Source organism: Ovis canadensis, chromosome 22 (assembly GCF_042477335.2).
Source record: "Ovis canadensis isolate MfBH-ARS-UI-01 breed Bighorn chromosome 22, ARS-UI_OviCan_v2, whole genome shotgun sequence".
NCBI classification, from domain to species: Eukaryota; Metazoa; Chordata; class Mammalia; order Artiodactyla; family Bovidae; genus Ovis; species Ovis canadensis.
The window spans coordinates 3,661,464-3,803,475 of NC_091266.1; positions in this window are offsets into that span (position 1 = coordinate 3,661,464).

Below are 142,012 nucleotides of genomic sequence, written 5' to 3' on the forward strand. Positions count from 1 at the left end.
AAGCGCAAGTGCATGCCCGCATTCGAGACGAGGACTGACGCCCCTGGGGAGACTCCAGAAGTACCCCAAGATCCATGTCAGCACTGGAGAGGAATCCTCAGGTTCCGGCCCCGACTCCACACAAGGTCTTGGCCCCGGCATCGACGGGAGAGGAATCCCGAGACGCCCCCGAGGAACTCGCATGGGGACTGGCCTTTCCTGAGGCCACCAGAGCGGTTCCCTGAGGTCCCCGTCGTAAGTCGAGAGCACCTGCCGCAACTCGAGAAAATCCAGGAGGTTTTGCCCTCCAGGCGAGATGAGGCCCATTTCCGCTGAGGCTTCTCGAGGCTAATCACGTCTAACCACTGGAACTTCCAAAGGGTCCTTCACACCCTTGCTGCAACTCAAGAAGTTCCCCGACATACCCGTCTCCACTCGAGAGGAAGCACGTGGGGTCCCGCACACATCCAGGGGAGCCCCGTTTCCGCCTCCTAGCTCGAGATGAGGTATCCTTTCCCTTTTTCGTAGGGAAAGAATTCCCGGCGTTCCCGTCGCATCTCAAGAGGAGGCGCTCTCCACAGGAAAGGCGAGAGGAACTCCAGGGTCGTGCCACCATTCCAAGAGTCCCCCAGATGTGTCAGTCCATTCCAGAGGAACCTGTTTTCCCTGCACTGCCTTGACGTTCAAGCCGAGGATCGACTCCCACCACGTGTGCACGTGGGACAGCCCTGTGGGAAAGCCTCGTGGGAAAGCCTCGTGGGAAAGACTCGAGGGAAAACCATAGATCCTTTGATCCACGCGACGGACTGCGCGACACTGCTGCTACCGCTCTGGAGAAAAGCGCAAGTGCATGCCCGCATTCGAGACGAGGACTGACTCCCCTGGGGAGACTCCAGAAGTACCCCAAGATCCATGTCAGCACTGGAGAAGAATCCTCAGGTTCCGGCCCCGACTCGACACAAGGTCTTAGTCCCCGGCATCGACGGGAGAGTGGCCCCCGAGGAACTCGCATGGGGACTGGCCTTTCCTGAGGCCACCAGAGCGGGTCCCTGAGGTCCCCGTCGTAAGTCGAGAGCACCTGCCGCAACTCGAGAAAATCCAGGAGGTTTTGCCCTCCAGGCGAGATGAGGCCCATTTCCGCTGAGGCTTCTCGAGGCTAATCACGTCTAACCACAGGAACTTCCAAAGGGTCCTTCACACCCTTGCTGCAACTGAAGCAGTTCCGCGACATACCCGTCTCCACTCGAGACGAAGCACGTGGGGTCCCGCACACATCCAGGGCAGCCCCGTTTCCGCCTCCTAGCTCGAGATGAGGGATCCTTTCCCTGTTTCGTAGGGAAAGAATTCCCGGCGTTCCCGTCGCATCTCAAGAGGTGGCGCTCTCCACAGGAAAGGCGAGAGGAACTCCAGGGTCGTGCCACCATTCCAAGAGACCCCCAGATGTGTCAATCCATTCCAGAGGAACCTGTTTTCCCTGCACTGCCTTGACGTTCAAGCCGAGGATCGACTCCCACCACGTGTGCACGTGGGACAGCCCTGTGGGAAAGCCTCGTGGGAAAGCCTCGTGGGAAAGACTCGAGGGAAAACCATAGATCCTTTGATCCACGCGGCGGACTGCGTGACACTGCTGCTACCGCTCTGGAGGAAAGCGCAAGTGCATGCCCGCATTCGAGACGAGGACTGACTCCCCTGGGGAGACTCCAGAAGTACCCCAAGATCCATGTCAGCACTGGAGAGGAATCCTCAGGTTCCGGCCCCGACTCCACACAAGGTCTTAGGCCCCGGCATCGACGGGAGAGGAATGCCGAGAGGCCCCCGAGGAACTCGCATGGGGACTGGCCTTTCCTGAGGCCACCAGAGCGGGTCCCTGAGGTCCCCGTCGTAAGTCGAGAGCACCTGCCGCAACTCGAGAAAATCCAGGAGGTTTTGCCCTCCAGGCGAGATGAGGCCCATTTCCGCTGAGGCTTCTCGAGGCTAATCACGTCTAACCACAGGAACTTCCAAAGGGTCCTTCACACCCTTGCTGCAACTCAAGAAGTTCCCCGACATACCCGTCTCCACTCGAGAGGAAGCACGTGGGGTCCCGCACACATCCAGGGGAGCCCCGTTTCCGCCTCCTAGCTCGAGATGAGGGATCCTTTCCCTGTTTCGTAGGGAAAGAATTCCCGGCGTTCCCGTCGCATCTCAAGAGGAGGCGCTCTCCACAGGAAAGGCGAGAGGAACTCCAGGGTCGTGCCACCATTCCAAGAGTCCCCCAGATGTGTCAGTCCATTCCAGAGGAACCTGTTTTCCCTGCACTGCCTTGACGTTCAAGCCGAGGATCGACTCCCACCACGTGTGCACGTGGGACAGCCCTGTGGGAAAGCCTCGTGGGAAAGCCTCGTGGGAAAGACTCGAGGGAAAACCATAGATCCTTTGATCCACGCGACGGACTGCGTGACACTGCTGCTACCGCTCTGGAGAAAAGCGCAAGTGCATGCCCGCATTCGAGACGAGGACTGACTCCCCTGGGGAGACTCCAGAAGTACCCCAAGATCCATGTCAGCACTGGAGAAGAATCCTCAGGTTCCGGCCCCGACTCCACACAAGGTCTTAGTCCCCGGCATCGACGGGAGAGTGGCCCCCGAGGAACTCGCATGGGGACTGGCCTTTCCTGAGGCCACCAGAGCGGGTCCCTGAGGTCCCCGTCGTAAGTCGAGAGCACCTGCCGCAACTCGAGAAAATCCAGGAGGTTTTGCCCTCCAGGCGAGATGAGGCCCATTTCCGCTGAGGCTTCTCGAGGCTAATCACGTCTAACCACTGGAACTTCCAAAGGGTCCTTCACACCCTTGCTGCAACTGAAGCAGTTCCGCGACATACCCGTCTCCACTCGAGACGAAGCACGTGGGGTCCCGCACACATCCAGGGCAGCCCCGTTTCCGCCTCCTAGCTCGAGATGAGGGATCCTTTCCCTGTTTCGTAGGGAAAGAATTCCCGGCGTTCCCGTCGCATCTCAAGAGGTGGCGCTCTCCACAGGAAAGGCGAGAGGAACTCCAGGGTCGTGCCACCATTCCAAGAGACCCCCAGATGTGTCAATCCATTCCAGAGGAACCTGTTTTCCCTGCACTGCCTTGACGTTCAAGCCGAGGATCGACTCCCACCACGTGTGCACGTGGGACAGCCCTGTGGGAAAGCCTCGTGGGAAAGCCTCGTGGGAAAGACTCGAGGGAAAACCATAGATCCTTTGATCCACGCGGCGGACTGCGTGACACTGCTGCTACCGCTCTGGAGGAAAGCGCAAGTGCATGCCCGCATTCGAGACGAGGACTGACTCCCCTGGGGAGACTCCAGAAGTACCCCAAGATCCATGTCAGCACTGGAGAGGAATCCTCAGGTTCCGGCCCCGACTCCACACAAGGTCTTAGGCCCCGGCATCGACGGGAGAGGAATGCCGAGAGGCCCCCGAGGAACTCGCATGGGGACTGGCCTTTCCTGAGGCCACCAGAGCGGGTCCCTGAGGTCCCCGTCGTAAGTCGAGAGCACCTGCCGCAACTCGAGAAAATCCAGGAGGTTTTGCCCTCCAGGCGAGATGAGGCCCATTTCCGCTGAGGCTTCTCGAGGCTAATCACGTCTAACCACTGGAACTTCCAAAGGGTCCTTCACACCCTTGCTGCAACTCAAGAAGTTCCCCGACATACCCGTCTCCACTCGAGAGGAAGCACGTGGGGTCCCGCACACATCCAGGGGAGCCCCGTTTCCGCCTCCTAGCTCGAGATGAGGGATCCTTTCCCTGTTTCGTAGGGAAAGAATTCCCGGCGTTCCCGTCGCATCTCAAGAGGAGGCGCTCTCCACAGGAAAGGCGAGAGGAACTCCAGGGTCGTGCCACCATTCCAAGAGTCCCCCAGATGTGTCAGTCCATTCCAGAGGAACCTGTTTTCCCTGCACTGCCTTGACGTTCAAGCCGAGGATCGACTCCCACCACGTGTGCACGTGGGACAGCCCTGTGGGAAAGCCTCGTGGGAAAGCCTCGTGGGAAAGACTCGAGGGAAAACCGTAGATCCTTTGCTCCACGCGGCGGACTGCGTGACACTGCTGCTACCGCCCTGGAGGAAAGCGCAAATGCATGCCCGTATTCGAGACGAGGACTGACTCCCCTGGGGAGACTCCAGAAGTACCCCAAGATCCATGTCAGCTCTGGAGAGGAATCCTCAGGTTCCGGCCCCGACTCCACACAAGGTCTTAGGCCCCGGCATCGACGGGAGAGGAATGCCCAGAGGCCCCCGAGGAACTCGCATGGGGACTGGCCTTTCCTGAGGCCACCAGATCGGGTCCCTGAGGTCCCCGTCGTAAGTCGAGAGCACCTGCCGCAACTCGAGAAAATCCAGGAGGTTTTGCCCTCCAGGCGAGATGAGGCCCATTTCCGCTGAGGCTTCTCGAGGCCAATCACATCTAACCAATGGAACTTCCAAAGGGTCCTTCACACCATTGCTGCAACTCAAGAAGTTCCCCGACATACCCGTCTCCACTCGAGAGGAAGCACGTGGGGTCCCGCACACATCCAGTGGAGCCCCGTTTCCGCCTCCTAGCTCGAGATGAGGGATCCTTTCCCTGTTTCGTAGGGAAAGAATTCCCGGCGTTCCCATCGCATCTCAAGAGGAGGCGCTCTCCACAGGAAAGGCGAGAGGAACTCCAGGGTCGTGCCACCATTCCAAGAGTCCCCCAGATGTGTCAGTTCATTCCAGAGGAACCTGTTTTCCCTGCACTGCCTTGACGTTCAAGCCGAGGATCGACTCCCACCACGTGTGCACCTGGGACAGCCCTGTGGGAAAGCCTCGTGGGAAAGCCTCGTGGGAAAGACTCGAGGGAAAACCATAGATCCTTTGATCCACGCGGCGGACTGCGTGACACTGCTGCTACCGCTCTGGAGGAAAGCGCAAGTGCATGCCCGCATTCGAGACGAGGACTGACGCCCCTGGGGAGACTCCAGAAGTACCCCAAGATCCATGTCAGCACTGGAGAGGAATCCTCAGGTTCCGGCCCCGACTCCACACAAGGTCTTGGCCCCGGCATCGACGGGAGAGGAATCCCGAGACGCCCCCGAGGAACTCGCATGGGGACTGGCCTTTCCTGAGGCCACCAGAGCGGTTCCCTGAGGTCCCCGTCGTAAGTCGAGAGCACCTGCCGCAACTCGAGAAAATCCAGGAGGTTTTGCCCTCCAGGCGAGATGAGGCCCATTTCCGCTGAGGCTTCTCGAGGCTAATCACGTCTAACCACTGGAACTTCCAAAGGGTCCTTCACACCCTTGCTGCAACTCAAGAAGTTCCCCGACATACCCGTCTCCACTCGAGAGGAAGCACGTGGGGTCCCGCACACATCCAGGGGAGCCCCGTTTCCGCCTCCTAGCTCGAGATGAGGTATCCTTTCCCTTTTTCGTAGGGAAAGAATTCCCGGCGTTCCCGTCGCATCTCAAGAGGAGGCGCTCTCCACAGGAAAGGCGAGAGGAACTCCAGGGTCGTGCCACCATTCCAAGAGTCCCCCAGATGTGTCAGTCCATTCCAGAGGAACCTGTTTTCCCTGCACTGCCTTGACGTTCAAGCCGAGGATCGACTCCCACCACGTGTGCACGTGGGACAGCCCTGTGGGAAAGCCTCGTGGGAAAGCCTCGTGGGAAAGACTCGAGGGAAAACCATAGATCCTTTGATCCACGCGACGGACTGCGCGACACTGCTGCTACCGCTCTGGAGAAAAGCGCAAGTGCATGCCCGCATTCGAGACGAGGACTGACTCCCCTGGGGAGACTCCAGAAGTACCCCAAGATCCATGTCAGCACTGGAGAAGAATCCTCAGGTTCCGGCCCCGACTCGACACAAGGTCTTAGTCCCCGGCATCGACGGGAGAGTGGCCCCCGAGGAACTCGCATGGGGACTGGCCTTTCCTGAGGCCACCAGAGCGGGTCCCTGAGGTCCCCGTCGTAAGTCGAGAGCACCTGCCGCAACTCGAGAAAATCCAGGAGGTTTTGCCCTCCAGGCGAGATGAGGCCCATTTCCGCTGAGGCTTCTCGAGGCTAATCACGTCTAACCACAGGAACTTCCAAAGGGTCCTTCACACCCTTGCTGCAACTGAAGCAGTTCCGCGACATACCCGTCTCCACTCGAGACGAAGCACGTGGGGTCCCGCACACATCCAGGGCAGCCCCGTTTCCGCCTCCTAGCTCGAGATGAGGGATCCTTTCCCTGTTTCGTAGGGAAAGAATTCCCGGCGTTCCCGTCGCATCTCAAGAGGTGGCGCTCTCCACAGGAAAGGCGAGAGGAACTCCAGGGTCGTGCCACCATTCCAAGAGACCCCCAGATGTGTCAATCCATTCCAGAGGAACCTGTTTTCCCTGCACTGCCTTGACGTTCAAGCCGAGGATCGACTCCCACCACGTGTGCACGTGGGACAGCCCTGTGGGAAAGCCTCGTGGGAAAGCCTCGTGGGAAAGACTCGAGGGAAAACCATAGATCCTTTGATCCACGCGGCGGACTGCGTGACACTGCTGCTACCGCTCTGGAGGAAAGCGCAAGTGCATGCCCGCATTCGAGACGAGGACTGACTCCCCTGGGGAGACTCCAGAAGTACCCCAAGATCCATGTCAGCACTGGAGAGGAATCCTCAGGTTCCGGCCCCGACTCCACACAAGGTCTTAGGCCCCGGCATCGACGGGAGAGGAATGCCGAGAGGCCCCCGAGGAACTCGCATGGGGACTGGCCTTTCCTGAGGCCACCAGAGCGGGTCCCTGAGGTCCCCGTCGTAAGTCGAGAGCACCTGCCGCAACTCGAGAAAATCCAGGAGGTTTTGCCCTCCAGGCGAGATGAGGCCCATTTCCGCTGAGGCTTCTCGAGGCTAATCACGTCTAACCACTGGAACTTCCAAAGGGTCCTTCACACCCTTGCTGCAACTCAAGAAGTTCCCCGACATACCCGTCTCCACTCGAGAGGAAGCACGTGGGGTCCCGCACACATCCAGGGGAGCCCCGTTTCCGCCTCCTAGCTCGAGATGAGGGATCCTTTCCCTGTTTCGTAGGGAAAGAATTCCCGGCGTTCCCGTCGCATCTCAAGAGGAGGCGCTCTCCACAGGAAAGGCGAGAGGAACTCCAGGGTCGTGCCACCATTCCAAGAGTCCCCCAGATGTGTCAGTCCATTCCAGAGGAACCTGTTTTCCCTGCACTGCCTTGACGTTCAAGCCGAGGATCGACTCCCACCACGTGTGCACGTGGGACAGCCCTGTGGGAAAGCCTCGTGGGAAAGCCTCGTGGGAAAGACTCGAGGGAAAACCATAGATCCTTTGATCCACGCGGCGGACTGCGTGACACTGCTGCTACCGCTCTGGAGGAAAGCGCAAGTGCATGCCCGCATTCGAGACGAGGACTGACTCCCCTGGGGAGACTCCAGAAGTACCCCAAGATCCATGTCAGCACTGGAGAGGAATCCTCAGGTTCCGGCCCCGACTCCACACAAGGTCTTAGGCCCCGGCATCGACGGGAGAGGAATCCCGAGAGGCCCCCGAGGAACTCGCATGGGGACTGGCCTTTCCTGAGGCCACCAGATCGGGTCCCTGAGGTCCCCGTCGTAAGTCGAGAGCACCTGCCGCAACTCGAGAAAATCCAGGAGGTTTTGCCCTCCAGGCGAGATGAGGCCCATTTCCGCTGAGGCTTCTCGAGGCCAATCACATCTAACCAATGGAACTTCCAAAGGGTCCTTCACACCATTGCTGCAACTCAAGAAGTTCCCCGACATACCCGTCTCCACTCGAGAGGAAGCACGTGGGGTCCCGCACACATCCAGTGGAGCCCCGTTTCCGCCTCCTAGCTCGAGATGAGGGATCCTTTCCCTGTTTCGTAGGGAAAGAATTCCCGGCGTTCCCATCGCATCTCAAGAGGAGGCGCTCTCCACAGGAAAGGCGAGAGGAACTCCAGGGTCGTGCCACCATTCCAAGAGTCCCCCAGATGTGTCAGTTCATTCCAGAGGAACCTGTTTTCCCTGCACTGCCTTGACGTTCAAGCCGAGGATCGACTCCCACCACGTGTGCACCTGGGACAGCCCTGTGGGAAAGCCTCGTGGGAAAGCCTCGTGGGAAAGACTCGAGGGAAAACCATAGATCCTTTGATCCACGCGGCGGACTGCGTGACACTGCTGCTACCGCTCTGGAGGAAAGCGCAAGTGCATGCCCGCATTCGAGACGAGGACTGACGCCCCTGGGGAGACTCCAGAAGTACCCCAAGATCCATGTCAGCACTGGAGAGGAATCCTCAGGTTCCGGCCCCGACTCCACACAAGGTCTTGGCCCCGGCATCGACGGGAGAGGAATCCCGAGACGCCCCCGAGGAACTCGCATGGGGACTGGCCTTTCCTGAGGCCACCAGAGCGGTTCCCTGAGGTCCCCGTCGTAAGTCGAGAGCACCTGCCGCAACTCGAGAAAATCCAGGAGGTTTTGCCCTCCAGGCGAGATGAGGCCCATTTCCGCTGAGGCTTCTCGAGGCTAATCACGTCTAACCACTGGAACTTCCAAAGGGTCCTTCACACCCTTGCTGCAACTCAAGAAGTTCCCCGACATACCCGTCTCCACTCGAGAGGAAGCACGTGGGGTCCCGCACACATCCAGGGGAGCCCCGTTTCCGCCTCCTAGCTCGAGATGAGGTATCCTTTCCCTTTTTCGTAGGGAAAGAATTCCCGGCGTTCCCGTCGCATCTCAAGAGGAGGCGCTCTCCACAGGAAAGGCGAGAGGAACTCCAGGGTCGTGCCACCATTCCAAGAGTCCCCCAGATGTGTCAGTCCATTCCAGAGGAACCTGTTTTCCCTGCACTGCCTTGACGTTCAAGCCGAGGATCGACTCCCACCACGTGTGCACGTGGGACAGCCCTGTGGGAAAGCCTCGTGGGAAAGCCTCGTGGGAAAGACTCGAGGGAAAACCATAGATCCTTTGATCCACGCGACGGACTGCGCGACACTGCTGCTACCGCTCTGGAGAAAAGCGCAAGTGCATGCCCGCATTCGAGACGAGGACTGACTCCCCTGGGGAGACTCCAGAAGTACCCCAAGATCCATGTCAGCACTGGAGAAGAATCCTCAGGTTCCGGCCCCGACTCGACACAAGGTCTTAGTCCCCGGCATCGACGGGAGAGTGGCCCCCGAGGAACTCGCATGGGGACTGGCCTTTCCTGAGGCCACCAGAGCGGGTCCCTGAGGTCCCCGTCGTAAGTCGAGAGCACCTGCCGCAACTCGAGAAAATCCAGGAGGTTTTGCCCTCCAGGCGAGATGAGGCCCATTTCCGCTGAGGCTTCTCGAGGCTAATCACGTCTAACCACAGGAACTTCCAAAGGGTCCTTCACACCCTTGCTGCAACTGAAGCAGTTCCGCGACATACCCGTCTCCACTCGAGACGAAGCACGTGGGGTCCCGCACACATCCAGGGCAGCCCCGTTTCCGCCTCCTAGCTCGAGATGAGGGATCCTTTCCCTGTTTCGTAGGGAAAGAATTCCCGGCGTTCCCGTCGCATCTCAAGAGGTGGCGCTCTCCACAGGAAAGGCGAGAGGAACTCCAGGGTCGTGCCACCATTCCAAGAGACCCCCAGATGTGTCAATCCATTCCAGAGGAACCTGTTTTCCCTGCACTGCCTTGACGTTCAAGCCGAGGATCGACTCCCACCACGTGTGCACGTGGGACAGCCCTGTGGGAAAGCCTCGTGGGAAAGCCTCGTGGGAAAGACTCGAGGGAAAACCATAGATCCTTTGATCCACGCGGCGGACTGCGTGACACTGCTGCTACCGCTCTGGAGGAAAGCGCAAGTGCATGCCCGCATTCGAGACGAGGACTGACTCCCCTGGGGAGACTCCAGAAGTACCCCAAGATCCATGTCAGCACTGGAGAGGAATCCTCAGGTTCCGGCCCCGACTCCACACAAGGTCTTAGGCCCCGGCATCGACGGGAGAGGAATGCCGAGAGGCCCCCGAGGAACTCGCATGGGGACTGGCCTTTCCTGAGGCCACCAGAGCGGGTCCCTGAGGTCCCCGTCGTAAGTCGAGAGCACCTGCCGCAACTCGAGAAAATCCAGGAGGTTTTGCCCTCCAGGCGAGATGAGGCCCATTTCCGCTGAGGCTTCTCGAGGCTAATCACGTCTAACCACTGGAACTTCCAAAGGGTCCTTCACACCCTTGCTGCAACTCAAGAAGTTCCCCGACATACCCGTCTCCACTCGAGAGGAAGCACGTGGGGTCCCGCACACATCCAGGGGAGCCCCGTTTCCGCCTCCTAGCTCGAGATGAGGGATCCTTTCCCTGTTTCGTAGGGAAAGAATTCCCGGCGTTCCCGTCGCATCTCAAGAGGAGGCGCTCTCCACAGGAAAGGCGAGAGGAACTCCAGGGTCGTGCCACCATTCCAAGAGTCCCCCAGATGTGTCAGTCCATTCCAGAGGAACCTGTTTTCCCTGCACTGCCTTGACGTTCAAGCCGAGGATCGACTCCCACCACGTGTGCACGTGGGACAGCCCTGTGGGAAAGCCTCGTGGGAAAGCCTCGTGGGAAAGACTCGAGGGAAAACCATAGATCCTTTGATCCACGCGACGGACTGCGTGACACTGCTGCTACCGCTCTGGAGAAAAGCGCAAGTGCATGCCCGCATTCGAGACGAGGACTGACTCCCCTGGGGAGACTCCAGAAGTACCCCAAGATCCATGTCAGCACTGGAGAAGAATCCTCAGGTTCCGGCCCCGACTCGACACAAGGTCTTAGTCCCCGGCATCGACGGGAGAGTGGCCCCCGAGGAACTCGCATGGGGACTGGCCTTTCCTGAGGCCACCAGAGCGGGTCCCTGAGGTCCCCGTCGTAAGTCGAGAGCACCTGCCGCAACTCGAGAAAATCCAGGAGGTTTTGCCCTCCAGGCGAGATGAGGCCCATTTCCGCTGAGGCTTCTCGAGGCTAATCACGTCTAACCACTGGAACTTCCAAAGGGTCCTTCACACCCTTGCTGCAACTGAAGCAGTTCCGCGACATACCCGTCTCCACTCGAGACGAAGCACGTGGGGTCCCGCACACATCCAGGGCAGCCCCGTTTCCGCCTCCTAGCTCGAGATGAGGGATCCTTTCCCTGTTTCGTAGGGAAAGAATTCCCGGCGTTCCCGTCGCATCTCAAGAGGTGGCGCTCTCCACAGGAAAGGCGAGAGGAACTCCAGGGTCGTGCCACCATTCCAAGAGACCCCCAGATGTGTCAATCCATTCCAGAGGAACCTGTTTTCCCTGCACTGCCTTGACGTTCAAGCCGAGGATCGACTCCCACCACGTGTGCACGTGGGACAGCCCTGTGGGAAAGCCTCGTGGGAAAGCCTCGTGGGAAAGACTCGAGGGAAAACCATAGATCCTTTGATCCACGCGGCGGACTGCGTGACACTGCTGCTACCGCTCTGGAGGAAAGCGCAAGTGCATGCCCGCATTCGAGACGAGGACTGACTCCCCTGGGGAGACTCCAGAAGTACCCCAAGATCCATGTCAGCACTGGAGAGGAATCCTCAGGTTCCGGCCCCGACTCCACACAAGGTCTTAGGCCCCGGCATCGACGGGAGAGGAATGCCGAGAGGCCCCCGAGGAACTCGCATGGGGACTGGCCTTTCCTGAGGCCACCAGAGCGGGTCCCTGAGGTCCCCGTCGTAAGTCGAGAGCACCTGCCGCAACTCGAGAAAATCCAGGAGGTTTTGCCCTCCAGGCGAGATGAGGCCCATTTCCGCTGAGGCTTCTCGAGGCTAATCACGTCTAACCACTGGAACTTCCAAAGGGTCCTTCACACCCTTGCTGCAACTCAAGAAGTTCCCCGACATACCCGTCTCCACTCGAGAGGAAGCACGTGGGGTCCCGCACACATCCAGGGGAGCCCCGTTTCCGCCTCCTAGCTCGAGATGAGGGATCCTTTCCCTGTTTCGTAGGGAAAGAATTCCCGGCGTTCCCGTCGCATCTCAAGAGGAGGCGCTCTCCACAGGAAAGGCGAGAGGAACTCCAGGGTCGTGCCACCATTCCAAGAGTCCCCCAGATGTGTCAGTCCATTCCAGAGGAACCTGTTTTCCCTGCACTGCCTTGACGTTCAAGCCGAGGATCGACTCCCACCACGTGTGCACGTGGGACAGCCCTGTGGGAAAGCCTCGTGGGAAAGCCTCGTGGGAAAGACTCGAGGGAAAACCGTAGATCCTTTGCTCCACGCGGCGGACTGCGTGACACTGCTGCTACCGCCCTGGAGGAAAGCGCAAATGCATGCCCGTATTCGAGACGAGGACTGACTCCCCTGGGGAGACTCCAGAAGTACCCCAAGATCCATGTCAGCTCTGGAGAGGAATCCTCAGGTTCCGGCCCCGACTCCACACAAGGTCTTAGGCCCCGGCATCGACGGGAGAGGAATGCCCAGAGGCCCCCGAGGAACTCGCATGGGGACTGGCCTTTCCTGAGGCCACCAGAGCGGGTCCCTGAAGTCCCCGTCGTAAGTCGAGAGCACCTGCCGCAACTCGAGAAAATCCATGAGGTTTTGCCCTCCAGGCGAGATGAGGCCCATTTCCGCTGAGGCTTCTCGAGGCTAATCACATCTAACCACTGGAACTTCCAAAGGGTCCTTCACACCCTTGCTGCAACGGAAGCAGTTCCGCGACATACCCGTCTCCACTCGAGAGGAAGCACGTGGGGTCCCGCACACATCCAGGGGAGCCCCGTTTCCGCCTCCTAGCTCGAGATGAGGGATCCTTTCCCTGTTTCGTAGGGAAAGAATTCCCGGCGTTCCCGTCGCATCTCAAGAGGTGGCGCTCTCCACAGGAAAGGCGAGAGGAACTCCAGGGTCGTGCCACCATTCCAAGAGTCCCCCAGATGTGTCAGTCCATTCCAGAGGAACCTGTTTTCCCTGCACTGCCTTGACGTTCAAGCCGAGGATCGACTCCCACCACGTGTGCACGTGGGACAGCCCTGTGGGAAAGCCTCGTGGGAAAGCCTCGTGGGAAAGACTCGAGGGAAAACCGTAGATCCTTTGATCCACGCGGCGGACTGCGTGACACTGCTGCTACCGCTCTGGAGGAAAGCGCAAGTGCATGCCCGCATTCGAGACGAGGACTGACTCCCCTGGGGAGACTCCAGAAGTACCCCAAGATCCATGTCAGCTCTGGAGAGGAATCCTCAGGTTCCGGCCCCGACTCCACACAAGGTCTTAGGCCCCGGCATCGACGGGAGAGGAATCCCGAGAGGCCCCCGAGGAACTCGCATGGGGACTGGCCTTTCCTGAGGCCACCAGAGCGGGTCCCTGAGGTCCCCGTCGTAAGTCGAGAGCACCTGCCGCAACTCGAGAAAATCCAGGAGGTTTTGCCCTCCAGGCGAGATGAGGCCCATTTCCGCTGAGGCTTCTCGAGGCTAATCACGTCTAACCACTGGAACTTCCAAAGGGTCCTTCACACCCTTGCTGCAACGGAAGCAGTTCCGCGACATACCCGTCTCCACTCGAGAGGAAGCACGTGGGGTCCCGCACACATCCAGGGGAGCCCCGTTTCCGCCTCCTAGCTCGAGATGAGGGATCCTTTCCCTGTTTCGTAGGGAAAGAATTCCCGGCGTTCCCGTCGCATCTCAAGAGGTGGCGCTCTCCACAGGAAAGGCGAGAGGAACTCCAGGGTCGTGCCACCATTCCAAGAGTCCCCCAGATGTGTCAGTCCATTCCAGAGGAACCTGTTTTCCCTGCACTGCCTTGACGTTCAAGCCGAGGATCGACTCCCACCACGTGTGCACGTGGGACAGCCCTGTGGGAAAGCCTCGTGGGAAAGCCTCGTGGGAAAGACTCGAGGGAAAACCGTAGATCCTTTGATCCACGCGGCGGACTGCGTGACACTGCTGCTACCGCTCTGGAGGAAAGCGCAAGTGCATGCCCGCATTCGAGACGAGGACTGACTCCCCTGGGGAGACTCCAGAAGTACCCCAAGATCCATGTCAGCTCTGGAGAGGAATCCTCAGGTTCCGGCCCCGACTCCACACAAGGTCTTAGGCCCCGGCATCGACGGGAGAGGAATCCCGAGAGGCCCCCGAGGAACTCGCATGGGGACTGGCCTTTCCTGAGGCCACCAGAGCGGGTCCCTGAGGTCCCCGTCATAAGTCGAGAGCACCTGCCGCAACTCGAGAAAATCCAGGAGGTTTTGCCCTCCAGGCGAGATGAGGCCCATTTCCGCTGAGGCTTCTCGAGGCTAATCACGTCTAACCACTGGAACTTCCAAAGGGTCCTTCACACCCTTGCTGCAACTCAAAAGTTCCCCGACATACCCGTCTCCACTAGAGAGGAAGCACGTGGGGTCCCGCACACATCCAGGGGAGCCCCGTTTCCGCCTCCTAGCTCGAGATGAGGGATCCTTTCCCTGTTTCGTAGGGAAAGAATTCCCGGCGTTCCCGTCGCATCTCAAGAGGAGGCGCTCTCCACAGGAAAGGCGAGAGGAACTCCAGGGTCGTGCCACCATTCCAAGAGTCCCCCAGATGTGTCAGTCCATTCCAGAGGAACCTGTTTTCCCTGCACTGCCTTGACGTTCAAGCCGAGGATCGACTACCACCACGTGTGCACGTGGGACAGCCCTGTGGGAAAGCTTCGTGGGAAAGCCTCGTGGGAAAAACTCGAGGGAAAACCATAGATCCTTTGATCCACGCGGCGGACTGCGTGACACTGCTGCTACCGCTCTGGAGGAAAGTGCAAGTGCACGCCCGCATTCGAGACGAGGACTGACTCCCCTGGGGAGACTCCAGAAGTACCCCAAGATCCATGTCAGCACTGGAGAGGAATCCTCAGGTTCCGGCCCCGACTCCACACAAGGTCTTAGGCCCCGGCATCGACGGGAGAGGAATCCCGAGAGGCCCCCGAGGAACTCGCATGGGGACTGGCCTTTCCTGAGGCCACCAGAGCGGGTCCCTGAGGTCCCCGTCGTAAGTCGAGAGCACCTGCCGCAACTCGAGAAAATCCAGGAGGTTTTGCCCTCCAGGCGAGATGAGGCCCATTTCCGCTGAGGCTTCTCGAGGCTAATCACGTCTAACCACTGGAACTTCCAAAGGGTCCTTCACACCCTTGCTGCAACTGAAGCAATTCCGCGACATACCCGTCTCCACTCGAGAGGAAGCACGTGGGGTCCCGCACACATCCAGGGGAGCCCCGTTTCCGCCTACTAGCTCGAGATGAGGGATCCTTTCCCTGTTTCGTAGGGAAAGAATTCCTGGCGTTCCCGTCGCATCTAAAGAGGTGGCGCTCTCCACAGGAAAGGCGAGAGGAACTCCAGGGTCGTGGCACCATTCCAAGAGACCCCCAGATGTGTCAGTCCATTCCAGAGGAACCTGTTTTCCCTGCACTGCCTTCACGTTCAAGCCGAGGATCGACTCCCACCACGTGTGCACGTGGGACAGCCCTGTGGGAAAGCCTCGTGGGAAAGCCTCGTGGGAAAGATTCGAGGGAAAACCATAGATCCTTTGATCCACGCGGCGGACTGCGTGACACTGCTGCTACCGCTCTGGAGGAAAGCGCAAGTGCATGCCCGCATTCGAGACGAGGACTGACTCCCCTGGGGAGACTCCAGAAGTACCCCAAGATCCATGTCAGCACTGGAGAGGAATCCTCAGGTTCCGGTCCCGACTCCACACAAGGTCTTAGGCCCCAGCATCGAAGGGAGAGGAATCCCGAGAGGCCCCCGTGGAACTCGCATGGGGACTGGCCTTTCCTGAGGCCACCAGAGCGGGTCCCTGAGGTCCCCGTCGTAAGTCGAGAGCACCTGCCGCAACTCGAGAAATTCCAGGAGGTTTTGCCCTCCAGACGAGATGAGGCCCATTTCCGCTGAGGCTTCTCGAGGCTCATCACGTCTAACCACTGGAACTTCCAAAGGGTCCTTCACACCCTTGCTGCAACTCAAGAAGTTCCCCGACATACCCGTCTCCACTCGAGAGGAAGCACGTGGGGTCCCGCACACATCCAGGGGAGCCCCGTTTCCGCCTCCTAGCTCGAGATGAGGGATCCTTTCCCTGTTTCGTAGGGAAAGAATTCCCGGCGTTCCCGTCGCATCTCAAGAGGAGGCGCTCTCCACAGGAAAGGCGAGAGGAACTCCAGGGTAGTGCCACCATTCCAAGAGTCCCCCAGATGTGTCAGTCCATTCCAGAGGAACCTGTATTCCCTGCACTGCCTTGACGTTCAAGCAGAGGATCGACTCCCACCACGTGTGCACGTGGGACGGCCCTGTGGGAAAGCCTCGTGGGAAAGCCTCGTGGGAAAGACTCGAGGGAAAACCATAGATCCTTTGATCCACGCGGCGGACTGCGTGACACTGCTGCTACCGCTCTGGAGAAAAGCGCAAGTGCATGCCCGCATTCGAGACGAGGACTGACTCCCCTGGGGAGACTCCAGATGTACCCCAAGATCCATGTCAGCACTGGAGAGGAATCCTCAGGTTCCGGCCCCGACTCCACACAAGGTCTTAGGCCCCAGCATCGACGGGAGAGGAATACCGAGAGGCCCCCGAGGAACTCGCATGGGGATTGGCCTTTCCTGAGGCCACCAGAGCGGGTCCCTGAGGTCCCCGTCGTAAGTCGAGAGCACCTGCCGCAACTCGAGAAAATCCAGGAGGTTTTGCCCTCCAGGCGAGATGAGGCCCATTTCCGCTGAGGCTTCTCGAGGCTAATCACGTCTAACCACTGGAACTTCCAAAGGGTCCTTCACACCCTTGCTGCAACTCAAGAAGTTCCCCGACATACCCGTCTCCACTCGAGAGGAAGCACGTGGGTCCCGCACACATCCAGGGGAGCCCCGTTTCCGCCTCCTAGCTCGAGATGAGGGATCCTTTCCCTGTTTCGTAGGGAAAGAATTCCGGCGTTCCCGTCGCATCTCAAAGGGAGGCGTTCTCCACAGGAAAGGCGAGAGGAACTCCAGGGTCGTGACACCATTCCAAGAGTCCCCCAGATGTGTCAGTCCATTCCAGAGGAACCTGTTTTCCCTGCACTGCCTTGACGTTCAAGCCGAGGATCGACTCCCACCACGTGTGCACGTGGGACAGCCCTGTGGGAAAGCCTCGTGGGAAAGCCTCGTGGGAAAGACTCGAGGGAAAACCATAGATCCTTTGATCCACGCGGCGGACTGCGTGACACTGCTGCTACCGCTCTGGAGGAAAGCGCAAGTGCATGCCCGCATTCGAGACGAGGACTGACTCCCCTGGGGAGACTCCAGAAGTACCCCAAGATCCATGTCAGCACTGGAGAGGAATCCTCAGGTTCCGGCCCCGACTCCACACAAGGTCTTAGGCCCCGGCATCAAAGGGAGAGGAATCCCGAGAGGCCCCCGAGGAACTCGCATGGGGACTGGCCTTTCCTGAGGCCACCAGAGCGGTTCCCTGAGGTCCCCGTCGTAAGTCGAGAGCACCTGCCGCAACTCGAGAAAATCCAGAAGGTTTTGCCCTCCAGGCGAGATGAGGCCCATTTCCGCTGAGGCTTCTCGAGGCCAATCACATCTAACCACTGGAACTTCCAAAGGGTCCTTCACACCCTTGCTGCAACTCAAGAAGTTCCCCGACATACCCGTCTGCACTCGAGAGGAAGCACGTGGTGTCCCGCACACATCCAGGGGAGCCCCGTTTCCGCCTCCTATCTCGAGATGAGGGATCCTTTCCCTGTTTCGTAGGGTAAGAATTCCCGGCATTCCCGTCGCATCTCAAGAGGAAGCGCTCTCCACAGGAAAGGAAAGAGGAACTCCAGGGTCATGCCACCATTCCAAGAGTCCCCCAGATGTGTCAGTCCATTCCAGAGGAACCTGTTTTCCCTGCACTGCCTTGACGTTCACGCCGAGGATCGACTCCCACCACGTGTGCACGTGGGACAGCCCTGTGGTAAAGCCTCGTGGGAAAGCCTCGTGGGAAAGACTCGAGGGAAAACCATAGATCCTTTGATCCACGCGGCGGACTGCGTGACACTGCTGCTACAGCTCTGGAGGAAAGTGCAAGTGCATGCGCGCTTTCGAGACGAGGACTGACTCCCCTGGGGAGACTCCAGAAGTACCCCAAGATCCATGTCAGCACTGGAGAGGAATCCTCAGGTTCCGGCCCCGACTCCACAAAAGGTCTTAGGCCCCGGCATCGAGGGGAGAGGAATCCCGAGAGGCCCCCGAGGAACTCGCATGGGGACTGGCCTTTCCTGAGGCCACCAGAGCGGTTCCCTGCGGTCCCCGTCGTATGTCGAGAGCACCTGCCGCAACTCGAGAAAATCCAGGAGGTTTTGCCCTCCAGGCGAGATGAGGCCCATTTCCGCTGAGGCTTCTCGAGGCCAATCACGTCTAACCACTGGAACTTCCAAAGGGTCCTTCACACCCTTGCTGCAACTGAAGCAATTCCGCGACATACCCGTCTCCACTCGAGAGGAAGCACGTGGGTCCCGCACACATCCAGGGGAGCCCCGTTTCCGCCTCCTAGCTCGAGATGAGGGATCCTTTCCCTGTTTCGTAGGGAAAGAATTCCCGGCGTTCCCGTCGCATCTCAAGAGGAGGCGCTCTCCACAGGAAAGGAGAGAGGTACTCCAGGGTCGTGACACCATTCCAAGAGTCCCCCAGATGTGTCAGTCCATTCCAGAGGAACCTGTTTTCCCTGCACTGCCTTGACGTTCAAGCCGAGGATCGACTCCCACCACGTGTGCACGTGGGACAGCCCTGTGGGAAAGCCTCGTGGGAAAGCCTCGTGGGAAAGATTCGAGGGAAAACCATAGATCCTTTGATCCACGCGGCGGACTGCGTGACACTGCTGCTACCGCTCTGGAGGAAAGCGCAAGTGCATGCCCGCATTCGAGACGAAGACTGACTCCCCTGGGGAAACTCCAGAAGTACCCCAAGATCCATGTCAGCACTGGAGAGGAATCCTCAGGTTCCGGCCCCGACTCCACACAAGGTCTTAGGCCCCAGCATCGAAGGGAGAGGAATCCCGAGAGGCCCCCGTGGAACTCGCATGGGGACTGGCCTTTCCTGAGGCCACCAGAGCGGGTCCCTGAGGTCCCCGTCGTAAGTCGAGAGCACCTGCCGCAACTCGAGAAATTCCAGGAGGTTTTGCCCTCCAGGCGAGATGAGGCCCTTTTCCGCTGAGGCTTCTCGAGGCTCATCACGTCTAACCACTGGAACTTCCAAAGGGTCCTTCACACCCTTGCTGCAACTCAAGAAGTTCCCCGACATACCCGTCTCCACTCGAGAGGAAGCACGTGGGGTCCCGCACACATCCAGGGGAGCCCCGTTTCCGCCTCCTAGCTCGAGATGAGGGATCCTTTCCCTGTTTCGTAGGGAAAGAATTCCCGGCGTTCCCGTCGCATCTCAAGAGGAGGCGCTCTCCACAGGAAAGGCGAGAGGAACTCCAGGGTCGTGCCACCATTTCAAGAGTCCCCCAGATGTGTCAGTCCATTCCAGAGGAACCTGTATTCCCTGCACTGCCTTGACGTTCAAGCCGAGGATCGACTCCCACTACGTGTGCACGTGGGACAGCCCTGTGGGAAAGCCTCGTGGGAAAGCCTCGTGGGAAAGACTCGAGGGAAAACCATAGATCCTTTGATCCACGCGGCGGACTGCGTGACACTGCTGCTACCGCTCTGGAGGAAAGCGCAAGTGCATGCCCGCATTCGAGACGAGGACTGACTCCCCTGGGGAGACTCCAGAAGTACCCCAAGATCCATGTCAGCACTGGAGAGGAATCCTCAGGTTCCGGCCCCGACTCCACACAAGGTCTTAGGCCCCAGCATCGACGGGAGAGGAATACCGAGAGGCCCCCGAGGAACTCGCATGGGGACTGGCCTTTCTTGAGGCCACCAGAGCGGGTCCCTGAGGTCCCCGTCGTTAGTCGAGAGCACCTGCCGCAACTCGAGAAAATCCAGGAGGTTTTGCCCTCCAGGCGAGATGAGGCCCATTTCCGCTGTGGCTTCTCGAGGCTAATCACATCTAACCACTGGAACTTCCAAAGGGTCCTTCACACCCTTGCTAAAACTGAAGCAGTTCCGCGACATACCCGTCTCCACTCGAGAGGAAGCACGTGGGGTCCCGCACACATCCAGGGGAGCCCCATTTCCGCTTCCTAGCTCGAGATGAGGGATCCTTTCCCTGTTTCGTAGGGAAAGAATCCCGGCGTTCCCGTCGCATCTCAAGAGGTGGCGCTCTCCACAGGAAAGGCGAGAGGAACTCCAGGGTAGTGGCACCATTCCAAGAGACCCCCAGATGTGTCAGTCCATTCCAGAGGAACCTGTTTTCCCTGCATTGCCTTGACATTCAAGCCGAGGATCGACTCCCACCACGTGTGCACGTGGGACAGCCCTGTGGGAAAGCCTCGTGGGAAAGCCTCGTGGGAAAGACTCGAGGGAAAACCATAGATCCTTTGATCCACGCGGCGGACTGCGTGACACTGCTGCTACCGCTCTGGAGGAAAGCGCAAGTGCATGCCCGCATTCGAGACGAGGACTGACTCCCCTGGGGAGACTCCAGAAGTACCCCAAGATCCATGTCAGCACTGGAGAGGAATCCTCAGGTTCCGGCCCCGACTCCACACAAGGTCTTAGGCCCCGGCATCGACGGGAGAGGAATCCCGAGAGGCCCCCGAGGAACTCGCATGGGGACTGGCCTTTCCTGAGGCCACCAGAGCGGGTCCCTGAGGTCCCCGTCGTAAGTCGAGAGCACCTGCCGCAACTCGAGAAAATCCAGGAGGTTTTGCCCTCCAGGCGAGATGAGGCCCATTTCCGCTGAGGCTTCTCCAGGCCAATCACATCTAACCACTGGAACTTCCAAAGGGTCCTACACACCATTGCTGCAACTCAAGAAGTTCCCCGACATACCCGTCTCCACTCGAGAGGAAGCACGTGGGTCCCGCACACATCCAGGGGAGCCCCGTTTCCGCCTCCTAGCTCGAGATGAGGGATCCTTTCCCTGTTTCGTAGGGAAAGAATTCCCGGCGTTCCCGTCGCATCTCAAGAGGAGGCGCTCTCCACAGGAAAGGCGAGAGGTACTCCAGGGTCGTGACACCATTCCAAGAGTCCCCCAGATGTGTCAGTCCATTCCAGAGGAACCTGTTTTCCCTGCACTGCCTTGACGTTCAAGCCGAGGATCGACTCCCACCACGTGTGCACGTGGGACAGCCCTGTGGGAAAGCCTCGTGGGAAAGCCTCGTGGGAAAGACTCGAGGGAAAACCATAGATCCTTTGATCCACGCGGCGGACTGCGTGACACTGCTGCTACCGCTCTGGAGGAAAGCGCAAGTGCATGCCCGCATTCGAGACGAGGTCTGACTCCCCTGGGGAGACTCCAGAAGTACCCCAAGATCCATGTCAGCACTGGAGAGGAATCCTCAGGTTCCGGCCCCGACTCCACACAAGGTCTTAGGCCCCGGCATCGACGGGAGAGGAATCCCGAGAGGCCCCCGAGGAACTCGCATGGGGACTGGCCTTTCCTGAGGCCACCAGAGCGGGTCCCTGAGGTCCCCGTCGTAAGTCGAGAGCACCTGCCGCAACTCGAGAAAATCCAGGAGGTTTTGCCCTCCAGGCGAGATGAGGCCCATTTCCGCTGAGGCTTCTCGAGGCCAATCACATCTAACCACTGGAACTTCCAAAGGGTCCTTCACACCCTTGCTGCAACTCAAGAAGTTCCCCGACATACCCGTCTCCACTCGAGAGGAAGCACGTGGTGTCCCGCACACATCCAGGGGAGCCCCGTTTCCGCCTCCTAGCTCGAGATGAGGGATCCTTTCCCTCTTTCGTAGGGAAAGAATTCCCGGCGTTCCCGTCGCATCTCAAGAGGAGGCGCTCTCCACAGGAAAGGCGAGAGGAACTCCAGGGTCGTGCCACCATTCCAAGGGTCCCCCAGATGTGTCAGTCCATTCCAGAGGAACCTGTTTTCCCTGCACTGCCTTGACGTTCAAGCCGAGGGTCGACTCCCACCACGTGTGCACGTGGGACAGCCCTGTGGGAAAGCCTCGTGGGAAAGCCTCGTGGGAAAGACTCGAGGGAAAACCATAGATCCTTTGATCCACGCGGCGGACTGCGTGACACTGCTGCTACCGCTCTGGAGGAAAGCACAATGCATGCCCAAATTCGAGACGAGGACTGACTCCCCTGGGGAGACTCCAGAAGTACCCCAAGATCCATGTCAGCACTTGAGAGGAATCCTCAGGTTCCGGCCCCGACTACACACAAGGTCTTAGGCCCCGGCATCGAAGGGAGAGGAATCCCGAAACGCCCCCGAGGAACTCGCATGGGGACTGGCCTTTCCTGAGGCCACCAGAGCGGTTCCCTGAGGTCCCCGTCGTAAGTCGAGAGCACCTGCCGCAACTCGAGAAAATCCAGGAGGTTTTGCCCTCCAGGGGAGATGAGGCCCATTTCCGCTGAGGCTTCTCGAGGCCAATCACATCTAACCACTGGAACTTCCAAAGGGTCCTTCACACCATTGCTGCAACTCAAGAAGTTCCCCGACATACCCGTCTCCACACGAGAGGAAGCACGTGGGTCCCGCACACATCCAGGGGAGCCCCGTTTCCGCCTCCCAGCTCGAGATGAGGGATCCTTTCCCTGTTTCGTAGGGAAAGAATTCCCGGCGTTCCCGTCGCATCTCAAGAGGAGGCGCTCTCCACAGGAAAGGCGAGAGGAACTCCAGGGTCGTGCCACCATTCCAAGAGTCCCCCAGATGTGTCAGTCAATTCCAGAGGAACCTGTTTTCCCTGCACTGCCTTGACGTTCAAGCCGAGGGTCGACTCCCACCACGTGTGCACGTGGGACAGCCCTGTGGGAAAGCCTCGTGGGAAAGCCTCGTGGGAAAGACTCGAGGGAAAACCATAGATCCTTTGATCCACGCGGCGGACTGCGTGACACTGCTGCTACCGCTCTGGAGGAAAGCGCAAGTGCATGCCCGCATTCGAGACGAGGACTGACTCCCCTGGGGAGACTCCAGAAGTACCCCAAGATCCATTTCAGCACTGGAGAGGAATCCTCAGGTTCCGGCCCCGACTCCACACAAGGTCTTAGGCCCCGGCATCGACGGGAGAGGAATCCCGAGAGGCCCCCGAGGAACTCGCATGGGGACTGGCCTTTCCTGAGGCCACCATAGCGGGTCCCTGAGGTCCCCCTCGTAAGTCGAGAGCACCTGCCGAAACTCGAGAAAATCCAGGAGGTTTTGCCCTCCAGGCGAGATGAGGCCCATTTCCGCTGAGGCTTCTCGAGGCTAATCTCTTCTAACCACTGGAACTTCCAAAGGGTCCTTCACACCATTGCTGCAACACAAGAAGTTCCCCGACATACCCGTCTCCACTCGAGAGGAAGCACGTGAGTCCCCCACACATCCAGGGGAGCCCCGTTTCCGCCTCCTAGCTCGAGATGAGGGATCCTTTCCCTGTTTCGTAGGGAAAGAATTCCCGGCGTTCCCGTCACATCTCAAGAGGAGGTGCTCTCCACAGGAAAGGCGAGAGGTACTCCAGGGTCGTGACACCATTCCAAGAGTCCCCCAGATGTGTCAGTCCATTCCAGAGGAACCTGTTTTCCCTGCACTGCCTTGACGTTCAAGCCGAGGATCGATTCCCACCACGTGTGCACGAGGGACAGCCCTGTGGGAAAGCCTCGTGGGAAAGCCTCGTGGGAAAGACTCGAGGGAAAACCATAGATCCTTTGATCCACGCGGCGGACTGCGTGACACTGCTGCTACCGCTCTGGAGGAAAGCGCAAGTGCATGCCCGCATTCGAGACGAGGTCTGACTCCCCTGGGGAGACTCCAGAAGTACCCCAAGATCCATGTCAGCACTGGAGAGGAATCCTCAGGTTCCGGCCCCGACTCCACACAAGGTCTTAGGCCCCGGCATCGACGGGAGAGGAATCCCGAGAGGCCCCCGAGGAACTCGCATGGGGACTGGCCTTTCCTGAGGCCACCAGAGCGGGTCCCTGAGGTCCCCGTCGTAAGTCGAGAGCACCTGCCGCAACTCGAGAAAATCCAGGAGGTTTTGCCCTCCAGGCGAGATGAGGCCCATTTCCGCTGAGGCTTCTCGAGGCCAATCACATCTAACCACTGGAACTTCCAAAGGGTCCTTCACACCCTTGCTGCAAATCAATAAGTTCCCCGACATACCCGTCTCCACTCGAGAGGAAGCACGTGGGGTCCCGCACACATCCAGGGGAGCCCCGTTTCCGCCTCCTAGCTCGAGATGAGGGATCCTTTCCCTGTTTCGTAGGGAAAGAATTCCCGGCGTTCCCGTCGCATCTCAGGAGGAGGCGCTCTCCACAGGAAAGGCGAGAGGAACTCCAGGGTCATGCCACCATTCCAAGAGTCCCCCAGATGTGTCAGTCCATTCCAGAGGAACCTGTTTTCCCTGCACTGAATTGACGTTCAAGCCGAGGATCGACTCCCACCACGTGTGCACGTGGGACAGCCCTGTGGGAAAGCCTCGTGGGAAAGCCTCGTGGGAAAGACTCGAGGGAAAACCATAGATCCTTTGATCCACGCGGCGGACTGCGTGACACTGCTGCTACAGCTCTGGAGGAAAGCGCAAGTGCATGCCCGTATTCGAGACGAGGACTGACTCCCCTGGGGAGACTCCAGAAGTACCCCAAGGTCCATGTCAGCACTGGAGAGGAATCCTCAGGTTCCGGCCCCGACTCCACACAAGGTCTTAGGCCCCGGCATCGACGGGAGAGGAATCCCGAGAGGCCCCCGAGGAACTCGCATGTGGACTGGCCTTTCCTGAGGCCACCAGAGCGGGTCCCTGAGGTCCCCGGCGTAAGTCGAGAGCACCTGCAGCAACTCGAGAAAATCCAGGAGGTTTTGCCCTCCAGGCGAGATGAGGCCCATTTCCGCTGAGTCTTCTCGAGGCCAATCACGTCTAACCACTGGAACTTCCAAAGGGTCCTTCACACCCTTGCTGCAACTCAAGAAGTTCCCCGACATACCCGTCTGCACTCGAGAGGAAGCACGTGGGGTCCCGCACACATCCAGGGGAGCCCCGTTTCCGCCTCCTAGCTCGAGATGAGGGATCCTTTCCCTGTTTCGTAGGGAAAGAATTCCCGGAGTTCCCGTCGCATCTCAAGAGGAGGCGCTCTCCACAGGAAAGGCGAGAGGAACTCCAGGGTCGTGCCACCATTCCAAGAGTCCCCCAGATGTGTCAGTCCATTCCAGAGGAACCTGTTTTCCCTGCACTGCCTTGACGTTCAAGCCGAGGATCGACTCCCACCACGTGTGCACGTGGGACAGCCCTGTGGGAAAGCCTCGTGGGAAAGCCTCGTGGGAAAGACTCGAGGGAAAACCATAGATCCTTTGATCCACGCGGCGGACTGCGTGACACTGCTGCTTCCGCTCTGGAGGAAAGCGCAAGTGCATGCCCGCATTCGAGACGAGGACTGACTCCCCTGGGGTGACTCCAGAAGTACCCCAAGATCCATGTCAGCACTGGAGAGGAATCCTCAGGTTCCGGCCCCGACTCCACACAAGTTCTTAGGCCCCGGCATCGACGGGAGAGGAATCCCGAGAGGCCCCCGAGGAACTCGCATGGGGACTGGCCTTTCCTGAGGCCACCAGAGCGGGTCCCTGAAGTCCCCGTCGTAAGTCGAGAGCACCTGCCGCAACTCGAGAAAATCCAGGAGGTTTTGCCCTCCAGGCGAGATGAGGCCCATTTCCGCTGAGGCTTCTCGAGGCCAATCACATCTAACCACTGGAACTTCCAAAGGGTCCTTCACACCCTTGCTTCAACTCAAGAAGTTTCCCGACATACCGGTCTCCACTCGAGAGGAAGCACGTGGTGTCCCGCACACATCCAGGGGAGCGCCGTTTCCGCCTCCTAGCTCGAGATGAGGGATCCTTTCCCTGTTTCGTAGGGAAAGAATTCCCGGCATTCCCGTCGCATCTCAAGAGGAGGCGCTCTCCACAGGAAAGGCGAGAGGAACTCCAGGGTCGTGCCACCATTCCAAGAGTCCCCCAGATGTGTCAGTCCATTCCAGAGGAACCTGTTTTCCCTGCACTGCCTTGACGTTCAAGCCGAGGATCGACTCCCACCACGTGTGCACGTGGGACAGCCCTGTGGGAAAGCCTCGTGGGAAAGCCTCGTGGGAAAGACTCGAGGGAAAACCATAGATCCTTTGATCCACGCGGCGGACTGCGTGACACTGCTGCTACCGCTCTGGAGGAAAGCGCAAGTGCATGCCCGCATTCGAGACGAGGACTGACTCCCCTGGGGAGACTCCAGAAGTTCCCCAAGATCCATGTCAGCACTGGAGAGGAATCCTCAGGTTCCGGCCACGACTCCACACAAGGTCTTAGGCCCCGGCATCGACGGGAGAGGAATCCCGAGACGCCCCCGAGGAACTCGCATGGGGACTGGCCTTTCCTGAGGCCACCAGAGCGGGTCCCTGAGGTCCCCGTCGTAAGTCGAGAGCACCTGCCGCAACTCGAGAAAATCCAGGAGGTTTTGCCCTCCAGGCGAGATAAGGCCCATTTCCGCTGAGGCTTCTCGAGGCCAATCACATCTAACCACTGGAACTTCCAAAGGGTCCTTCACACCCTTGCTGCAACTCAAGAAGTTCCCCGACATACCCGTCTGCCCTCGAGAGGAAGCACGTGGTGTCCCGCACACATCCAGGGGAGACCCGTTTCCGCCTCCTAGCTCGAGATGAGGGATCCTTTACCTGTTTCGTAGGGAAAGAATTCCCGGCGTTCCCGTCGCATCTCAAGAGGAGGCGCTCTCCACAGGAAAGGCGAGAGGAACTCCAGGGTCGTGCCACCATTCCAAGAGTCCCCCAGATGTGTCAGTCCATTCCAGAGGAACCTGTTTTCCCTGCACTGCCTTGACGTTCAAGCCGAGGATCGACTCCCACCACGTGTGCACGTGGGATAGCCCTGTGGGAAAGCCTCGTGGGAAAGTCTCGTGGGAAAGACTCGAGGGAAAAACATAGATCCTTTGATCCACGCGGCGGACTGCGTGACACTGCTGCTACCGCTCTGGAGGAAAGCGCAAGTGCATGCCCGCATTCGAGACGAGGACTGACTCCCCTGGGGAGACTCCAGACGTACCCCAAGATCCATGTCAGCACTGGGGAGGAATCCTCAGGTTCCGGCCCCGACTCCACACAAGGTCTTAGGCCCCGGCATCGACGGGAGAGGAATCCCGAGAGGCCCCCGAGGAACTCGCATGGGGACTGGCCTTTCCTGAGGCCACCAGAGCGGGTCCCTGTGGTCCCCGTCGTACGTCGAGAGCACCTGCCGCAACTCGAGAAAATCCAGGAGGTTTTGCCCTCCAGGCGAGATGAGGCCCATTTCCGCTGAGGCTTCTCGAGGCCAATCACATCTAACCACTGGAACTTCCAAAGGGTCCTTCACACCCTTGCTGCAACTCAAGAAGTTCCCCGACATACCCGTCTCCACTCGAGAGGAAGCACGTGATGTCCCGCACACATCCAGGGGAGCCCCGTTTCCGCCTCCTAGCTCGAGATGAGGGATCCTTTCCCTGTTTCGTAGGGAAAGAATTCCCGGCGTTCCCGTCGCATCTCAAGAGGAGGCGCTCTCCACAGGAAAGGCGAGAGGAACTCCAGGGTCGTGACACCATTCCAAGAGTCCCCCAGATGTGTCAGTCCATTCCAGAGGAACCTGTTTTCCCTACACTGCCTTGACGTTCAAGCCGAGGATCGACTCCTACCACGTGTGCACGTGGGACAGCCCTGTGGGAAAGCCTCGTGGGAAAGCCTCGTGGGAAAGACTCGAGGGAAAACCATAGATCCTTTGATCCACGCGGCGGACTGCGTGACACTGCTGCTACCGCTCTGGAGGAAAGCGCAAGTGCATGCCCGCATTCGAGACGAGGACTGACTCCCCTGGGGACACTCCAGAAGTACCCCAAGATCCATGTCAGCACTGGAGAGGAATCCTCAGGTTCCGGCCCCGACTCCACACAAGGTCTTAGGCCCCGGCATCGACGGGAGAGGAATCCCGAGAGGCCCCCGAGGAACTCGCATGGGGACTGGCCTTTCCTGAGGCCACCAGAGCGGGTCCCTGAGGTCCCCGTCGTAAGTCGAGAGCACCTGCCGCAACTCGAGAAAATCCAGGAGGTTTTGCCCTCCAGGCGAGATGAGGCCCATTTCCGCTGAGGCTTCTCGAGGCCAATCACATCTAACCACTGGAACTTCCAAAGGGTCCTTCACACCCTTGCTGCAACTCAAGAAGTTCCCCGACATACCCGTCTCCACTCGAGAGGAAGCACGTGGTGTCCCACACACATCCAGGGGAGCCCCGTTTCCGCCTCCTAGCTCGAGATGAGGGATCCTTTCCCTGTTTCGTAGGGAAAGAATTCCCGGCGTTCCCGTCGCATCTCAAGAGGAGGCACTCTCCACAGGAAAGGCAAGAGGAACTCCAGGGTCGTGCCACCATTCCAAGAGTCCCCCAGATGTGTCAGTCCATTCCAGAGGAACCTGTTTTCATTGCACTGCCTTGACGTTCAAGCCGAGGATCGACTCCCACCACGTGTGCACGTGGGACAGCCCTGTGTGAAAGCCTCGTGGGAAAGCCTCGTGGGAAAGACTCGAGGGAAAACCATAGATCCTTTGATCCACGCGGCGGACTGTGTGACACTGCTGATACCGCTCTGGAGGAAAGCGCAATGCATGCCCGCATTCGAGACGAGGACTGACTCCCCTGGGGAGACTCCAGAAGTACCCCAAGATCCATGTCAGCACTGGAGAGGAATCCTCAGTTTCCGGCCCCGACTCCACACAAGGTCTTAGGCCCCGCCATCGATGGGAGAGGAATCCCGAGAGGCCCCCGAGGAACTCGCATGGGGACTGGCCTTTCCTGAGGCCACCAGAGCGGGTCCCTGAGGTCCCCGTCGTAAGTCGAGAGCACCTGCCGCAACTCGAGAAAATCCAGGAGGTTTTGCCCTCCAGGCGAGATGAGGCCCATTTCCGCTGAGGCTTCTCGAGGCCAATCACATCTAACCACTGGAATTTCCAAAGGGTCCTTCACACCCTTGCTGCAACTCAAGAAGTTCCCCGACATACCCGTCTGCACTCGAGAGGAAGCACGTGGTGTCCCGCACACATCCAGGGGAGCCCCGTTTCCGCCTCCTAGCTCGAGATGAGGGATCCTTTCCCTGTTTCGTAGGGAAAGAATTCCCGGCGTTCCCGTCGCATCTCAAGAGGAGGCGCTCTCCACAGGAAAGGCGAGAGGAACTCCAGGGTCATGCCACCATTCCAAGAGTCCCCCAGATGTGTCAGTCCATTCCAGAGGAACCTGTTTTCCCTGCACTGCCTTGACGTTCAAGCCGAGGATCGACTCCCACCACGTGTGCACGTGGGACAGCCCTGTGGGAAAGCCTCGTGGGAAAGCCTCGTGGGAAAGACTCGAGGGAAAACCATAGATCCTTTGATCCACGCGGCGGACTGCGTGACACTGCTGCTACCGCTCTGGAGGAAAGCGCAAGTGCATGCCCGCATTCGAGACGAGGACTGACTCCCCTGGGGAGACTCCAGAAGTACCCCAAGATCCATGTCAGCACTGGAGAGGAATCCTCAGGTTCCGGCCCCGACTCCACACAAGGTCTTAGGCCCCGGCATCGACGGGAGAGGAATCCCGATAGGCCCCCGAGGAACTCGCATGGGGACTGGCCTTTCCTGAGGCCACCAGAGCGGGTCCCTGAGGTCCCCGTCGTAAGTCGAGAGCACCTGCCACAACTCGAGAAAATCCAGGAGGTTTTGCCCTCCAGGCGAGATGAGGCCCATTTCCGCTGAGGCTTCTCGAGGCCAATCACATCTAACCACTGGAACTTCCAAAGGGTCCTTCACACCCTTTCTGCAACTCAAGAAGTTCCCCGACATACCCGTCTGCACTCGAGAGGAAGCACGTGGTGTCCCGCACACATCCAGGAGAGCCCCGTTTCCGCCTCCTAGCTCGAGATGAGGGATCCTTTCCCTGTTTCGTAGGGAAAGAATTCCCGGCGTTCCCGTCGCATCTCAGGAGGAGGCGCTCTCCACAGGAAAGGCGAGAGGAACTCCAGGGTTATGCCACCATTCCAAGAGTCCCCCAGATGTGTCAGTCCATTCCAGAGGAACCTGTTTTCCCTGCACTGCCTTGACGTTCAAGCCGAGGATCGACTCCCACCACCTGTGCACGTGGGACAGCCCTGTGGGAAAGCCTCGTGGGAAAGCCTCGTGGGAAAGACTCGAGGGAAAACCATAGATCCTTTGATCCACGCGGCGGACTGCGTGACACTGCTGCTACAGCTCTGGAGGAAAGCGCAAGTGCATGACCGCATTCGAGACGAGGACTGACTCCCCTGGGGAGACTCCAGAAGTACCCCAAGATCCATGTCAGCACTGGAAAGGAATCCTCAGGTTCCAGCCCCGACTCCACACAAGGTCTTAGGCCCCGGCATCGACGGGAGAGGAATCCCGAGAGGCCCCCGAGGAACTCACATGGGGACTGGCCTTTCCTGAGGCCACCAGAGCGGGTCCCTGAGGTCCCCGTCGTAAGTCGAGAGCACCTGCCGCAACTCGAGAAAATCCAGGAGGTTTTGCCATCCAGGCGAGATGAGGCCCATTTCCGCTGAGGCTTCTCGAGGCTAATCACGTCTAACCACTGGAACTTCCAAAGGGTCCTTCACACCCTTGCTGCAACTCAAGAAGTTCCCCGACATACCCGTCTCCACTCGAGAGGAAGCACGTGGGTCCCGCACACATCCAGGGGAGCCCCGTTTCCCCCTCGTAGCTTGAGATGAGGGATCCTTTCCCTGTTTCGTAGGGAAAGAATTCCCGGCGTTCCCGAAGCATCTCAAGAGGAGGCGCTCTCCACAGGAAAGGCGAGAGGAACTCCAGGGTCATGCCACCATTCCAAGAGTCCCCCAGATGTGTCAGTCCATTCCAGAGGAACCTGTTTTCCCTGCACTGCCTTGACGTTCAAGCAGAGGATCGACTCCCACCACGTGTGCACGTGGGACAGCCCTGTGGGAAAGCCTCGTGGGAAAGCCTCGTGGGAAAGACTCGAGGGAAAACCATAGATCCTTTGATCCACGCGGCGGACTGCGTGACACTGCTGCTACCGCTCTGGAGGAAAGCGCAAGTGCATGCCCGCATTCGAGACGAGGACTGACTCCCCTGGGGAGACTCCAGAAGTACCCCAAGATCCATGTCAGCACTGGAGAGGAATCCTCAGGTTCCGGCCCCGACTCCACACAAGGTCTTAGGCCCCGGCATCGACGGGAGAGGAATCCCGATAGGCCCCCGAGGAACTCGCATGGGGACTGGCCTTTCCTGAGGCCACCAGAGCGGGTCCCTGAGGTCCCCGTCGTAAGTCGAGAGCACCTGCCACAACTCGAGAAAATCCAGGAGGTTTTGCCCTCCAGGCGAGATGAGGCCCATTTCCGCTGAGGCTTCTCGAGGCCAATCACATCTAACCACTGGAACTTCCAAAGGGTCCTTCACACCCTTTCTGCAACTCAAGAAGTTCCCCGACATACCCGTCTGCACTCGAGAGGAAGCACGTGGTGTCCCGCACACATCCAGGAGAGCCCCGTTTCCGCCTCCTAGCTCGAGATGAGGGATCCTTTCCCTGTTTCGTAGGGAAAGAATTCCCGGCGTTCCCGTCGCATCTTAGGAGGAGGCGCTCTCCACAGGAAAGGCGAGAGGAACTCCAGGGTCATGCCACCATTCCAAGAGTCCCCCAGATGTGTCAGTCCATTCCAGAGGAACCTGTTTTCCCTGCACTGCCTTGACGTTCAAGCCGAGGATCGACTCCCACCACGTGTGCACGTGGGACAGCCCTGTGGGAAAGCCTCGTGGGAAAGCCTCGTGGGAAAGACTCGAGGGAAAACCATAGATCCTTTGATCCACGCGGCGGACTGCGTGACACTGCTGCTACAGTTCTGGAGGAAAGCGCAAGTGCATGCCCGCATTCGAGACGAGGACTGACTCCCCTGGGGAGACTCCAGAAGTACCCCAAGATCCATGTCAGCACTGGAAAGGAATCCTCAGGTTCCAGCCCCGACTCCACACAAGGTCTTAGGCCCCGGCATCGACGGGAGAGGAATCCCGAGAGGCCCCCGAGGAACTCACATGGGGACTGGCCTTTCCTGAGGCCAACAGAGCGGGTCCCTGAGGTCCCCGTCGTAAGTCGAGAGCACCTGCCGCAACTCGAGAAAATCCAGGAGGTTTTGCCATCCAGGCGAGATGAGGCCCATTTCCGCTGAGGCTTCTCGAGGCTAATCACGTCTAACAACTGGAACTTCCAAAGGGTCCTTCACACCCTTGCTGCAACTCAAGAAGTTCCCCGACATACCCGTCTCCACTCGAGAGGAAGCACGTGGGTCCCGCACACATCCAGGGGAGCCCCGTTTCCGCCTCCTAGCTCGAGATGAGGGATCCATTCCCTGTTTCGTAGGGAAAGAATTCCCGGCGTTCCCGTCGCATCTCAAGAGGAGGCGCTCTCCACAGGAAAGGGGAGAGGAACTCCATGGTCGTGCCACCATTCCAAGAGTCCCCCAGATGTGTCAGTCCATTCCAGAGGAACCTGTTTTCCCTGCACTGCCTTGACGTTCAAGCCGAGGATGGACTCCCACCACGTGTGCACGTGGGACAGCCCTATGGGAAAGACTCGTGGGGAAGCCTCGTGGGAAAGACTCGAGGGAAACCATAGATCCTTTGATCCACGCGGCGGACTGCGTGACACTGCTGCTACCGCTCTGGAGGAAAGCGCAATGCATGCCCGCATTCGAGACGAGGACTGACTCCCCTGGGGAGACTCCAGAAGTACCCCAAGATCCATGTCAGCACTGGAGAGGAATCCTCAGGTTCCGGCCCCGACTCCACACAAGGTCTTAGGCCCCGGCATCGACGGGAGAGAAATCCCGAGAGGCCCCCGAAGAACTCGCATGGGGACTGGCCTTTCCTGAGGCCACAAGAGCGGTTCCCTGAGGTCCCCGTCGTAAGTCGAGAGCACCTGCCGCAACTCGAGAAAATCCAGGAGGTTTTGCCCTCCAGGCGAGATGAGGCCCATTTCCGCTGAGGCTTCTCGAGGCTAATCACGTCTAACCACTGGAACTTCCAAAGGGTCCTTCACACCCTTGCTGCAACTCAAGAAGTTCCCCGACATACCCGTCTCCACTCGAGAGGAAGCACGTGGGTCCCGCACACATCCAGGGGAGCCCCGTTTCCGCCTCCTAGCTCGAGATGAGGGATCCTTTCCCTGTTTCGTAGGGAAAGAATTCCCGGCGTTCCCGTCGCATCTCAAGAGGAGGCACTCTCCACAGGAAAGGCGAGAGGAACTCCAGGGTCGTGCCACCATTCCAAGAGTCCCCCAGATGTGTCAGTCCATTCCAGAGGAACCTGTTTTCCCTGCACTGCCTTGACGTTCAAGCCGAGGATCGACTCCCACCACGTGTGCACGTGGGTCAGCCCTGTGGGAAAACCTCGTGGAAAGCCTCGTGGGAAAGCCTCGAGGGAAAACCATAGATCCTTTGATCCACGTGGCGGACTGCGTGACACTGCTGCTACCGCTCTGGAGGAAAGCGCAAGTGCATGTCCGCATTCGAGACGAGGACTGACTCCCCTGGGGAGACTCCAGAAGTACCCCAAGATCCATATCAGCACTGGAGAGGAATCCTCAGGTTCCGGCCCCGACTCCACACAAGGTCTTAGGCCCCGGCATCGACGGGAGAGGAATCCCGAGACGCCCCCGAGGAACTCGCTTGGGGACTGGCCTTTCCTGAGGCCACCAGAGCGGTTCCCTGAGGTCCCCGTCGTAAGTCGAGAGCACCTGCCGCAACTCGAGAAAATCCAGGAGGTTTTGCCCTCCAGGCGAGATGAGGCCCATTTCCGTTGAGGCTTCTCGAGGCCAATCACATCTAACCACTGGAACTGCCAAAGGGACTTCACACCATTGCTGCAACTCAAGAAGTTCCCCGACATACCCGTCTGCACTCGAAAGGAAGCACGTGGTGTCCCGCACACATCCAGGGGAGCCCCGTTTCCGCCTCCTAGCTCGAGATGAGGGATCCTTTCCCTGTTTCATAGGGAAAGAATTCCCGGCGTTCCCGTCGCATCTCAAGAGGAGGCGCTCTCCACAGGAAAGGCGAGAGGAACTCCAGGGTCGTGCCACCATTCCAAGAGTCCCCCAGATGTGTCAGTCCATTCCAGAGGAACCTGTTTTCCCTGCACTGCCTTGACGTTCAAGCCGAGGATCGACTCCCACTACGTGTGCACGTGGGAAAGCCCTGTGGGAAAGCCTCGTGGGAAAGACTCGAGGGAAAACCATAGATCCTTTGATCCACGCGGCGGACTGCGTGACACTGCTGCTACAGCTCTGGAGGAAAGCGCAATGCATGCCCGCATTCGAGACGAGGACTGACTCCCCTGGGGAGACTCCAGACGTACACCAAGATCCATGTCAGCACTGGAGAGGAATCCTCAGGTTCCGGCCCCGACTCCACACAAGGTCTTAGGCCCCGGCATCGATGGGAGAGGAATCCCGAGAGGCCCCAGAGGAACTCGCATGGGGACTGGCCTTTCCTGAGGCCACCAGAGCGGTTCCCTGAGGTCCCCGTCGTAAGTCGAGAGCACCTGCCGCAACTCGAGAAAATCCAGGAGGTTTTCCCTCCAGGCGAGATGAGGCCCATTTCCGCTGAGGCTTCTCGAGGCCAATCACATCTTACCACTGGAACTTCCAAAGGGTCCTTCACATCATTGCTGCAACTCAAGAAGTTCCCCGACATACCCGTCTCCACTCGAGAGGAAGCACGTGGGGTCCCGCACACATCAAGGGGAGCCCCGTTTCCGCCTCCTAGCTCGAGATGAGGGATCCTTTCCCTGTTTCGTAGGGAAAGAATTCCCGGCGTTCCCGTCGCATCTCAAGAGGAGGCGCTCTCCACAGGAAAGGCGAGAGGAACTCCAGGGTCGTGCCACCATTCCAAGAGTCCCCCAGATGTGTCAGTCCATTCCAGAGGAACCAGTTTTCTCTGCACTGCCTTGACGTTCAAGCTGAGGATCGACTCCCACCACGTGTGCACGTGGGACAGCCTCGTGGGAAAGCCTCGTGGGAAAGACTCGAGGGAAAACCAAACATCCTTTGATCCACGCGGCGGACTGCGTGACACTGCTGCTACCGCTCTGTAGGAAAGCGCAAGTGCATGCCCGCATTCGAGACGAGGACTGACTCCCCTGGGGAGACTCCAGAAGTACCCCAAGATCCATGTCAGCAGTGGAGAGGAATCCTCAGGTTCCGGCCCCGACTCCACACAAGGTCTTAGGCCCCGGCATCGACGGGAGAGGAATCCCGAGAGGCCCCCGAGGAACTCGCATGGGGACTGGCCTTTCCTGAGGCCACCAGAGCGGTTCCCTGAGGTCCCCGTCGTAAGTCGATAGCACCTGCCGCAACTCGAGAAAATCCAGGAGGTTTTGCCCTCCAGGCGAGATGAGGCCCATTTCCGCTGAGGCTTCTCGAGGCCAATCACATCTAACCACTGGAACTGCCAAAGGGTCCTTCACACCATTGCTGCAACTCAAGAAGTTCCCCGACATACCCGTCTGAACTCGAGAGGAAGCACGTGGTGTCCCGCACACATCCAGGGGAGCCCCGTTTCCGCCTCCTAGCTCGAGATGAGGGATCCTTTCCCTGTTTCGTAGGGAAAGAATTCCCGGCGTTCCTGTCGCATCTCAAGAGGACGCGCTCTCCACAGGAAAGGCGAGAGGAACTGCAGGGTCGTGCCACCATTCCAAGAGACCGCAGATGTGTCAGTCCATTCCAGAGGAACCTGTTTTCCCTGCACTTCCTTGACGTTCAAGCCGAGGATCGACTCCCACCACGTGTGCACGTGGGACAGCCCTGTGGGAAAGCCTCGTGGGAAAGCCTCGTGGGAAAGACTCGAGGGAAAACCATAGATCCTTTGATCCACGCGGCGGACTGCGTGACACTGCTGCTACTATTCTGGAGGAAAGCGCAATGCATGCCCGCATTCGAGACGAGGACTGACTCCCCTGGGGAGACTCCAGAAGTACCCCAAGATCCATGTCAGCACTGGAGAGGAATCCTCAGGTTCCGGCCCCGACTCAACACAAGGTCTTAGGCCCCGGCATCGACGGGAGAGGAATCCCGAGAGGCCCCCGAGGAACTCGCATGGGGACTGGCCTTTCCTGAGGCCACCAGAGCGGGTCCCTGAGGTCCCCGTCGTAAGTCGAGAGCACCTGCCGCAACTCGAGAAAATCCAGGAGGTTTTGCCCTCCAGGCGAGATGAGGCCCATTTCCGCTGTGGCTTCTCGAGGCCAATCACATCTAACCACTGGAACTTCGAAAGGGTCCTTCACACCCTTGCTGCAACTCAAGAAGTTCCCCGACATACCAGTCTCCACTCGAGAGGAAGCACGTGGGGTCCCGCACACATCCAGGGGAGCCCCGTTTCCGCCTCCTAGCTCGAGATGAGGGATCCTTTCCCTGTTTCGTAGGGAAAGAATTCCCGGCGTTCCCGTCGCATCTCAAGAGGAGGCGCTCTCCACAGGAAAGGCGAGAGGAACTCCAGGGTCGTGCCACCATTCCAAGAGTCCCCCAGATGTGTCAGTCCATTCCAGAGGAACCTGTTTTCCCTGCACTGCCTTGACGTTCAAGCCGAGGATCGACTCCCACCACGTGTGCACGTGGGACAGCCCTGTGGGAAAGCCTCGTGGGAAAGCCTCGAGGGAAAGACTCGAGGGAAAACCATAGATCCTTTGATCCACGCGGCGGACTGCGTGACACTGCTGCTACCGCTCTGGAGGAAAGCGCAATGCATGCCCGCATTCGAGACGAGGACTGACTCCCCTGGGGAGACTCCAGAAGTACCCCAAGATCCATGTCAGCACTGGAGAGGAATCCTCAGGTTCCGGCCCCGACTCCACACAAGGTCTTAGGCCCCGGCATCGACGGGAGAGGAATCCCGAGACGCCCCCGAGGAACTCGCATGGGGACTGGCCTTTCCTGAGGCCACCAGAGCGCGTCCCTGAGGTCCCCGTCGTAAGTCGAGAGCACCTGCCGCAACTCGAGAAAATCCAGGAGGTTTTGCCCTCCAGGTGAGATGAGGCCCATTTCCGCTGAGGCTTCTCGAGGCCAATCACATCTAACCACTGGAACTTCCAAAGGGTCCTTCACACCCTTACTGCAACTCAAGAAGTTCCTCAACATACCCGTTTGCACTCGAGAGGAAGCACGTGGGGTCCCTCACACATCCAGGGGAGCCCCGTTTCCGCCTCCTAGCTCGAGATGAGGGATCCTTTCCTTGTTTCGTAGGGAAAGAATTCCCGGCGTTCCCGTCGCATCTCAAGAGGAGGCGCTCTCCACAGGAAAGGCGAGAGGAACTCCAGGGTCGTGCCACCATTCCAAGAGTCCCCCAGATGTGTCAGTCCATTCCAGAGGAACCTGTTTTCCCTGCACTGCCTTGACGTTCAAGCCGAGGATCGACTCCCACCACGTGTGCACGTGGGACAGCCCTGTGGGAAAGCCTCGTGGGAAAGCCTCGTGGGAAAGACTCGAGGGAAAACCATAGATCCTTTGATCCACGCGGCGGACTGCGTGACACTGCTGCTACCACTCTGGAGGAAAGCGCAAGTGCATGCCCGCATTCAAGACGAGGACTGACTCCCCTGGGGAGACTCCAGAAGTACTCCAAGATCCATGTCAGCACTGGAGAGGAATCCTCAGGTTCCGTCCCCGACTCCACACAAGGTCTTAGGCCCCGCCATCGACGGGAGAGGAATCCCGAGAGGCCCCCGAGGAACTCGCATGTGGACTGGCCTTTCCTGAGGCCACCAGAGCGGGCCCTGAGGTCCCCGTCGTAAGTCGAGAGCACCTGCCGCAACTCGAGAAAATCCAGGAGGTTTTGCCCTCCAGGCGAGATGAGGCCCATTTCCGCTGAGGCTTCTCGAGGCCAATCACGTCTAACCACTGGAACTTCCAAAGGGTCCTTCACACCCTTGCTGCAACTCAAGAAGATCCCCGACATACCCGTCTCCACTCGAGAGGAAGCACGTGGGGTCCCGCACACATCCAGGGGAGCCCCGTTTCCGCCTCCTAGCTCGAGATGAGGGATCCTTTCCCTGTTTCGTAGGGAAAGAATTCCCGGCTTTCCCGTCGCATCTCAAGAGGAGGCGCTCTCCACAGGAAAGGCGAGAGGAACTCCAGGGTCGTAACACCATTCCAAGAGTCCCCCAGATGAGTCAGTCCATTCCAGAGGAACCTGTTTTCCCTGCACTGCCTTGACGTTCAAGCCGAGGATCGACTCCCACCACGTGTGCACGTGGGACAGCCCTGTGGGAAAGCCTCGATGGAAAGCCTCGTGGGAAAGACTCGAGGGAAAACCATAGATCCTTTGATCCACGCGGCGGACTGCGTGACACTGCTGCTACCGCTCTGGAGGAAAGCGCAATGCATGCCCGCATTCGAGACGAGGACTGACTCCCCTGGGGAGACTCCAGAAGTACCCCAAGATCCATGTCAGCACTGGAGAGGAATCCTCAGGTTCCGGCCCCGACTCCACACAAGGTCTTAGGCCCCGGCATCGACGGGAGAGGTATCCCGAGAGGCCCCCAAGGAACTCGCATGGGGACTGGCCTTTCCTGAGGCCACCAGAGCGGGTCCCTGAAGTCCCCGTCGTAAGTCGAGATCACCTGCCGCAACTCGAGAAAATCCAGGAGGTTTTGCCCTCCAGGCGAGATGATGCCCATTTCCGCTGAGGCTTCTCGAGGCCAATCACATCTAACCACAGGAACTTCCAAAGGGTCCTTCACACCCTTGCTGCAACTCAAGAAGTTCCCCGACATACCCGTCTCCACTCGAGGGGAAGCACGTGGGTTCCCGCACACATCCAGGGGAGCCCCGTTTCCGCCTCCTAGCTCGAGATGAGGGATCCTTTCCCTGTTTCGTAGGGAAAGAATTCCCGGCGTTCCCGTCGCATCTCAAGAGGAGGCGCTCTCCACAGGAAAGGCGAGAGGAACTCCAGGGTCGTGACACCATTCCAAGAGTCCCCCAGATGTGTCAGTCCATTCCAGAGGAACCTGTTTTCCCTGCACTGCCTTGACGTTCAAGCCGAGGATCGACTCCCACCACGTGTGCACGTGGGACAGCCCTGTGGGAAAGCCTCGTGGGAAAGCCTCGTGGGAAAGACTGGAGGGAAAACCATAGATCTTTTGATCCACGTGGCGGACTGCGTGCCACTGCTGCTACCGCTCTGGAGGAAAGCGCAAGTGCATGCCCGCATTCGAGACGAGGACTGACTCCCCCGGGGAGACTCCAGAAGTACCCCAAGATCCATGTCAGCACTGGAGAGGAATCCTCAGTTTCCGGCCCCGACTCCACACAAGGTCTTAGGCCCCGGCATCGACGGGAGAGGAATCCCGATAGGCCCCCGAGGAACTCGCATGGGGACTGGCCTTTCCTGAGGCCACCAGAGCGGGTCCCTGAGGTCCCCGTCGTAAGTCGAGAGCACCTGCCACAACTCGAGAAAATCCAGGAGGTTTTGCCCTCCAGGCGAGATGAGGCCCATTTCCGCTGAGGCTTCTCGAGGCCAATCACATCTAACCACTGGAACTTCCAAAGGGTCCTTCACACCCTTTCTGCAACTCAAGAAGTTCCCCGACATACCCGTCTGCACTCGAGAGGAAGCACGTGGTGTCCCGCACACATCCAGGAGAGCCCCGTTTCCGCCTCCTAGCTCGAGATGAGGGATCCTTTCCCTGTTTCGTAGGGAAAGCATTCCCGGCGTCCCCGTCGCATCTCAGGAGGAGGCGCTCTCCACAGGAAAGGCGAGAGGAACTCCAGGGTCATGCCACCATTCCAAGAGTCCCCCAGATGTGTCAGTCCATTCCAGAGGAACCTGTTTTCCCTGCACTGCCTTGACGTTCAAGCCGAGGATCGACTCCCACCACGTGTGCACGTGGGACAGCCCTGTGGGAAAGCCTCGTGGGAAAGCCTCGTGGGAAAGACTCGAGGGAAAACCATAGATCCTTTGATCCACGCGGCGGACTGCGTGACACTGCTGCTACAGCTCTGGAGGAAAGCGCAAGTGCATGCCCGCATTCGAGACGAGGACTGACTCCCCTGGGGAGACTCCAGAAGTACCCCAAGATCCATGTCAGCACTGGAAAGGAATCCTCAGGTTCCAGTCCCGACTCCACACAAGGTCTTAGGCCCCGGCATCGACGGGAGAGGAATCCCGAGAGGCCCCCGAGGAACTCACATGGGGACTGGCCTTTCCTGAGGCCACCAGAGCGGGTCCCTGAGGTCCCCGTCGTAAGTCGAGAGCACCTGCCGCAACTCGAGAAAATCCAGGAGGTTTTGCCATCCAGGCGAGATGAGGCCCATTTCCGCTGAGGCTTCTCGAGGCTAATCACGTCTAACCACTGGAACTTCCAAAGGGTCCTTCACACCCTTGCTGCAACTCAAGAAGTTCCCCGACATACCCGTCTCCACTCGAGAGGAAGCACGTGGGTCCCGCACACATCCAGGGGAGCCCCGTTTCCGCCTCCTAGCTCGAGATGAGGGATCCTTTCCCTGTTTCGTAGGGAAAGAATTCCCGGCGTTCCCGTCGCATCTCAAGAGGAGGCACTCTCCACAGGAAAGGCGAGAGGAACTCCAGGGTCGTGCCACCATTCCAAGAGTCCCCCAGATGTGTCAGTCCATTCCAGAGGAACCTGTTTTCCCTGCACTGCCTTGACGTTCAAGCCGAGGATCGACTCCCACCACGAGTGCACGTGGGTCAGCCCTGTGGGAAAGCCTCGTGGAAAGCCTCGTGGGAAAGCCTCGAGGGAAAACCATAGATCCTTTGATCCACGCGGCGGACTGCGTGACACTGCTGCTACCGCTCTGGAGGAAAGCGCAATGCATGCCCGCATTCGAGACGAGGACTGACTCCCCTGGGGAGACTCCAGAAGTACCCCAAGATCCATGTCAGCACTGGAGAGTAATCCTCAGGTTCCGGCCCCGACTCCACACAAGGTCTTAGGCCCCGGCATCGACGGGAGAGGTATCCCGAGAGGCCCCCAAGGAACTCGCATGGGGACTGGCCTTTCCTGAGGCCACCAGAGCGGGTCCCTGAAGTCCCCGTCGTAAGTCGAGATCACCTGCCGCAACTCGAGAAAATCCAGGAGGTTTTGCCCTCCAGGCGAGATGAGGCCCATTTCCGCTGAGGCTTCTCGAGGCCAATCACATCTAACCACAGGAACTTCCAAAGGGTCCTTCACACCCTTGCTGCAACTCAAGAAGTTCCCCGACATACCCGTCTCCACTCGAGGGGAAGCACGTGGGTTCCCGCACACATCCAGGGGAGCCCCGTTTCCGCCTCCTAGCTCGAGATGAGGGATCCTTTCCCTGTTTCGTAGGGAAAGAATTCCCGGCGTTCCCGTCGCATCTCAAGAGGAGGCGCTCTCCACAGGAAAGGCGAGAGGAACTCCAGGGTCGTGACACCATTCCAAGAGTCCCCCAGATGTGTCAGTCCATTCCAGAGGAACCTGTTTTCCCTGCACTGCCTTGACGTTCAAGCCGAGGATCGACTCCCACCACGTGTGCACGTGGGACAGCCCTGTGGGAAAGCCTCGTGGGAAAGCCTCGTGGGAAAGACTCGAGGGAAAACCATAGATCTTTTGATCCACGTGGCGGACTGCGTGCCACTGCTGCTACCGCTCTGGAGGAAAGCGCAAGTGCATGCCCGCATTCGAGACGAGGACTGACTCCCCCGGGGAGACTCCAGAAGTACCCCAAGATCCATGTCAGCACTGGAGAGGAATCCTCAGTTTCCGGCCCCGACTCCACACAAGGTCTTAGGCCCCGGCATCGACGGGAGAGGAATCCCGATAGGCCCCCGAGGAACTCGCATGGGGACTGGCCTTTCCTGAGGCCACCAGAGCGGGTCCCTGAGGTCCCCGTCGTAAGTCGAGAGCACCTGCCACAACTCGAGAAAATCCAGGAGGTTTTGCCCTCCAGGCGAGATGAGGCCCATTTCCGCTGAGGCTTCTCGAGGCCAATCACATCTAACCACTGGAACTTCCAAAGGGTCCTTCACACCCTTTCTGCAACTCAAGAAGTTCCCCGACATACCCGTCTGCACTCGAGAGGAAGCACGTGGTGTCCCGCACACATCCAGGAGAGCCCCGTTTCCGCCTCCTAGCTCGAGATGAGGGATCCTTTCCCTGTTTCGTAGGGAAAGCATTCCCGGCGTTCCCGTCGCATCTCAGGAGGAGGCGCTCTCCACAGGAAAGGCGAGAGGAACTCCAGGGTCATGCCACCATTCCAAGAGTCCCCCAGATGTGTCAGTCCATTCCAGAGGAACCTGTTTTCCCTGCACTGCCTTGACGTTCAAGCCGAGGATCGACTCCCACCACGTGTGCACGTGGGACAGCCCTGTGGGAAAGCCTCGTGGGAAAGCCTCGTGGGAAAGACTCGAGGGAAAACCATAGATCCTTTGATCCACGCGGCGGACTGCGTGACACTGCTGCTACAGCTCTGGAGGAAAGCGCAAGTGCATGCCCGCATTCGAGACGAGGACTGACTCCCCTGGGGAGACTCCAGAAGTACCCCAAGATCCATGTCAGCACTGGAAAGGAATCCTCAGGTTCCAGCCCCGACTCCACACAAGGTCTTAGGCCCCGGCATCGACGGGAGAGGAATCCCGAGAGGCCCCCGAGGAACTCACATGGGGACTGGCCTTTCCTGAGGCCACCAGAGCGGGTCCCTGAGGTCCCCGTCGTAAGTCGAGAGCACCTGCCGCAACTCGAGAAAATCCAGGAGGTTTTGCCATCCAGGCGAGATGAGGCCCATTTCCGCTGAGGCTTCTCGAGGCTAATCACGTCTAACCACTGGAACTTCCAAAGGGTCCTTCACACCCTTGCTGCAACTCAAGAAGTTCCCCGACATACCCGTCTCCACTCGAGAGGAAGCACGTGGGTCCCGCACACATCCAGGGGAGCCCCGTTTCCGCCTCCTAGCTCGAGATGAGGGATCCTTTCCCTGTTTAGTAGGGAAAGAATTCCCGGCGTTCCCGTCGCATCTCAAGAGGAGGCACTCTCCACAGGAAAGGCGAGAGGAACTCCAGGGTCGTGCCACCATTCCAAGAGTCCCCCAGATGTGTCAGTCCATTCCAGAGGAACCTGTTTTCCCTGCACTGCCTTGACGTTCAAGCCGAGGATCGACTCCCACCACGAGTGCACGTGCGTCAGCCCTGTGGGAAAGCCTCGTGGAAAGCCTCGTGGGAAAGCCTCGAGGGAAAACCATAGATCCTTTGATCCACGCGGCGGACTGCGTGACACTGCTGCTACCGCTCTGGAGGAAAGCGCAAGTGCATGCCCGCATTCGAGACGAGGACTGACTCCCCTGGGGAGACTCCAGAAGTACCCCAAGATCCATGTCAGCACTGGAGAGGAATTCTCAGGTTCCGGCCCCGACTCCACACAAGGTCTTAGGCCCCGGCATCGACGGGAGAGGAATCCCGAGACGCCCCCGAGGAACTCGCTTGGGGACTGGCCTTTCCTGAGGCCACCAGAGCGGTTCCCTGAGGTCCCGGTCGTAAGTGGAGAGCACCTGCCGTAACTCGAGAAAATCCAGGAGGTTTTGCCCTCCAGGCGAGATGAGGCCCATTTCCGTTGAGGCTTCTCGAGGCCAATCACATCTAACCACTGGAACTGCCAAAGGGACTTCACACCATTGCTGCAACTCAAGAAGTTCCCCGACATACCCGTCTGCACTCGAGAGGAAGCACGTGGTGTCCCGCACACATCCAGGGGAGCCCCGTTTCCGCCTCCTAGCTCGAGAAGAGGGATCCTTTCCCTGTTTCGTAGGGAAAGAATTCCCGGCGTTCCCGTCGCATCTCAAGAGGAGGCGCTCTCCACAGGAAAGGCGAGAGGAACTCCAGGGTCGTGCCACCATTCCAAGAGTCCCCCAGATGTGTCAGTCCATTCCAGAGGAACCTGTTTTCCCTGCACTGCCTTGACGTTCAAGCCGAGGATCGACTCCCACCACGTGTGCACGTGGGACAGCCCTGTGGGAAAGCCTCGTGGGAAAGCCTCGAGGGAAAGACTCGAGGGAAAACCATAGATCCTTTGATCCACGCGGCGGACTGCGTGACACTGCTGCTACCGCTCTGGAGGAAAGCGCAATGCATGCCCGCATTCGAGACGAGGACTGACTCCCCTGGGGAGACTCCAGAAGTACCCCAAGATCCATGTCAGCACTGGAGAGGAATCCTCAGGTTCCGGCCCCGACTCCACACAAGGTCTTAGGCCCCGGCATCGACGGGAGAGGAATCCCGAGACGCCCCCGAGGAACTCGCATGGGGACTGGCCTTTCCTGAGGCCACCAGAGCGCGTCCCTGAGGTCCCCGTCGTAAGTCGAGAGCACCTGCCGCAACTCGAGAAAATCCAGGAGGTTTTGCCCTCCAGGTGAGATGAGGCCCATTTCCGCTGAGGCTTCTCGAGGCCAATCACATCTAACCACTGGAACTTCCAAAGGGTCCTTCACACCCTTACTGCAACTCAAGAAGTTCCTCAACATACCCGTTTGCACTCGAGAGGAAGCACGTGGGGTCCCTCACACATCCAGGGGAGCCCCGTTTCCGCCTCCTAGCTCGAGATGAGGGATCCTTTCCTTGTTTCGTAGGGAAAGAATTCCCGGCGTTCCCGTCGCATCTCAAGAGGAGGCGCTCTCCACAGGAAAGGCGAGAGGAACTCCAGGGTCGTGCCACCATTCCAAGAGTCCCCCAGATGTGTCAGTCCATTCCAGAGGAACCTGTTTTCCCTGCACTGCCTTGACGTTCAAGCCGAGGATCGACTCCCACCACGTGTGCACGTGGGACAGCCCTGTGGGAAAGCCTCGTGGGAAAGCCTCGTGGGAAAGACTCGAGGGAAAACCATAGATCCTTTGATCCACGCGGCGGACTGCGTGACACTGCTGCTACCACTCTGGAGGAAAGCGCAAGTGCATGCCCGCATTCAAGACGAGGACTGACTCCCCTGGGGAGACTCCAGAAGTACTCCAAGATCCATGTCAGCACTGGAGAGGAATCCTCAGGTTCCGTCCCCGACTCCACACAAGGTCTTAGGCCCCGCCATCGACGGGAGAGGAATCCCGAGAGGCCCCCGAGGAACTCGCATGGGGACTGGCCTTTCCTGAGGCCACCAGAGCGGGCCCTGAGGTCCCCGTCGTAAGTCGAGAGCACCTGCCGCAACTCGAGAAAATCCAGGAGGTTTTGCCCTCCAGGCGAGATGAGGCCCATTTCCGCTGAGGCTTCTCGAGGCCAATCACGTCTAACCACTGGAACTTCCAAAGGGTCCTTCACACCCTTGCTGCAACTCAAGAAGATCCCCGACATACCCGTCTCCACTCGAGAGGAAGCACGTGGGGTCCCGCACACATCCAGGGGAGCCCCGTTTCCGCCTCCTAGCTCGAGATGAGGGATCCTTTCCCTGTTTCGTAGGGAAAGAATTCCCGGCTTTCCCGTCGCATCTCAAGAGGAGGCGCTCTCCACAGGAAAGGCGAGAGGAACTCCAGGGTCGTAACACCATTCCAAGAGTCCCCCAGATGAGTCAGTCCATTCCAGAGGAACCTGTTTTCCCTGCACTGCCTTGACGTTCAAGCCGAGGATCGACTCCCACCACGTGTGCACGTGGGACAGCCCTGTGGGAAAGCCTCGATGGAAAGCCTCGTGGGAAAGACTCGAGGGAAAACCATAGATCCTTTGATCCACGCGGCGGACTGCGTGACACTGCTGCTACCGCTCTGGAGGAAAGCGCAATGCATGCCCGCATTCGAGACGAGGACTGACTCCCCTGGGGAGACTCCAGAAGTACCCCAAGATCCATGTCAGCACTGGAGAGGAATCCTCAGGTTCCGGCCCCGACTCCACACAAGGTCTTAGGCCCCGGCATCGACGGGAGAGGTATCCCGAGAGGCCCCCAAGGAACTCGCATGGGGACTGGCCTTTCCTGAGGCCACCAGAGCGGGTCCCTGAAGTCCCCGTCGTAAGTCGAGATCACCTGCCGCAACTCGAGAAAATCCAGGAGGTTTTGCCCTCCAGGCGAGATGAGGCCCATTTCCGCTGAGGCTTCTCGAGGCCAATCACATCTAACCACAGGAACTTCCAAAGGGTCCTTCACACCCTTGCTGCAACTCAAGAAGTTCCCCGACATACCCGTCTCCACTCGAGGGGAAGCACGTGGGTTCCCGCACACATCCAGGGGAGCCCCGTTTCCGCCTCCTAGCTCGAGATGAGGGATCCTTTCCCTGTTTCGTAGGGAAAGAATTCCCGGCGTTCCCGTCGCATCTCAAGAGGAGGCGCTCTCCACAGGAAAGGCGAGAGGAACTCCAGGGTCGTGACACCATTCCAAGAGTCCCCCAGATGTGTCAGTCCATTCCAGAGGAACCTGTTTTCCCTGCACTGCCTTGACGTTCAAGCCGAGGATCGACTCCCACCACGTGTGCACGTGGGACAGCCCTGTGGGAAAGCCTCGTGGGAAAGCCTCGTGGGAAAGACTGGAGGGAAAACCATAGATCTTTTGATCCACGTGGCGGACTGCGTGCCACTGCTGCTACCGCTCTGGAGGAAAGCGCAAGTGCATGCCCGCATTCGAGACGAGGACTGACTCCCCCGGGGAGACTCCAGAAGTACCCCAAGATCCATGTCAGCACTGGAGAGGAATCCTCAGTTTCCGGCCCCGACTCCACACAAGGTCTTAGGCCCCGGCATCGACGGGAGAGGAATCCCGATAGGCCCCCGAGGAACTCGCATGGGGACTGGCCTTTCCTGAGGCCACCAGAGCGGGTCCCTGAGGTCCCCGTCGTAAGTCGAGAGCACCTGCCACAACTCGAGAAAATCCAGGAGGTTTTGCCCTCCAGGCGAGATGAGGCCCATTTCCGCTGAGGCTTCTCGAGGCCAATCACATCTAACCACTGGAACTTCCAAAGGGTCCTTCACACCCTTTCTGCAACTCAAGAAGTTCCCCGACATACCCGTCTGCACTCGAGAGGAAGCACGTGGTGTCCCGCACACATCCAGGAGAGCCCCGTTTCCGCCTCCTAGCTCGAGATGAGGGATCCTTTCCCTGTTTCGTAGGGAAAGCATTCCCGGCGTCCCCGTCGCATCTCAGGAGGAGGCGCTCTCCACAGGAAAGGCGAGAGGAACTCCAGGGTCATGCCACCATTCCAAGAGTCCCCCAGATGTGTCAGTCCATTCCAGAGGAACCTGTTTTCCCTGCACTGCCTTGACGTTCAAGCCGAGGATCGACTCCCACCACGTGTGCACGTGGGACAGCCCTGTGGGAAAGCCTCGTGGGAAAGCCTCGTGGGAAAGACTCGAGGGAAAACCATAGATCCTTTGATCCACGCGGCGGACTGCGTGACACTGCTGCTACAGCTCTGGAGGAAAGCGCAAGTGCATGCCCGCATTCGAGACGAGGACTGACTCCCCTGGGGAGACTCCAGAAGTACCCCAAGATCCATGTCAGCACTGGAAAGGAATCCTCAGGTTCCAGTCCCGACTCCACACAAGGTCTTAGGCCCCGGCATCGACGGGAGAGGAATCCCGAGAGGCCCCCGAGGAACTCACATGGGGACTGGCCTTTCCTGAGGCCACCAGAGCGGGTCCCTGAGGTCCCCGTCGTAAGTCGAGAGCACCTGCCGCAACTCGAGAAAATCCAGGAGGTTTTGCCATCCAGGCGAGATGAGGCCCATTTCCGCTGAGGCTTCTCGAGGCTAATCACGTCTAACCACTGGAACTTCCAAAGGGTCCTTCACACCCTTGCTGCAACTCAAGAAGTTCCCCGACATACCCGTCTCCACTCGAGAGGAAGCACGTGGGTCCCGCACACATCCAGGGGAGCCCCGTTTCCGCCTCCTAGCTCGAGATGAGGGATCCTTTCCCTGTTTCGTAGGGAAAGAATTCCCGGCGTTCCCGTCGCATCTCAAGAGGAGGCACTCTCCACAGGAAAGGCGAGAGGAACTCCAGGGTCGTGCCACCATTCCAAGAGTCCCCCAGATGTGTCAGTCCATTCCAGAGGAACCTGTTTTCCCTGCACTGCCTTGACGTTCAAGCCGAGGATCGACTCCCACCACGAGTGCACGTGGGTCAGCCCTGTGGGAAAGCCTCGTGGAAAGCCTCGTGGGAAAGGCTCGAGGGAAAACCATAGATCCTTTGATCCACGCGGCGGACTGCGTGACACTGCTGCTACCGCTCTGGAGGAAAGCGCAATGCATGCCCGCATTCGAGACGAGGACTGACTCCCCTGGGGAGACTCCAGAAGTACCCCAAGATCCATGTCAGCACTGGAGAGTAATCCTCAGGTTCCGGCCCCGACTCCACACAAGGTCTTAGGCCCCGGCATCGACGGGAGAGGTATCCCGAGAGGCCCCCAAGGAACTCGCATGGGGACTGGCCTTTCCTGAGGCCACCAGAGCGGGTCCCTGAAGTCCCCGTCGTAAGTCGAGATCACCTGCCGCAACTCGAGAAAATCCAGGAGGTTTTGCCCTCCAGGCGAGATGAGGCCCATTTCCGCTGAGGCTTCTCGAGGCCAATCACATCTAACCACAGGAACTTCCAAAGGGTCCTTCACACCCTTGCTGCAACTCAAGAAGTTCCCCGACATACCCGTCTCCACTCGAGGGGAAGCACGTGGGTTCCCGCACACATCCAGGGGAGCCCCGTTTCCGCCTCCTAGCTCGAGATGAGGGATCCTTTCCCTGTTTCGTAGGGAAAGAATTCCCGGCGTTCCCGTCGCATCTCAAGAGGAGGCGCTCTCCACAGGAAAGGCGAGAGGAACTCCAGGGTCGTGACACCATTCCAAGAGTCCCCCAGATGTGTCAGTCCATTCCAGAGGAACCTGTTTTCCCTGCACTGCCTTGACGTTCAAGCCGAGGATCGACTCCCACCACGTGTGCACGTGGGACAGCCCTGTGGGAAAGCCTCGTGGGAAAGCCTCGTGGGAAAGACTCGAGGGAAAACCATAGATCTTTTGATCCACGTGGCGGACTGCGTGCCACTGCTGCTACCGCTCTGGAGGAAAGCGCAAGTGCATGCCCGCATTCGAGACGAGGACTGACTCCCCCGGGGAGACTCCAGAAGTACCCCAAGATCCATGTCAGCACTGGAGAGGAATCCTCAGTTTCCGGCCCCGACTCCACACAAGGTCTTAGGCCCCGGCATCGACGGGAGAGGAATCCCGATAGGCCCCCGAGGAACTCGCATGGGGACTGGCCTTTCCTGAGGCCACCAGAGCGGGTCCCTGAGGTCCCCGTCGTAAGTCGAGAGCACCTGCCACAACTCGAGAAAATCCAGGAGGTTTTGCCCTCCAGGCGAGATGAGGCCCATTTCCGCTGAGGCTTCTCGAGGCCAATCACATCTAACCACTGGAACTTCCAAAGGGTCCTTCACACCCTTTCTGCAACTCAAGAAGTTCCCCGACATACCCGTCTGCACTCGAGAGGAAGCACGTGGTGTCCCGCACACATCCAGGAGAGCCCCGTTTCCGCCTCCTAGCTCGAGATGAGGGATCCTTTCCCTGTTTCGTAGGGAAAGCATTCCCGGCGTTCCCGTCGCATCTCAGGAGGAGGCGCTCTCCACAGGAAAGGCGAGAGGAACTCCAGGGTCGTGCCACCATTCCAAGAGTCCCCCAGATGTGTCAGTCCATTCCAGAGGAACCTGTTTTCCCTGCACTGCCTTGACGTTCAAGCCGAGGATCGACTCCCACCACGTGTGCACGTGGGACAGCCCTGTGGGAAAGCCTCGTGGGAAAGCCTCGTGGGAAAGACTCGAGGGAAAACCATAGATCCTTTGATCCACGCGGCGGACTGCGTGACACTGCTGCTACAGCTCTGGAGGAAAGCGCAAGTGCATGCCCGCATTCGAGACGAGGACTGACTCCCCTGGGGAGACTCCAGAAGTACCCCAAGATCCATGTCAGCACTGGAAAGGAATCCTCAGGTTCCAGCCCCGACTCCACACAAGGTCTTAGGCCCCGGCATCGACGGGAGAGGAATCCCGAGAGGCCCCCGAGGAACTCACATGGGGACTGGCCTTTCCTGAGGCCACCAGAGCGGGTCCCTGAGGTCCCCGTCGTAAGTCGAGAGCACCTGCCGCAACTCGAGAAAATCCAGGAGGTTTTGCCATCCAGGCGAGATGAGGCCCATTTCCGCTGAGGCTTCTCGAGGCTAATCACGTCTAACCACTGGAACTTCCAAAGGGTCCTTCACACCCTTGCTGCAACTCAAGAAGTTCCCCGACATACCCGTCTCCACTCGAGAGGAAGCACGTGGGTCCCGCACACATCCAGGGGAGCCCCGTTTCCGCCTCCTAGCTCGAGATGAGGGATCCTTTCCCTGTTTAGTAGGGAAAGAATTCCCGGCGTTCCCGTCGCATCTCAAGAGGAGGCGCTCTCCACAGGAAAGGCGAGAGGAACTCCAGGGTCGTGCCACCATTCCAAGAGTCCCCCAGATGTGTCAGTCCATTCCAGAGGAACCTGTTTTCCCTGCACTGCCTTGACGTTCAAGCCGAGGATCGACTCCCACCACGTGTGCACGTGGGACAGCCCTGTGGGAAAGCCTCGTGGGAAAGCCTCGTGGGAAAGACTCGAGGGAAAACCATAGATCCTTTGATCCACGCGGCGGACTGCGGGACACTGCTGCTACCGCTCTGGAGGAAAGCGCAAGTGCATGCCCGCATTCGAGACGAGGACTGACTCCCCTGGGGAGACTCCAGAAGTACCCCAAGATCCATGTCAGCACTGGAGAGGAATCCTCAGGTTCCGGCCCCGACTCCACACAAGGTCTTAGGACCCGGCATCGACGGGAGAGGAATCCCGAGAGGCCCCCGAGGAACTCGCATGGGAACTGGCCTTTCCTGAGGCCACCAGAGCGGGTCCCTGAGGTCCCCGTCGTAAGTCGAGAGCACCTGCCGCAACTCGAGAAAATCCAGGAGGTTTTGCCCTCCAGGCGAGATGAGGCCCATTTTCGCTGAGGCTTCTCGAGGCTAATCACGTCTAACCACTGGAACTTCCAAAGGGTCCTTCACACCCTTGCTGCAACTCAAGAAGTTCCCCGATATACCCGTCGCCACTCGAGAGGAAGCACGTGGGGTCCCGCACACATCCAGGGGAGCCCCGTTTCCGCCTCCTAGCTCGAGATGAGGGATCCTTTCCCTGTTTCGTAGGGAAAGAATTCCCGGCGTTCCCGTCGCATCTCAAGAGGAGGCGCTCTCCACAGGAAAGGCGAGAGGAACTCCAGGGTCGTGCCACCATTCCAAGAGTCCCCCAGATGTGTCAGTCCATTCCAGAGGAACCTGTTTTCCCTGCACTGCCTTGACGTTCAAGCCGTGGATCCACTCCCACCACGTGTGCACGTGGGACAGCCCTGTGGGAAAGCCTCGGGGGAAAGCCTCGTGGGAAAGACTCGAGGGAAAACCATAGATCCTTTGATCCACGCGGCGGACTGCGTGACACTGGTGCTACCGCTCTGGAGGAAAGCGCAAGTGCATGCCCGCATTCGAGACGAGGACTGACTCCCCTGGGGAGACTCCAGAAGTACCCCAAGATCCATGTCAGCACTGGAGAGGAATCCTCAGGTTCCGGCCCCGACTCCACACAAGGTCTTAGGCCCCGGCATCGACGGGAGAGGAATCCCGAGAGGCCCCCGAGGAACTCGCATGGGGACTGGCCTTTCCTGAGGCCACCAGAGCGGGTCCCTGAGGTCCCCGTCATAAGTCGAGAGCACCTGCCGCAACTCGAGAAAATCCAGGAGGTTTTGCCCTCCATGCGAGATGAGGCCCATTTCCGCTGAGGCTTCTCGAGGCTAATCACGTCTAACCACTGGAACTTCCAAAGGGTCCTTCACACCCTTGCTGCAACTCAAGAAGTTCCCCGACATACCCGTCTCCACTCGAGAGGAAGCACGTGGTATCCCGCACACATCCAGGGGAGCCCCGTTTCCGCCTCCTAGCTCGAGATGAGGGATCCTTTCCCTGTTTCGTAGGGAAAGAATTCCCGGCGTTCCCGTCGCATCTCAAGAGGAGGCGCTCTCCACAGGAAAGGCGAGAGGAACTCCAGGGTCGTGCCACCATTCCAAGAGTCCCCCAGATGTGTCAGTCCATTCCAGAGGAACCTGTTTTCCCTGCACTGCCTTGACGTTCAAGCCGAGGATCGACTCCCACCACGTGTGCACGTGGGACAGCCCTGTGGGAAAGCCTCGTGGGAAAGCCTCGTGGGAAAGACTCGAGGGAAAACCATAGATCCTTTGATCCACGCGGCGGACTGCGGGACACTGCTGCTACCGCTCTGGAGGAAAGTGCAAGTGCATGCCCGCATTCGAGACGAGGACTGACTCCCCTGGGGAGACTCCAGAAGTACCCCAAGATCCATGTCAGCACTGGAGAGGAATCCTCAGGTTCCGGCCCCGACTCCACACAAGGTCTTAGGCCCCGGCATCGACGGGAGAGGAATCCCGAGAGGCCCCCGAGGAACTCGCATGGGGACTGGCCTTTCCTGAGGCCACCAGAGCGGTTCCCTGAGGTCCCCGTCGTAAGTCGAGAGCACCTGCCGCAACTCGAGAAAATCCAGGAGGTTTTGCCCTCCAGGCGAGATGAGGCCCATTTCCGCTGAGGCTTCTCGAGGCTAATCACGTCTAACCACTGGAACTTCCAAAGGGTCCTTCACACCCTTGCTGCATCTCAAGAAGTTCCCCGACATACCCGTCTCCACTCGAGAGGAAGCACGTGGGGTCCCGCACACATCCAGGGGAGCCCCGTTTCCGCCTCCTAGCTCGAGATGAGGGATCCTTTCCCTGTTTCGTAGGGAAAGAATTCCCGGCGTTCCCGTCGCATCTCAAGAGGAGGCGCTCTCCACAGGAAAGGCGAGAGGAACTCCAGGGTCGTGCCACCATTCCAAGAGTCCCCCAGATGTGTCAGTCCATTCCAGAGGAACCTGTTTTCCCTGCACTGCCTTGACGTTCAAGCCGAGGATCGACTCCCACCACGTGTGCACGTGGGACAGCCCTGTGGGAAAGCCTCGTGGGAAAGCCTCGTGGGAAAGACTCGAGGGAAAACCATAGATCCTTTGATCCACGCGGCGGACTGCGTGACACTGCTGCTACCGCTCTGGAGGAAAGCGCAAGTGCATGCCCGCATTCGAGACGAGGACTGACTCCCCTGGGGAGACTCCAGAAGTACCCCAAGATCCATGTCAGCACTGGAGAGGAATCCTCAGGTTCCGGCCCCGACTCCGCACAAGGTCTTAGGCCCCGGCATCGACGGGAGAGGAATCCCGAGAGGCCCCCGAGGAACTCGCATGGGGACTGGCCTTTCCTGAGGCCACCAGAGCGGGTCCCTGAGGTCCCGGTCATAAGTCGAGAGCACCTGCCGCAACTCGAGAAAATTCAGGAGATTTTGCCCTCCAGGCGAGATGAGGCCCATTTCCGCTGAGGCTTCTCGAGGCTAATCACGTCTAACCACTGGAACTTCCAAAGGGTCCTTCACACCCTTGCTGCAACTCAAGAAGTTCCCCGATATACACGTCTCCACTCGAGAGGAAGCATGTGGGGTCCCGCACACATCCAGGGGAGCCCCGTTTCCGCCTCCTAGCTCGAGATGAGGGATCCTTTCCCTGTTTCGTAGGGAAAGAATTCCCAGCGTTCCCGTCGCATCTCAAGAGGAGGCGCTCTCCACAGGAAAGGCGAGAGGAACTCCAGGGTCGTGCCACCATTCCAAGAGTCCCCCAGATGTGTCAGTCCATTCCAGAGGAACCTGTTTTCCCTGCACTGCCTTGACGTTCAAGCCGAGGATCCACTCCCACCACGTGTGCACGTGGGACAGCCCTGTGGGAAAGCCTCGTGGGAAAGCCTCGTGGGAAAGACTCGAGGGAAAACCATAGATCCTTTGATCCACGCGGCGGACTGCGTGACACTGCTGCTACCGCTCTGGAGGAAAGCGCAAGTGCATGCCCGCATTCGAGACGAGGACTGACTCCCCTGGGGAGACTCCAGAAGTACCCCAAGATCCAAGTCAGCACTGGAGAGGAATCCTCAGGTTCCGGCCCCGACTCCACACAAGGTCTTAGGCCCCGGCAATGACGGGAGGGGAATCCCGCGAGAGGCCCCCGCGGAACTCGCATGGGGACTGGCCTTTCCTGAGGCCACCAGAGCGGGTCCCTGAGGTCCCCGTCCTAAGTCGAGACCACCTGCCGCAACTCGAGAAAATCCAGGAGGTTTTGCCCTCCAGGCGAGATGAGGCCCATTTCCGCTGAGGCTTCTCGAGGCTAATAACGTCTAACCACTGGAACTTCCAAAGGGTGCTTCACACCCTTACTGCAACTCAAGAAGTTCCCCGACATACCCGTCTCCACTCGAGAGGAAGCACGTGGGGTCCCGCACACATCCAGGGGAGCCCCGTTTCCGCCTCCTAGCTCGAGATGAGGGATCCTTTCCCTGTTTGGTAGGGAAAGAATTCCCGGCGTCACCGTCGCATCTCAAGAGGAGGCGCTCTCCACAGGAAAGGCGAGAGGAACTCCAGGGTCGTGCCACCATTCCAAGAGTCCCCCAGATGTGTCAGTCCATTCTAGAGGAACCTGTTTTCCCTGCACTGCCTTGACGTTCAAGCCGAGGATCGACTCCCACCACGTGTGCACGTGGGACAGCCCTGTGGGAAAGCCTCGTGGGAAAGCCTCGTGGGAAAGACTCAAGGGAAAACCACAGATCCTTTGATCCACGCGGCGGACTGCATGACACTGCTGCTACCGCTCTGGAGGAAAGCGCAAGTGCATGCCCGCATTCGAGACGAGGACTGACTCCACTGGGGAGACTCCAGAAGTACCCCAAGATCCATGTCAGCACTGGAGAGGAATCCTCAGGTTCCGGCCCCGACTCCACACAAGGTCTTAGGCCCCGGCATCGACGGGAGAGGAATCCCGAGAGGCCCCCGAGGAACTCGCATGGGGACTGGCCTTTCCTGAGGCCACCAGAGCGGGTCCCTGAGGTCCCCGTCGTAAGTCGAGAGCACCTGCCGCAACTCGAGAAAATCCAGGAGGTTTTGCCCTCCAGGCGAGATGAGGCCCATTTCCGCTGAGGCTTCTCGAGGCTAATCACGTCTAACCACTGGAACTTCCAAAGGGTCCTTCACACCCTTGCTGCAACTCAAGAATTTCCCCGACATACCCGTCTCCACTCGAGAGGAAGCACGTGGGGTCCCGCACACATCCAGGGGAGCCCCGTTTCCGCCTCCTAGCTCGAGATGAGGGATCCTTTCCCTGTTTCGTAGGGAAAGAATTCCCGGCGTTCCCGTCGCATCTCAAGAGGAGGCGCTCTCCACAGGAAAGTCGAGAGGAACTCCAGGGTCGTGCCACCATTCCAAGAGTCCCCCAGATGTGTCAGTCCATTCCAGAGGATCCTGTTTTCCCTGCACTGCCTTGACGTTCAAGCCGAGGATCCACTCCCACCACGTGTGCACGTGGGACAGCCCTGTGGGAAAGCCTCGTGGGAAAGCCTCGTGGGAAAGACTCGAGGGAAAACCATAGATCCTTTGATCCACGCGGCGGACTGCGTGACACTGCTGCTGACGCTCTGGAGGAAAGCGCAAGTGCATGCCCGCATTTGAGACGAGGACTGACTCCCCTGGGGAGACTCCAGAAGTACCCCAAGATCCATGTCAGCACTGGAGAGGAATCCTCAGGTTCCGGCCCCGACTCCACACAAGGTCTTAGGCACCGGCATCGACGGGAGAGGAATCCCGAGAGGCCCCCGAGGAACTCGCATGGGGACTGGCCTTTCCTGAGGCCACCAGAGCGGGTCCCTGAGGTCCCCGTCGTAAGTCGAGAGCACCTGCCGCAACTCGAGAAAATCCAGGAGGTTTTGCCCTCCAGGCGAGATGAGGCCCATTTCCGCTGAGGCTTCTCGAGGCTAATCACGTCTAACCACTGGAACTTCCAAAGGGTCCTTCACACCCTTGCTGCAACTCAAGAAGTTCCACGACATACCAGTCTCCACTCGAGAGGAAGCACGTGGGGTCCCGCACACATCCAGGGGAGCCCCGTTTCCGCCTCCTAGCTCGAGATGAGGGATCCTTTCCCTGTTTCGTAGGGAAAGAATTCCCGGCATTCCCGTCGCATCTCAAGAGGAGGCGCTCTCCACAGGAAAGGCGAGAGGAACTCCAGGGTCGTGCCACCATTCCAAGAGTCCCCCAGATGTGTCAGTCCATTCTAGAGGAACCTGTTTTCCCTGCACTGCCTTGACGTTCAAGCCGTGGATCCACTCCCAACACGTGTGCACGTGGGACAGCCCTGTGGGAAAGCCTCGGGGGAAAGCCTCTTGGGAAAGACTCGAGGGAAAACCATAGATCCTTTGATCCACGAGGCGGACTGCGTGACACTGCTGCTACCGCTCTGGAGGAAAGCGCAAGTGCATGCCCGCATTTGAGACGAGGACTGACTCCCCTGGGGAGACTCCAGAAGTACCCCAAGATCCATGTCAGCACTGGAGAGGAATCCTCAGGTTCCGGCCCCGACTCCACACAAGGTCTTAGGTCCCGGCATCGACGGGAGAGGAATCCCGAGAGGCCCCCGAGGAACTCGCATGGGGACTGGCCTTTCCTGAGGCCACCAGAGCGGGTCCCTGAGGTCCCCGTCGTAAGTCGAGAGCACCTGCCGCAACTCGAGAAAATCCAGGAGGTTTTGCCCTCCAGGCGAGATGAGGCCCATTTCCGCTGAGGCTTCTCGAGGCTAATCACGTCTAACCACTGGAACTTCCAAAGGGTCCTTCACACCCTTGCTGCATCTCAAGAAGTTCCCCGACAAACCCGTCTCCACTCGAGAGGAAGCACGTGGGGTCCCGCAAACATCCAGGGGAGCCCCGTTTCCGCCTCCTAGCTCGAGATGAGGGATCCTTTCCCTGTTTCGTAGGGAAAGAATTCCCGGCGTTCCCGTCGCATCTCAAGAGGAGGCGCTCTCCACAGGAAAGGCGAGAGGAACTCCAGGGTCGTGCCACCATTCCAAGAGTCCCCCAGATGTGTCAGTCCATTCCAGAGGAACCTGTTTTCCCTGCACTGCCTTGACGTTCAATCCGAGGATCGACTCCCACCACGTGTGCACGTGGGATAGCCCTGTGGGAAAGCCTCGTGGGAAAGCCTCGTGGGAAAGACTCGAGGGAAAACCATAGATCCTTTGATCCACGCGGCGGACTGCGTGACACTGCTGCTACCGCTCTGGAGGAAAGCGCAAGTGCATGCCCGCATTCGAGACGAGGACTGACTCCCCTGGGGAGACTCCAGAAGTACCCCAAGATCCATGTCAGCACTGGAGAGGAATCCTCAGGTTCCGGCCCCGACTCCACACAAGGTCTTAGGCCCCGGCATCGACGGGAGAGGAATCCCGAGAGGACCCCGAGGAACTCGCATGGGGACTGGCCTTTCCTGAGGCCACCAGAGCGGGTCCCTGAGGTCCCCGTCGTAAGTCGAGAGCACCTGCCGCAACTCGAGAAAATCCAGGAGGTTTTGCCCTCCAGGCGAGATGAGGCCCATTTCCGCTGAGGCTTCTCGAGGCTAATCACGTCTAACCACTGGAACTTCCAAAGGGTCTTTCACACCCTTGCTGCAACTCAAGAAGTTCCCCACATACACGTCTCCACTCGAGAGGAAGCACGTGGGGTCCCGCACACATCCAGGGGAGACCCGTTTCCGCCTCCTAGCTCGAGATGAGGGATCCTTTCCCTGTTTGGTAGGGAAAGAATTCCCGGCGTTCCCGTCGCATCTCAAGAGGAGGCGCTCTCCACAGGAAAGGCGAGAGGAACTCCAGGGTCGTGCCACCATTCCAAGAGTCCCCCAGATGTGTCAGTCCATTCCAGAGGAACCTGTTTTCCCTGCACTGCCTTGACGTTCAAGCCGAGGATCGACTCCCACCACGTGTGCACGTGGGACAGCCCTGTGGGAAAGCCTCGTGGGAAAGCCTCGTGGGAAAGACTCGAGGGAAAACCATAGATCCTTTGATCCACGCGGCGGACTGCGTGACACTGCTGCTACCGCTCTGGAGGAAAGCGCAAGTGCATGCCCGCATTCGAGACGAGGACTGACTCCCCTGGGGAGACTCCAGAAGTACCCCAAGATCCATGTCAGCACTGGAGAGGAATCCTCAGGTTCCGGCCCCGACTCCACACAAGGTCTTCGGCCCCGGCATCGACGGGAGAGGAATCCCGAGAGGCCTCCGAGGAACTCGCATGGGGACTGGCATTTCCTGAGGTCACCAGAGCGGGTCCCCGAGGTCCCCGTCGTGAGTCGAGAGCACATGCCGCAACTCGAGAAAATCCAGGAGGTTTTGCCCTCCAGGCGAGATGAGGCCCATTTCCGCTGAGGCTTCTCGAGGCTAATCACATCTAACCACTGGAACTTCCAAAGGGTCCTTCACACCCTTGCTGCATCTCAAGAAGTTCCCCGACATACCCGTCTCCACTCGAGAGGAAGCACGTGGGGTCCCGCACACATCCAGGGGAGCCCAGTTTCCGCCTCCTAGCTCGAGATGAGGGATCCTTTCCCTGTTTCGTAGGGAAAGAATTCCCGGCGTTCCCGTCGCATCTCAAGAGGAGGGGCTCTCCACAGGAGAGGCGAGAGGAACTCCAAGGTCGTGCCACCATTCCAAGAGACGCCCAGATGTGTCAGTCCGTTACTGAGGAACCTGTTTTCCCTGCACTGCCTTGACGTTCAAGCCGAGGATCGACTTCCACCACCTGTGCACGTGGGACAGCCCTGTGGGAAAGCCTCGTGGGAAAGCCTCGTGGGAAAGACTCGAGGGAAAACCATAGATCCTTTGATCCACGCGGCGGACTGCGTAACACTGCTGCTACCGCTCTAGAGGAAAGCGCAAGTGCATGCCCGCATTTGAGACGAGGACTGACTCCCCTGGGGAGACTCCAGAAGTACCCCAAGATCCATGTCAGCACTGGAGAGTAATCCTCAGGTTCCGGCCCCGACTCCACACAAGGTCTTAGGCCCCGGCATCGACGGGAGAGGAATCCCGAGAGGCCCCCGAGGAACTCTCATGGGGACTGGCCTTTCCTGAGGCCACCAGAGCGGGTCCCTGAGGTCCCCGTCGTAAGTCGAGAGCACCTGCCGCAACTCGAGAAAATCCAGGAGGTTTTGCCCTCCAGGCGAGATGAGGCCCATTTCCGCTGAGGCTTCTCGAGGCTAATCACGTCTAACCACTGGAACTACCAAAGGGTCCTTCACACCCTTGCTGCAACTCAAGAAGTTCCCCGACATACCCGTCTCCACTCGAGAGGAAGCACGTGGGGTCCCGCACACATCCAGGGGAGCCCCGTTTCCGCCTCCTAGCTCGAGATGAGGGATCCTTTCCCTGTTTCGTAGGGAAAGAATTCCGGCGTTCCCGTCGCATCTCAAGAGGAGTCGCTCTTCACAGGAAAGGCGAGAGGAACTCCAGGGTCGTTCCACCATTCCAAGAGTCCCCCAGATGTGTCAGTCCATTCCAGAGGAACCTGTTTTCCCTGCACTGCCTTGACGTTCAAGCCGAGGATCGACTCCCACCACGTGTGCACGTGGGACAGCCCTGTGGGAAAGCCTCGTGGGAAAGCCTCGTGGCAAAGACTCGAGGGAAAACCATAGATCCTTTGATGCACGCGGCGGACTGCTTGACACTGCTGCTACCGCTCTGGAGGATAGCGAAAGTGCATGTCCGCATTTCAGACGAGGACTGACTCCCCTGGGGAGACTCCAGAAGTACCCCAAGATCCATGTCAGCACTGGAGAGGAATCCTCAGGTTCCGGCCCCGACTCCACACAAGGTCTTCGGCCCCGGCATCGACGGGAGAGGAATCCCGAGAGGCCCCCGAGGAATTCGCATGGGGACTGGCCTTTCCTGAGGCCACCAGAGCGGGTCCCTGAGGTCCCCGTCGTAAGTCGAGAGCACCTGCCGAAACTCGAGAAAATCCAGGAGGTTTTGCCCTCCAGGCGAGATGAGGCCCATTTCCACTGAGGCTTCTCGAGGCCAATCACATCTAACCACTGGAACTTCCAAAGGGTCCTTCACACCCTTGCTGCAACTCAAGAAGTTCCCCGACATACCCGTCTCCACTCGAGAGGAAGCACGTGGGGTCCCGCAAACATCCAGGGGAGCCCCATTTCCGCCTGCTAGCTCGAGATGAGGGATCCTTTCCCTGTTTCGTAGGGAAAGAATTCCCGGCGTTCCCGTCGCATCTCAAGAGGAGGCGCTCTCCATAGGAAAGGCGAGAGGAACTCCAGGGTCGTGCCACCATTCCAAGAGAACCCCAGATGTGTCAGTCCATTCCAGAGGAACCTGTTTTCCCTGCACTGCCTTGACGTTCAAGCCGAGGATCGAGTCACACCACGTGTGCACGTGGGACAGCCCTGTGGAAAGCCTCGTGGGAAAGCCTCGTGGGAAAGACTCAAAGGAAAACCATAGATCCTTTGATCCACGCGGCGGACTGCGTGACACTGCTGCTACCGCTCTGGAGGAAAGCGCAAGTGCATGCCCGCATTCGAGACGAGGACTGACTCCCCTGGGGAGACTCCAGAAGAACCCCAAGATCCATGGCAGCACTGGAGAGGAATCCTCAGGTTCCGGCCCCGACTCCACACAAGGTCTTAGGCCTCGACATCGAAGGGAGAGGAATCCCGAGAGGCCCCCGAGGAACTCGCATGGGGACTGGCCTTTCCTGAGGTCACCAGAGCGGGTCCCTGAGGTCCCCGTCGTAAGTCGAGAGCACCTGCAGCAACTCGAGAAAATCCAGGAGGTTTTGCCCTCCAGGCAAGATGAGGCCCATTTCCGCTGAGGCTTCTCGAGGCCAAAGACATCTAACCACTGGAACTTCCAAAGTGTCCTTCACACCCTTGCTGCAACTCAAGAAGTTCCCCGACATACCCGTCTCCACTCGAGAGGAAGCACGTGGGTCCCGCATACATCCAGGGGAGCCCCGTTTCCGCCTCCTAGCTCGAGATGAGGGATCCTTTCCCTGTTTCGTAGGAAAGAATTCCCGGCATTCCCGTCGCATCTCAAGAGGAGGCGCTCTCCACAGGAAAGGCGAGAGGAACTCCAGGGTCGTGCCACCATTCCAAGAGTCCCCCAGATGTGTCAGTCCATTCCAGAGGAACCTGTTTTCCCTGCACTGCCTTGACGTTCAAGCCGAGGATCGACTCCCACCACGTGTGCACGGGGGACAGCCCTGTGGGAAAGCCTCGTGGGAAAGCCTCGTGGGAAAGACTCAAGGGAAAACCATAGATCCTTTGATCCACGCGGTGGACTGCGTGACACTGCTGCTACCGCTCTGGAGGAAAGCGCAAGTGCATGCCCGCATTCGAGACGAGGACTGACTCCCCTGGGGAGACTCCAGAAGTACCCCAAGATCCATGTCAGCACTGGAGAGGAATCCTCAGGTTCTGGCCCCGACTCCACACAAGGTCTTAGGCCCCAGCATCGACGGGAGAGGAATCCCGAGAGGACCCGAGGAAGTCGCATGGGGCCTGGCCTTTCCTGAGGCCACCAGAGCGGGTATCTGAGGTCCCCGTCGTAAGTCGAGAGCACCTGCCGCAACTCGAGAAAATCCAGAAGGTTTTGCCCTCCAGGCGAGATGAGGCCCATTTCCGTTGAGGCTTCTCGAGGCTAATCACATCTAACCACTGGAACTTCCAAAGGGTCCTTCACACCCTTGCTGCAACTCAATAAGTTCCCCGACATACCTGTCTCCACTCGAGAGGAAGCACGTGGGGTCCCGCACACATCCAGGGGAGCCAGGTTTCTGCCTCCAAGCTCGAAATGAGGTATCCTTTCCCTGTTTCGTAGGGAAAGAATTCCGGCGTTCCCGTCGCATCTCAAGAGGAGGCGCTCTCCACAGGAAAGGCCAGAGGAACTCCAGGGTCGTGCCATCATTCCAAGAGTCCCCCAGATGTGTCAGTCCATTCCAGAGGAACCTGTTTTCCCTACACTGCCTTGACGTTCAAGCCGAGGTTCCACTCCCACCACGTGTGCACGTGGGACAGCCCTGTGGGAAAGCCTCGTGGGAAAGCCTCGTGGGAAAGACTCGAGGGAAAACCATAGATCCTTTGATCCACGCGGCGGACTGCGTGACACTGCTGCTACCGCTCTGGAGGAAAGCGCAAGTGCATGCCCGCATTCGAGACGAGGACTGACTCCCCTGGGGAGACTCCAGAAGTACCCCAAGATCCATGTCAGCACTGGAGAGGAATCCTCAGGTTCCGGCCCCGACTCCACACAAGGTCTTAGGCCCCGGAATCGACGGGAGAGGAATCCCGAGAGGCCCCCGAGGAACTCGCATGGGGACTGGCCTTTCCTGAGGCCACCAGAGCGGGTCCCTGAGGTCCCCGTCGTAAGTCGAGAGCACCTTCCGCAACTCGAGAAAATCCAGGAGGTTTTGCCCTCCAGGAGAGATGAGGCCCATTTCCAAAGAGGCTTCTCGAGGCTAATCACATCTAACCACTGGAACTTCCAAAGGGTCCTTCATACCCTGCTGCAACTCAAGAAGTTCCCCGACATACCCGTCTCCACTGGAGAGGAAGCACGTGGGTCCCGCACACATCCAGGGGAGCCCCGTTTCCGCCTCCTAGCTCGAGATGAGGGATCCTTTCCCTGTTTCGTAGGGAAAGAATTCCCGGCGTTCCCGTCGCATCTCAAGAGGAGGCGCTTTCCACAGGAAAGGCGATAGGAACTCCAGGGTCATGCCACCATTCCAAGAGTCCCCCAGATGTGTCAGTCCATTCCAGAGGAACCTGTTTTCCCTGCACTGCCTTGACGTTCAAGCCGAGGATCGACTCCCACCACGTGTGCTCGTGGGACAGCCCTGTGGGAAAGCTTCGTGGGAAAGCCTCGTGGGAAAGACTCGAGGGAAAACCATAGATCCTTTGATCCACGCGGTGGACTGCGTGACACTGCTGCTACCGCTCTGGAGGAAAGCGCAAGTGCATGCCCGCATTCGAGACGAGGACTGACTCCCCTGGGGAGACTCCAGAAGTACCCCAAGATCCATGTCAGCACTGGAGAGGAATCCTCAGGTTCCGGCCCCGACTCCACACAAGGTCTTAGGCCCCAGCATCGACGGGAGAGGAATCCCGAGAGGACCCGAGGAAGTCGCATGGGGACTGGCCTTTCCTGAGGCCACCAGAGCGGGTCTCTGAGGTCCCCGTCGAAAGTCGAGAGCACCTGCCGCAACTCGAGAAAATCCAGGAGGTTTTGCCCTCCAGGCGAGATGAGGCCCATTTCCGCTGAGGCTTCTCGAGGCTAATCACATCTAACCACTGAAACTTCCAAAGGGTCCTTCACACCCTTGCTGCAACTCAAGAAGTTCCCCGACATACCTGTCTCCACTCGAGAGGAAGCACGTGGGGTCCCGCACACATCCAGGGGAGCCAGGTTTCTGCCTCCAAGCTCGAAATGAGGGATCCTTTCCCTGTTTCGTAGGGAAAGAATACCGGCGTTCCCGTCGCATCTCAAGAGGAGGCGCTCTCCACAGGAAAGGCCAGAGGAACTCCAGGGTCGTGCCACCATTCCAAGAGTCCCCCAGATGTGTCAGTCCATTCCAGAGGAACCTGTTTTCCCTGCACTGCCTTGACGTTCAAGCCGAGGTTCCACTCCCACCACGTGTGCACGTGGGACAGCCCTGTGGGAAAGCCTCGTGGGAAAGCCTCGTGGGAAAGACTCGAGGGAAAACCATAGATCCTTTGATCCACGCGGCGGACTGCGTGACACTGCTGCTACCGCTCTGGAGGAAAGCGCAAGTGCATGCCCGCATTCGAGACGAGGACTGACTCCCCTGGGGAGACTCCAGAAGTACCCCAAGATCCATGTCAGCACTGGAGAGGAATCCTCAGGTTCCGGCCCCGACTCCACACAAAGTCTTAGGCCCCGGCATCGATGGGAGAGGAATCCCGAGAGGCCCCCGAGGAACTCGCATGGGGACTGGCCTTTCCTGAGGTCACCAGAGCGGGTCCCTGAGGTCCCCGTCGTAAGTCGAGAGCACCTGCCGCAACTCGAGAAAATCCAGGAGATTTTGCCCTCCAGGCGAGATGAAGTCCATTTTCGCTGAGGCTTCTCGAGGCTAATCACGTCTAACCACTTGAACTTCCAAAGGGTCCTTCACACCCTTGCTGCAACTCTAGAAGTTCCCCGACATACCCGTCTCCACTCGAGAGGAAGCACGAGGGTCCCGCACACATCCAGGGTAGCCCCGTTTCCGCCTCCAAGCTCGAGATGAGGGATCCTTTCCCTGTTTCGTAGGAAAGAATTCCCGGCATTCCCGTCGCATCTCAAGAGGAGGAGCTCTCCACAGGAAAGGCGAGAGGAACTCCAGGGTCGTGCCACCATTCCAAGAGTCCACCAGATGTGTCAGTCCATTCCAGAGGAACCTGTTTTCCCTGCACTGCCTTGACGTTCAAGCCGAGGATCGACTCCCACCACGTGTGCACGTGGGACAACCCAGTGGGAAAGCCTCGTGGGAAGGCCTCGTGGGAAAGCCTAGAGGGAAAACCATAGATCCTTTGATCCACGCGGTGGACTGCGTGACACTGCTGCTACCGCTCTGGAGGAAAGCCAAGTGCATGCCCGCATTCGAGACGAGGACTGACTCCCCTGGGGAGACTCCAGAAGTACCCCAAGATCCATGTCAGCACTGGAGAGGAATCCTCAGGTTCCGGCCCCGACTCCACACAAGGTCTTAGGCCCCAGCATCGACGGGAGAGGAATCCCGAGAGGACCCGAGGAAGTCGCATGGGGACTGGCCTTTCCTGAGGCCACCAGAGCGGGTCTCTGAGGTCCCCGTCGTAAGTCGAGAGCACCTGCCGCAACTCGAGAAAATCCAGGAGGTTTTGCCCTCCAGGCGAGATGAGGCCGATTTCCGCTGAGGCTTCTCGAGGCTAATCACATCTAACCACTGGAACATCCAAAGGTCCTTCACACCCTTGCTGCAACTCAAGAAGTTCCCCGACATACCTGTCTCCACTCGAGAGGAAGCACGTGGGGTCCCGCACACATCCAGGGGAGACCCGTTTCTGCCTCCAAGCTCGAAATGAGGGATCCTTTCCCTGTTTCGTAGGGAAAGAATTCCGGCGTTCCCGTCGCATCTCAAGAGGAGTCGCTCTTCACAGGAAAGGCGAGAGGAACTCCAGGGTCGTTCCACCATTCCAAGAGTCCCCCAGATGTGTCAGTCCATTCCAGAGGAACCTGTTTTCCCTGCACTGCCTTGACTTTAAAGCCGAGGATCGACTCCCACCACGTGTGCACGTGGGACAGCCCTGTGGGAAAGCCTCGTGGGAAAGCCTCGTGGCAAAGACTCGAGGGAAAACCATAGATCCTTTGATGCACGCGGCGGACTGCTTGACACTGCTGCTACCGCTCTGGAGGATAGCGAAAGTGCATGTCCGCATTTCAGACGAGGACTGACTCCCCTGGGTAGACTCCAGAAGTACCCCAAGATCCATGTCAGCACTGGAGAGGAATCCTCAGGTTCCGGCCCCGACTCCACACAAGGTCTTCGGCCCCGGCATCGACGGGAGAGGAATCCCGAGAGGCCCCCGAGGAATTCGCATGGGGACTGGCCTTTCCTGAGGCCACCAGAGCGGGTCCCTGAGGTCCCCGTCGTAAGTCGAGAGCACCTGCCGAAACTCGAGAAAATCCAGGAGGTTTTGCCCTCCAGGCGAGATGAGGCCCATTTCCGCTGAGGCTTCTCGAGGCCAATCACATCTAACCACTGGAACTTCCAAAGGGTCCTTCACACCCTTGCTGCAACTCAAGAAGTTCCCCGACATACCCGTCTCCACTCGAGAGGAAGCACGTGGGGTCCCGCAAACATCCAGGGGAGCCCCATTTCCGCCTCCTAGCTCGAGATGAGGGATCCTTTCCCTGTTTCGTAGGGAAAGAATTCCCGGCGTTCCCGTCGCATCTCAAGAGGAGGCGCTCTCCACAGGAAAGGCGAGAGGAACTCCAGGGTCGTGCCACCATTCCAAGAGAACCCCAGATGTGTCAGTCCATTCCAGAGGAACCTGTTTTCCCTGCACTGCCTTGACGTTCAAGCCGAGGATCGAGTCACACCACGTGTGCACGTGGGACAGCCCTGTGGAAAGCCTCGTGGGAAAGCCTCGTGGGAAAGACTCGAGGGAAAACCATAGATCCTTTGATCCACGCGGCGGACTGCGTGACACTGCTGCTACCGCTCTGGAGGAAAGCGCAAGTGCATGCCCGCATTCGAGACGAGGACTGACTCCCCTGGGGAGACTCCAGAAGAACCCCAAGATCCATGTCAGCACTGTAGAGGAATCCTCAGGTTCCGGCCCCGACTCCACACAAGGTCTTAGGCCTCGACATCGACGGGAGAGGAATCCCGAGAGGCCCCCGAGGAACTCGCATGGGGACTGGCCTTTCCTGAGGTCACCAGAGCGGGTCCCTGAGGTCCCCGTCGTAAGTCGAGAGCACCTGCCGCAACTCGAGAAAATCCAGGAGGTTTTGCCCTCCAGGCAAGATGAGGCCCATTTCCGCTGAGGCTTCTCGAGGCCAAAGACATCTAACCACTGGAACTTCCAAAGTGTCCTTCACACCCTTGCTGCAACTCAAGAAGTTCCCCGACATACCCGTCTCCACTCGAGAGGAAGCACGTGGGTCCCGCACACATCCAGGGGAGCCCCGTTTCCGCCTCCTAGCTCGAGATGAGGGATCCTTTCCCTGTTTCGTAGGAAAGAATTCCCGGCATTCTAGTCGCATCTCAAGAGGAGGCGCTCTCCACAGGAAAGGCGAGAGGAACTCCAGGGTCGTGCCACCATTCCAAGAGTCCCCCAGATGTGTCAGTCCATTCCAGAGGAACCTGTTTTCCCTGCACTGCCTTGACGTTCAAGCCGAGGATCGACTCCCACCACGTGTGCACGTGGGACAGCCCTGTGGGAAAGCCTCGTGGGAAAGCCTCGTGGGAAAGACTCAAGGGAAAACCATAGATCCTTTGATCCACGCGGTGGACTGCGTGACACTGCTTCTACCGCTCTGGAGGAAAGCGCAAGTGCATGCCCGCATTCGAGACGAGGACTGACTCCCCTGGGGAGACTCCAGAAGTACCCCAAGATCCATGTCAGCACTGGAGAGGAATCCTCAGGTTCCGGCCCCGACTCCACACAAGGTCTTAGGCCCCGGCATCGACGGGAGAGGAATCCCGAGAGGACCCGAGGAAGTCGCATGGGGACTGGCCTTTCCTGAGGCCACCAGAGCGGGTCTCTGAGGTCCCCGTCGTAAGTCGAGAGCACCTGCCGCAACTCGAGAAAATCCAGGAGGTTTTGCCCTCCAGGCGAGATGAGGCCCATTTCCGCTGAGGCTTCTCGAGGCTAATCACATCTAACCCCTGGAACTTCCAAAGGGTCCTTCACACCCTTGCTGCAACTCAATAAGTTCCCCGACATACCTGTCTCCACTCGAGAGGAAGCACGTGGGGTCCCGCACACATCCAGGGGAGCCAGGTTTCTGCCTCTAAGCTCGAAATGAGGGATCCTTTCCCTGTTTCGTAGGGAAAGAATTCCGGCGTTCCCGTCGCATCTCAAGAGGAGGCGCTCTCCACAGGAAAGGCCAGAGGAACTCCAGGGTCGTGCCACCATTCCAAGAGTCCCCCAGATGTGTCAGTCCATTCCAGAGGAACCTGTTTTCCCTGCACTGCCTTGACGTTCAAGCCGAGGTTCCACTCCCACCACGTGTGCACGTGGGACAGCCCTGTGGGAAAGCCTCGTGGGAAAGCCTCGTGGGAAAGACTCGAGGGAAAACCATAGATCCTTTGATCCACGCGGCGGACTGCGTGACACTGCTGCTACCGCTCTGGAGGAAAGCGCAAGTGCATGCCCGCATTCGAGACGAGGACTGACTCCCCTGGGGAGACTCCAGAAGTACCCCAAGATCCATGTCAGCACTGGAGAGGAATCCTCAGGTTCCGGCCCCGACTCCACACAAGGTCTTAGGCCCCGGCATCGACGGGAGAGGAATCCCCAGATTAACTCGCATGGGGACTGGCCTTTCCTGAGGCCACCAGAGCGGGTCCCTGAGGTCCCCGTCGTAAGTCGAGAGCACCTGCCGCAACTCGAGAAAATCCAGGAGGTTTTACCCTCCAGGCGAGATGAGGCCCATTTCCGCTGAGGCTTCTCGAGGCCAATCACATCTAACCACTGGAACTTCCAAAGGGTCCTTCACACCCTTGCTGCAACTCAAGAAGTTCCCCGACATACCCGTCTCCACTCGAGAGGAAGCACGTGGGGTCCCGCACACATCCAGGGGAGCCCCGTTTCCGCCTCCTAGCTCGAGATGAGGGATCTTTCCCTGTTTCGTAGGGAAAGAATTCCCGGCGTTCCCGTCGCATCTCAAGAGGAGGCGCTCTCCACAGGAAAGGCGAGAGGAACTCCAGGGTCGTGCCACCATTCCAAGAGTCCCCCAGATGTGTCAGTCCATTCCAGAGGAACCTGTTTTCCCTGCACTGCCTTGACGTTCAAGCCGAGGATCCACTCCCACCACGTGTGCACGTGGGACAGCCCTGTGGGAAAGCCTCGTGGGAAAGCCTCGTGGGTAAGACTCGAGGGAAAATCATAGATCCTTTGATCCACGCGGAGGACTGCGTGACACTGCTGCTACTGCTCTGGAGGAAAGCGCAATTGCATGCCCGCATTCGAGACGAGGACTGACTCCCCTGGGGAGACTCCAGAAGTACACCAAGATCCATGTCAGCACTGGAGAGGAATCCTCAGGTTCCGGCCCCGACTCCACACAAGGTCTTAGGCCCCGGCATCGACGGGAGAGGGAATCCGAGAGGCCCCCGAGGAACTCGCATGGGGACTGGCTTTTCCTGAGGCCACCAGAGCGGGTCCCTGAGGTCCCCGTCGTAAGTCGAGATCACCTGCCGCAACTCGAGAAAATCCAGGAGGTTTTGCCCTCCAGGCGAGATGAGGCTCATTTCCACTGAGGCTTCTCGAGGCTAATCACGTCTAAACACTGGAACTTCCAAAGGGTCCTTCACACCCTTGCTGCAACTCAAGAAGTTCCCCGACATACCCGTCTCCACTCGAGAGGAAGCACGTGGGGTCCCGCACACATCCAGGGGAGCCCCGATTCCGCCTCCTAGCTCGAGATGAGGGATCCTTTCCCTGTTTCGTAGGGAAAGAATTCCCGGCGTTCCCGTCGCATCTCAAGAGGAGGCGCTCTCCACAGGAAAGGCGAGAGGAACTCCAGGGTCGTGCCACCATTCCAAGAGTCCCCCAGATGTGTCAGTCCATTCCAGAGGAACCTGTTTTCCCTGCACTGCCTTGACGTTCAAGCCGAGGATCGACTCCCACCACGTGTGCACGTGGGACAGCACTGTGGGAAAGCCTCGTGGGAAAGCCTCGTGGGAAAGACTCGAGGGAAAACCATAGATCCTTTGATCCACGCGGTGGACTGCGTGACACTGCTGCTACCGCTCTGGAGGAAAGCGCAAGTGCATGCCCGCATTCGAGACGAGGACTGACTCCCCTGGGGAGACGCCAGAAGTACCCCAAGATCCATGTCAGCACTGGAGAGGAATCCTCAGGTTCCGGCCCCGACTCCACACAAGGTCTTAGGACCCGGCATCGACGGGAGAGGAATCCCGAGAGGCCCCCGAGGAACTCGCATGGCGACTGGCCTTTCCTGAGGCCACCAGAGCGGGTCCCTGAGGTCCCCGTCGTAAGTCGAGAGCACCTGCCGCAACTCGAGAAAATCCAGGAGGTTTTGCCTTCCAGGCGAGATGAGGCCCATTTCCGCTGAGGCTTCTCGAGGCCAATCACATCTAACCACTGGAACTTCCAAAGGGTCCTTCACATCCTTGCTGCAACTCAAGAAGTTCCCCGACATGCCCGTCTCCACTCGAGAGGAAGCATGTTGTGTCCCGCACACATCCAGGGGAGCCCCGTTTCCGCCTCCTAGCTCGAGATGAGGGATCCTTTCCCTGTTTCGTAGGGAAAGAATTCCCGGCGTTCCCGTCGCATCTCAAGAGGAGGCGCTCTCCACAGGAAAGGCGAGAGGAACTCCAGGGTCGTGCCACCATTCCAAGAGTCCCCCAGATGTGTCAGTCCATTCCAGAGGAACCTGTTTTCCCTGCACTGCCTTGACGTTCAAGCCGAGGATCGACTCCCACCACGTGTGCACGTGGGACAGCCCTGTGGGAAAGCCTCGTGGGAAAGCCTCGTGGGAAAGACTCGAGGGAAAACAATAGATCCTTTGATCCACGCGGCAGACTGCGTGACACTGCTGCTACCGCTCTGGAGGAAAGCGCAAGTGCATGCCCGCATTCGAGACGAGGACTGATTCCCCTGGGGAGACTCCAGAAGTACCCCAAGATCCATGTCAGCACTGGAGCGGAATCCTCAGGTTCCGGCCCCGACTCCACACAAGGTCTTAGGCCCCGGCATCGACGGGAGAGGAATCCCGAGAGGCCCCCGAGGAACTCGCATGGGGACTGGCCTTTCCTGAGGCCACCAGAGCGGGTCCCTGAGGTCCCCGTCGTAAGTCGAGAGCACCTGCCGCAACTCGATAAAATCCAGGAGGTTTTGCCCTCAAGGCGAGATGAGGCCCATTTCCGCTGAGGCTTCTCGAGGCCAATCACGTCTAACCACTGGAACTTCCAAAGGGTCCTTCACACCCTTGCTGCAACTCAAGAAGTTCCCCGACATACCCGTCTGCACACGAGAGGAAGCACGTGGTGTCCCGCACACATCCAGGGGAGCCCCGTTTCCGCCTCCTAGCTCGAGATGAGGGATCCTTTCCCTGTTTCGTAGGGAAAGAACTCCCGGCGTTCCCGTCGCATCTCAAGAGGAGGCGCTCTCCACAGGAAAGGCGAGAGGAACTCCAGGGTCGTGCCACCATTCCAAGAGTCCCCCAGATGTGTCAGTCCATTCCAGAGGAACCTGTTTTCCCTGCACTGCCTTGACGTTCAAGCCGAGGATCGACTCCCACCACGTGTGCACGTGGGACAGCCCTGTGGGAAAGCCTCGTGGGAAAGCCTCGTTGGAAAGACTCGAGGGAAAACCATAGATCCTTTGATCCACGCGGCGGACTGCGTGACACTGCTGCTACCGCTCTGGAGGAAAGCGCAAGTGCATGCCCGCATTCGAGACGAGGACTGACTCCCCTGGGGAGACTCCAGAAGTACCCCAAGATCCATGTCAGCACTGGAGAGGAATCCTCAGGTTCCGGCCCCGACTCCACACAAGGTCTTAGGCCCCGGCATCGACGGGAGAGTGATCCCGAGAGGCCCCCGAGGAACTCGCATGGGGACGGGCCTTTCCTGAGGCCACCAGAGCGGTTCCCTGAGGTCCCCGTCGTAAGTCGAGAGCACTTGCCGGAACTCGAGAAAATCCAGGCGGTTTTGCCCTCCAGGCGAGATGAGGCCCATTTCCGCTGAGGCTTCTCGAGGCCAATCACATCTAACCACTGGAACTTCCAAAGGGTCCTTCACACCCTTGCTGCAACTCAAGAAGTTCCCCGACATACCCGTCTGCACTCGAAAGGAAGCACGTGGTGTCCCGCACACATCCAGGGGAGCCCCGTTTCCGCCTCCTGGCTCGAGATGAGGGATCCTTTCCCTGTTTCGTAGGGAAAGAATTCCCGGCGTTCCAGTCGCATCTCAAGAGGAGGCGCTCTCCACAGGAAAGGCGAGAGGAACTCCAGGGTCGTGCCACCATTCCAAGAGTCCCCCAGATGTGTCAGTCCGTTCCAGAGGAACCTGTTTTCCCTGCACTGCCTTGACGTTCAAGCCGAGGATCGACTCCCACCACGTGTGCACGTGGGACAGCCCTGTGGGAAAGCCTCGTGGGAAAGCCTCGTGGGAAAGACTCGAGGGAAAACCATAGATCCTTTGATCCACGCGGCGGACTGCGTGACACTGCTGCTACCGCTCTGGAGGAAAGCGCAAGTGCATGCCCGCATTCGAGACGACGACTGACTCCCCTGGGGAGACTCCAGAAGTACCCCAAGATCCATGTCAGCACTGGAGAGGAATCCTCAGGTTCCGGCCCCGACTCCACACAAGGTCTTAGGCCCCGGCATCGACGGGAGAGGAATCCCGAGAGGCCCCCGAGGAACTCGCATGGGGACGGGCCTTTCCTGAGGCCACCAGAGCGGGTCCCTGAGGTCCCCGTCGGAAGTCTAGAGCACCTGCCGCAACTCGAGAAAATCCAGGAGGTTTTGCCCTCCAGGCGAGATGAGGCCCATTTCCGCGGAGGCTTCTCGAGGCCAATCACGTCTAACCACTGGAACTTCCAAAGGGTCCTTCACACCCTTGCTGCAACTCAAGAAGTTCCCCGACTTACCCGTCTCCACTCGAGAGGAAGCACGTGGGGTCCCGCACACATCCAGGGGAGCCCCGTTTCCGCCTCCTAGCTCGAGATGAGGGATCCTTTCCCTGTTTCGTAGGGAAAGAATTCCCGGCGTTCTTGTCGCATCTCAAGAGGAGGCGCTCTCCACAGGAAACGCGAGAGGAACTCCAGGGTCATGCCACCATTCCAAGAGTCCCCCAGATGTGTCAGTCCATTCCAGAGGAACCTGTTTTCCCTGCACTGCCTTGACGTTCAAGCCGAGGATCGACTCCCACCACGTGTGCACGTGGGACAGCCCTGTGGGAAAGCCTCGTGGGAAAGCCTCGTGGGAAAGACTCGAGGGAAAACCATAGATCCTTTGATCCACGCGGCGGACTGCGTGACACTGCTGCTACCGCTCTGGAGGAAAGCGCAAGTGCATGCCCGCATTCGAGACGAGGACTGACTCCCCTGGGGAGACTCCAGAAGTACCCCAAGATCCATGTCAGCACTGGAGAGGAATCCTCAGGATCCGGCCCCGACTCCACACAAGGTCTTAGGCCCCGGCATCGACGGGAGAGGAATCCCGAGAGGCCCCCGAGAAACTCGCATGGGGACGGGCCTTTCCTGAGGCCACCAGAGCGGGTCCCTGAGGTCCCCGTCGTAAGTCGAGAGCACCTGCCGCAACTCGAGAAAATCCAGGAGGTTTTGCCCTCCAGGCGAGAAGAGGCCCATTTCCGCTGAGGCTTATCGAGGCCAATCACGTCTAACCACTGGAACTTCCAAAGGGTCCTTCACATCCTTGCTGCAACTCAAGAAGTTCCCCGACATACCCGTCTGCACTCGAGAGGAAGCATGTGGTGTCCCGCACACATCCAGGGGAGCCCCGTTTCCGCCTCCTAGCTCGAGATGAGGGATCCTTTCCCTGTTTCGTAGGGAAAGAATTCCCGGCGTTCCCGTCGCATCTCAAGAGGAGGCGCTCTCCACAGGAAAGGCGAGAGGAACTCCAGGGTCGTGCCACCATTCCAAGAGTCCCCCAGATGTGTCAGTCCATTCCAGAGGAACCTGTTTTCCCTGCACTGCCTTGACGTTCAAGCCGAGGATCGACTCCCACCACGTGTGCACGTGGGACAGCCCTGTGGGAAAGCCTCGTGGGAATGCCTCGTGGGAAAGACTCGAGGGAAAACAATAGATCCTTTGATCCACGCGGCAGACTGCGTGACACTGCTGCTACCGATCTGGAGGAAAGCGCAAGTGCATGCCCGCATTCGAGACGAGGACTGACTCCCCTGGGGAGACTCCAGAAGTACCCCAAGATCCATGTCAGCACTGGAGAGGAATCCTCAGGTTCCGGCCCCGACTCCACACAAGGTCTTAGGCCCCGGCATCGACGGGAGAGTGATCCCGTGAGGCCCCCGAGGAACTCGCATGGGGACTGGCCTTTCCTTAGGCCACCAGTGCGGGTCCCTGAGGTCCCCGTCGTAAGTCGAGAGCACCTGCCGCAACTCGAGAAAATCCAGGAGGTTTTGCCCTCCAGGCGAGATGAGGCCCATTTCCGCTGAGGCTTCTGGAGGCCAATCACATCTAACCACTGGAACTTCCAAAGGGTCCTTCACACCCTTGCTGCAACTCAAGAAGTTCCCTGACATACCCGTCTGCACTCGAGAGGAAGCACGTGGTGTCCCGCACACATCCAGGGGAGCCCCGTTTCCGCCTCCTATCTCGAGATGAGGGATCCTTTCCCTGTTTCGTAGGGAAAGAATTCCCGGCGTTCCCGTCGCATCTCAAGAGGAGGCGCTCTCCACAGGAAAGGCGAGAGGAACTCCAGGGTCGTGCCACCATTCCAAGAGTTCCCCAGATGTGTCAGTCCATTCCAGAGGAACCTGTCTTCCCTGCACTGCCTTGACGTTCAAGCGGAGGATCGACTCCCACCACGTGTGCACGTGGGACAGCCCTGTGGGAAAGCCTCGTGGGAAAGCCTCGTGGGAAAGACTCGAGGGAAAACCATAGATCCTTTGATCCACGCAGCGGACTGCGTGACACTGCTGCTACCGCTCTGGAGGAAAGCGCAAGTGCATGCCCGCATTCGAGACGACGACTGACTCCCCTGGGGAGACTCCAGAAGTACCCCAAGATCCATGTCAACACTGGAGAGGAATCCTCAGGTTCCGGCCCCGACTCCGCACGAGGTCTTAGGCCCCGGCATCGACGGGAAAGGAATCCCGAGAGGCCCCCGAGGAACTAGCATGGGGACTGGCCTGTCCTGAGGCCACCAAAGCGGGTCCCTGAGGTCCCCGTCGTAAGTCGAGAGCACCTGCCGCAACTCGTGAAAATCCAGGAGGTTTTGCCCTCCAGGCGAGATGAGGCCCATTTCCGCTGAGGCTTCTCGAGGCCAATCACATCTAACCACTGGAACTTCCAAAGGGTCCTTCACACCCTTGCTGCAACTCAAGAAGTTCCCCGACATACCCGTCTGCACTCGAGAGGAAGCACGTGGTGTCACGCACACATCCAGGGGAGCCCCGTTTCCGCCTCCTAGCTCGAGATGAGGGATCCTTTCCCTGTTTCGTAGGGAAAGAATTCCCGGCGTTCCCGTCGCATCTCAAGAGGAGGCGCTCTCCACAGGAAAGGCGAGAGGAACTCCAGGGTCGTGCCACCATTCCAAGAGTCCCCCAGATGTGTCAGTCCATTCCAGAGGAACCTGTTTTCCCTTCACTGCCTTGACGTTCAAGCCGAGGATCGACTCCCACCACGTGTGCACGTGGGACAGCCCTGTGGGAAAGCCTCGTGGGAAAGCCTCGTGGGAAAGACTCGAGGGAAAACCATAGATCCTTTGATCCACGCGGCGGACTGCGTGACACTGCTGCTACCGCTCTGGAGGAAAGCGCAAGTGCATGCCCGCATTCGAGACGAGGACTGACTCCCCTGGGGAGACTCCAGAAGTACCCCAAGATCCATGTCAGCACTGGAGAGGAATCCTCAGGTTCCGGCCCCGACTCCACACGAGGTCTTAGGCCCCGGCATCGACGGGAGAGGAATCCCGAGAGGCCCCCGTGGAACTCGCATGGGGACTGGCCTTTCCTGAGGCCACCAGAGCGGTTCCCTGAGGTCCCCGTCGTAAGTCGAGAGCACTTGCCGGAACTCGAGAAAATCCAGGAGGTTTTGCCCTCCAGGCGAGATGAGGCCCATTTCCGCTGAGGCTTCTGGAGGCCAATCACATCTAACCACTGGAACTTCCAAAGGGTCCTTCACACCATTGCTGCAACTCAAGAAGTTCCCCGACATACCCGTCTCCACTCGAGAGGAAGCACGTTGGGTCCCGCACACATCCAGGGGAGCCCCGTTTCCGCCTCCTAGCTCAAGATGAGGGATCCTTTCCCTGTTTCGTAGGGAAAGAATTCCCGGCGTTCCCGTCGCATCTCAAGAGGAGGCGCTCTCCACAGGAAACGCGAGAGGAACTCCAGGGTCGTGCCACCATTCCAAGAGTTCCCCAGATGTGTCAGTCCATTCCAGAGGAACCTGTTTTCCCTGCACTGCCTTGACGTTCAAGCCGAGAATCGACTCCCACCACGTGTGCACTTGGGAAAGCCCTGTGGGAAAGCCTCGTGGGAAAGCCTCGTGGGAAAGACTCGAGGGAAAACCATAGATCCTTTGATCCACGCGGCGGACTGCGTGACACTGCTGCTACCGCTCTGGAGGAAAGCGCAAGTGCATGCCCGCATTCGAGACGACGACTGACTCCCCTGGGGAGACTCCAGAAGTACCCCAAGATCCATGTCAGCACTGGAGAGGAATCCTCAGGTTCCGGCCCCGACTCCACACAAGGTCTTAGGCCCCGGCATCGACGGGAGAGGAATCCCGAGAGGCCCCCGAGGAACTCGCATGGGGACTGGCCTTTCCTGAGGCCACCAGAGCGGGTCCCTGAGGTCCCCGTCGTAAGTCGAGAGCACCTGCCGCAACTCGAGAAAATCCAGGAGGTTTTGCCCTCCAGGCGAGATGAGGCCCATTTCCGCTGAGGCTTCTCGAGGCAAATCACGTCTAACCACTGGAACTTACAAAGGGTCCTTCACACCCTTGCTGCAACTCAAGAAGTTCCCCGACCTACCCGTCTGCACTCGAGAGGAAGCACGTGGTGTCCCGCACACATCCAGGGGAGCGCCGTTTCAGCCTCTTAGCTCGAGATGAGGGATCTTTCCCTGTTTCGTAGGGAAAGAATTCCCGGCGTTCCCGTCGCATCTCAAGAGGAGGCGCTCTCCACAGGAAAGGCGAGAGGAACTCTAGGGTCGTGACACCATTCCAAGAGTCCCCCAGATGTGTCAGTCCATTCCAGAGGAACCTGTTTTCCCTGCACTGCCTTGACGTTCAAGCCGAGGATCGACTCCCACCACGTGTGCACGTGGGACAGCCCTGTGGGAAAGCCTCGTGGGAAAGCCTCGTGGGAAAGACTCGAGGGAAAACCATAGATCCTTTGATCCACGCGGCGGACTGCGTGACACTGCTGCTACCGCTCTGGAGGAAAGCGCAAGTGCATGCCCGCATTCGAGACGAGGACTGACTCCCCTGGGGAGACTCCAGAAGTACCCCAAGATCCATGTCAGCACTGGAGCGGAATCCTCAGGTTCCGGCCCCGACTCCACACGAGGTCTTAGGCCCCGGCATCGACGGGAGAGGAATCCCGAGAGGCCCCCGTGGAACTCGCATGGGGACTGGCCTTTCCTGAGGCCACCAGAGCGGTTCCCTGAGGTCCCCGTCGTAAGTCGAGAGCACTTGCCGGAACTCGAGAAAATCCAGGAGGTTTTGCCCTCCAGGCGAGATGAGGCCCATTTCCGCTGAGGCTTCTCGAGGCCAATCACATCTAACCACTGGAACTTCCAAAGGGTCCTTCACACCATTGCTGCAACTCAAGAAGTTCCCCGACATACCCGTCTCCACTCGAGAGGAAGCACGTTGGGTCCCGCACACATCCAGGGGAGCCCCGTTTCCGCCTCCTAGCTCAAGATGAGAGATCCTTTCCCTGTTTCGTAGGGAAAGAATTCCCGGCGTTCCCGTCGCATCTCAAGAGGAGGCGCTCTCCACAGGAAACGCGAGAGGAACTCCAGGGTCGTGCCACCATTCCAAGAGTTCCCCAGATGTGTCAGTCCATTCCAGAGGAACCTGTTTTCCCTGCACTGCCTTGACGTTCAAGCCGAGGATCGACTCCCACCACGTGTGCACGTGGGACAGCCCTGTGGGAAAGCCTCGTGGGAAAGCCTCGTGGGAAAGACTCGAGGGAAAACCATAGATCCTTTGATCCACGCGGCGGACTGCGTGACACTGCTTCTACCGCTCTGGAGGAAAGCGCAAGTGCATGCCCGCATTCGAGACGACGACTGACTCCCCTGGGGAGACTCCAGAAGTACCCCAAGATCCATGTCAGCACTGGAGAGGAATCCTCAGGTTCCGGCCCCGACTCCACACAAGGTCTTAGGCCCCGGCATCGACGGGAGAGGAATCCCGAGAGGCCCCCGAGGAACTCGCATGGGGACTGGCCTTTCCTGAGGCCACCAGAGCGGGTCCCTGAGGTCCCCGTCGTAAGTCGAGAGCACCTGCCGCAACTCGAGAAAATCCAGGAGGTTTTGCCCTCCAGGCGAGATGAGGCCCATTTCCGCTGAGGCTTCTCGAGGCCAATCACGTCTAACCACTGGAACTTACAAAGGGTCCTTCACACCCTTGCTGCAACTCAAGAAGTTCCCCGACATACACGTCTGCACTCGAGAGGAAGCACGTGGTGTCCGGCACACATCCAGGGGAGACCCGTTTCCGCCTCCTAGCTCGAGATGAGGGATCCTTTCCCTGTTTCGTAGGGAAAGAATTCCCGGCGTTCCCGTCGCATCTCAAGAGGAGGCGCTCTCCACAGGAAAGGCGAGAGGAACTCCAGGGTCGTGCCACCATTCCAAGAGTCCCCCAGATGTGTCAGTCCATTCCAGAGGAACCTGTTTTCCCTGCACTGCCTTGACGTTCAAGCCGAAGATCGAGTCCCACCACGTGTGCACGTGGGACAGCCCTGTGGGAAAGCCTCGTGGGAAAGCCTCGTGGGAAAGACTCGAGGGAAAACCATAGATCCTTTGATCCACGCGGCGGACTGCGTGACACTGCTGCTACCGCTCTGGAGGAAAGCGCAAGTGCATGCCCGCATTCGAGACGAGGACTGATTCCCCTGGGGAGACTCCAGAAGTACCCCAAGATCCATGTCAGCACTGGAGCGGAATCCTCAGGTTCCGGCCCCGACTCCACACAAGGTCTTAGGCCCCGGCATCGACGGGAGAGGAATCCCGAGAGGCCCCCGAGGAACTCGCATGGGGACTGGCCTTTCCTGAGGCCACCAGAGCGGGTCCCTGAGGTCCCCGTCGTAAGTCGAGAGCACCTGCCGCAACTCGAGAAAATCCAGGAGGTTTTGCCCTCCAGGCGAGATGAGGCCCATTTCCGCTGAGGCTTCTCGAGGCCAATCACATCTAACCACTGGAACTTCCAAAGGGTCCTTCACACCCTTGCTGCAACTCAAGAAGTTCCCTGACATACCCGTCTGCACTCGAGAGGAAGCACGTGGTGTCCCGCACACATCCAGGGGAGCCCCGTTTCCGCCTCCTATCTCTAGATGAGGGATCCTTTCCCTGTTTCGTAGGGAAAGAATTCCCGGCGTTCCCGTCGCATCTCAAGAGGAGGCGCTCTCCACAGGAAAGGCGAGACGAACTCCAGGGTCGTGCCACCATTCCAAGAGTTCCCCAGATGTGTCAGTCCATTCCAGAGGAACCTGTTTTCCCTGCACTGCCTTGACGTTCAAGCCGAGGATCGACTCCCACCACGTGTGCACGGGGGACAGCCCTGTGGGAAAGCCTCGTGGGAAAGCCTCGTGGGAAAGACTCGAGGGAAAACCATAGATCCTTTGATCCACGCGGCGGACTGCGTGACACTGCTGCTACCGCTCTGGAGGAAAGCGCAAGTGCATGCCCGCATTCGAGACGACGACTGACTCCCCTGGGGAGACTCCAGAAGTACCCCAAGATCCATGTCAACACTGGAGAGGAATCCTCAGGTTCCGGCCCCGACTCCGCACAAGGTCTTAGGCCCCGGCATCGACGGGAAAGGAATCCCGAGAGGCCCCCGAGGAACTCGCATGGGGACTGGCCTGTCCTGAGGCCACCAGAGCGGGTCCCTGAGGTCCCCGTCGTAAGTCGAGAGCACCTGCCGCAACTCGAGAAAATCCAGGAGGTTTTGCCCTCCAGGCGAGATGAGGCCCATTTCCGCTGAGGCTTCTCGAGGCCAATCACATCTAACCACTGGAACTTCCAAAGGGTCCTTCACACCCTTGCTGCAACTCAAGAAGTTCCCCGACATACCCGTCTGCACTCGAGAGGAAGCACGTGGTGTCCCGCACACATCCAGGGGAGCCCCGTTTCCGCCTCCTATCTCGAGATGAGGGATCCTTTCCCTGTTTCGTAGGGAAAGAATTCCCGGCGTTCCCGTCGCATCTCAAGAGGAGGCGCTCTCCACAGGAAAGGCGAGAGGAACTCCAGGGTCATGCCACCATTCAAAGAGTCCCCCAGATGTGTCAGTCCATTCCAGAGGAACCTGTTTTCCCTTCACTGCCTTGACGTTCAAGCCGAGGATCGACTCCCACCACGTGTGCACGTGGGACAGCCCTGTGGGAAAGCCTCGTGGGAAAGCCTCGTGGGAAAGACTCGAGGGAAAACCATAGATCCTTTGATCCACGCGGCGGACTGCGTGACACTGCTGATACCGCTCTGGAGGAAAGCACAAGTGCATGCCCACATTCGAGACGAGGACTGACTCCCCTGGGGAGACTCCAGAAGTACCCCAAGATCCATGTCAGCACTGGAGAGGAATCCTCAGGTTCCGGCCCCGACTCCACACAAGGTCTTAGGCACCGGCATCGACGGGAGAGGAATCCCGAGACGCCCCCGAGGAACTCGCATGGGGACTGGCCTTTCCTGAGGCCACCAGAGCGGGTCCCTGAGGTCCCCGTCGTAAGTCGAGAGCACCTGCCGCAACTCGAGAAAATCCAGGAGGTTTTGCCCTCCAGGCGAGATGAGGCCCATTTCCGCTGAGGCTTCTCGAGGCCAATCACGTCTAACCACTGGAACTTACAAAGAGTCCTTCACACCCTTGCTGCAACTCAAGAAGTTCCCCGACATACCCGTCTCCACTCGAGAGGAAGCATGTGGTGTCCCGCACACATCCAGGGGTGCCCCGTTTCCGCCTCCTAGCTCGAGATGAGGGATCCTTTCCCTGTTTCGTAGGGAAAGAATTCCCGGCGTTCCCGTCGCATCTCAAGAGGAGGCGCTCTCCACAGGAAAGGCGAGAGGAACTCCAGGGTCGTGCCACCATTCCAAGAGTCCCCCAGATGTGTCAGTCCATTCCAGAGGAACCTGTTTTCCCTTCACTGCCTTGACGTTCAAGCCGAGGATCGACTCCCACCACGTGTGCACGTGGGACAGCCCTGTGGGAAAGCCTCGTGGGAAAGCCTCGTGGGAAAGACTCGAGGGAAAACCATAGATCCTTTGATCCACGCGGCGGACTGCGTGACACTGCTGCTACCGCTCTGGAGGAAAGCGCAAGTGCATGCCCGCATTCGAGACGAGGACTGACTCCCCTGGGGAGACTCCAGAAGTACCCCAAGATCCATGTCAGCACTGGAGAGGAATCCTCAGGTTCCGGCCCCGACTCCACACGAGGTCTTAGGCCCCGGCATCGACGGGAGAGGAATCCCGAGAGGCCCCCGTGGAACTCGCATGGGGACTGGCCTTTCCTGAGGCCACCAGAGCGGTTCCCTGAGGTCCCCGTCGTAAGTCGAGAGCACTTGCCGGAACTCGAGAAAATCCAGGAGGTTTTGCCCTCCTGGCGAGATGAGGCCCATTTCCGCTGAGGCTTCTCGAGGCCAATCACATCTAACCACTGGAACTTCCAAAGGGTCCTTCACACCATTGCTGCAACTCAAGAAGTTCCCCGACATACCCGTCTCCACTCGAGAGGAAGCACGTTGGGTCCCGCACACATCCAGGGGAGCCCCGTTTCCGCCTCCTAGCTCAAGATGAGGGATCCTTTCCCTGTTTCGTAGGGAAAGAATTCCCGGCGTTCCCGTCGCATCTCAAGAGGAGGCGCTCTCCACAGGAAACGCGAGAGGAACTCCAGGGTCGTGCCACCATTCCAAGAGTTCCCCAGATGTGTCAGTCCATTCCAGAGGAACCTGTTTTCCCTGCACTGCCTTGACGTTCAAGCCGAGGATCGACTCCCACCACGTGTGCACGTGGGACAGCCCTGTGGGAAAGCCTCGCGGGAAAGCCTCGTGGGAAAGACTCGAGGGAAAACCATAGATCCTTTGATCCACGCGGCGGACTGCGTGACACTGCTTCTACCGCTCTGGAGGAAAGCGCAAGTGCATGCCCGCATTCGAGACGACGACTGACTCCCCTGGGGAGACTCCAGAAGTACCCCAAGATCCATGTCAGCACTGGAGAGGAATCCTCAGGTTCCGGCCCCGACTCCACACAAGGTCTTAGGCCCCGGCATCGACGGGAGAGGAATCCCGAGAGGCCCCCGAGGAACTCGCATGGGGACTGGCCTTTCCTGAGGCCACCAGAGCGGGTCCCTGAGGTCCCCGTCGTAAGTCGAGAGCACCTGCCGCAACTCGAGAAAATCCAGGAGGTTTTGCCCTCCAGGCGAGATGAGGCCCATTTCCGCTGAGGCTTCTCGAGGCCAATCACGTCTAACCACTGGAACTTACAAAGGGTCCTTCACACCCTTGCTGCAACTCAAGAAGTTCCCCGACCTACCCGTCTGCACTCGAGAGGAAGCACGTGGTGTCCCGCACACATCCAGGGGAGCGCCGTTTCAGCCTCTTAGCTCGAGATGAGGGATCTTTCCCTGTTTCGTAGGGAAAGAATTCCCGGCGTTCCCGTCGCATCTCAAGAGGAGGCGCTCTCCACAGGAAAGGCGAGAGGAACTCTAGGGTCGTGACACCATTCCAAGAGTCCCCCAGATGTGTCAGTCCATTCCAGAGGAACCTGTTTTCCCTGCACTGCCTTGACGTTCAAGCCGAGGATCGACTCCCACCACGTGTGCACGTGGGACAGCCCTGTGGGAAAGCCTCGTGGGAAAGCCTCGTGGGAAAGACTCGAGGGAAAACCATAGATCCTTTGATCCACGCGGCGGACTGCGTGACACTGCTGCTACCGCTCTGGAGGAAAGCGCAAGTGCATGCCCGCATTCGAGACGACGACTGACTCCACTGGGGAGACTCCAGAAGTACCCCAAGATCCATGTCAGCACTGGAGAGGAATCCTCAGGTTCCGGCCCCGACTCCACACAAGGTCTTAGGCCCTGGCATCGACGGGAGAGGAATCCCGAGACGCCCCCGAGGAACTCGCATGGGGACTGGCCTTTCCTGAGGCCACCAGAGCGGGTCCCTGAGGTCCCCGTCGTAAGTCGAGAGCACCTGCCGCAACTCGAAAAAATCCAGGAGGTTTTGCCCTCCAGGCGAGAAGAGGCCCATTTCCGCTGAGGCTTATCGAGGCCAATCACGTCTAACCACTGGAACTTCCAAAGGGTCCTTCACATCCTTGCTGCAACTCAAGAAGTTCCCCGACATACCCGTCTGCACTCGAGAGGAAGCATGTGGTGTCCCGCACACATCCAGGGGAGCCCCGTTTCCGCCTCCTAGCTCGAGATGAGGGATCCTTTCCCTGTTTCGTAGGGAAAGAATTCCCGGCGTTCCCGTCGCATCTCAAGAGGAGGCGCTCTCCACAGGAAAGGCGAGAGGAACTCCAGGGTCGTGCCACCATTCCAAGAGTCCCCCAGATGTGTCAGTCCATTCCAGAGGAACCTGTTTTCCCTGCACTGCCTTGACGTTCAAGCCGAGGATCGACTCCCACCACGTGTGCACGTGGGACAGCCCTGTGGGAAAGCCTCGTGGGAAAGCCTCGTGGGAAAGACTCGAGGGAAAACCATAGATCCTTTGATCCACGCGGCGGACTGCGTGACACTGCTGCTACCGCTCTGGAGGAAAGCACAAGTGCATGCCCGCATTCGAGACGAGGACTGACTCCCCTGGGGAGACTCCAGAAGTACCCCAAGATCCATGTCAGCACTGGAGAGGAATCCTCAGGTTCCGGCCCCGACTCCACACAAGGTCTTAGGCACCGGCATCGACGGGAGAGGAATCCCGAGACGCCCCCGAGGAACTCGCATGGGGACTGGCCTTTCCTGAGGCCACCAGAGCGGGTCCCTGAGGTCCCCGTCGTAAGTCGAGAGCACCTGCCGCAACTCGAGAAAAACCAGGAGGTTTTGCCCTCCAGGCGAGATGAGGCCCATTTCCGCTGAGGCTTCTCGAGGCCAATCACGTCTAACCACTGGAACTTACAAAGGGTCCTTCACACCCTTGCTGCAACTCAAGAAGTTCCCCGACATACCCGTCTCCACTCGAGAGGAAGCATGTGGTGTCCCGCACACATCCAGGGGTGCCCCGTTTCCGCCTCCTAGCTCGAGATGAGGGATCCTTTCCCTGTTTCGTAGGGAAAGAATTCCCGGCGTTCCCGTCGCATCTCAAGAGGAGGCGCTCTCCACAGGAAAGGCGAGAGGAACTCCAGGGTCGTGCCACCATTCCAAGAGTCCCCCAGATGTGTCAGTCCATTCCAGAGGAACCTGTTTTCCCTGCACTGCCTTGACGTTCAAGCCGAGGATCGACTCCCACCACGTGTGCACGTGGGACAGCCCTGTGGGAAAGCCTCGTGGGAAAGCCTCGTGGGAAAGACTCGAGGGAAAACCATAGATCCTTTGATCCACGCGGCGGACTGCGTGACACTGCTGCTACCGCTCTGGAGGAAAGCACAAGTGCATGCCCGCATTCGAGACGAGGACTGATTCCCCTGGGGAGACTCCAGAAGTACCCCAAGATCCATGTCAGCACTGGAGAGGAATCCTCAGGTTCCGGCCCCGACTCCACACAAGGTCTTAGGCACCGGCATCGACGGGAGAGGAATCCCGAGACGCCCCCGAGGAACTCGCATGGGGACTGGCCTTTCCTGAGGCCACCAGAGCGGGTCCCTGATGTCCCCGTCGTAAGTCGAGAGCACCTGCCGCAACTCGAGAAAAACCAGGAGGTTTTGCCCTCCAGGCGAGATGAGGCCCATTTCCGCTGAGGCTTCTCGAGGCAAATCACGTCTAACCACTGGAACTTACAAAGGGTCCTTCACACCCTTGCTGCAACTCAAGAAGTTCCCCGACATACCCGTCTCCACTCGAGAGGAAGCATGTGGTGTCCCGCACACATCCAGGGGTGCCCCGTTTCCGCCTCCTAGCTCGAGATGAGGGATCCTTTCCCTGTTTCGTAGGGAAAGAATTCCCGGCGTTCCCGTCGCATCTCAAGAGGAGGCGCTCTCCACAGGAAACGCGAGAGGAACTCCAGGGTCGTGCCACCATTCCAAGAGTCCCCCAGATGTGTCAGTCCATTCCAGAGGAACCTGTTTTCCCTTCACTGCCTTGACGTTCAAGCCGAGGATCGACTCCCACCACGTGTGCACGTGGGACAGCCCTGTGGGAAAGCCTCGTGGGAAAGCCTCGTGGGAAAGACTCGAGGGAAAACCATAGATCCTTTGATCCACGCGGCGGACTGCGTGACACTGCTGCTACCGCTCTGGAGGAAAGCGCAAGTGCATGCCCGCATTCGAGACGAGGACTGACTCCCCTGGGGAGACTCCAGAAGTACCCCAAGATCCATGTCAGCACTGGAGAGGAAACCTCAGGTTCCGTCCCCGACTCCACACGACGTCTTAGGCCCCGGCATCGACGGGAGAGGAATCCCGAGAGGCCCCCGAGGAACTCGCATGGGGACTGGCCTTTCCTGAGGCCACCAGAGCGGGTCCCTGAGGTCCCCGTCGTAAGTCGAGAGCACCTGCCGCAACTCGAGAAAATCCAGGAGGTTTTGCCCTCCAGGCGAGATGAGGCCCATTTCCGCTGAGGCTTCTCGAGGCCAATCACGTCTAACCACTGGAACTTACAAAGGGTCCTTCACACCCTTGCTGCAACTCAAGAAGTTCCCCGACCTACCCGTCTGCACTCGAGAGGAAGCACGTGGTGTCCCGCACACATCCAGGGGAGCGCCGTTTCAGCCTCTTAGCTCGAGATGAGGGATCTTTCCCTGTTTCGTAGGGAAAGAATTCCCGGCGTTCCCGTCGCATCTCAAGAGGAGGCGCTCTCCACAGGAAAGGCGAGAGGAACTCTAGGGTCGTGACACCATTCCAAGAGTCCCCCAGATGTGTCAGTCCATTCCAGAGGAACCTGTTTTCCCTGCACTGCCTTGACGTTCAAGCCGAGGATCGACTCCCACCACGTGTGCACGTGGGACAGCCCTGTGGGAAAGCCTCGTGGGAAAGCCTCGTGGGAAAGACTCGAGGGAAAACCATAGATCCTTTGATCCACGCGGCGGACTGCGTGACACTGCTGCTACCGCTCTGGAGGAAAGCGCAAGTGCATGCCCGCATTCGAGACGACGACTGACTCCACTGGGGAGACTCCAGAAGTACCCCAAGATCCATGTCAGCACTGGAGAGGAATCCTCAGGTTCCGGCCCCGACTCCACACAAGGTCTTAGGCCCTGGCATCGACGGGAGAGGAATCCCGAGACGCCCCCGAGGAACTCGCATGGGGACTGGCCTTTCCTGAGGCCACCAGAGCGGGTCCCTGAGGTCCCCGTCGTAAGTCGAGAGCACCTGCCGCAACTCGAAAAAATCCAGGAGGTTTTGCCCTCCAGGCGAGAAGAGGCCCATTTCCGCTGAGGCTTATCGAGGCCAATCACGTCTAACGACTGGAACTTCCAAAGGGTCCTTCACATCCTTGCTGCAACTCAAGAAGTTCCCCGACATACCCGTCTGCACTCGAGAGGAAGCATGTGGTGTCCCGCACACATCCAGGGGAGCCCCGTTTCCGCCTCCTAGCTCGAGATGAGGGATCCTTTCCCTGTTTCGTAGGGAAAGAATTCCCGGCGTTCCCGTCGCATCTCAAGAGGAGGCGCTCTCCACAGGAAAGGCGAGAGGAACTCCAGGGTCGTGCCACCATTCCAAGAGTCCCCCAGATGTGTCAGTCCATTCCAGAGGAACCTGTTTTCCCTGCACTGCCTTGACGTTCAAGCCGAGGATCGACTCCCACCACGTGTGTACGTGGGACAGCCCTGTGGGAAAGCCTCGTGGGAAAGCCTCGTGGGAAAGACTCGAGGGAAAACAATAGATCCTTTGATCCACGCGGCAGACTGCGTGACACTGCTGCTACCGATCTGGAGGAAAGCGCAAGTGCATGCCCGCATTCGAGACGAGGACTGACTCCCCTGGGGAGACTCCAGAAGTACCCCAAGATCCATGTCAGCTCTGGAGAGGAATCCTCAGGTTCCGGCCCCGACTCCACACAAGGTCTTAGGCCCCGGCATCGACGGGAGAGTGATCCCGAGAGGCCCCCGAGGAACTCGCATGGGGACTGGCCTTTCCTGAGGCCACCAGTGCGTGTCCCTGAGGTCCCCGTCGTAAGTCTAGAGCACCTGCCGCAACTCGAGAAAATCCAGGAGGTTTTGCCCTCCAGGCGAGATGAGGCCCATTTCCGCTGAGGCTTCTCGAGGCCAATCACATCTAACCACTGGAACTTCCAAAGGGTCCTTCACACCCTTGCTGCAACTCAAGAAGTTCCCCGACATACACGTCTGCACTCGAGAGGAAGCACGTGGTGTCCGGCACACATCCAGGGGAGACCCGTTTCCGCCTCCTAGCTCGAGATGAGGGATCCTTTCCCTGTTTCGTAGGGAAAGAATTCCCGGCGTTCCCGTCGCATCTCAAGAGGAGGCGCTCTCCACAGGAAAGGCGAGAGGAACTCCAGGGTCGTGCCACCATTCCAAGAGTCCCCCAGATGTGTCAGTCCATTCCAGAGGAACCTGTTTTCCCTGCACTGCCTTGACGTTCAAGCCGAAGATCGAGTCCCACCACGTGTGCACGTGGGACAGCCCTGTGGGAAAGCCTCGTGGGAAAGCCTCGTGGGAAAGACTCGAGGGAAAACCATAGATCCTTTGATCCACGCGGCGGACTGCGTGACACTGCTGCTACCGCTCTGGAGGAAAGCACAAGTGCATGCCCGCATTCGAGACGAGGACTGACTCCCCTGGGGAGACTCCAGAAGTACCCCAAGATCCATGTCAGCACTGGAGAGGAATCCTCAGGTTCCGGCCCCGACTCCACACAAGGTCTTAGGCCCCGGCATCGACGGGAGAGGAATCCCGAGAGGCCCCCGAGGAACTCGCATGGGGACTGGCCTTTCCTGAGGCCACCAGAGCGGGTCCCTGAGGTCCCCGTCGTAAGTCGAGAGCACCTGCCGCAACTCGAGAAAATCCAGGAGGTTTTGCCCTCCAGGCGAGATGAGGCCCATTTCCGCTGAGGCTTCTCGAGGCAAATCACGTCTAACCACTGGAACTTACAAAGGGTCCTTCACACCCTTGCTGCAACTCAAGAAGTTCCCCGACCTACCCGTCTGCACTCGAGAGGAAGCACGTGGTGTCCCGCACACATCCAGGGGAGCGCCGTTTCAGCCTCTTAGCTCGAGATGAGGGATCTTTCCCTGTTTCGTAGGGAAAGAATTCCCGGCGTTCCCGTCGCATCTCAAGAGGAGGCGCTCTCCACAGGAAAGGCGAGAGGAACTCCAGGGTCGTGCCACCATTCCAAGAGTCCCCCAGATGTGTCAGTCCATTCCAGAGGAACCTGTTTTCCCTGCACTGCCTTGACGTTCAAGCCGAGGATCGACTCCCACCACGTGTGCACGTGGGACAGCCCTGTGGGAAAGCCTCGTGGGAAAGCCTCGTGGGAAAGACTCGAGGGAAAACCATAGATCCTTTGATCCACGCGGCGGACTGCGTGACACTGCTGCTACCGCTCTGGAGGAAAGCGCAAGTGCATGCCCGCATTCGAGACGACGACTGACTCCACTGGGGAGACTCCAGAAGTACCCCAAGATCCATGTCAGCACTGGAGAGGAATCCTCAGGTTCCGGCCCCGACTCCACACAAGGTCTTAGGCCCTGGCATCGACGGGAGAGGAATCCCGAGACGCCCCCGAGGAACTCGCATGGGGACTGGCCTTTCCTGAGGCCACCAGAGCGGGTCCCTGAGGTCCCCGTCGTAAGTCGAGAGCACCTGCCGCAACTCGAAAAAATCCAGGAGGTTTTGCCCTCCAGGCGAGAAGAGGCCCATTTCCGCTGAGGCTTATCGAGGCCAATCACGTCTAACGACTGGAACTTCCAAAGGGTCCTTCACATCCTTGCTGCAACTCAAGAAGTTCCCCGACATACCCGTCTGCACTCGAGAGGAAGCATGTGGTGTCCCGCACACATCCAGGGGAGCCCCGTTTCCGCCTCCTAGCTCGAGATGAGGGATCCTTTCCCTGTTTCGTAGGGAAAGAATTCCCGGCGTTCCCGTCGCATCTCAAGAGGAGGCGCTCTCCACAGGAAAGGCGAGAGGAACTCCAGGGTCGTGCCACCATTCCAAGAGTCCCCCAGATGTGTCAGTCCATTCCAGAGGAACCTGTTTTCCCTGCACTGCCTTGACGTTCAAGCCGAGGATCGACTCCCACCACGTGTGCACGTGGGACAGCCCTGTGGGAAAGCCTCGTGGGAAAGCCTCGTGGGAAAGACTCGAGGGAAAACAATAGATCCTTTGATCCACGCGGCAGACTGCGTGACACTGCTGCTACCGATCTGGAGGAAAGCGCAAGTGCATGCCCGCATTCGAGACGAGGACTGACTCCCCTGGGGAGACTCCAGAAGTACCCCAAGATCCATGTCAGCTCTGGAGAGGAATCCTCAGGTTCCGGCCCCGACTCCACACAAGGTCTTAGGCCCCGGCATCGACGGGAGAGTGATCCCGAGAGGCCCCCGAGGAACTCGCATGGGGACTGGCCTTTCCTGAGGCCACCAGTGCGTGTCCCTGAGGTCCCCGTCGTAAGTCTAGAGCACCTGCCGCAACTCGAGAAAATCCAGGAGGTTTTGCCCTCCAGGCGAGATGAGGCCCATTTCCGCTGAGGCTTCTCGAGGCCAATCACATCTAACCACTGGAACTTCCAAAGGGTCCTTCACACCCTTGCTGCAACTCAAGAAGTTCCCCGACATACACGTCTGCACTCGAGAGGAAGCACGTGGTGTCCGGCACACATCCAGGGGAGACCCGTTTCCGCCTCCTAGCTCGAGATGAGGGATCCTTTCCCTGTTTCGTAGGGAAAGAATTCCCGGCGTTCCCGTCGCATCTCAAGAGGAGGCGCTCTCCACAGGAAAGGCGAGAGGAACTCCAGGGTCGTGCCACCATTCCAAGAGTCCCCCAGATGTGTCAGTCCATTCCAGAGGAACCTGTTTTCCCTGCACTGCCTTGACGTTCAAGCCGAAGATCGAGTCCCACCACGTGTGCACGTGGGACAGCCCTGTGGGAAAGCCTCGTGGGAAAGCCTCGTGGGAAAGACTCGAGGGAAAACCATAGATCCTTTGATCCACGCGGCGGACTGCGTGACACTGCTGCTACCGCTCTGGAGGAAAGCACAAGTGCATGCCCGCATTCGAGACGAGGACTGACTCCCCTGGGGAGACTCCAGAAGTACCCCAAGATCCATGTCAGCACTGGAGAGGAATCCTCAGGTTCCGGCCCCGACTCCACACAAGGTCTTAGGCCCCGGCATCGACGGGAGAGGAATCCCGAGAGGCCCCCGAGGAACTCGCATGGGGACTGGCCTTTCCTGAGGCCACCAGAGCGGGTCCCTGAGGTCCCCGTCGTAAGTCGAGAGCACCTGCCGCAACTCGAGAAAATCCAGGAGGTTTTGCCCTCCAGGCGAGATGAGGCCCATTTCCGCTGAGGCTTCTCGAGGCAAATCACGTCTAACCACTGGAACTTACAAAGGGTCCTTCACACCCTTGCTGCAACTCAAGAAGTTCCCCGACCTACCCGTCTGCACTCGAGAGGAAGCACGTGGTGTCCCGCACACATCCAGGGGAGCGCCGTTTCAGCCTCTTAGCTCGAGATGAGGGATCTTTCCCTGTTTCGTAGGGAAAGAATTCCCGGCGTTCCCGTCGCATCTCAAGAGGAGGCGCTCTCCACAGGAAAGGCGAGAGGAACTCCAGGGTCGTGCCACCATTCCAAGAGTCCCCCAGATGTGTCAGTCCATTCCAGAGGAACCTGTTTTCCCTGCACTGCCTTGACGTTCAAGCCGAGGATCGACTCCCACCACGTGTGCACGTGGGACAGCCCTGTGGGAAAGCCTCGTGGGAAAGCCTCGTGGGAAAGACTCGAGGGAAAACCATAGATCCTTTGATCCACGCGGCGGACTGCGTGACACTGCTGCTACCGCTCTGGAGGAAAGCGCAAGTGCATGCCCGCATTCGAGACGAGGACTGACTCCCCTGAGGAGACTCCAGAAGTACCCCAAGATCCATGTCAGCACTGGAGAGGAATCCTCAGGTTCCGGCCCCGACTCCACACAAGGTCTTAGGCCCCGGCATCGACGGGAGAGGAATCACGAGAGGGCCCCGAGGAACTCGCATGGGGACTGGCCTTTCCTGAGGCCACCAGAGCGGGTCCCTGAGGTCCCCGTCGTAAGTCGAGAGCACCTGCCGCAAGTCGAGAAAATCCAGGCGGTTTTGCCCTCCAGGCGAGATGAGGCCCATTTCCGCTGAGGCTTCTCGAGGCCAATCACATCTAACCACTGGAACTTCCAAAGGGTCCTTCACACCCTTGCTGCAACTCAAGAAGTTCCCCGACATACCCGTCTCCACTCGAAAGGAAGCACGTGGTGGCCCGCACACATCCAGGGGAGCCCCGTTTCCGCCTCCTGGCTCGAGATGAGGGATCCTTTCCCTGTTTCGTAGGGAAAGAATTCCCGGCGTTCCAGTCGCATCTCAAGAGGAGGCGCTCTCCACAGGAAAGGCGAGAGGAACTCCAGGGTCATGCCACCATTCCAAGAGTCCCCCAGATGTGTCAGTCCGTTCCAGAGGAACCTGTTTTCCCTGCACTGCCTTGACGTTCAAGCCGAGGATCGACTCCCACCACGTGTGCACGTGGGACAGCCCTGTGGGAAAGCCTCGTGGGAAAGCCTCGTGGGAAAGACTCGAGGGAAAACCATAGATCCTTTGATCCACGCGGCGGACTGCGTGACACTGCTGCTACCGCTCTGGAGGAAAGCGCAAGTGCATGCCCGCATTCGAGACGACGACTGACTCCCCTGGGGAGACTCCAGAAGTACCCCAAGATCCATGTCAGCACTGGAGAGGAATCCTCAGGTTCCGGCCCCGACTCCACACAAGGTCTTAGGCCCCGGCATCGATGGGAGAGGAATCCCGAGAGGCCCCCAGGAACTCGCATGGGGACGGGCCTTTCCTGAGGCCACCAGAGCGGGTCCCTGAGGTCCCCGTCGGAAGTCTAGAGCACCTGCCGCAACTCGAGAAAATCCAGGAGGTTTTGCCCTCCAGGCGAGATGAGGCCCATTTCCGCGGAGGCTTCTCGAGGCCAATCACGTCTAACCACTGGAACTTCCAAAGGGTCCTTCACACCCTTGCTGCAACTCAAGAAGTTCCCCGACATACCCGTCTCCACTCGAGAGGAAGCACGTGGTGTCCCGCACACATCCAGGGGAGCCCCGTTTCCGCCTCCTAGCTCGAGATGAGGGATCCTTTCCCTGTTTCTTAGGGAAAGAATTCCCGGCGTTCTCGTCGCATCTCAAGAGGAGGCGCTCTCCACAGGAAACGCGAGAGGAACTCCAGGGTCATGCCACCATTCCAAGAGTCCCCCAGATGTGTCAGGCCATTCCAGAGGAACCTGTTTTCCCTGCACTGCCTTGACGTTCAAGCCGAGGATCGACTCCCACCACGTGTGCACGTGGGACAGCCCTGTGGGAAAGCCTCGTGGGAAAGCCTCGTGGGAAAGACTCGAGGGAAAACCATAGATCCTTTGATCCACGCGGCGGACTGCGTGACACTGCTGCTACCGCTCTGGAGGAAAGCGCAAGTGCATGCCCGCATTCGAGACGAGGACTGACTCCCCTGGGGAGACTCCAGAAGTACCCCAAGATCCATGTCAGCACTGGAGAGGAATCCTCAGGTTCCGGCCCCGACTCCACACAAGGTCTTAGGCCCCGGCATCGACGGGAGAGGAATCCCGAGAGGCCCCCGAGGAACTCGCATGGGGACGGGCCTTTCCTGAGGCCACCAGAGCGGGTCCCTGAGGTCCCCGTCGTAAGTCGAGAGCACCTGCCGCAACTCGAGAAAATCCAGGAGGTTTTGCCCTCCAGGCGAGATGAGGCCCATTTCCGCTGAGGCTTCTCGAGGCAAATCACGTCTAACCACTGGAACTTACAAAGGGTCCTTCACACCCTTGCTGCAACTCAAGAACTTCCCCGACATACCCGTCTCCACTCGAGAGGAAGCATGTGGTGTCCCGCACACATCCAGGGGAGCCCCGATTCCGCCTCCTAGCTCGAGATGAGGGATCCTTTCCCTGTTTCGTAGGGAAAGAATTCCCGGCGTTCCCGTCGCATCTCAAGAGGAGGCGCTCTCCACAGGAAAGGCGAGAGGAACTCCAGGGTCGTGCCACCATTCCAAGAGTCCCCCAGATGTGTCAGTCCATTCCAGAGGAACCTGTTTTCCCTTCACTGCCTTGACGTTCAAGCCGAGGATCGACTCCCACCACGTGTGCACGTGGGACAGCCCTGTGGGAAAGCCTCGTGGGAAAGCCTCGTGGGAAAGACTCGAGGGAAAACCATAGATCCTTTGATCCACGCGGCGGACTGCGTGACACTGCTGCTACCGCTCTGGAGGAAAGCGCAAGTGCATGCCCGCATTCGAGACGAGGACTGACTCCCCTGGGGAGACTCCAAAAGTACCCCAAGATCCATGTCAGCACTGGAGAGGAATCCTCAGGTTCCGGCCCCGACTCCACACGAGGTCTTAGGCCCCGGCATCGACGGGAGAGGAATCCCGAGAGGCCCCCGTGGAACTCGCATGGGGACTGGCCTTTCCTGAGGCCACCAGAGCGGTTCCCTCAGGTCCCCGTCGTAAGTCGAGAGCACTTGCCGGAACTCGAGAAAATCCAGGAGGTTTTGCCCTCCAGGCGAGATGAGGCCCATTTGCGCTGAGGCTTCTCGAGGCCAATCACATCTAACCACTGGAACGTCCAAAGGGTCCTTCACACCATTGCTGCAACTCAAGAAGTTCCCCGACATACCCGTCTCCACTCGAGAGGAAGCACGTTGGGTCCCGCACACATCCAGGGGAGCCCCGTTTCCGCCTCCTAGCTCAAGATGAGGGATCCTTTCCCTGTTTCGTAGGGAAAGAATTCCCGGCGTTCCCGTCGCATCTCAAGAGGAGGCGCTCTCCACAGGAAACGCGAGAGGAACTCCAGGGTCGTGCCACCATTCCAAGAGTCCCCCAGATGTGTCAGTCCATTCCAGAGGAACCTGTTTTCCCTGCACTGCCTTGACGTTCAAGCCGAGGATCGACTCCCACCACGTGTGCACGTGGGACAGCCCTGTTAGAAAGCCTCGTGGGAAAGCCTCGTGGGAAAGACTCGAGGGAAAACCATAGATCATTTGATCCACGCGGCGGACTGCGTGACACTGCTGCTACCACTCTGGAGGAAAGCGCAAGTGCATGCCCGCATTCGAGACGACGACTGACTCCCCTGGGGAGACTCCAGAAGTACCCCAAGATCCATGTCAGCACTGGAGAGGAATCCTCAGGTTCCGGCCCCGACTCCACACAAGGTCTTAGGCCCCGGCATCGACGGGAAAGGAATCCCGAGAGGCCCCCGAGGAACTCGCATGGGGAGTGGCCTTTCCTGAGGCCACCAGAGCGGGTCCCTGAGGTCCCCGTCGTAAGTCGAGAGCACCTGCCGCAACTCGAGAAAATCCAGGAGGTTTTGCCCTCCAGGCGAGATGAGGCCCATTTCCGCTGAGGCTTCTCGAGGCAAATCACGTATAACCACTGGAACTTACAAAGGGTCCTTCACACCCTTGCTGCAACTCAAGAAGTTCCCCGACCTACCCGTCTGCACTCGAGAGGAAGCACGTGGTGTCCCGCACACATCCAGGGGAGCGCCGTTTCCGCCTCTTAGCTCGAGATGAGGGATCTTTCCCTGTTTCGTAGGGAAAGAATTCCCGGCGTTCCCGTCGCATCTCAAGAGGAGGCGCTCTCCACAGGAAAGGCGAGAGGAACTCCAGGGTCGTGACACCATTCCAAGAGTCCCCCAGATGTGTCAGTCCATTCCAGAGGAACCTGTTTTCCCTGCACTGCCTTGACGTTCAAGCCGAGGATCGACTCCCACCACGTGTGCACGTGGGACAGCCCTGTGGGAAAGCCTCGTGGGAAAGCCTCGTGGGAAAGACTCGAGGGAAAACCATAGATCCTTTGATCCACGCGGCGGACTGCGTGACACTGCTGCTACCGCTCTGGAGGAAAGCGCAAGTGCATGCCCGCATTCGAGACGAGGACTGACTCCCCTGAGGAGACTCCAGAAGTACCCCAAGATCCATGTCAGCACTGGAGAGGAATCCTCAGGTTCCGGCCCCGACTCCACACAAGGTCTTAGGCCCCGGCATCGACGGGAGAGGAATCCCGAGAGGCCCCCGAGGAACTCGCATGGGGACTGGCCTTTCCTGAGGCCACCAGAGCGGGTCCCTGAGGTCCCCGTCGTAAGTCGAGAGCACCTGCCGCAACTCGAGAAAATCCAGGAGGTTTTGCCCTCCAGGCGAGATGAGGCCCATTTCCGCTGAGGCTTCTCGAGGCCAATCACATCTAACCACTGGAACTTCCAAAGGGTCCTTCACACCCTTGCTGCAACTCAAGAAGTTCCCTGACATACCCGTCTCCACTCGAGAGGAAGCACGTGGTGTCCCGCACACATCCAGGGGAGCCCCGTTTCCGCCTCCTAGCTCGAGATGAGGGATCCTTTCCCTGTTTCGTAGGGAAAGAATTCCCGGCGTTCCCGTCGCATCTCAAGAGGAGGCGCTCTCCACAGGAAAGGCGAGAGGAACTCCAGGGTCGTGCCACCATTCCAAGAGATCCCCAGATGTGTCAGTTCATTCCAGAGGAACCTGTTTTCCCTGCACTGCCTTGACGTTCAAGCCGAGGATCGACTCCCACCACGTGTGCACGTGGGACAGCCCTGTGGGAAAGACTCGTGGGAAAGCCTCGTGGGAAAGACTCGAGGGAAAACCATAGATCCTTTGATCCACGCGGCGGACTGCGTGAAACTGCTGCTACCGCTCTGGAGGAAAGCGCAATTGCATGCCCGCATTCGAGACGACGACTGACTCCCCTGGGGAGACTCCAGAAGTACCCCAAGATCCAAGTCAACACTGGAGAGGAATCCTCAGGTTCCGGCCCCGACTCCGCACAAGGTCTTAGGCCCCGGCATCGACGGGAGAGGAATCCCGAGAGGCCCCCGAGGAACTCGCATGGGGAGTGGCCTTTCCTGAGGCCACCAGAGCGGGTCCCTGAGGTCCCCGTCGTAAGTTGAGAGCACCTGCCGCAACTCGAGAAAATCCAGGAGGTTTTGCCCTCCAGGCGAGATGAGGCCCATTTCCGCTGAGGCTTCTCGAGGCAAATCACGTATAACCACTGGAACTTACAAAGGGTCCTTCACACCCTTGCTGCAACTCAAGAAGTTCCCCGACCTACCCGTCTGCACTCGAGAGGAAGCACGTGGTGTCCCGCACACATCCAGGGGAGCGCCGTTTCCGCCTCTTAGCTCGAGATGAGGGATCTTTCCCTGTTTCGTAGGGAAAGAATTCCCGGCGTTCCCGTCGCATCTCAAGAGGAGGCGCTCTCCACAGGAAAGGCGAGAGGAACTCCAGGGTCGTGACACCATTCCAAGAGTCCCCCAGATGTGTCAGTCCATTCCAGAGGAACCTGTTTTCCCTGCACTGCCTTGACGTTCAAGCCGAGGATCGACTCCCACCACGTGTGCACGTGGGACAGCCCTGTGGGAAAGCCTCGTGGGAAAGCCTCGTGGGAAAGACTCGAGGGAAAACCATAGATCCTTTGATCCACGCGGCGGACTGCGTGACACTGCTGCTACCGCTCTGGAGGAAAGCGCAAGTGCATGCCCGCATTCGAGACGAGGACTGACTCCCCTGAGGAGACTCCAGAAGTACCCCAAGATCCATGTCAGCACTGGAGAGGAATCCTCAGGTTCCGGCCCCGACTCCACACAAGGTCTTAGGCCCCGGCATCGACGGGAGAGGAATCCCGAGAGGCCCCCGAGGAACTCGCATGGGGACTGGCCTTTCCTGAGGCCACCAGAGCGGGTCCCTGAGGTCCCCGTCGTAAGTCGAGAGCACCTGCCGCAACTCGAGAAAATCCAGGAGGTTTTGCCCTCCAGGCGAGATGAGGCCCATTTCCGCTGAGGCTTCTCGAGGCCAATCACATCTAACCACTGGAACTTCCAAAGGGTCCTTCACACCCTTGCTGCAACTCAAGAAGTTCCCTGACATACCCGTCTGCACTCGAGAGGAAGCACGTGGTGTCCCGCACACATCCAGGGGAGCCCCGTTTCCGCCTCCTAGCTCGAGATGAGGGATCCTTTCCCTGTTTCGTAGGGAAAGAATTCCCGGCGTTCCCGTCGCATCTCAAGAGGAGGCGCTCTCCACAGGAAAGGCGAGAGGAACTCCAGGGTCGTGCCACCATTCCAAGAGTTCCCCAGATGTGTCAGTCCATTCCAGAGGAACCTGTTTTCCCTGCACTGCCTTGACGTTCAAGCCGAGGATCGACTCCCACCACGTGTGCACGTGGGACAGCCCTGTGGGAAAGACTCGTGGGAAAGCCTCGTGGGAAAGACTCGAGGGAAAACCATAGATCCTTTGATCCACGCGGCGGACTGCGTGAAACTGCTGCTACCGCTCTGGAGGAAAGCGCAAGTGCATGCCCGCATTCGAGACGACGACTGACTCCCCTGGGGAGACTCCAGAAGTACCCCAAGATCCAAGTCAACACTGGAGAGGAATCCTCAGGTTCCGGCCCCGACTCCGCACAAGGTCTTAGGCCCCGGCATCGACGGGAGAGGAATCCCGAGAGGCCCCCGAGGAACTCGCATGGGGACTGGCCTGTCCTGAGGCCACCAGAGCGGGTCCCTGAGGTCCCTGTCGTAAGTCGAGAGCACCTGCCGCAACTCGAGAAAATCCAGGAGGTTTTGCCCTCCAGGCGAGATGAGGCCCATTTCCGCTGAGGCTTCTCGAGGCCAATCACATCTAACCACTGGAACTTCCAAAGGGTCCTTCACACCCTTGCTGCAACTCAAGAAGTTCCCCGACATACCCGTCTGCACTCGAGAGGAAGCACGTGGTGTCCCGCACACATCCAGGGGAGCCCCGTTTCCGCCTCCTAGCTCGAGATGAGGGATCCTTTCCTGTTTCGTAGGGAAAGAATTCCCGGCGTTCCCGTCGCATCTCAAGAGGAGGCGCTCTCCACAGGAAAGGCGAGAGGAACTCCAGGGTCATGCCACCATTCAAAGAGTCCCCCAGATGTGTCAGTCCATTCCAGAGGAACCTGTTTTCCCTGCACTGCCTTGACGTTCAAGCCGAGGATCGACTCCCACCACGTGTGCACGTGGGACAGCCCTGTGGGAAAGCCTCGTGGGAAAGCCTCGTGGGAAAGACTCGAGGGAAAACCATAGATCCTTTGATCCACGGGGCGGACTGCGTGACACTGCTGCTACCGCTCTGGAGGAAAGCACAAGTGCATGCCCGGTTTCGAGACGAGGACTGACTCCCCTGGGGAGACTCCAGAAGTACCCCAAGATCCATGTCAGCACTGGAGAGGAATCCTCAGGTTCCGGCCCCGACTCCACACAAGGTCTTAGGCCCCGGCATCGACGGGAGAGGAATCCCGAGACGCCCCCGAGGAACTCGCATGGGGACTGGCCTTTCCTGAGGCCACCAGAGCGGGTCCCTGAGGTCCCCGTCGTAAGTCGAGAGCACCTGCCGCAACTCGAGAAAAACCAGGAGGTTTTGCCCTCCAGGCGAGATGAGGGCCATTTCCGCTGAGGCTTCTCGAGGCAAATCACGTCTAACCACTGGAACTTACAAAGGGTCCTTCACACCATTGCTGCAACTCAAGAAGTTCCCCGACATACCCGTCTCCACTCGAGAGGAAGCACGTGGGGTCCCGCACACATCCAGGGGAGCCCCGTTTCCGCCTCGTAGCTCGAGATGAGGGATCCTTTCCCTGTTTCGTAGGGAAAGAATTCCCGGCGTTCCCGTCGCATCTCAAGAGGAGGTGCTCTCCACAGGAAAGGCAAGAGGAACTCCAGGGTCGTGCCACCATTCCAAGAGTCCCCCAGATGTGTCAGTTCATTCCAGAGGAACCTGTTTTCCCTGCACTGCCTTGACGTTCAAGCCGATGATCGAGTCCCACCACGTGTGCACGTGGGATAGCCCTGTGGGAAAGCCTCCTGGGAAAGCCTCGTGGGAAGGACTCGAGGGAAAATCATAGGTCCTTTGATCCACGCGGCGGACTGCGTGACACTGCTGCTACCGCTCTGGAGGAAAGCGCAAGTGCATGCTCGCATTCGAGACGAGGACTGACTCCCCTGGGGAGACTCCAGAAGTACCCCAAGATCCATGTCAGCACTGGAGAGGAATCCTCAGGTTCCGGCCCCGACTCCACACAAGGTCTTAGGCCCCGGCATCGACGGGAGAGGAATCCCGAGAGGCCCCCGAGGAACTCGCATGGGGACTTGCCTTTCCTGAGGCCACCAGAGCGGGTCCCTGAGGTCCCCGTCGTAAGTCGAGAACACCTGCCGCAACTCGAGAAAATCCAGGAGGTTTTGCCCTCCAGGCGAGATGAGGCCCATTTCCGCTGAGGCTTCTCGAGGCCAATCACATCTAACCACTGGAACTTCCAAAGGGTCCTTCACACCCTTGCTGCAACTCAAGAAGTTCCCTGACATACCCGTCTGCACTCGAGAGGAAGCACGTGGTGTCCCGCACACATCCAGGGGAGCCCCGTTTCCGCCTCCTAGCTCGAGATGAGGGATCCTTTCCCTGTTTCGTAGGGAAAGAATTCCCGGCGTTCCCGTCGCATCTCAAGAGGAGGCGCTCTCCACAGGAAAGGCGAGAGGAACTCCAGGGTCGTGCCACCATTCCAAGAGTTCCCCAGATGTGTCAGTCCATTCCAGAGGAACCTGTTTTCCCTGCACTGCCTTGACGTTCAAGCCGAGGATCGACTCCCACCACGTGTGCACGTGGGACAGCCCTGTGGGAAAGCCTCGTGGGAAAGCCTCGTGGGAAAGACTCGAGGGAAAACCATAGATCCTTTGATCCACGCGGCGGACTGCGTGACACTGCTGCTACCGCTCTGGAGGAAAGCGCAAGTGCATGCCCGCATTCGAGACGACGACTGACTCCCCTGGGGAGACTCCAGAAGTACCCCAAGATCCATGTCAACACTGGAGAGGAATCCTCAGGTTCCGGCCCCGACTCCGCACAAGGTCTTAGGCCCCGGCATCGACGGGAGAGGAATCCCGAGAGGCCCCCGAGGAACTCGCATGGGGACTGGCCTGTCCTGAGGCCACCAGAGCGGGTCCCTGAGGTCCCCGTCGTAAGTCGAGAGCACCTGCCGCAACTCGAGAAAATCCAGGAGGTTTTGCCCTCCAGGCGAGATGAGGCCCATTTCCGCTGAGGCTTCTCGACACCAATCATATCTAACCCCTGGAACTTCCAAAGGGTCCTTCACACCCTTGCTGCAACTCAAGAAGTTCCCCGACATACCCGTCTGCACTCGAGAGGAAGCACGTTGTGTCCCGCACACATCCAGGGGAGCCCCGTTTCCGCCTCCTAGCTCGAGATGAGGGATCCTTTCCCTGTTTCGTAGGGAAAGAATTCCCGGCGTTCCCGTCGCATCTCAAGAGGAGGTGCTCTCCACAGGAAAGGCGAGAGGAACTCCAGGGTCATGCCACCATTCAAAGAGTCCCCCAGATGTGTCCGTCCATTCCAGAGGAACCTGTTTTCCCTGCACTGCCTTGACGTTCAAGCCGAGGATCGACTCCCACCACGTGTGCACGTGGGACAGCCCTGTGGGAAAGCCTCGTGGGAAAGCCTCGTGGGAAAGACTCGAGGGAAAACCATAGATCCTTTGATCCACGCGGCGGACTGCGTGACACTGCTGCTACCGCTCTGGAGGAATGCACAAGTGCATGCCCGCATTCGAGACGAGGACTGACTCCCCTGGGGAGACTCCAGAAGTACCCCAAGATCCATGTGAGCACTGGAGAGGAATCCTCAGGTTCCGGCCCCGACTCCACACGAGGTCTTAGGCCCCGGCATCGACGGGAGAGGAATCCCGAGAGGCCACCGTGGAACTCGCATGGGGACTGGCCTTTCCTGAGGCCACCAGAGCGGTTCCCTGAGGTCCCCGTCGTAAGTCGAGAGCACTTGCCGGAACTCGAGAAAATCCAGGAGGTTTTGCCCTCCAGGCGAGATGAGGCCCATTTCCGCTGAGGCTTCTCGAGGCCAATCACATCTAACCACTGGAACTTCCAAAGGGTCCTTCACACCATTGCTGCAACTCAAGAAGTTCCCCGACATACCCGTCTCCACTCGAGAGGAAGCACGTTGGGTCCCGCACACATCCAGGGGAGCCCCGTTTCCGCCTCCTAGCTCAAGATGAGGGATCCTTTCCCTGTTTCGTAGGTAAAGAATTCCCGGCGTTCCCGTCGCATCTCAAGAGGAGGCGCTCTCCACAGGAAACGCGAGAGGAACTCCAGGGTCGTGCCACCATTCCAAGAGTCCCCCAGATGTGTCAGTCCATTCCAGAGGAACCTGTTTTCCCTGCACTGCCTTGACGTTCAAGCCGAGGATCGACTCCCACCACGTGTGCACGTGGGACAGCCCTGTGGGAAAGCCTCGTGGGAAAGCCTCGTGGGAAAGACTCGAGGGAAAACCATAGATCCTTTGATCCACGCGGCGGACTGCGTGACACTGCTGCTACCGCTCTGGAGGAAAGCGCAAGTGCATGCCCGCATTCGAGACGAGGACTGACTCCCCTGAGGAGACTCCAGAAGTACCCCAAGATCCATGTCAGCACTGGAGAGGAATCCTCAGGTTCCGGCCCCGACTCCACACAAGGTCTTAGGCCCCGGCATCGACGGGAGAGGAATCACGAGAGGGCCCCGAGGAACTCCATGGGGACTGGCCTTTCCTGAGGCCACCAGAGCGGGTCCCTGAGGTCCCCGTCGTAAGTCGAGAGCACCTGCCGCAAGTCGAGAAAATCCAGGCGGTTTTGCCCTCCAGGCGAGATGAGGCCCATTTCCGCTGACGCTTCTCGAGGCCAATCACATCTAACCACTGGAACTTCCAAAGGGTCCTTCACACCCTTGCTGCAACTCAAGAAGTTCCCCGACATACCCGTCTGCACTCGAAAGGAAGCACGTGGTGTCCCGCACACATCCAGGGGAGCCCCGTTTCCGCCTCCTAGCTCGAGATGAGGGATCCTTTCCCTGTTTCGTAGGGAAAGAATTCCCGGCGTTCCAGTCGCATCTCAAGAGGAGGCGCTCTCCACAGGAAAGGCGAGAGGAACTCCAGGGTCGTGCCACCATTCCAAGAGTCCCCCAGATGTGTCAGTCCGTTCCAGAGGAACCTGTTTTCCCTGCACTGCCTTGACGTTCAAGCCGAGGATCGACTGCCACCACGTTTGCACGTGGGACAGCCCTGGGGGAAAGCCTCGTGGGAAAGCCTCGTGGGAAAGACTCGAGGGAAAACCATAGATCCTTTGATCCACGCGGCGGACTGCGTGACACTGCTGCTACCGCTCTGGAGGAAAGCGCAAGTGCATGCCCGCATTCGAGACGACGACTGACTCCCCTGGGGAGACTCCAGAAGTACCCCAAGATCCATGTCAGCCCTGGAGAGGAATCCTCAGGTTCCGGCCCCGACTCCACACAAGGTCTTAGGCCCCGGCATCGACGGGAGAGGAATCCCGAGAGGCCCCCGAGGAACTCGCATGGGGACGGGCCTTTCCTGAGGCCACCAGAGCGGGTCCCTGAGGTCCCCGTCGTAAGTCGAGAGCACCTGCCGCAACTCGAGAAAATCCAGGAGGTTTTGCCCTCCAGGCGAGATGAGGCCCATTTCCGCTGAGGCTTCTCGAGGCCAATCACATCTAACCACTGGAACTTCCAAAGGGTCCTTCACACCATTGCTGCAACTCAAGAAGTTCCCCGACATACCCGTCTCCACTCGAGAGGAAGCACGTGGGGTCCCGCACACATCCAGGGGAGCCCCGTTTCCGCCTCCTAGCTCGAGATGAGGGATCCTTTCCCTGTTTCGTAGGGAAAGAATTCCCGGCGTTCCCGTCGCATCTCAAGAGGAGGCGCTCTCCACAGGAAAGGCGAGAGGAACTCCAGGGTCGTGCCACCATTCCAAGAGTTCCCCAGATGTGTCAGTCCATTCCAGAGGAACCTGTTTTCCCTGCACTGCCTTGACGTTCAAGCCGAGGATCGACTCCCACCACGTGTGCACGTGGGACAGCCCTGTGGGAAAGCCTCGTGGGAAAGCCTCGTGGGAAAGACTCGAGGGAAAACCATAGATCCTTTGATCCACGCGGCGGACTGCGTGACACTGCTGCTACCGCTCTGGAGGAAAGCGCAAGTGCATGCCCGCATTCGAGACGAGGACTGACTCCCCTGAGGAGACTCCAGAAGTACCCCAAGATCCATGTCAGCACTGGAGAGGAATCCTCAGGTTCCGGCCCCGACTCCACACAAGGTCTTAGGCCCCGGCATCGACGGGAGAGGAATCCCGAGAGGCCCCCGAGGAACTCGCATGGGGACTGGCCTTTCCTGAGGCCACCAGAGCGGGTCCCTGAGGTCCCCGTCGTAAGTCGAGAGCACCTGCCGCAACTCGAGAAAATCCAGGAGGTTTTGCCCTCCAGGCGAGATGAGGCCCATTTCCGCTGAGGCTTCTCGAGGCCAATCACATCTAACCACTGGAACTTCCAAAGGGTCCTTCACACCCTTGCTGCAACTCAAGAAGTTCCCTGACATACCCGTCTGCACTCGAGAGGAAGCACGTGGTGTCCCGCACACATCCAGGGGAGCCCCGTTTCCGCCTCCTAGCTCGAGATGAGGGATCCTTTCCCTGTTTCGTAGGGAAAGAATTCCCGGCGTTCCCGTCGCATCTCAAGAGGAGGCGCTCTCCACAGGAAAGGCGAGAGGAACTCCAGGGTCGTGCCACCATTCCAAGAGTTCCCCAGATGTGTCAGTCCATTCCAGAGGAACCTGTTTTCCCTGCACTGCCTTGACGTTCAAGCCGAGGATCGACTCCCACCACGTGTGCACGTGGGACAGCCCTGTGGGAAAGACTCGTGGGAAAGCCTCGTGGGAAAGACTCGAGGGAAAACCATAGATCCTTTGATCCACGCGGCGGACTGCGTGAAACTGCTGCTACCGCTCTGGAGGAAAGCGCAAGTGCATGCCCGCATTCGAGACGACGACTGACTCCCCTGGGGAGACTCCAGAAGTACCCCAAGATCCAAGTCAACACTGGAGAGGAATCCTCAGGTTCCGGCCCCGACTCCGCACAAGGTCTTAGGCCCCGGCATCGACGGGAGAGGAATCCCGAGAGGCCCCCGAGGAACTCGCATGGGGACTGGCCTGTCCTGAGGCCACCAGAGCGGGTCCCTGAGGTCCCTGTCGTAAGTCGAGAGCACCTGCCGCAACTCGAGAAAATCCAGGAGGTTTTGCCCTCCAGGCGAGATGAGGCCCATTTCCGCTGAGGCTTCTCGAGGCCAATCACATCTAACCACTGGAACTTCCAAAGGGTCCTTCACACCCTTGCTGCAACTCAAGAAGTTCCCCGACATACCCGTCTGCACTCGAGAGGAAGCACGTGGTGTCCCGCACACATCCAGGGGAGCCCCGTTTCCGCCTCCTAGCTCGAGATGAGGGATCCTTTCCTGTTTCGTAGGGAAAGAATTCCCGGCGTTCCCGTCGCATCTCAAGAGGAGGCGCTCTCCACAGGAAAGGCGAGAGGAACTCCAGGGTCATGCCACCATTCAAAGAGTCCCCCAGATGTGTCAGTCCATTCCAGAGGAACCTGTTTTCCCTGCACTGCCTTGACGTTCAAGCCGAGGATCGACTCCCACCACGTGTGCACGTGGGACAGCCCTGTGGGAAAGCCTCGTGGGAAAGCCTCGTGGGAAAGACTCGAGGGAAAACCATAGATCCTTTGATCCACGGGGCGGACTGCGTGACACTGCTGCTACCGCTCTGGAGGAAAGCACAAGTGCATGCCCGGTTTCGAGACGAGGACTGACTCCCCTGGGGAGACTCCAGAAGTACCCCAAGATCCATGTCAGCACTGGAGAGGAATCCTCAGGTTCCGGCCCCGACTCCACACAAGGTCTTAGGCCCCGGCATCGACGGGAGAGGAATCCCGAGACGCCCCCGAGGAACTCGCATGGGGACTGGCCTTTCCTGAGGCCACCAGAGCGGGTCCCTGAGGTCCCCGTCGTAAGTCGAGAGCACCTGCCGCAACTCGAGAAAAACCAGGAGGTTTTGCCCTCCAGGCGAGATGAGGGCCATTTCCGCTGAGGCTTCTCGAGGCAAATCACGTCTAACCACTGGAACTTACAAAGGGTCCTTCACACCATTGCTGCAACTCAAGAAGTTCCCCGACATACCCGTCTCCACTCGAGAGGAAGCACGTGGGGTCCCGCACACATCCAGGGGAGCCCCGTTTCCGCCTCGTAGCTCGAGATGAGGGATCCTTTCCCTGTTTCGTAGGGAAAGAATTCCCGGCGTTCCCGTCGCATCTCAAGAGGAGGTGCTCTCCACAGGAAAGGCAAGAGGAACTCCAGGGTCGTGCCACCATTCCAAGAGTCCCCCAGATGTGTCAGTCCATTCCAGAGGAACCTGTTTTCCCTGCACTGCCTTGACGTTCAAGCCGATGATCGAGTCCCACCACGTGTGCACGTGGGATAGCCCTGTGGGAAAGCCTCCTGGGAAAGCCTCGTGGGAAGGACTCGAGGGAAAACCATAGGTCCTTTGATCCACGCGGCGGACTGCGTGACACTGCTGCTACCGCTCTGGAGGAAAGCGCAAGTGCATGCTCGCATTCGAGACGAGGACTGACTCCCCTGGGGAGACTCCAGAAGTACCCCAAGATCCATGTCAGCACTGGAGAGGAATCCTCAGGTTCCGGCCCCGACTCCACACAAGGTCTTAGGCCCCGGCATCGACGGGAGAGGAATCCCGAGAGGCCCCCGAGGAACTCGCATGGGGACTTGCCTTTCCTGAGGCCACCAGAGCGGGTCCCTGAGGTCCCCGTCGTAAGTCGAGAACACCTGCCGCAACTCGAGAAAATCCAGGAGGTTTTGCCCTCCAGGCGAGATGAGGCCCATTTCCGCTGAGGCTTCTCGAGGCCAATCACATCTAACCACTGGAACTTCCAAAGGGTCCTTCACACCCTTGCTGCAACTCAAGAAGTTCCCTGACATACCCGTCTGCACTCTAGAGGAAGCACGTGGTGTCCCGCACACATCCAGGGGAGCCCCGTTTCCGCCTCCTAGCTCGAGATGAGGGATCCTTTCCCTGTTTCGTAGGGAAAGAATTCCCGGCGTTCCCGTCGCATCTCAAGAGGAGGCGCTCTCCACAGGAAAGGCGAGAGGAACTCCAGGGTCGTGCCACCATTCCAAGAGTTCCCCAGATGTGTCAGTCCATTCCAGAGGAACCTGTTTTCCCTGCACTGCCTTGACGTTCAAGCCGAGGATCGACTCCCACCACGTGTGCACGTGGGACAGCCCTGTGGGAAAGCCTCGTGGGAAAGCCTCGTGGGAAAGACTCGAGGGAAAACCATAGATCCTTTGATCCACGCGGCGGACTGCGTGACACTGCTGCTACCGCTCTGGAGGAAAGCGCAAGTGCATGCCCGCATTCGAGACGACGACTGACTCCCCTGGGGAGACTCCAGAAGTACCCCAAGGTCCATGTCAACACTGGAGAGGAATCCTCAGGTTCCGGCCCCGACTCCGCACAAGGTCTTAGGCCCCGGCATCGACGGGAGAGGAATCCCGAGAGGCCCCCGAGGAACTCGCATGGGGACTGGCCTGTCCTGAGGCCACCAGAGCGGGTCCCTGAGGTCCCCGTCGTAAGTCGAGAGCACCTGCCGCAACTCGAGAAAATCCAGGAGGTTTTGCCTTCCAGGCGAGATGAGGCCCATTTCCGCTGAGGCTTCTCGAGACCAATCATATCTAACCCCTGGAACTTCCAAAGGGTCCTTCACACCCTTGCTGCAACTCAAGAAGTTCCCCGACATACCCGTCTGCACTCGAGAGGAAGCACGTTGTGTCCCGCACACATCCAGGGGAGCCCCGTTTCCGCCTCCTAGCTCGAGATGAGGGATCCTTTCCCTGTTTCGTAGGGAAAGAATTCCCGGCGTTCCCGTCGCATCTCAAGAGGAGGCGCTCTCCACAGGAAAGGCGAGAGGAACTCCAGGGTCATGCCACCATTCAAAGAGTCCCCCAGATGTGTCAGTCCATTCCAGAGGAACCTGTTTTCCCTGCACTGCCTTGACGTTCAAGCCGAGGATCGACTCCCACCACGTGTGCACGTGGGACAGCCCTGTGGGAAAGCCTCGTGGGAAAGCCTCGTGGGAAAGACTCGAGGGAAAACCATAGATCCTTTGATCCACGCGGCGGACTGCGTGACACTGCTGCTACCGCTCTGGAGGAAAGCACAAGTGCATGCCCGCATTCGAGACGAGGACTGACTCCCCTGGGGAGACTCCAGAAGTACCCCAAGATCCATGTGAGCACTGGAGAGGAATCCTCAGGTTCCGGCCCCGACTCCACACGAGGTCTTAGGCCCCGGCATCGACGGGAGAGGAATCCCGAGAGGCCACCGTGGAACTCGCATGGGGACTGGCCTTTCCTGAGGCCACCAGAGCGGTTCCCTGAGGTCCCCGTCGTAAGTCGAGAGCACTTGCCGGAACTCGAGAAAATCCAGGAGGTTTTGCCCTCCAGGCGAGATGAGGCCCATTTCCGCTGAGGCTTCTCGAGGCCAATCACATCTAACCACTGGAACTTCCAAAGGGTCCTTCACACCATTGCTGCAACTCAAGAAGTTCCCCGACATACCCGTCTCCACTCGAGAGGAAGCACGTTGGGTCCCGCACACATCCAGGGGAGCCCCGTTTCCGCCTCCTAGCTCAAGATGAGGGATCCTTTCCCTGTTTCGTAGGGAAAGAATTCCCGGCGTTCCCGTCGCATCTCAAGAGGAGGCGCTCTCCACAGGAAACGCGAGAGGAACTCCAGGGTCGTGCCACCATTCCAAGAGTCCCCCAGATGTGTCAGTCCATTCCAGAGGAACCTGTTTTCCCTGCACTGCCTTGACGTTCAAGCCGAGGATCGACTCCCACCACGTGTGCACGTGGGACAGCCCTGTGGGAAAGCCTCGTGGGAAAGCCTCGTGGGAAAGACTCGAGGGAAAACCATAGATCCTTTGATCCACGCGGCGGACTGCGTGACACTGCTGCTACCGCTCTGGAGGAAAGCGCAAGTGCATGCCCGCATTCGAGACGAGGACTGACTCCCCTGAGGAGACTCCAGAAGTACCCCAAGATCCATGTCAGCACTGGAGAGGAATCCTCAGGTTCCGGCCCCGACTCCACACAAGGTCTTAGGCCCCGGCATCGACGGGAGAGGAATCACGAGAGGGCCCCGAGGAACTCGCATGGGGACTGGCCTTTCCTGAGGCCACCAGAGCGGTTCCCTGAGGTCCCCGTCGTAAGTCGAGAGCACCTGCCGCAAGTCGAGAAAATCCAGGCGGTTTTGCCCTCCAGGCGAGATGAGGCCCATTTCCGCTGACGCTTCTCGAGGCCAATCACATCTAACCACTGGAACTTCCAAAGGGTCCTTCACACCCTTGCTGCAACTCAAGAAGTTCCCCGACATACCCGTCTGCACTCGAAAGGAAGCACGTGGTGTCCCGCACACATCCAGGGGAGCCCCGTTTCCGCCTCCTAGCTCGAGATGAGGGATCCTTTCCCTGTTTCGTAGGGAAAGAATTCCCGGCGTTCCAGTCGCATCTCAAGAGGAGGCGCTCTCCACAGGAAAGGCGAGAGGAACTCCAGGGTCGTGCCACCATTCCAAGAGTCCCCCAGATGTGTCAGTCCGTTCCAGAGGAACCTGTTTTCCCTGCACTGCCTTGACGTTCAAGCCGAGGATCGACTGCCACCACGTTTGCACGTGGGACAGCCCTGGGGGAAAGCCTCGTGGGAAAGCCTCGTGGGAAAGACTCGAGGGAAAACCATAGATCCTTTGATCCACGCGGCGGACTGCGTGACACTGCTGCTACCGCTCTGGAGGAAAGCGCAAGTGCATGCCCGCATTCGAGACGACGACTGACTCCCCTGGGGAGACTCCAGAAGTACCCCAAGATCCATGTCAGCCCTGGAGAGGAATCCTCAGGTTCCGGCCCCGACTCCACACAAGGTCTTAGGCCCCGGCATCGACGGGAGAGGAATCCCGAGAGGCCCCCGAGGAACTCGCATGGGGACGGGCCTTTCCTGAGGCCACCAGAGCGGGTCCCTGAGGTCCCCGTCGTAAGTCGAGAGCACCTGCCGCAACTCGAGAAAATCCAGGAGGTTTTGCCCTCCAGGCGAGATGAGGCCCATTTCCGCTGAGGCTTCTCGAGGCCAATCACATCTAACCACTGGAACTTCCAAAGGGTCCTTCACACCATTGCTGCAACTCAAGAAGTTCCCCGACATACCCGTCTCCACTCGAGAGGAAGCACGTGGGGTCCCGCACACATCCAGGGGAGCCCCGTTTCCGCCTCCTAGCTCGAGATGAGGGATCCTTTCCCTGTTTCGTAGGGAAAGAATTCCCGGCGTTCCCGTCGCATCTCAAGAGGAGGCGCTCTCCACAGGAAAGGCGAGAGGAACTCCAGGGTCGTGCCACCATTCCAAGAGTTCCCCAGATGTGTCAGTCCATTCCAGAGGAACCTGTTTTCCCTGCACTGCCTTGACGTTCAAGCCGAGGATCGACTCCCACCACGTGTGCACGTGGGACAGCCCTGTGGGAAAGCCTCGTGGGAAAGCCTCGTGGGAAAGACTCGAGGGAAAACCATAGATCCTTTGATCCACGCGGCGGACTGCGTGACACTGCTGCTACCGCTCTGGAGGAAAGCGCAAGTGCATGCCCGCATTCGAGACGACGACTGACTCCCCTGGGGAGACTCCAGAAGTACCCCAAGATCCATGTCAACACTGGAGAGGAATCCTCAGGTTCCGGCCCCGACTCCGCACAAGGTCTTAGGCCCCGGCATCGACGGGAGAGGAATCCCGAGAGGCCCCCGAGGAACTCGCATGGGGACTGGCCTGTCCTGAGGCCACCAGAGCGGGTCCCTGAGGTCCCCGTCGTAAGTCGAGAGCACCTGCCGCAACTCGAGAAAATCCAGGAGGTTTTGCCCTCCAGGCGAGATGAGGCCCATTTCCGCTGAGGCTTCTCGAGACCAATCATATCTAACCACTGGAACTTCCAAAGGGTCCTTCACACCCTTGCTGCAACTCAAGAAGTTCCCCGACATACCCGTCTGCACTCGAGAGGAAGCACGTGGTGTCCCGCACACATCCAGGGGAGCCCCGTTTCCGCCTCCTAGCTCGAGATGAGGGATCCTTTCCCTGTTTCGTAGGGAAAGAATTCCCGGCGTTCCCGTCGCATCTCAAGAGGAGGCGCTCTCCACAGGAAAGGCGAGAGGAACTCCAGGGTCATGCCACCATTCAAAGAGTCCCCCAGATGTGTCAGTCCATTCCAGAGGAACCTGTTTTCCCTGCACTGCCTTGACGTTCAAGCCGAGGATCGACTCCCACCACGTGTGCACGTGGGACAGCCCTGTGGGAAAGCCTCGTGGGAAAGCCTCGTGGGAAAGACTCGAGGGAAAACCATAGATCCTTTGATCCACGCGGCGGACTGCGTGACACTGCTGCTACCGCTCTGGAGGAAAGCACAAGTGCATGCCCGCATTCGAGACGAGGACTGACTCCCCTGGGGAGACTCCAGAAGTACCCCAAGATCCATGTCAGCACTGGAGAGGAATCCTCAGGTTCCGGCCCCGACTCCACACAAGGTCTTAGGCACCGGCATCGACGGGAGAGGAATCCCGAGACGCCCCCGAGGAACTCGCATGGGGACTGGCCTTTCCTGAGGCCACCAGAGCGGGTCCCTGAGGTCCCCGTCGTAAGTCGAGAGCACCTGCCGCAACTCGAGAAAAACCAGGAGGTTTTGCCCTCCAGGCGAGATGAGGCCCATTTCCGCTGAGGCTTCTCGAGGCAAATCACGTCTAACCACTGGAACTTACAAAGGGTCCTTCACACCCTTGCTGCAACTCAAGAAGTTCCCCGACATACCCGTCTCCACTCGAGAGGAAGCATGTGGTGTCCCGCACACATCCAGGGGAGCCCCGTTTCCGCCTCCTAGCTCGAGATGAGGGATCCTTTCCCTGTTTCGTAGGGAAAGAATTCCCGGCGTTCCCGTCGCATCTCAAGAGGAGGCGCTCTCCACAGGAAACGCGAGAGGAACTCCAGGGTCGTGCCACCATTCCAAGAGTCCCCCAGATGTGTCAGTCCATTCCAGAGGAACCTGTTTTCCCTTCACTGCCTTGACCTTCAAGCCGAGGATCGACTCCCACCACGTGTGCACGTGGGACAGCCCTGTGGGAAAGCCTCGTGGGAAAACCTCGTGGGAAAGACTCGAGGGAAAACCATAGATCCTTTGATCCACGCGGCGGACTGCGTGACACTGCTGCTACCGCTCTGGAGGAAAGCGCATGTGCATGCCCGCATTCGAGACGAGGACTGACTCCCCTGGGGAGACTCCAGAAGTACCCCAAGATCCATGTGAGCACTGGAGAGGAATCCTCAGGTTCCGGCCCCGACTCCACACGAGGTCTTAGGCCCCGGCATCGACGGGAGAGGAATCCCGAGAGGCCCCCGTGGAACTCGCATGGGGACTGGCCTTTCCTGAGGCCACCAGAGCGGTTCCCTGAGGTCCCCGTCGTAAGTCGAGAGCACCTGCCGCAACTCGAGAAAATCCAGGAGGTTTTGCCCTCCAGGCGAGATGAGGCCCATTTCCGCTGAGGCTTCTCGAGGCCAATCACATCTAACCACTGGAACTTCCAAAGGGTCCTTCACACCATTGCTGCAACTCAAGAAGTTCCCCGACATACCCGTCTCCACTCGAGAGGAAGCACGTTGGGTCCCGCACACATCCAGGGGAGCCCCGTTTCCGCCTCCTAGCTCAAGATGAGGGATCCTTTCCCTGTTTCGTAGGGAAAGAATTCCCGGCGTTCCCGTCGCATCTCAAGAGGAGGCGCTCTCCACAGGAAACGCGAGAGGAACTCCAGGGTCGTGCCACCATTCCAAGAGTCCCCCAGATGTGTCAGTCCATTCCAGAGGAACCTGTTTTCCCTGCACTGCCTTGACGTTCAAGCCGAGGATCGACTCCCACCACGTGTGCACGTGGGACAGCCCTGTGGGAAAGCCTCGTGGGAAAGCCTCGTGGGAAAGACTCGAGGGAAAACCATAGATCCTTTGATCCACGCGGCGGACTGCGTGACACTGCTGCTACCGCTCTGGAGGAAAGCGCAAGTGCATGCCCGCATTCGAGACGAGGACTGACTCCCCTGAGGAGACTCCAGAAGTACCCCAAGATCCATGTCAGCACTGGAGAGGAATCCTCAGGTTCCGGCCCCGACTCCACACAAGGTCTTAGGCCCCGGCATCGACGGGAGAGGAATCACGAGAGGGCCCCGAGGAACTCGCATGGGGACTGGCCTTTCCTGAGGCCACCAGAGCGGGTCCCTGAGGTCCCCGTCGTAAGTCGAGAGCACCTGCCGCAAGTCGAGAAAATCCAGGCGGTTTTGCCCTCCAGGCGAGATGAGGCCCATTTCCGCTGACGCTTCTCGAGGCCAATCACATCTAACCACTGGAACTTCCAAAGGGTCCTTCACACCCTTGCTGCAACTCAAGAAGTTCCCCGACATACCCGTCTGCACTCGAAAGGAAGCACGTGGTGTCCCGCACACATCCAGGGGAGCCCCGTTTCCGCCTCCTAACTCGAGATGAGGGATCCTTTCCCTGTTTCGTAGGGAAAGAATTCCCGGCGTTCCAGTCGCATCTCAAGAGGAGGCGCTCTCCACAGGAAAGGCGAGAGGAACTCCAGGGTCGTGCCACCATTCCAAGAGTCCCCCAGATGTGTCAGTCCGTTCCAGAGGAACCTGTTTTCCCTGCACTGCCTTGACGTTCAAGCCGAGGATCGACTCCCACCACGTGTGCACGTGGGACAGCCCTGTGGGAAAGCCTCGTGGGAAAGCCTCGTGGGAAAGACTCGAGGGAAAACCATAGATCCTTTGATCCACGCGGCGGACTGCGTGACACTGCTGCTACCGCTCTGGAGGAAAGCGCAAGTGCATGCCCGCATTCGAGACGACGACTGACTCCCCTGGGGAGACTCCAGAAGTACCCCAAGATCCATGTCAGCACTGGAGAGGAATCCTCAGGTTCCGGCCCCGACTCCACACAAGGTCTTAGGCCCCGGCATCGACGGGAGAGGAATCCCGAGAGGCCCCCGAGGAACTCGCATGGGGACGGGCCTTTCCTGAGGCCACCAGAGCGGGTCCCTGAGGTCCCCGTCGTAAGTCGAGAGCACCTGCCGCAACTCGAGAAAATCCAGGAGGTTTTGCCCTCCAGGCGAGATGAGGCCCTTTTCCGCTGAGGCTTCTCGAGGCCAATCACATCTAACCACTGGAACTTCCAAAGGGTCCTTCACACCATTGCTGCAACTCAAGAAGTTCCCCGACATACCCGTCTCCACTCGAGAGGAAGCACGTGGGGTCCCGCACACATCCAGGGGAGCCCCGTTTCCGCCTCCTAGCTCGAGATGAGGGATCCTTTCCCTGTTTCGTAGGGAAAGAATTCCCGGCGTTCCCGTCGCATCTCAAGAGGAGGCGCTCTCCACAGGAAAGGCAAGAGGAACTCCAGGGTCGTGCCACCATTCCAAGAGTCCCCCAGATGTGTCAGTCCATTCCAGAGGAACCTGTTTTCCCTGCACTGCCTTGACGTTCAAGCCGATGATCGAGTCCCACCACGTGTGCACGTGGGATAGCCCTGTGGGAAAGCCTCCTGGGAAAGCCCCGTGGGAAGGACTCGAGGGAAAACCATAGATCCTTTGATCCACGCGGCGGACTGCGTGACACTGCTGCTACCGCTCTGGAGGAAAGCGCAAGTGCATGCTCGCATTCGAGACGAGGACTGACTCCACTGGGGAGACTCCAGAAGTACCCCAAGATCCATGTCAGCACTGGAGAGGAATCCTCAGGTTCCGGCCCCGACTCCACACAAGGTCTTAGGCCCCGGCATCGACGGGAGAGGAATCCCGAGAGGCCCCCGAGGAACTCGCATGGGGACTGGCCTTTCCTGAGGCCACCAGAGCGGGTCCCTGAGGTCCCCGTCGTAAGTCGAGAGCACCTGCCGCAACTCGAGAAAATCCAGGAGGTTTTGCCCTCCAGGCGAGATGAGGCCCATTTCCGCTGAGGCTTCTCGAGGCCAATCACATCTAACCACTGGAACTTCCAAAGGGTCCTTCACACCCTTTCTGCAACTCAAGAAGTTCCCCGACATACCCGTCTCCACTCGAGAGGAAGCACGTGGGGTCCCGCACACATCCAGGGGAGCCCCGTTTCCGCCTCCTAGCTCGAGATGAGGGATCCTTTCCCTGTTTCGTAGGGAAAGAATTCCCGGCGTTCCCGTCGCAACTCAAGAGGAGGCGCTCTCCACAGGAAGGGCAAGAGGAACTCCAGGGTCGTGCCACCATTCCAAGAGTCCCCCAGATGTGTCAGTCCATTCCAGAGGAACCTGTTTTCCCTGCACTGCCTTGACGTTCAAGCCGATGATGGAGTCCCACCACGTGTGCACGTGGGATAGCCCTGTGGGAAAGCCTCCTGGGAAAGCCTCGTGGGAAGGACTCGAGGGAAAACCATAGATCCTTTGATCCACGCGGCGGACTGCGTGACACTGCTGCTACCGCTCTGGAGGAAAGCGCAAGTGCATGCTCGCATTCGAGACGAGGACTGATTCCACTGGGGAGACTCCAGAAGTATCCCAAGATCCATGTCAGCACTGGAGAGGAATCCTCAGGTTCCGGCCCCGACTCCACACAAGGTCTTAGGCCCCGGCATCGACGGGAGAGGAATCCCGAGAGGCCCCCGTGGAACTCGCAGGGGGACTGGCCTTTCCTGAGGCCACCAGAGCGGTTCCCTGAGGTCCCCGTCGTAAGTCGAGAGCACTTGCCGGAACTCGAGAAAATCCAGGAGGTTTTGCCCTCCAGGCGAGATGAGGCCCATTTGCGCTGAGGCTTCTCGAGGCCAATCACATCTAACCACTGGAACTTCCAAAGGGTCCTTCACACCATTGCTGCAACTCAAGAAGTTCCCCGACATACCCGTCTCCACTCGAGAGGAAGCCCGTTGGGTCCCGCACACATCCAGGGGAGCCCCGTTTCCGCCTCCTAGCTCAAGATGAGGGATCCTTTCCCTGTTTCGTAGGGAAAGAATTCCCGGCGTTCCCGTCGCATCTCAAGAGGAGGCGCTCTCCACAGGAAACGCGAGAGGAACTCCAGGGTCGTGCCACCATTCCAAGAGTCCCCCAGATGTGTCAGTCCGTTCCAGAGGAACCTGTTTTCCCTGCACTGCCTTGACGTTCAAGCCGAGGATCGACTCCCACCACGTGTGCACGTGGGACAGCCCTGTGGGAAAGCCTCGTGGGAAAGCCTCGTGGGAAAGACTCGAGGGAAAACCATAGATCCTTTGATCCACGCGGCGGACTGCGTGACACTGCTGCTACAACTCTGGAGGAAAGCGCAAGTGCATGTCCGCATTCGAGACGACGACTGACTCCCCTGGGGAGACTCCAGAAGTACCCCAAGATCCATGTCAGCACTGGAGAGGAATCCTCAGGTTCCGGCCCCGACTCCACACAAGGTCTTAGGCCCCGGCATCGACGGGAGAGGAATCCCGAGAGGCCCCCGAGGAACTCGCATGGGGACTGGCCTTTCCTGAGGCCACCAGAGCGGGTCCCTGAGGTCCCCGTCGTAAGTCGAGAGCACCTGCCGCAACTCGAGAAAATCCAGGAGGTTTTGCCCTCCAGGCGAGATGAGGCCCATTTCCGCTGAGGCTTCTCGAGGCAAATCACGTCTAACCACTGGAACTTCCAAAGGGTCCTTCACACCCTTGCTGCAACTCAAGAAGTTCCCCAACATACCCGTCTCCACTCGAGAGGAAGCACGTGGGGTCCCGCACACATCCAGGGGAGCCCCGTTTCCGCCTCCTAGCTCGAGATGAGGGATCCTTTCCCTGTTTCGTAGGGAAAGAATTCCCGGCGATCCCGTCGCATCTCAAGAGGAAGCGCTCTCCACAGGAAAGGGGAGAGGAACTCCAGGGTCGTGCCACCATTCCAAGAGACCCCCAGATGTGTCAGTCCATTCCAGAGGAACCTGTTTTCCCTGCACTGCCTTGACGTTCAAGCCGAGGATCGACTCCCACCACGTGTGCACGTGAGACAGCCCTGTGGGAAAGCCTCGTGGGAAAGCCTCGTGGGAAAGACTCGAGGGAAAACCATAGATCCTTTGATCCACGCGTAGGACTGCGTGACACTGCTGCTACCGCTCTGGAGGAAAGCGCAAGTGCATGCCCGCATTCGAGACGAGGACTGACTCCCCTGGGGAGACTCCAGAAGTACCCCAAGATCCATGTCAGCACTGGAGAGGAATCCTCAGGTTCCGGCCCCGACTCCACACAAGGTCTTAGGCCCCGGCATCGACGGGAGAGGAATCCCGAGAGGCCCCCGAGGAACTCGCATGGGGACGGGCCTTTCCTGAGGTCACCAGAGCGGGTCCCTGAGGTCCCCGTCGTAAGTCGAGAGCACCTGCCGCAACTCGAGAAAATCCAGGAGGTTTTGCCCTCCAGGCGAGATGAGGCCCATTTCCGCTGAGGCTTCTCGAGGCCAATCACGTCTAACCACTGGAACTTCCAAAGGGTCCTTCACACCCTTGCTGCAACTCAAGAAGTTCCCCGACTTACCCGTCTCCACTCGAGAGGAAGCACGTGGTGTCCCGCACACATCCAGGGGAGCCCTGTTTCCGCCTCCTAGCTCGAGATGAGGGATCCTTTCCCTGTTTCGTAGGGAAAGAATTCCCGGCGTTCTCGTCGCATCTCAAGAGGAGGCGCTCTCCACAGGAAAGGCGAGAGGAACTCCAGGGTCATGCCACCATTCCAAGAGTCCCCCAGATGTGTCAGGCCATTCCAGAGGAACCTGTTTTCCCTGCACTGCCTTGACGTTCAAGCCGAGGATCGACTCCCACCACGTGTGCACGTGGGACAGCCCTGTGGGAAAGCCTCGTGGGAAAGCCTCGTGGGAAAGACTCGAGGGAAAACCATAGATCCTTTGATCCACGCGGCGGACTGCGTGACACTGCTGCTACCGCTCTGGAGGAAAGCGCAAGTGCATGCCCGCATTCGAGACGAGGACTGACTCCCCTGGGGAGACTCCAGAAGTACCCCAAGATCCATGTCAGCACTGGAGAGGAATCCTCAGGTTCCGGACCCGATTCCACACAAGGTCTTAGGCCCCGGCATCGACGGGATAGGGATCCCGAGAGGCCCCCGAGGAACTCGCATGGGGACTGGCTTTTCCTGAGGCCACCAGAGCGGGTCCCTGAGGTCCCCATCGTCAGTCGAGATCACCTGCCGAAACTCGAGAAAATCCAGGAGGTTTTGCCCTCCAGGCGAGATGAGGCTCATTTCCACTGAGGCTTCTCGAGGCTAATCACGTCTAAACACTGGAACTTCCAAAGGGTCCTTCACACCCTTGCTGCAACTCAAGAAGTTTCCCGACATACCCGTCTCCACTCGAAAGGAAGCACGTGGTGTCCCGCACACAACCAGGGGTGCCCCGTTTCCGCCTCCTAGCTCGAGATGAGGGATCCTTTCCCTGTTTCGTAGGGAAAGAATTCCCGGCGTTCCCGTCGCATCTCAAGAGGAGGGGCTCTCCACAGGAAAGGCGAGAGGAACTCCAGGGTCGTGCCACCATTCCAAGAGTTCCCCAGATGTGTCAGTCCATTTAAGAGGAACCTGTTTTCCCTGCACTGCCTTGACGTTCAAGCCAAGGATCGACTCCCACCACGTGTGCACGTGGGACAGCCCTGTGGGAAAGCCTCGTGGGAAAGCCTCGTGGGAAAGACTCGAGGGAAAACCATGGATCCTTTGATCCATGCGGCGGACTGCGTGACACTGCTGCTACCGCTCTGGAGGAAAGCGCAAGTGCATGCCCGCATTCGAGACGAGGACTGACTCCCCTGGGGAGACTCCAGAAGTACCCCAAGATCCATGTCAGCACTGGAGAGGAATCCTCAGGTTCCGGCCCCGACTCCACACAAGGTCTTAGGCCCCGGCATCGACGGGAGAGGAATCCCCAGAGGAACTCGCATGGGGACTGGCCTTTCCTGAGGCCACCATAGCGGGTCCCTGAGGTCCTCGTCGTAAGTCGAGAGCACCTGCCGCAACTCGAGATAATCCAGGCGGTTTTGCCCTCCAGGCGAGATGAGGCCCATTTCCGCTGAGGCTTCTCGAGGCCAATCACATCTAACCACTGGAACTTCCAAAGGGTCCTTCACACCCTTGCTGCAACTCAAGAAGTTCCCCGACATACCCGTCTGCACTCGAGAGGAAGCACGTGGGGTCCCGCACACATCCAGGGGAGCCCCGTTTCCGCCTCCTAGCACGAGATGAGGGATCCTTTCCCTGTTTCGTAGGGAAAGAATTCCCGGCGTTCCCGTCGCATCTCAAGAGGAGGCGCTCTCCACAGGAAAGGCGAGAGGAACTCCAGGGTCGTGACACCATTCCAAGAGTCCCCCAGATGTGTCAGTCCATTCCAGAGGAACCTGTTTTCCCTGCACTGCCTTGACGTTCAAGCCGAGGATCGACTCCCACCACGTGTGCACGTGGGACAGCCCTGTGGGAAAGCCTCGTGGGAAAGCCTCGTGGGAAAGACTCGAGGGAAAACCATAGATCCTTTGATCCACGCGGCGGACTGCGTGACACTGCTTCTACCGCTCTGGAGGAAAGCGCAAGTGCATGCCCGCATTCGAGACGAGGACTGACTCCCCTGGGGAGACTCCAGAAGTACCCCAAGATCCATGTCAGCACTGGAGAGGAATCCTCAGGTTCCGGCCCCGACTCCACACAAGGTCTTAGGCCCCGGTATCGACGGGAGAGGAATCCCGAGACGCCCCCGAGGAACTCGCATGGGGACTGGCCTTTCCTGAGGCCACCAGAGCGGGTCCCTGAGGTCCCCGTCGTAAGTCGAGAGCACCTGCCGCAACTCGAGAAAATCCAGGAGGTTTTGCCCTCCAGGCGAGATGAGGCCCATTTCTGCTGAGGCTTCTAGAGGCTAATCACGTCTAACCACTGGAACTTCCAAAGGGTCCTTCACACCCTTGCTGCAACTCAAGAAGTTCCCCGACATACCCGTCTCCACTCGAGAGGAAGCACGTGGGGTCCCGCACACATCCAGGGGAGCCCCGTTTCCGCCTCCTAGCTCGAGATGAGGGATCCTTTCCCTGTTTCATAGGGAAAGAATTCCCGGCGTTCCCGTCGCATCTCAAGAGGAGGCGCTCTCCACAGGAAAGACGAGAGGAACTCCAGGGTCGTGCCACCATTCCAAGAGTCCCCCAGATGTGTCAGTCCATTCCAGAGGAACGTGTTTTCCCTGCACTGGCTTGACGTTCAAGCCGAGGATCGACTCCCACCACGTGTGCACGTGAGACAGCCCTGTGGGAAAGCCTCGTGGGAAAGCCTCGTGGGAAAGACTCGAGGGAAATCCATAGATCCTTTGATCCACGCGGCGGACTGCGTGACACTGCTGCTACCGCTCTGGAGGAAAGCGCAAGTGCATGCCCGCATTCGAGACGACGACTGACTCCCCTGGGGAGACTCCAGAAGTACCCCAAGATCCATGTCAGCACTGGAGAGGAATCCTCAGGTTCCGGCCCCGACTCCACACAAGGTCTTAGGCCCCGGCATCGACGGGATAGGGATCCCGAGAGGCCCCCGAGGAACTCGCATGGGGACTGGCTTTTCCTGAGGCCACCAGAGCGGGTCCCTGAGGTCCCCATCGTCAGTCGAGATCACCTGCCGCAACTCGAGAAAATCCAGGAGGTTTTGCCCTCCAGGCGAGATGAGGCTCATTTCCGCTGAGGCTTCTCGAGGCTAATCATGTCTAAACACTGGAACTTCCAAAGGGTCCTTCACACCCTTGCTGCAACTCAAGAAGTTCCCCGACATACCCGTCTGCACTCGAGAGGAAGCACGGGGGGTCCCGCACACATCCAGGGGAGCCCCGTTTCCGCCTCCTAGCTCGAGATGAGGGATCCTTTCCCTGTTTCGTAGGGAAAGAATTCCCGGCGTTCCCGTCGCATCTCAAGAGGAGGCGCTCTCCACAGGAAAGGCGAGAGGAACTCCAGGGTCGTGCCACCATTCCAAGAGGTCCCCAGATGTGTCAGTCCATTCCAGAGGAACCTGTTTTCCCTGCACTGCCTTGACGTTCAAGCCAAGGATCGACTCCCACCACGTGTGCACGTGGGACAGCCCTGTGGGAAAGCCTCGTGGGAAAGCCTCGTGGGAAAGACTCGAGGGAAAACCATGGATCCTTTGATCCATGCGGCGGACTGCGTGACACTGCTGCTACCGCTCTGGAGGAAAGCGCAAGTGCATGCCCGCATTCGAGACGAGGACTGACTCCCCTGAGGAGACTCCAGAAGTACCCCAAGATCCATGTCAGCACTGGAGAGGAATCCTCAGGTTCCGGCCCCGACTCCACACAAGGTCTTAGGCCCCGGCATCGACGGGAGAGGAATCCCGAGAGGCCCCCGAGGAACTCGCATGGGGACTGGCCTTTCCTGAGGCCACAAGAGCGGGTCCCTCAGGTCCCCGTCGTAAGTCGAGAGCACCTGCCGCAACTCGAGAAAATCCAGGAGGTTTTGCCCTCCAGGCGAGATGAGGCCCATTTCCGCTGAGGCTTCTCGAGGCTAATCACATCTAACCACTAGAACATCCAAAGGGTCCTTCACACCCTTGCTGCAACTCAAGAAGGTCCCCGACATACCCGTCTCCACTCGAGAGGAAGCACGTGGGGTCCCGCACACATCCAGGGGAGCCCCGTTTCCGCCTCTTAGCTCGAGATGAGGGATCCTTTCCCTGTTTCGTAGGGAAAGAATTCCCGGCGTTCCCGTCGCATCTCAAGAGGAGGCGCTCTCCACAGGAAAGGCGAGAGGAACTCCAGGGTCATGCCACCATTCCCAGAGTCCCCCACATGTGTCAGTCCATTACAGAGGAAACTGTTTTCCCTGCACTGCCTTGACGTTCAAGCCGAGGATCGACTCCCACCACGTGTGCACGTGGGACAGCCCTGTGGGAAAGCCTCGTGGGAAAGCCTCGTGGGAAAGACTCGAGGGAAAACCATAGATCCTTTGATCCACGCGGCGGACTGCGTGACACTGCTTCTACCGCTCTGGAGGAAAGCGCAAGTGCATGCCCGCATTCGAGACGACGACTGACTCCCCTGGGGAGACTCCAGAAGTACCCCAAGATCCATGTCAGCACTGGAGAGGAATCCTCAGGTTCCGGCCCCGACTCCACACAAGGTCTTAGGCCCCGGTATCGACGGGAGAGGAATCCCGAGACGCCCCCGAGGAACTCGCATGGGGACTGGCCTTTCCTGAGGCCACCAGAGCGGGTCCCTGAGGTCCCCGTCGTAAGTCGAGAGCACCTGCCGCAACTCGAGAAAATGCAGGAGGTTTTGCCCTCCAGGCGAGATGAGGCCCATTTCCGCTGAGGCTTCTAGAGGCTAATCACGTCTAACCACTGGAACTTCCAAAGGGTCCTTCACACCCTTGCTGCAACTCAAAAAGTTCCCCGACATACCCGTCTCCACTCGAGAGGAAGCACGTGGGGTCCCGCACACATCCAGGGGAGCCCCGTTTCCGCCTCCTAGCTCGAGATGAGGGATCCTTTCCCTGTTTCATAGGGAAAGAATTCCCGGCGTTCCCGTCGCATCTCAAGAGGAGGCGCTCTCCACAGGAAAGACGAGAGGAACTCCAGGGTCGTGCCACCATTCCAAGAGTCCCCCAGATGTGTCAGTCCATTCCAGAGGAACGTGTTTTCCCTGCACTGGCTTGACGTTCAAGCCGAGGATCGACTCCCACCACGTGTGCACGTGAGACAGCCCTGTGGGAAAGCCTCGTGGGAAAGCCTCGTGGGAAAGACTCGAGGGAAATCCATAGATCCTTTGATCCACGCGGCGGACTGCGTGACACTGCTGCTACCGCTCTGGAGGAAAGCGCAAGTGCATGCCCGCATTCGAGACGACGACTGACTCCCCTGGGGAGACTCCAGAAGTACCCCAAGATCCATGTCAGCACTGGAGAGGAATCCTCAGGTTCCGGCCCCGACTCCACACAAGGTCTTAGGCCCCGGCATCGACGGGATAGGGATCCCGAGAGGCCCCCGAGGAACTCGCATGGGGACTGGCTTTTCCTGAGGCCACCAGAGCGGGTCCCTGAGGTCCCCATCGTCAGTCGAGATCACCTGCCGCAACTCGAGAAAATCCAGGAGGTTTTGCCCTCCAGGCGAGATGAGGCTCATTTCCGCTGAGGCTTCTCGAGGCTAATCATGTCTAAACACTGGAACTTCCAAAGGGTCCTTCACACCCTTGCTGCAACTCAAGAAGTTCCCCGACATACCCGTCTGCACTCGAGAGGAAGCACGGGGGGTCCCGCACACATCCAGGGGAGCCCCGTTTCCGCCTCCTAGCTCGAGATGAGGGATCCTTTCCCTGTTTCGTAGGGAAAGAATTCCCGGCGTTCCCGTCGCATCTCAAGAGGAGGCGCTCTCCACAGGAAAGGCGAGAGGAACTCCAGGGTCGTGCCACCATTCCAAGAGGTCCCCAGATGTGTCAGTCCATTCCAGAGGAACCTGTTTTCCCTGCACTGCCTTGACGTTCAAGCCAAGGATCGACTCCCACCACGTGTGCACGTGGGACAGCCCTGTGGGAAAGCCTCGTGGGAAAGCCTCGTGGGAAAGACTCGAGGGAAAACCATGGATCCTTTGATCCATGCGGCGGACTGCGTGACACTGCTGCTACCGCTCTGGAGGAAAGCGCAAGTGCATGCCCGCATTCGAGACGAGGACTGACTCCCCTGAGGAGACTCCAGAAGTACCCCAAGATCCATGTCAGCACTGGAGAGGAATCCTCAGGTTCCGGCCCCGACTCCACACAAGGTCTTAGGCCCCGGCATCGACGGGAGAGGAATCCCGAGAGGCCCCCGAGGAACTCGCATGGGGACTGGCCTTTCCTGAGGCCACCAGAGCGGGTCCCTGAGGTCCCCGTCGTAAGTCGAGAGCACCTGCCGCAACTCGAGAAAATCCAGGAGGTTTTGCCCTCCAGGCGAGATGAGGCCCATTTCCGCTGAGGCTTCTCGAGGCTAATCACATCTAACCACTAGAACATCCAAAGGGTCCTTCACACCCTTGCTGCAACTCAAGAAGGTCCCCGACATACCCGTCTCCACTCGAGAGGAAGCACGTGGGGTCCCGCACACATCCAGGGGAGCCCCGTTTCCGCCTCTTAGCTCGAGATGAGGGATCCTTTCCCTGTTTCGTAGGGAAAGAATTCCCGGCGTTCCCGTCGCATCTCAAGAGGAGGCGCTCTCCACAGGAAAGGCGAGAGGAACTCCAGGGTCATGCCACCATTCCCAGAGTCCCCCAGATGTGTCAGTCCATTACAGAGGAAACTGTTTTCCCTGCACTGCCTTGACGTTCAAGCCGAGGATCGACTCCCACCACGTGTGCACGTGGGACAGCCCTGTGGGAAAGCCTCGTGGGAAAGCCTCGTGGGAAAGACTCGAGGGAAAACCATAGATCCTTTGATCCACGCGGCGGACTGCGTGACACTGCTTCTACCGCTCTGGAGGAAAGCGCAAGTGCATGCCCGCATTCGAGACGACGACTGACTCCCCTGGGGAGACTCCAGAAGTACCCCAAGATCCATGTCAGCACTGGAGAGGAATCCTCAGGTTCCGGCCCCGACTCCACACAAGGTCTTAGGCCCCGGTATCGACGGGAGAGAAATCCCGAGACGCCCCCGAGGAACTCGCATGGGGACTGGCCTTTCCTGAGGCCACCAGAGCGGGTCCCTGAGGTCCCCGTCGTAAGTCGAGAGCACCTGCCGCAACTCGAGAAAATCCAGGAGGTTTTGCCCTCCAGGCGAGATGAGGCCCATTTCCGCTGAGGCTTCTAGAGGCTAATCACGTCTAACCACTGGAACTTCCAAAGGGTCCTTCACACCCTTGCTGCAACTCAAGAAGTTCCCCGACATACCCGTCTCCACTCGAGAGGAAGCACGTGGGGTCCCGCACACATCCAGGGGAGCCCCGTTTCCGCCTCCTAGCTCGAGATGAGGGATCCTTTCCCTGTTTCATAGGGAAAGAATTCCCGGCGTTCCCGTCGCATCTCAAGAGGAGGCGCTCTCCACAGGAAAGGCGAGAGGAACTCCAGGGTCGTGCCACCATTCCAAGAGTCCCCCAGATGTGTCAGTCCATTCCAGAGGAACCTGTTTTCCCTGCACTGGCTTGACGTTCAAGCCGAGGATCGACTCCCACCACGTGTGCACGTGAGACAGCCCTGTGGGAAAGCCTCGTGGGAAAGCCTCGTGGGAAAGACTCGAGGGAAAACCATAGATCCTTTGATCCACGCGGTGGACTGCGTGACACTGCTGCTACCGCTCTGGAGGAAAGCGCAAGTGCATGCTCGCATTCGAGACGAGGACTGACTCCCCTGGGGAGACTCCAAAAGTACCCCAAGATCCATGTCAGCACTGGAGAGGAATCCTCAGGTTCCGGCCCCGACTCCACACAAGGTCTTAGGCCCCGGCATCGACGGTAGAGGAATCCCGAGAGGCCCCCGAGGAACTCGCATGGGGACTGGCCTTTCCTGAGGCCACCAGAGCGGGTCCCTCAGGTCCCCGTCGTAAGTCGAGAGCACCTGCCGCAACTCGAGAAAATCCAGGAGGTTTTGCCCTCCAGGCGAGATGAGGCCCATTTCCGCTGAGGCTTCTCGAGGCTAATCACATCTAACCACTGGAACATCCAAAGGGTCCTTCACACCCTTGCTGCAACTCAAGAAGGTCCCCGACATACCCGTCTCCACTCGAGAGGAAGCACGTGGGGTCCCGCACACATCCAGGGGAGCCCCGTTTCCGCCTCTTAGCTCGAGATGAGGGATCCTTTCCCTGTTTCGTAGGGAAAGAATTCCCGGCGTTCCCGTCGCATCTCAAGAGGAGGCGCTCTCCACAGGAAAGGCGAGAGGAACTCCAGGGTCATGCCACCATTCCAAGAGTCCCCCAGATGTGTCAGTCCATTCCAGAGGAAACTGTTTTCCCTGCACTGCCTTGACGTTCAAGCCGAGGATTGACTCCCACCACGTGTGCACGTGGGACAGCCCTGTGGGAAAGCCTCGTGGGAAAGCCTCGTGGGAAAGACTCGAGGGAAAACCATAGATCCTTTGATCCACGCGGCGGACTGCGTGACACTGCTTCTACCGCTCTGGAGGAAAGCGCAAGTGCATGCCCGCATTCGAGACGAGGACTGACTCCCGTGGGGAGACTCCAGAAGTACCCCAAGATCCATGTCAGCACTGGAGAGGAATCCTCAGGTTCCGGCCCCGACTCCACACAAGGTCTTAGGCCCCGGTATCGACGGGAGAGGCCCGAGACGCCCCCGAGGAACTCGCATGGGGACTGGCCTTTCCTGAGGCCACCAGAGCGGGTCCCTGAGGTCCCCGTCGTAAGTCGAGAGCACCTGCCGCAACTCGATAAAATCCAGGAGGTTTTGCCCTCCAGGCGAGATGAGGCCCATTTCCGCTGAGGCTTCTAGAGGCTAATCACGTCTAACCACTGGAACTTCCAAAGGGTCCTTCACACCCTTGCTGCAACTCAAGAAGTTCCCCGACATACCCGTCTCCACTCGAGAGGAAGCACGTGGGTCCCGCACACATCCAGGGGAGCCCCGTTTCCGCCTCCTAGCTCGAGATGAGGGATCCTTTCCCTGTTTCATAGGGAAAGAATTCCCGGCGTTCCCGTCGCATCTCAAGAGGAGGCGCTCTCCACAGGAAAGGCGAGAGGAACTCCAGGGTCGTGCCACCATTCCAAGAGTCCCCCAGATGTGTCAGTCCATTCCAGAGGAACCTGTTTTCCCTGCACTGGCTTGACGTTCAAGCCGAGGATCGACTCCCACCACGTGTGCACGTGAGACAGCCCTGTGGGAAAGCCTCGTGGGAAAGCCTCGTGGGAAAGACTCGAGGGAAAACCATAGATCCTTTGATCCACGCGGCGGACTGCGTGACACGGCTGCTACCGCTCTGGAGGAAAGCGCAAGTGCATGCCCGCATTTGAGACGAGGACTGACTCCCCTGGGGAGACTCCAGAAGTACCCCAAGATCCATGTCAGCACTGGAGAGGAATCCTCAGGTTCCGGCCCAGACTCCACACAAGGTCTTAGGCCCCGTCATCGAAGGGAGAGGAATCCCGAGAGGCCCCCGAGGAACTCGCATGGGGACTGGCTTTTCCTGAGGCCACCAGAGCGGGTCCCTGAGGTCCCCATTGTCAGACGAGATCACCTGCCGCAACTCGAGAAAATCCAGGAGGTTTTGCCCTCCAGGCGAGATGAGGCTCATTTCCGCTGAGGCTTCTCGAGGCTAATCACGTCTAAACACTGGAACTTCCAAAGGGTCCTTCACACCCTTGCTGCAACTCAAGAAGTTTCCCGACATACCCGTCTCCAATCGAAAGGAAGCACGTGGTGTCCCGCACACAACCAGGGGAGCCCCGTTTCCGCCTCCTAGCTCGAGATGAGGGATCCTTTCCCTGTTTCGTACGGAAAGAATTCCCGGCGTTCCCGTCACATCTCAAGAGGAGGCGCTCTCCACAGGAAAGGCGAGAGGAACTCCAGGGTCATGCCACCATTCCAAGAGTTCCCCAGATGTGTCAGTCCATTCCAGAGGAACCTGTTTTCCCTGCACTGCCTTGACGTTCAAGCCAAGGATCGACTCCCACCACGTGTGCACGTGGGACAGCCCTGTGGGAAAGCCTCGTGGGAAAGCCTCGTGGGAAAGACTCGAGGGAAAACCATCGATCCTTTGATCCATGCGGCGGACTGCTTGACACTGCTGCTACCGCTCTGGAGGAAAGCGCAAGTGCATGCCCGCATTCGAGACGAGGACTGACTCCCCTGGGGAGACTCCAGAAGTACCCCAAGATCCATGTCAGCACTGGAGAGGAATCCTCATGTTCCGGCCCCGACTCCATACAAGGTCTTATGCCCCGGCATTGACGGGAGAGGAATCCCGAGAGGCCCCCGATGAACTCGCATGGGGACTGGCCTTTCCTGAGGCCACCAGAACGGGTCCCTGAGGTCCCCGTCGTAAGTCGAGAGCACCTGCCGCAACTCGAGAAAATCCAGGCGGTTTTGCACTCCAGGCGAGATGAGGCCCATTTCCGCTGAGGCTTCTCGAGGCCAATCATATCTAACCACTGGAACTTCCAAAGGGTCCTTCACAACCTTGCTGCAACTCAAGAAGTTCCCCGACATACCCGTCTCCACTCGAGAGGAAGCACGTGGGTCCCGCACACATCCAGGGGAGCCCCGTTTCCGCCTCCTAGCTCGAGATGAGGGATCCTTTCCCTGTTTCGTAGGGAAAGAATTCCCGGCGTTCCCGTCGCATCCCAAGAGGAGGCGCTCTCCACAGGAAAGGCGAGAGGAACTCCAGGGTCGTGCCACCATTCCAAGAGACCCCCAGATGTGTCACTCCATTACAGAGGAACCTGTTTTCCCTGCACTGCCTTGATTTTCAAGCCGAGGATCGACTCCCACCACGTGTGCACGTGGGACAGCCCTGTGGGAAATCCTCGTGGGAAAGCCTCGTGGGAAAGACTCGAGGGAAAACCATAGATCCTTTGATCCACGCGGCGGACTGCGTGACACTGCTGCTACCGCTCTGGAGGAAAGCGCAAGTGCATGCCCGCATTCGAGACGAGGACTGACTCCCCTGGGGAGACTCCAGAAGTACCCCAAGATCCATGTCAGCACTGGAGAGGAATCCTCAGGTTCCGGCCCCGACTCCACACAAGGTCTTAGGCCCCGGCATCGACGGGAGAGGAATCCCGAGACGCCCCCGAGGAACTCGCATGGGGACTGGCCTTTCCTGAGGCCACCAGAGCGGGTCCCTGAGGTCCCCGTCGTAAGTCGAGAGCACCTGCCGCAACTCGAGAAAATCCACGAGGTTTTGCCCTCCAGGCGAGATGAGGCCCATTTCCTCTGAGGGTTCTCCAGGCTAATCACGTCTAACCACTGGAACTTCCAAAGGGTCCTTCACACCCTTGCTGCAACTCAAGAAGTTCCCCGACATACCCGTCTCCACTCGAGAGGAAGCACGTGGGGTCCCACACACATCCAGGGGAGCCCCGTTTCCGCCTCCTAGCTCGAGATGAGGGATCCTTTCCCTGTTTCGTAGGGAAAGAATTCCCGGCGATCCCGTCGCATCTCAAGAGGAAGCGCTCTCCACAGGAAAGGGGAGAGGAACTCCAGGGTCGTGCCACCATTCCAAGAGACCCCCAGATGTGTCAGTCCATTACAGAGGAACCTGTTTTCCCTGCACTGCCTTGACGTTCAAGCCGAGGATCGACTCCCACCACGTGTGCACGTGAGACAGCCCTGTGGGAAAGCCTCGTGGGAAAGCCTCGTGTGAAAGACTCGAGGCAAAACCATAGATCCTTTGATACACGCGGCGGCCTGCGTGACACTGCTGCTACCGCTCTGGAGGAAAGCGCAAGTGCATGCCCGCATTCGAGACGAGGACTGACTCCCCTGGGGAGACTCCGGAATTACCCCAAGATCCATGTCAGCACTGGAGAGGAATCCTCAGGTTCCGGCGCCGACACCACACAAGGTCTTAGGCCCCGGCATCGACGGGAGAGGAATCCCCAGAGGAACTCGCATGGGGACTGGCCTTTCCTGAGGCCACCAGAGCGGGTCCCTGAGGTCCTCGTCGTAAGTCGAGAGCACCTGCCGCAACTCGAGAAAATCCAGGCGGTTTTGCCCTCCAGGCGAGATGAGGCCCATTTCCGCTAGGCTTCTCGAGGCCAATCACATCTAACCACTGGAACTTCCAAAGGGTCCTTCACACCCTTGCTGCAACTCAAGAAGTTCCCCGACATACCCGTCTCCACTCGAGAGGAAGCACGTGGGGTCCCGCACACATCCAGGGGAGCCCCGTTTCCGCCTCCTAGCTCGAGATGAGGGATCCTTTCCCTGTTTCGTAGGGAAAGAATTCCCGGCGTTCCCGTCGCATCTCAAGAGGAGGCGCTCTCCACAGGAAAGGCGAGAGGAACTCCAGGTTCGTGCCACCATTCCAAGAGTCCCCCAGATGTGTCAGTCCATTCCAGAGGAACCTGTTTTCCCTGAACTGCCTTGACGTTCAAGCCGAGGATCGACTCCCACCACGTGTGCACGTGGGACAGCATTGTGGGAAAGCCTCGTGGGAAAGCCTCGTGGGAAAGACTCGAGGGAAAACCATGGATCCTTTGATCCATGCGGCGGACTGCGTGACACTGCTGCCACAGCTCTGGAGGAAAGCGCAAGTGCATGCCCGCATTCGAGACGAGGACTGACTCCCCTGGGGAGACTCCAGAAGTACCCCAAGATCCATGTCAGCACTGGAGAGGAATCCTCAGGTTCCGGCCCCGACTCCACACAAGGTCTTAGGCCTTGGCATCGACGGTAGAGCAATCCCGAGATGCCCCCGAGGAACTCGCATGGGGACTGGCCTTTCCTGAGGCCACCAGAGCGGGTCCCTGAGGTCCCCGTCGTAAGTCGAGAGCTCCTGCCGCAACTCGAGAAAATCCAGGAGGTTTTGCCCTCCAGGCGAGATGAGGCCCATTTCCGCTGAGGCTTCTAGAGGCTAATCACGTCTAACCACTGGAACTTCCAAAGGGTCCTTCACACCCTTGCTGCAACTCAAGAAGTTCCCCGACATACCCGTCTCCACTCGAGAGGAAGCACGTGGGGTCCCGCACACATCCAGGGGAGCCCCGTTTCCGCCTCCTAGCTCGAGATGAGGGATCCTTTCCCTGTTTCGTAGGGAAAGAATTCCCGGCGTTCCCGTCGCAACTCAAGAGGAGGCGCTCTCCACAGGAAAGGCGAGAGGAACTCCAGGATCGTGCCACCATTCCAAGAGTCCCCCAGATGTGTCAGTCCATTCCAGAGGAACCTGTTTTCCCTGCACTGCCTTGACGTTCAAGCCGAGGATCGACTCCCACCACGTGTGCACGTGGAACAGCCCTGTGGGAAAGCCTCGTGGGAAAGCCTCGTGCGAAAGACTCGAGGGAAAAACATAGATCCTTTGATCCACGCGGCGGACTGCGTGACACTGCTGCTACCGCTCTGGAGGAAAGCGCAAGTGCATGCCCGCATTCGAGACGAGGACTGACTCCACTGGGGAGACTCCAGAAGTACCCCAAGATCCATGTCAGCACTGGAGAGGAATCCTCAGGTTCCGGCCCCGACTCCACACAAGGTCTTAGGCCCCGGCATCGACAGGATAGGGATCCCGAGAGGCCCCCGTGGAACTCGCATGGGGACTGGCTTTTCCTGAGGCCACCAGAGCGGGTCCCTGAGGTCCCCATCGTCAGTCGAGATCACCTGCCGCAACTCGAGAAAATCCAGGAGGTTTTGCTCTCCAGGCGAGATGAGGCTCATTTCCGCTGAGGCTTCTCGAGGCTAATCATGTCTAACCACTGGAACTTCCAAAGGGTCCTTCACACCCTTGCTGCAACTCAAGAAGTTCCCCGACATACCCGTCTGCACTCGAGAGGAAGCATGTGGGGTCCCGCACACATCCAGGGGAGCCCCGTTTCCGCCTCCTAGCTCGAGATGAGGGATCCTTTCCCTGTTTCGTAGGGAAAGAATTCCCGGCGTTCCCGTCGCATCTCAAGAGGAGGCGCTCTCCACAGGAAAGGCGAGAGGAACTCCAGGGTCGTGCCACCATTCCAAGAGTCCCCCAGATGTGTCAGTCCATTCCAGAGGAACCTGTTTTCCCTGCACTGCCTTGACGTTCAAGCCAAGGATCGACTCCCACCACGTGTGCACGTGGGACAGCCCTGTGGGAAAGCCTCGTGGGAAAGCCTCGTGGGAAAGACTCGAGGGAAAACCATGGATCCTTTGATCCATGCGGAGGACTGCGTGACACTGCTGCTACAGCTCTGGAGGAAAGCGCAAGTGCATGCCCGCATTCGAGACGAGGACTGACTCCCCTGGGGAGACTCCAGAAGTACCCCAAGATCCATGTCAGCACTGGAGAGGAATCCTCAGGTTCCGGCCCCGACTCCACACAAGGTCTTAGGCCCCGGCATCGACGGGAGAGGAATCCCGAGAGGCCCCCGATGAACTCGCATGGGGACTGGCCTTTCCTGAGGCCACCAGAGTGGGTCCCTGAGGTCCCCGTCGTAAGTCGAGAGCACCTGCCGCAACTCGAGAAAATCCAGGAGGTTTTGCCCTCCAGGCGAGATGAGGCCCATTTCCGCTGAGGCTTCTAGAGGCTAATCACGTCTAAACACTGGAACTTCCAAAGGGTCCTTCACACCCTTGCTGCAACTCAAGAAGTTCCCCGACATACCCGTCTCCACTCGAGAGGAAGCACGTGGGTCCCGCACACATCCAGGGGAGCCCCGTTTCCGCCTCCTAGCTCGAGATGAGGGATCCTTTCCCTGTTTCGTAGGGAAAGAATTCCCGGCGTTCCCTTCGCATCTCAAGAGGAGGCGCTCTCCACAGGAAAGGCGAGAGGAACTCCAGGGTCGTGCCACCATTCCAAGAGTTCCCCAGATGTGTCAGTCCATTCCAGAGGAACCTGTTTTCCCTGCACTGCCTTGACGTTCAATCCGAGGATCGACTCCCACCACGTGTGCACGTGGGACAGCCCTGTGGGAAAGCCTCGTGGGAAAGCCTCGTGGGAAAGACTCGAGGGAAAACCATAGATCCTTTGATCCACGCGGCGGACTGCGTGACACTGCTGCTACCGCTCTGGAGGAAAGCGCAAGTGCATGCCCTTATTCGAGACGAGGACTGACTCCCCTGGAGAGACTCCAGAAGTACCCCAAGATCCATGTCAGCACTGGAGAGGAATCTTCAGGTTCCGGCCCCGACTCCACACAAGGTCTTAGGCCCCGGCATCGACGGGAGAGGAATCCCGAGAGGCCCCCGAGGAACTCGCATGGGGACTGGCCTTTCCTGAGGCCACCAGAGCGGTTCCCTGAGATCCCCGTCGTAAGTCGAGAGCACCTGCCGCAACTCAAGAAAATCCAGGAGGTTTTGCCCTCCAGGCGAGATGAGGCCCATTTCCGCTGAGGCTTCTCGAGGCCAATCACATCTAACCACTGGAACTTCCAAAGGGTCCTTCACACCATTGCTGCAACTCAAGAAGTTCCCCGACATACCCGTCTGCACTCGAGAGGAAGCACGTGGGGTCCCGAACACATCCAGGGGAGCCCCGTTTCCGCCTCCTAGCTCGAGATGAGGGATCCTTTCCCTGTTTCGTAGGGAAAGAATTCCCGGCGTTCCCGTCGCATCTCAAGAGGAGGCGCTCTCCACAGGAAAGGCGAGAGGAACTCCAGGGTCGTGCCACCATTCCAAGAGACCCCCAGATGTGTCAGTCCATTACAGAGGAACCTGTTTTCCCTGCACTGCCTTGATGTTCAAGCCGAGGATCGACTCCCACCACGTGTGCACGTTGGACAGCCCTGTGGGAAAGCCTCGTGGGAAAGCCTCGTGGGAAAGACTCGAGGGAAAACCATAGAACCTTTGATCCACGCGGCGGACTGCGTGACACTGCTTCTACCGCTCTGGAGGAAAGCGCAAGTGCATGCCCGCATTCGAGACGAGGACTGACTCCCCTGGGGAGACTCCAGAAGTACCCCAAGATCCATGTCAGCACTGGAGAGGAATCCTCAGGTTCCGGCCCCGACTCCACACAAGGTCTTAGGCCCCGGCATCGACGGGAGAGCAATCCCGAGATGCCCCCGAGGAACTCGCATGGGGACTGGCCTTTCCTGAGGCCACCAGAGCGGGTCCCTGAGGTCCCCGTCGTAAGTCGAGAGCACCTGCCGCAACTCGAGAAAATCCAGGAGGTTTTGCCCTCCAGGCGAGATGAGGCCCATTTCCGCTGAGGCTTCTAGAGGCTAATCACGTCTAACCACTGGAACTTCCAAAGGGTCCTTCACACCCTTGCTGCAACTCAAGAAGTTCCCCGACATACCCGTCTCCACTCGATAGGAAGCACGTGGGTCCCGCACACATCCAGGGGAGCCCCGTTTCCGCCTCCTAGCTCGAGATGAGGGATCCTTTCCCTGTTTCGTAGGGAAAGAATTCCCGGCGTTCCCGTCGCATCTCAAGAGGAGGCGCTCTCCACAGGAAAGGCGAGAGGAACTCCAGGATCGTGCCACCATTCCAAGAGTCCCCCAGATGTGTCAGTCCATTCCAGAGGAACCTGTTTTCCCTGCACTGCCTTGACGTTCAAGCCGAGGATCGACTCCCACCACGTGTGCACGTGGGACAGCCCTGTGGGAAAGCCTCGTGGGAAAGCCTCGTGGGAAAGACTCGAGGGAAAACCATAGATCCTTTGATCCACGCGGCGGACTGCGTGACACTGCTGCTACCGCTCTGGAGGAAAGCGCAAGTGCATGCCCGCATTCGAGACGAGGACTGACTCCCCTGGGGAGACTCCAGAAGTACCCCAAGATCCATGTCAGCACTGGAGAGGAATCCTCAGGTTCCGGCCCCGACTCTACACAAGGTCTTAGGCCCTGGCATCGACGGGAGAGGGATCCCGAGAGGCCCCCGAGGAACTCGCATGGGGACTGGCTTTTCCTGTGGCCACCAGAGCGGGTCCCTGATGTCCCCGTCGTAAGTCGAGATCACCTGCCGCAACTCGAGAAAATCCAGGAGGTTTTGCCCTCCAGGCGAGATGAGGCTCATTTCCGCTGAGGCTTCTCGAGGCTAATCACGTGTAAACACTGGAACTTCCAAAGGGTCCTTCACACCCTTGCTGCAACTCAAGAAGTTCCCCGACATACCCGTCTCCACTCGAATGGAAGCACGTGGGGTCCCGCACACATCCAGGGGAGCCCCGTTTCCGCCTCCTAGCTCGAGATGAGGGATCCTTTCCCTGTTTCGTAGGGAAAGAATTCCCGGCGTTCCCGTCGCATCTCAAGAGGAGGCGCTCTCCACAGGAAAGGCGAGAGGAACTCCAGGGTCGTGACACCATTCCAAGAGTCCCCCAGATGTGTCAGTCCATTCCAGAGGAACCTGTTTTCCCTGCACTGCCTTGACGTTCAAGCCAAGGATCGACTCCCACCACGTGTGCACGTGGGACAGCCCTGTGGGAAAGCCTCGTGGGAAAGCCTCGTGGAAAAGACTCGAGGGAAAACCATAGATCCTTTGATCCACGAGGCGGACTGCGTGACACTGCTGCTACCGCTCTGGAGGAAAGCGCAAGTGCATGCCCGCATTCGAGACGAAGACTGACTCCCTTGGGGAGACTCCAGAAGTACCCCAAGATCCATGTCAGCACTGGAGAGGAATCCTCAGGTTCCGGCCCCGACTCCACACAAGGACTTAGGCCCCGGCATCGACGGGAGAGGAATCCCCAGAGGCCCCCGAGGAACTCGCATGGGGACTGGCCTTTCCTGAGGCCACCAGAGCGGGTCCCTGAGGTCCCCGTCGTAAGTCGAGAGCACCTGCCGCAACTCGAGAAAATCCAGGAGGTTTTGCCCTCCAGGCGAGATGAGGCCCATTTCCGCTGAGGCTTCTCGAGGCCAATCACATCTAACCACTGGAACTTCCAAAGGGTCCTTCACACCCTTGCTGCAACTCAAGAAGTTCCCTGACATACCCGTCTTCACTCGGAGGAAGCACGTGGGCTCCCGCCAACATCCAGGGGAGCTCCGTTTCCGACTCCTAGCTCGAGATGAGGGATCCTTTCCCTGTTTCCTAGGGAAAGAATTCCCGGCGTTCCCGTCGCATCTCAAGAGGAGGCGCTCTCCACAGGAAAGGCGAGAGGAACTCCAGGGTCGTGCCACCATTCCAAGAGTCCCCCAGATGTGTCAGTCCATTCCAGAGGAACCTGTTTTCCCTGAACTGCCTTGACGTTCAAGCCAAGGATCGACTCCCACCACGTGTGCACGTGGGACAGCATTGTGGGAAAGCCTCGTGGGAAAGCCTCGTGGGAAAGACTCGAGGGAAAACCATGGATCCTTTGATCCATGCGGCGGACTGCGTGACACTGCTGCTACAGCTCTGGAGGAAAGCGCAAGTGCATGCCCGCATTCGAGACGAGGACTGACTCCCCTGGGGAGACTCCAGAAGTACCCCAAGATCCATGTCAGCACTGGAGAGGAATCCTCAGGTTCCGGCCCCGACTCCACACAAGGTCTTAGGCCCCGGCATCGACGGGAGAGGAATCCCGAGAGGCCCCCGTGGAACTCGCATGGGGACTGGCCTTTCCTGAGGCCACCAGAGCGGGTTCCTGAGGTCCCCGTCGTAAGTCGAGAGCACCTGCCGCAACTCGAGAAAATCCACGAGGTTTTGCCCTCCAGGCGAGATGAGGCCCATTTCCTCTGAGGGTTCTCCAGGCTAATCACGTCTAACCACTGGAACTTCCAAAGGGTCCTTCACACCCTTGCTGCAACTCAAGAAGTTCCCCGACATACCCGTCTCCACTCGAGAGGAAGCACGTGGGGTCCCACACACATCCAGGGGAGCCCCGTTTCCGCCTCCTAGCTCGAGATGAGGGATCCTTTCCCTGTTTCGTAGGGAAAGAATTCCCGGCGATCCCGTCGCATCTCAAGAGGAAGCGCTCTCCACAGGAAAGGGGAGAGGAACTCCAGGGTCGTGCCACCATTCCAAGAGACCCCCAGATGTGTCAGTCCATTACAGAGGAACCTGTTTTCCCTGCACTGCCTTGACGTTCAAGCCGAGGATCGACTCCCACCACGTGTGCACGTGAGACAGCCCTGTGGGAAAGCCTCGTGGGAAAGCCTCGTGTGAAAGACTCGAGGCAAAACCATAGATCCTTTGATCCTCGCGGCGGCCTGCGTGACACTGCTGCTACCGCTCTGGAGGAAAGCGCAAGTGCATGCCCGCATTCGAGACGAGGACTGACTCCCTTGGGGAGACTCCAGAATTACCCCAAGATCCATGTCAGCACTGGAGAGGAATCCTCAGGTTCCGGCCCCGACTCCACACAAGGACTTAGGCCCCGGCATCGACGGGAGAGGAATCCCCAGAGGCCCCCGAGGAACTCGCATGGGGACTGGCCTTTCCTGAGGCCACCAGAGCGGGTCCCTGAGGTCCCCGTCGTAAGTCGAGAGCACCTGCCGCAACTCGAGAAAATCCAGGAGGTTTTGCCCTCCAGGCGAGATGAGGCCCATTTCCGCTGAGGCTTCTCGAGGCCAATCACATCTAACCACTGGAACTTCCAAAGGGTCCTTCACACACTTGCTGCAACTCAAGAAGTTCCCCGACATACCCGTCTTCACTCGGAGGAAGCACGTGGGCTCCCGCCAACATCCAGGGGAGCTCCGTTTCCGACTCCTAGCTCGAGATGAGGGATCCTTTCCCTGTTTCCTAGGGAAAGAATTCCCGGCGTTCCCGTCGCATCTCAAGAGGAGGCGCTCTCCACAGGAAAGGCGAGAGGAACTCCAGGGTCGTGCCACCATTCCAAGAGTCCCCCAGATGTGTCAGTCCATTCCAGAGGAACCTGTTTTCCCTGAACTGCCTTGACGTTCAAGCCAAGGATCGACTCCCACCACGTGTGCACGTGGGACAGCATTGTGGGAAAGCCTCGTGGGAAAGCCTCGTGGGAAAGACTCGAGGGAAAACCATGGATCCTTTGATCCATGCGGCGGACTGCGTGACACTGCTGCTACAGCTCTGGAGGAAAGCGCAAGTGCATGCCCGCATTCGAGACGAGGACTGACTCCCCTGGGGAGACTCCAGAAGTACCCCAAGATCCATGTCAGCACTGGAGAGGAATCCTCAGGTTCCGGCCCCGACTCCACACAAGGTCTTAGGCCCCGGCATCGACGGGAGAGGAATCCCGAGAGGCCCCCGATGAACTCGCATGGGGACTGGCCTTTCCTGAGGCCACCAGAGCGGGTTCCTGAGGTCCCCGTCGTAAGTCGAGAGCACCTGCCGCAACTCGAGAAAATCCAGGAGGTTTTGCCCTCCAGGCGAGATGAGGCCCATTTCCGCTGAGGCTTCTCGAGGCTAATCACATCTAACCACTAGAACATCCAAAGGGTTCTTCACACCCTTGCTGCAACTCAAGAAGGTCCCCGACATACCCGTCTCCACTCGAGAGGAAGCACGTGGGGTCCCGCACACATCCAGGGGAGCCCCGTTTCCGCCTCTTAGCTCGAGATGAGGGATCCTTTCCCTGTTTCGTAGGGAAAGAATTCCCGGCGTTCCCGTCGCATCTCAAGAGGAGGCGCTCTCCACAGGTAAGGCGAGAGGAACTCCAGGGTCATGCCACCATTCCAAGAGTCCCCCAGATGTGTCAGTCCATTCCAGAGGAAACTGTTTTCCCTGCACTGCCTTGACGTTCAAGCCGAGGATCGACTCCCACCACGTGTGCACGTGGGACAGCCCTGTGGGAAAGCCTCGTGGGAAAGCCTCGTGGAAAGACTCGAGGGAAAACCATAGATCCTTTGATCCACGCGGCGGACTGCGTGACACTGCTTCTACCGCTCTGGAGGAAAGCGCAAGTGCATGCCCGCATTCGACACGAGGACTGACTCCCCTGGGGAGACTCCAGAAGTACCCCAAGATCCATGTCAGCACTGGAGAGGAATCCTCAGGTTCCGGCCCCGACTCCACACAAGGTCTTAGGCCCCGGCATCGACGGGAGAGGAATCCCGAGACGTCCCCGAGGAACTCGCATGGGGACTGGCCTTTCCTGAGGCCACCAGAGCGGGTCCCTGAGGTCCCCGTCGTAAGTCGAGAGCACCTGCCGCAACTCGAGAAAATCCAGGAGGTTTTGCCCTCCAGGCGAGATGAGGCCCATTTCCGCTGAGGCTTCTCGAGGCCAATCACATCTAACCACTGGAACTTCCAAAGGGTCCTTCACACCATTGCTGCAACTCAAGAAGTTCCCCGACATACCCGTCTGCACTCGAGAGGAAGCACGTGGGGTCCCGCACACATCCAGGGGAGCCCCGTTTCCGCCTCCTAGCTCGAGATGAGGGATCCTTTCCCTGTTTCGTAGGGAAAGAATTCCCGGCGTTCCCGTCGCATCTCAAGAGGAGGCGCTCTCCACAGGAAAGGCGAGAGGAACTCCAGGGTCGTGCCACCATTCCAAGAGACCCCCAGATGTGTCAGTCCATTACAGAGGAACCTGTTTTCCCTGCACTGCCTTGATGTTCAAGCCGAGGATCGACTCCCACCACGTGTGCACGTTGGACAGCCATGTGGGAAAGCCTCGTGGGAAAGCCTCGTGGGAAAGACTCGAGGGAAAACCATAGAACCTTTGATCCACGCGGCGGACTGCGTGACACTGCTGCTACCGCTCTGGAGGAAAGCGCAAGTGCATGCCCGCATTCGAGACGAGGACTGACTCCCCTGGGGAGACTCCAGAAGTACCCCAAGATCCATGTCAGCACTGGAGAGGAATCCTCAGGTTCCGGCCCCGACTCCACACAAGGTCTTAGGCCCCGGCATCGACGGGAGAGCAATCCCGAGATGCCCCCGAGGAACTCGCATGGGGACTGGCCTTTCCTGAGGCCACCAGAGCGGGTCCCTGAGGTCCCCGTCGTAAGTCGAGAGCACCTGCCGCAACTCGAGAAAATCCAGGAGGTTTTGCCCTCCAGGCGAGATGAGGCCCATTTCCGCTGAGGCTTCTAGAGGCTAATCACGTCTAACCACTGGAACTTCCAAAGGGTCCTTCACACCCTTGCTGCAACTCAAGAAGTTCCCCGACATACCCGTCTCCACTCGATAGGAAGCACGTGGGTCCCGCACACATCCAGGGGAGCCCCGTTTCCGCCTCCTAGCTCGAGATGAGGGATCCTTTCCCTGTTTCATAGGGAAAGAATTCCCGGCGTTCCCGTCGCATCTCAAGAGGAGGCGCTCTCCACAGGAAAGGCGAGAGGAACTCCAGGATCGTGCCACCATTCCAAGAGTCCCCCAGATGTGTCAGTCCATTCCAGAGGAACCTGTTTTCCCTGCACTGCCTTGACGTTCAAGCCGAGGATCGACTCCCACCACGTGTGCACGTGGGACAGCCCTGTGGGAAAGCCTCGTGGGAAAGCCTCGTGGGAAAGACTCGAGGGAAAACCATAGATCCTTTGATCCACGCGGCGGACTGCGTGACACTGCTGCTACCGCTCTGGAGGAAAGCGCAAGTGCATGCCCGCATTCGAGACGAGGACTGACTCCCCTGGGGAGACTCCAGAAGTACCCCAAGATCCATGTCAGCACTGGAGAGGAATCCTCAGGTTCCGGCCCCGACTCCACAGAAGGACTTAGGCCCTGGCATCGACGGGAGAGGGATCCCGAGAGGCCCCCGAGGAACTCGCATGGGGACTGGCTTTTCCTGAGGCCACCAGAGCGGGTCCCTGATGTCCCCGTCGTAAGTCGAGATCACCTGCCGCAACTCGAGAAAATCCAGGAGGTTTTGCCCTCCAGGCGAGATGAGGCTCATTTCCGCTGAGGCTTCTCGAGGCTAATCACGTGTAAACACTGGAACTTCCAAAGGGTCCTTCACACCCTTGCTGCAACTCAAGAAGTTCCCCGACATACCCGTCTCCACTCGAATGGAAGCACGTGGGGTCCCGCACACATCCAGGGGAGCCCCGTTTCCGCCTCCTAGCTCGAGATGAGGGATCCTTTCCCTGTTTCGTAGGGAAAGAATTCCCTGCGTTCCCGTCGCATCTCAAGAGGAGGCGCTCTCCACAGGAAAGGCGAGAGGAACTCCAGGGTCGTGACACCATTCCAAGAGTCCCCCAGATGTGTCAGTCCATTCCAGAGGAACCTGTTTTCCCTGCACTGCCTTGACGTTCAAGCCAAGGATCGAGTCCCACCACGTGTGCACGTGGGACAGCCCTGTTGGAAAGCCTCGTGGGAAAGCCTCGTGGAAAAGACTCGAGGGAAAACCATAGATCCTTTGATCCACGAGGCGGACTGCGTGACACTGCTGCTACCGCTCTGGAGGAAAGCGCAAGTGCATGCCCGCATTTGAGACGAAGACTGACTCCCTTGGGGAGACTCCAGAATTACCCCAAGATCCATGTCAGCACTGGAGAGGAATCCTCAGGTTCCGGCCCCGACTCCACACAAGGACTTAGGCCCCGGCATCGACGGGAGAGGAATCCCCAGAGGCCCCCGAGGAACTCGCATGGGGACTGGCCTTTCCTGAGGCCACCAGAGCGGGTCCCTGAGGTCCCCGTCGTAAGTCGAGAGCACCTGCCGCAACTCGAGAAAATCCAGGAGGTTTTGCCCTCCAGGCGAGATGAGGCCCATTTCCGCTGAGGCTTCTCGAGGCCAATCACATCTAACCACTGGAACTTCCAAAGGGTCCTTCACACCCTTGCTGCAACTCAAGAAGTTCCCCGACATACCCGTCTTCACTCGGAGGAAGCACGTGGGCTCCCGCCAACATCCAGGGGAGCTCCGTTTCCGACTCCTAGCTCGAGATGAGGGAACCTTTCCCTGTTTCCTAGGGAAAGAATTCCCGGCGTTCCCGTCGCATCTCAAGAGGAGGCGCTCTCCACAGGAAAGGCGAGAGGAACTCCAGGGTCGTGCCACCATTCCAAGAGTCCCCCAGATGTGTCAGTCCATTCCAGAGGAACCTGTTTTCCCTGAACTGCCTTGACGTTCAAGCCAAGGATCGACTCCCACCACGTGTGCACGTGGGACAGCATTGTGGGAAAGCCTCGTGGGAAAGCCTCGTGGGAAAGACTCGAGGGAAAACCATGGATCCTTTGATCCATGCGGCGGACTGCGTGACACTGCTGCTACAGCTCTGGAGGAAAGCGCAAGTGCATGCCCGCATTCGACACGAGGACTGACTCCCCTGGGGAGACTCCAGAAGTACCCCAAGATCCATGTCAGCACTGGAGAGGAATCCTCAGGTTCCGGCCCCGATTCCACACAAGGTCTTAGGCCCCGGCATCGACGGGAGAGCAATCCCGAGATGCCCCCGAGGAACTCGCATGGGGACTGGCCTTTCCTGAGGCCACCAGAGCGGGTCCCTGAGGTCCCCGTCGTAAGTCGAGAGCACCTGCCGCAACTCGAGAAAATCCAGGAGGTTTTGCCCTCCAGGCGAGATGAGGCCCATTTCCGCTGAGGCTTCTAGAGGCTAATCATGTCTAACCACTGGAACTTCCAAAGGGTCCTTCACACCCTTGCTGCAACTCAAGAAGTTCCCCGACATACCCGTCTGCACTCGAGAGGAACCACGTGGGGTCCCGCACACATCCAGGGGAGCCCCGTTTCCGCCTCCTAGCTCGAGATGAGGGATCCTTTCCCTGTTTCGTAGGGAAAGAATTCCCGGCGTTCCCGTCGCATCTCAAGAGGAGGCGCTCTCCACAGGAAAGGGGAGAGGAACTCCAGGGTCGTGCCACCATTCCAAGAGTCCCCCAGATGTGTCAGTCCATTCCAGAGGAACCTGTTTTCCCTGCACTGCCTTGACGTTCAAGCCAAGGATCGACTCCCACCACGTGTGCACGTGGGACAGCCCTGTGGGAAAGCCTCGTGGGAAAGCCTCGTGGGAAAGACTCGAGGGAAAACCATAGAACCTTTGATCCACGCGGCGGACTGCGTGACACTGCTGCTACCGCTCTGGAGGAAAGCGCAAGTGCATGCCCGCATTCGAGACGAGGACTGACTCCCCTGGGGAGACTCCAGAAGTACCCCAAGATCCATGTCAGCACTGGAGAGGAATCCTCAGGTTCCGGCCCCGACTCCACACAAGGTCTTAGGCCCCGGCATCGACGGGAGAGCAATCCCGAGATGCCCCCGAGGAACTCGCATGGGGACTGGCCTTTCCTGAGGCCACCAGAGCGGGTCCCTGAGGTCCCCGTCGTAAGTCGAGAGCACCTGCCGCAACTCGAGAAAATCCAGGAGGTTTTGCCCTCCAGGCGAGATGAGGCCCATTTCCGCTGAGGCTTCTAGAGGCTAATCACGTCTAACCACTGGAACTTCCAAAGGGTCCTTCACACCCTTGCTGCAACTCAAGAAGTTCCCCGACATACCCGTCTCCACTCGATAGGAAGCACGTGGGTCCCGCACACATCCAGGGGAGCCCCGTTTCCGCCTCCTAGCTCGAGATGAGGGATCCTTTCCCTGTTTCGTAGGGAAAGAATTCCCGGCGTTCCCGTCGCATCTCAAGAGGAGGCGCTCTCCACAGGAAAGGCGAGAGGAACTCCAGGATCGTGCCACCATTCCAAGAGTCCCCCAGATGTGTCAGTCCATTCCAGAGGAACCTGTTTTCCCTGCACTGCCTTGACGTTCAAGCCGAGGATCGACTCCCACC